Source organism: Tribolium castaneum, chromosome 4 (assembly GCF_031307605.1).
Source record: "Tribolium castaneum strain GA2 chromosome 4, icTriCast1.1, whole genome shotgun sequence".
NCBI classification, from domain to species: Eukaryota; Metazoa; Arthropoda; class Insecta; order Coleoptera; family Tenebrionidae; genus Tribolium; species Tribolium castaneum.
In genome coordinates this window covers 21,032,222-21,158,282 of record NC_087397.1, presented here as the reverse complement: position 1 = coordinate 21,158,282, position 126,061 = coordinate 21,032,222, and the positions used below count along the sequence as shown (strand labels likewise).

Sequence of the window (126,061 nt, the reverse complement as noted above, 5' to 3'; positions counted from 1 at the left end):
AAACATTTCCGATACATGGTGGAAGGTCGACAGTTCGTGATCAGAACGGATCACAAACCTTTGATTTACGCTTTTCAGCAAAAACCGGATAAAGCGTCCCCGAGGCAGTTGAGGCACCTGGACTTCATCGGTCAATTTTCGACCGAAGTCGTGCACATCGCGGGGGAAAGTAACGCCGTCGCCGACGCGTTGTCACGTATCGACGAGATTGTAACCCCGACAGCCCTCTCGCCTGAGGAGTTGCAAGCAGAGCAAGAGACAGACCCCGAGCTGAAGGACTTGCTCAAGTCTACCACAACCTCACTGAGATTAAAAAAGTGTACGCCAGTGGGAACGACCGCATCATTTTACTGTGATACGTCGACCCAATTTGTCAGGCCTTACGTCCCTCTTCGCCTGAGAAAAGCAGCGTTCAAACTCTTCCACGAGCCCGCGCACTCAGGAGTTCGAGCTACCAGTCGGGCTATAAGACAAAAATTCGTTTGGCCTAGAATGGACGACGATGTGAAGAGATGGACCCGAGTTTGCATACCTTGTCAACGCAGCAAGGTAACAAAACACACCCGAACCGAGCTAAAAAAGTTCAACGTTACAGGGACTCGCTTTGAGCATGTACACATCGACATCGTGGGGCCTTTGCCCGAAGCAGAGGGACACCGATATTGCCTGACTATGACAGACAGGTTCACCCGTTGGCCCGAAGTCACCCCCATGCGCGACATGTCCGCCGAAACTGTCGCCCGAACTTTCTACTCCACGTGGATTGCACGATTCGGATGTCCTCTCCGAATAACCACCGATCAGGGCCGTCAGTTTGAGTCCCACCTCATGACAGCTGTGAGCAATCTTTTCGGCATAAAACGCTGCAGAACCACGGCCTACAGGCCCCAGTGCAACGGAATCATAGAGCGCTGGCACCGTACCATCAAAGCCGCCATCATGTGCCACGAAAACCCCAACTGGCTAACCATCTTACCGACAATTCTGCTAGGGCTAAGAACGGCGCTCAAACAAGATCTGCAATGTTCGCCTGCCGAGATGACATACGGCTCGCAGCTGAGAATCCCTGGCGAATTCTTCTTTAGCGCGCAGACCGACGACGGGTACGAAGACCCAGCAACATTCGTCGGACTACTAAAAGAGCACATGAGAAAGTTGCAGCCGGTACCCGCAACAGCCCACGACAAGCGAAAAGTGTTCGTGCACCAGGAGTTGCAGAGATGTAGCCATGTCTTCTTAAGGGAAGATGCCGTGAAACGACCCTTACAGCAGCCGTACACAGGCCCCTACGAAGTCCTTGAAAGGCGAGAAAATAACGTCAAAATTGACGTCAACGGCAAGGCAGTCCTAGTTCACCTGGATCGCCTCAAACCAGCATTCTTGGCACAGGACGTCGCTGAACCCCAACCCCCACAAACCGTCCCTTTTTCGGCCAGCCGCGCCTCCAGGGAGGATAAGAGATCGACCCGACCTCCGATTAGATTTCGCGACTACATTCCGCATTGACAGCGTCCATGCACCTAGTGTAATGTAGCCACTGGAGGGGGAGTGATGTGGCGCCCTCTGGGGAGGGGAAGTCAGTTCTCAAGTCCCGCAAGAAACAAAACCGCGTGTCGCGTAATCAGCCTCCATTTGTTATTTTATATGGTTGTACGAATACCGTGTGTGAATAAACCTTGTGTAAAAGAGAAACGTATTTTAAGTACCTCTTAAACCTCCATATAGTCAATCAAAGGTATTATAGGTTTTTTTAAATAAACAATTGTCAGTGTCAAAATCGGGTATAAATGTAATTTATATTGCTTAAAAAAGGAAAATTAAGAAATTTGATATACAACACATTACATAGTTGGGGTGAGCAATACACCTAATTTATAACATTTCTTCAATTAAAGCCTTACAACGAACATTTCAAGTCATTTCGAATATTTAGTGTAGTAATTAATCATTCTTTTCTTGATACCGTTACCTAACGATTAACGCATTTAACAATTTTTTTTCTACTTGAATAATCTTGCAGAATTTAATTAACAATTTGAACATTTTTGGCAGTGTGTGGTCTAATTAGTTGCATGTTAATTGCATAGCAAAACTCTCAATGCATTGGTGTGTCCTTTTTCAAATTGAACATAGGGAAGAATGGGCATATTTAGAATTTTAATTTATGTAGTTATGTATTTTCAGTTTGTTCAGGTTTCTCAGGAAACCTAGTGCATGCTAAATAGTAATTGTGTATACTTATTATTACTTGTTTAGCAGAAACAATTATTACTACTGCGTTTTGGTCCAGCGTTTCGACAATGTAAGTAATCTTTTACAATGTTGTAATTATAGTTAAATAAAAAAGCAGCATGAATAGTTAATAGCTATATTAGTTAGAATGTATCTTGGTTAGAATACTGAATAATCATGTAAATTTTTTGTAAAAGTAATTTAAAAAACTAAATAACCACTTTCAACAGAATTTGATGAACCGCAACCAGGGCCTTCAGGAATGAGTCGCCAGTCCGCCCCTGTAGTTGAACCTGGACCGTCTCACTTTTTGAGTAAGTTTCATAAAAGCTAAAGCGCTATTTTGAATGTTTGATATAATTTGTACATTTTTAATTTTATCATACATTGGTGAACTCATTTATGCTCTTGTTTAATACAGACTGATCCTGAAATACTGAGACTGTTAGCAACAAATTTGAAAGTATTTTTGTTTATAATTTGAAACACTGCAAACGGATTTGGTTATTTTAAACATTTATTTGACGTACAACCCCACAAGATTGTTAAATTGTTGTTAGCTGGAGGAGTACTCAATTAATATCTTTTAAAATTTGAATTCAGTATTGCCAACAGACTCAGTAATTCTGGATCAATTTGTATATGTATTTATAATCATAATTGGATTATATTTGCTAGTATAGTATAGAAAATAAACTAATTATAAATGTTTTAGCGTACGACATTGAAAGCACTGGGACCGAGGAGGCTAGGCCTATAAAAACTCAAAGAGGTGAGTAACAATAATGTCAGCTATTAGTTATTATATTGTTTTTGTATTCGTTACAGAACATCTCCTTCCTAGAGAAAGGAAGCATAAACGTAAGTTTAAGACTTAAGTGACTGTAATCGTTTAATAAAATGTATTCTTGTAGCAATTTTATCCCAACTGGGAATTAAGAAAAAAAAAGTCACTTTTAGCGAAGAGGAAAAGAAGCTGTACAGTTTGGCCAGATCATTAAGAAACCGCGTGAGAAAGTTGGAAAATGTTCAAAACCAATTAAAGGCGGCGAGAGATATAGCAAAAAATGAAGCAGTGCAGCATTTGATTGAGGAACTTACTCCTGTTCAGCAACGATTTTTAGAAAGTCAATTGAGAAATTATAAGTGTAAATCTAAGGCAAGAAGTTTTACGTTTGAGGACAAGGCTGACGCCATTGCTATTCACAAAAGCAGTCCTCGAACGTATAGGCTTCTTTCTAAGATGTTTATACTACCGTCAGAACGCACACTGAAGGCAACTCTCGGTAAAGTTTCTATTCGACCGGGCATTTCAAATCATATGATTGAAGTTCTCAGTCGGCGAGTAGGCCCAAATGAGAAAGATCGTATTTGTGTCCTCATTTTTGATGAGATACAAATACAGCCTCATTTGGACTATTTGCGGCATGAGGACAGAGTCATAGGATTTGAGGATGACGGTACGACACGGACTGGAGAGGTTGCTGACCATGTTGCTGTCTTTATGATTCGTGGTGTTTACAGACGGTGGAAGCAACCTGTAGCTTTTGCCTTCTGTAAATCCGCGATGAAAGCCAGCAATATTGTTATGGCAGCGAACTCTTGAAGGGTTTTGTTTGATCAAAAATTCTTTGCAAAAGCTTGGTTTCACGCAATTTCCTCCGAGAGCGTTTAATCAAGATCCGCTGGAGAACTTTTTTGGCCAAATAAGACAATATGGAGTTCGTTACACGAATCCAACTTGCAAGGCATTCGTTCCCTTTTATAAGTCCTTGCTAATTAGAAATTTTTCGGCGTATCATTCTAGTGGTTCTAATTGTGAAGGAGACGATGATATCCTGCAGGTCACAATTAGAGATTTTCTTTCTGAGCCTCCAGAGCCAGTTGATCGCGACGGTAATAGGGATCAGTGGCATCCACCACCACCAGTAGATGATGATAGTGATGATCCGATCAATATCCGATCCGATATTGGCGGATTTCTTGTTCATAAACTCTCTTTGGGGGAATATGAATGTGACATCTGTCAACGTAATTTACAGCACAGAAGGCTGAAATATATAAATGTGAATGTAATTCTGGTGTTACTTCACATTTATAGTCAGCTAAAGGTACTCGTACCGACAGTGCTTTTTCACAATCAAATTCTGGCAAGGATAGTCAGCCACCTAAGACAGTCTTTGGATTTTGATTTCGACAATTGTCCACATTCTGAAGCAATTAAAACTCAGCTTTTTGAGAAAGGACTAGTCACACTTCATATGGGAATTTAAGGACCACTCAAATTGGAAATTTTTTATATCAATCGATGCATCTCAAAAAGCTGATCAAATCATATCATTGCGCCAAACCTGTAGCTTGATTAGGAAAGCCAGAAATCGCGATTGAATTTAAATTATTCCTATTGTTGGAGATATTAACTTCTGTCCGCTTAAATCCCTATTTCCATAAAAGTGTCTGTTCCCTATACCTGACCCCCAATCTAGTAATTGTAGTAATACCGCAGTCTTGTAAATCTCGAAGATTTACAAGCTCTTTGTACTCACCCAAAAGCCGTACCAATGCTTTTCTTATGGGACAAATCTTCACTTTGATTGCAATTTCCCGCGTTCCTAATTAAGCTACACGTTTGGCGCAATGATATGATTTGTTCAGTTTTTTATGACGCATCGATTGATATAAAAATTACTCAATTTGAGTGGTCCTTAAATTCCCATAAGAAGTGTGCCTAGTCCTTTGTAAAATTTTATATTTTTACGTATCTCAAAAAGTTGAGTTTGATTGTTTCTGGAAAAGTGAAAGACTTTGAGGTCGATAATCAAGATCCATTGCAAAGAGAAATGCATATGTTATATTCGCGTTACAGGAGTCGCCATAGGCGTTCTTGAAGTACATAAAATGTATAAACGCGTGTATAACAAGTGCAGAGTACCCTTAGGAACCAGTGTAAAGGATCAGTTTGTATTTATTTTCAAATGAAATCTTATTCTTAAGGGTCCACTACAGGGCCAACAGTATTTTATTTTGTCTTTAACACTCACTGTTACATTTCGCACTCAATGCGTAATAATATTCAAAGAGCACCAATTTTTTCTTCAATTTCAGGATTTTTTTCTGAATTAAATAAAGTACTGATTGCATTTTAAAAGTCTTTCTCCTTTACAGCCTAGGTAGAAAAATGTATCCTGTAAATATGATTTAAAAATGTTACTTAAAACGGCTGTAAATCATTAGAGGAAAGTGGTTGAAATTCGACGCTTTTTAGCGTGGATAGGTTCCATCTTAAGATTAATTTGATATAAATTCAAACTGATCCTTTTAAAGTTACCAACACTAGAGGTCGGATTTTTTAGGTATTTGGAAAACTCAGTTTTTATACATATTATTTTGCCTTATCGTTTACTGTATTTTTAATCTTAAAATAATCCGGCCAATAGTTACCATACTATAAAATCAGGCTCTTACAAAATATTATGAATGTTATTTTTTTAACCTTTCTACGAGCTGCTTCCTCTTTTTTTTTAATCAATCCGTCAAAACGTGTGTGTAACATGTATTTTGTGGGAACGTGCTTCTTCACATTTTACAATTTTACAACAATTTACATTGTTGGGTACTATTTGAAGAATAAAATGTTGTGGTGTTCAGCTCCTCTTTGTGTAAATCGGTTCATTTAATCCACCTTGTGGATGATAAATCACTTGATATCACTTGTGGTTTAAAAATCTACTCGTGAAATAAAGCGTCCGATTTACACTCAAACTCGTTAAATAAATAATTATTATGATATAACATTTGAAAACATTTATTGTTAAAATCATGTTTATTTTTCAAATGCTTTTGACTTTCGAACTGTATATTTTATACAAATACTTTTTGTTAATTTTACATCCCTTGATTATTTTACATTATACATATTTTCACACACTCAAAGCAGCACTGCCTGGGCAAGATAGTTTGAAGTAACCTTATGCTTATGCGGTTATATTTCTACAATTGGCTTTCTATTTATCTTTGTTTTCAGGGGTAAAAAATCTTTGATCAAATTACTGTTGAAATAACACACCCATACGAATTTCTAGTTTATTAATTTCTTAAATTTGTTTAATATTATTATTATTATTTTGGTTTAGTGATTTCACATTCTTTGTTTTTGGTTTTTGGCACTAGTCGATGTGGGTTATAAATGTCTTTAATACTTTTGACTAGTTCTCGCACTTGTATTCATTGTTTTTCCATTTTCATTTGCCTATAGCCTTTAATTTACTTTTAAAAATATATTTTTTTGATTTATACACATTTTCTGACTTAATATTCGGTTTCATTTCAAATGATCTGGTTATATTAGTATTAATTTTTATTTATTCTCCGACAGTGTAAAAACTTTCGGTTTTTCTCTTGTGTAAGGAGTTTTTGACAACTGTTTGGCATTTCTTAATACGAAACGTCAGACTATTTTTAATAGATTTAAAGAATAAAAAGTTTTTTGTATTCAACTCCTTTTCGTGGAAATCGATCCATTTATTTCACCTCGTGGATGATAAACCTGTCGTGAAATAAAGCGGACAGTTTACACTCAAACTCTGAATAAATAACTTACATTATTTTTCTTAGTTGAAAAAAGTATAATATTGATGTCGATATAACCTGTACAAAATAATTGAGCTTTTGCGTAACAAATATTGTCAGTAGGGTTCAGTTGGTGTATTCTTATTTTACAAAAATCAAATGTTTGTGACCTATTTTACTTTAATTTTGACATTGATAGTGTGGTAATATTAGCTATTTCAAAACTATGAAAACGCCAATGTTGCATTTTACCAATTTTTTTTTAAATAAGGTTGATAAAAATGTAAAATAGTTCTTAATGATTAGATCTCACATTGAAAGTATAAATTACATTAGCTATTATACTTTTGCAGTGCACGAATAATTTATAACACCTAATTTTGAGAGAAAATGCGACCTTGGCGTTTTTATAGTTTTGAAACAGCTAATAGAATTGTTTCGAGTTTTGTAATTGTGTATAAATAATTTGATGGATTAACCATTACTTTATAGTTATCGTATCGTGTATATTGACTAGTGATAATAAATTTTTATTACAAGTTTATTGTCTTTATTTATTCTTATATTTTATTTTTCGTATTCTTTGTAAATATTCAGCAACAATAGTTGTCTAACATCAGAAAGTGTTATTAGCAACTATTGTTGTGAATATTTACAAACAAAACGAAAAATGCAATCAAACTTTAAAAGCAAAATAACTACGGGCAATTCAAATCGCCCGCGATAACACTTAGTACGCGCTGGCCACAATAGATGTGCTAGTGACACTTTCGCTCTATCGGGACAAGGACAGATGCGTTTCTGTAAAACTGTTATTCTGGGTTTCTAACTTTATCCCGAAGGAAGCTATGAGCATGTAAACACAACGTCCTCCAATTTTCCACATTTTTTACAAAAACTGTCTTTATCATAATGAAAGCAATTCTGAATCACACAACTATCTCAGATTCGATCTCCGGAGGAACGTCCGGAGTGTTTTGAGGTGGACTGCTCAACGATTATAATTTAGAGGGACGAACAAGCCCAGAATCCCAGACGCGACGCTTATGGCAACAGCTGACTACAGCGCTTGCTTAACATCGTCGTCATTTTGCCGGTCTATAGCAATGAATCAGTGATTCATTCAACCTAAAGTTGTCTCTGATTGCCTGTAGAGGCGCTATCGCTCTGTTATTTTAAAAGCACATAAAGACTGTAAAAAACCACTCACCCCCTTTGCACAGAGTTCGTAAAAATGTTCCTTTGGTTCTATTATATCAGCCTGGGCGCATTAACACAGTTTTTGTTCGTATTTGGCGTACTTTATTCTCCATAAACACAATCAAGAGGCAGGTCGTTGTGCGCGCCAAGTCCACAGCCCGCGGGCGCCCGAATATTGAAATTCACAAATATTTTACAAAACACTTGCACCACTTTGCACTTTAGAACCATCCAGCACGATTATTCACTGGCTTCGTTTGACAACCTCGCTGTGACGACTGTCAAAAGCAGCGTACAAATTCATGCAAAGCCAAAGCACGCTTGGAAATGTTTTTTCATTTTTACGGGCAAAGTTAACTTTGTTTGCATCCCTATATGTCGTAGGAGTGCGTTCATAAACACACTCCGTGACAACTCTAGGGGTATTATTCTTCGGTATTATTAGATGCATAATTGCATATTAGACGTTTATAAACGCTCTCCTACGCTCGTGCACAAATTGCGCAAGCGTTCATAAACTTTCGATTAATACGCACACTAGATATGTTCTTTGGCGGGCGCTAGAGGGAAGTGAGTATGGAAAATGTGAGTACCGAGATCTGACTTCGGATTCTTATTTCTTAAACACCAAACTATGAGAAAACCCATGTTGCCGGGAGCGGCGGCGGTGCCTTTTCATCTCTCAACCCCTTCTCACACCCCGTATAGCACTGCGTCTATCGTCACAACATTTCTTGGGTTTTTGCTAAAATACTGGATTCGGTTTAAATTAACTTTGTTTCTCATCTCAAATCATCACATTTTTTAACCCTGCCTTACAATTTTGTTGATAATTATATCGGGTGTGTCAAAAATCGCGGACACGCTCTTGAGAGTGATTAATTACTACCATTATTACTGACCGCTAAAAAAATTATTGCTTCTTATTTAAGAATCAGCAGCTCGTAAAAGTTGAAAAAATGCATACTTTAGTGTGGAATTGTTGGAAAAGCAGACCCGTTAACTTTGTTTTTATTAATATATATTTTAATGTTTACATGAATTATTTCTAATTTTTCAAAAAGAATTGTAGGAAAACATTTTCTTTAGTTTTAGAAATGAGTTAAAAACACCAGTTTAAAAATGCAAAATTAGACAACACGTAGTATTTTTCTAAATATATAAAAATAGGTGTATCTGTACAGCGTTGCCATTTTTGCTTTTGATTTCTCTCTTTCTTTAAAAAAAGAAAGGTTTTGTGAATTTTTCTTTATCGAAAATAGTATTTTGTAGAGCTCCCTCTAACTGTTCGTAAGAGCCTATCTGCGATTTGTGACCAATATATTATCCCATTATCCAATCAGAGAAGGGGTACCTAAGGATCAAATTCGCGGATCATGCATCACTTCCACCTGCCCAACTTGCACATGTTGGCTTCACAACAAATTTCAATTTTTGAAGTTTTGAATATTAACCACCTATTTCTATTGCATTTTTGAATTCGTTTTTTCAAACTGAGTAAAATGTATCTTAGCTGATAATATTTGTCTGTCATAGCTTTTGTTAATTTTTTTCACAAAATTTTTATTTGCTGATGTTCCTTCAAAACATCACAGCTCTTAAACCTAACCGAAGGTTTGAAGAGTCTTCTAGAATTTTCAAGATTATCAGCTGTCCAATTGGAAGGCGCGTATGATTTTGTCAAATTGATGATTATAAAATGGTCATAACTCAATGTTTTCAAATACAACGACCCTATTTTCTCAAAGGCAATCGAAAGATCATCGACATTTATGATGACTTTTACCAAAACGTCCTATACCTGTAACTAAAAGTTTTTGAAATATTCACAAATAAGGCTTTTATGTACTTTTCATCGTTAATCAAGTAGGCATTGCAAAATGGTCAACATTTATCAAATTTGAACTTTTTTTTTAGTTTTTAGCTAATTTATTATCGAATTAGTAGTAAAACAATAATATTTAATTATGGTTTATTATAACATAGTCAATTTACCATCGACCTTTGAACGTCTTAAATGAAATTGGTGGACAATTTGAACATTTGTATTAATTAATAGCAAAACTTTATCGCGTTTTTAAAAGTTTACTGTATTAGTAAAAATGAAAATAATGAGTCTCGCAGAGACTCTCTTGCGAGAACACTGTAAAAGTTTAGCAGTGCATTTGGTCTCACATTTTTGAAGTAATAAATTGAGTTAATTAGTGCATTTTACATCAGTGTATTGCTTATTTTTTTGTGCATCATTTGATGTAACAGTGATTTCTCTTATGTCATCTTGAGTACTACAACGAAGGTAATTTAGTTGAATTTAGTTTATCGGTTTCAAACGATTGATTATCGTGCTGCTCGTCAGATATCTTCAGTTTATCTTCACTTTTTCTTACTTTTTCTTACTCTTGATTATTTGAATTATTTATTTATTTAGCATTTAATTTTTCAAAATGCCTTTTTCTTGTTTAAAATGTAAAGATCCGGTCAATGAAAATCAAACTAAATCATTTATCAAATGCGATGGTTGTGAAAGACCGGTACATGTAAATTGCTCAGATCTCTCGGCTGCTGAAATTAAATGTTTTGAGTTAAGGCCAAATTCTAAGCGTAGATTTAAATATATTTTGTATGGACTGTGAACAGGGGTTGCATCAGCTTCCAAAAATTCTCTCGCTAGTTACTGACTTGAAACAAGAGATCAATAAGTTAAACGAAAAGATTGAAAACATTTCTAACCCGGTTCGTTCTAATACTTCACTCTCTCCTATGGTCATGGAAGAAATTATTTCTGAAATATCTGAAAGAAATAAAAGGTCTTCTAACTTACTTATTTATGGTGTAACGGAAGCTGGTTCGTCCAAGAAAGAACAATCTGACTTAGACTGTGCCTTGATCTCGGATATATTGAACAATTTGGGCTCATCAGCAACTCAACAAATCAAGCCGGTTAGGTTGGGAAAATATGATGCTTCCAATACAGTTCGATCACGTCCAATAAAGGTTAATCTGTTTTCTGCTGATTTAGTTCAGAATGTCATTAGAAATGTGAAAAAACTGAAAGGTTTACAAAAATTTTCAGCGTTGGCATTCTCTTATGACCGAACTCCTCGACAAATTGAATTATACAAAACGGTGAAACAGGAGTTACTTATGCGGCTACAAAATGGTGAGGAGAATTTAAAAATAATATATCGTAATGGTGTTCCCACCATAATTAATCAGTCCCATTCGGAAAACTAAATTTGTCCAACACCATATCAGGTCAATTTGAAATCTATTATCAGAACGTCAGAGGTTTGAATTCTAAAACGGATCATTTTTTTTCTAATTGTTTGGATTTACATTATGATATTATTTGCGTCACGGAAACCTGGCTAAGTGATTCTGTCTTTGATTCTGAATTACTACCCGATCAATATAATGTGATTCGTTGTGATCGTAAGTTTTCTCTGGTTAAACTGTCGAAGGGAGGTGGTGTTCTACTCGCTATCAAAAATAATATTACTTTCTCCCGAATTAATACTTCTGATCTTTCTGCCGTTGTGCCTTTAATTGATATTGTCTTGTGTAAATGTCTTATAAATATGCAAAGTGTGACTCTAGGAGTTATCTATATACCACCAAATGTCACGGCAAATGAGCTTGATCTATTTACCGCTGGATTAGAACAACTTATTTTGGGCCGTCAGTTTATTTTGTTTGGTGACTTTAACCTACCTGATTTCGGGAAAACAAACGAATCACGAAAATCGCAGGTTTTTCACAACTTCATAAATGTCCTTGACGCTATTCAGCATAACTCAGTAATGAACCCTAACAACAATCTTTTGGATCTTGTATTTTCTTCCAGTGAGATGAACCTAAACGTCACTAAGTGTGACTTTCCATTAGTGTTCGAAGACTTCCATCATCCTTCAATATCTATCTCTCTACAAGTAACAAAAAACCTAAATTATCCTTCTTTTCCTTGTAACAATAGCTTAGTCTATAACTTTCACAAAGCTAATTTTCCTTTATTATATAATGCATTTTGTGATATCAACTGGTCTTTTCTAAATGACTTTTCCAATGTCAATGAAGCTATTGAGTCATTTTACTCGGTTATCTATCAACTATTTGATTTGTATGTTCCGAAAAAACGTAGACAAAAGTCTAGTTATCCGATATGGTTTACTCCTGAAATTAAATACAATCTTAAGACCAAAAGGTACTTTAGGAAAAAATGGCTACAAAGTAATAGAAATATTATGTTTTATTATAACGAATTTAAACGATTACGTAGTCTAACTAAGAAACAAATCTCGATTGCTTATCAATCTTATGTCAGCCATATGGAAACAAATATAAATTCCAATTCTTCCGACATCTGGAAATTTTTAAATCAAAAGAGAGGTTGTTCTCGTATACCAGGAAGAATTTTTACTGAAGATAAATCTTCTGACTTTGCTGATCCTCAAAGTATTGTTAATGGCTTTGCTCATTTTTTTTCTTCGGCTGCACTCATAAATATGGAGGAAAATTTACTCTTTCCTGAAACATGTAACTGGGGTTTAAATTTCCAGTTTTCTTCAATATCTTTGGATCAAACTGTTTCTATTATGAAAAAGCTTTCAAACAAATTTACTGCCGGTGATGACCTGATTCCTTCTTTTATTGTTCGTGATTGTAGCGATGTTTTCGCTCAGCCGTTAACAAGGATATTCAATCTTGCAATTAATACATCTACTTTTCCCGAATTATGGAAGCGAGCTAGGGTATGTCCAGTTTTCAAAAAAGGGGACAATGCTATTATTTGTAACTATCGACAGATTTCTATACTTTCTAATTTTGCTAAAGTCTTTGAGCAGTGTTTGTATCAGGATATATATTATAGCGTAAAAAATTTTATCTCTCCGGATCAACATGGCTTCGTTAAGGGGCGCTCAACGGTTACGAATCTTGCGCTTATTACACAGTACATTGCAACCAACTTGGATTCTGGTCGTCAGGTAGATGTGATATACACCGATTTTACTAAAGCCTTTGATTCAGTTAGTCATGATATCCTGCTTCATAAGTTAACTTTCTTCGGCTTTTCTTCTTCTTCCCTTCTCCTCCTTCAATCATACCTATCAAATAGAGTTTCCTATGTTTCCTTTAATGGTTTTTCTTCTTTCAATTACTGTGTGAAATCTGGAGTCCCTCAAGGATCAAATTTGGGGCCACTTTTATTTATTCTGTTTATTAATGATTTGTTACTGTCTTTATCCTGTCCTGTTCTTGCGTATGCGGATGATTTAAAAATATTTAATTCTATCACAAATCAAAATGATGCTGACTTGTTACAACTGAACTTAAGTAAAATTGCAGACTGGTGTAACAAATATAAATTACATTTAAATATTAGTAAATGTTGCACAGTTTCTTTCTCTCGATGTCGTTCTCCTTTTCCATCTTCATATTCTATTAACAATTTTGCCCTTGAAAAAAAGGATGCCATTAAAGATCTCGGTATAACTTTTGACTCAGCTATGACATTCATTATCCATGTCGGAAATGTTCGTAATTCCGCCTTCAAGTCGTTAGGTTTTGTTATGCGTATGGGTAAATATTTTTCTGATGTTGCACTGTTAAAAAATCTCTATTATGCTTTTGTCTTAAGTAAAATTGAATACGCATGTCTAATATGGTTTCCAATTTATATCTCTCACTCTATGCTCCTAGACTCAATCCACCGCAGATTTTTGAAATTTTTGTCGTTTAAACTGGATGGAACTTATCCAGAAGTGGGCACCAGCCAAGACGAGCTGCTTGCAAGACATAACATAGTTGCACTTAACATTAGAAGAGAGCACATTTGTCTCAATTTTTTAGATAAATTACTCAGCAATAGGATCGACTGCTCTAACTTATTGGCTCAGATTCCGTTCAATGTCCCACGCATATGTTCAAGATATGAAATTATGTTCCGGCTCCCAACACCTAGAACTAACATTTTGCGTCGTTCACCAGTCTTCATAATATGCAGTCTGGCCAATCATAAATGGGATTAAATTAGATTAAGTCTATTATTTGTATTATTTACATTTTAAATTTATATTAATTTTCGTTATTTTTAGTGTAAGAATACCTGCATCTATAATTTCTTATTTTTTGTAACAATATTTATTTTTGTCCTGTAACTGATAACCTCGTTGGACAATAAAGATTATTATTATTATTATTATTATTATGAGCTAAAATCTATGTTTCGTGTGTTATTTTGATTGGCATTGCAAAAACTGTCATTTGATTTGAAAACTGAGTTATAGTGGCGGTCAGCTCGATTTGCGTGTGCGTCATCAATTTCATTTTTTCATTACTGTAGTGAGACCGTGATTGATGATGGTTGATCGATGTTTAAATGATTTACAACTTATTTTAATTGATTTATTTAATTAATCTTGAATTTTACTTTTGTTTTCTTTTTTCGAAATGGTTTGGCTCGTCTAGTTAATTGATACGCTACATGATCATTTCACTTACCTACGTTGTGTTGTTTTGATGTACGAAGTCACTCTTATAATGATATCGTAATTTGATCTTAATTCTTATCAGAAAGGGTTCCGGATTTATCCGTAACGCAAGTCCGGATTCAAAGTAGTGTCAAAACGCATGGGAGAAGAAATTTAAACCACAAGTTTCCTCCAAAGTTATTTATTACAAGAATAATGAATATTCCGTTGGATGGATTACAATAATCAATGGTTATGAAAGTTTGATCAAATTTGGCCAATTGTTATTTGTTTTTGTATAGTAATGTCGTCAAAACATATCTCAGAGTCGTAACCACAATTCGTTTGAAATTCCAAGTAAATAGTTTCGAAGTTGCTGAGTGATACGAAAAAGTTTTATTGATATGATATGACGTTAATATTTAACATGAATTAATTTAATTCGATAATGTCCAAATAAATTAACCTACGTTTCAGATGATATTGTTCGAACTCATAGGATCTAGGCAATTGACAACGCGTTTCTAAATTACTTGTACCAAAGGCGGATTATAACATGCTCGCGGAATCTTTGATACGTGCATCGCATTGAATTTTGCGCCCTAGTGCCGAAATTCCGTCTCCGGTAAAAGTCAGGTGATCAACACCTAGAATGAATTTCGAATAAAACCCGGACATACAAGCTTTTACAAATCAATCTGAATAAATGTAGAAGTAATTTCTCTCTAAAGTTTTCCGTCCACGAGCTTTGACAAAGACTTGTGCAGAACTTTGCCATGTCGCGATATCAGTTTATTACAGATAATCACGGATGATTATGTCTGCTCGATCGTCCGTAGTAGCCTGCAAGTACGTGGAAGTACTTGCCGTTGGGACGGGAATTACAACGTCCATTCTAAGTACAACGGGCGGAAACTACGACCTGCCACCGCGTCTTAGACCTTGTTAAAGTTGGGGAAGAGCGTCCCCGGGGACTACGACTCTTCCCATGAAGATGGCCAACTCACGAGCCTGTAATTTCTGATCTGGACGCAAAAGAGAAACACTCTTTTGCTTTATCGCCTAACGCGTTGCGGAAGAGAAATCGTTCTACTCTAAACCTATCCTTAACTAGCAACAAATCCTTCTATTTCGTAATATTTTGGTGTATGCAACCTTAAATTATCTGTGTACAACAGTTTGAATAGCACCGTGGGTTTTGGATTTAGACTTTTGTTGTAGTTGAATATTTGTTTGATGCCGTTTCACTCAAATTTGTCGTAACAGATTTAGAAGTTAGAAGCAAAGAATATAAAGAACTTTTAATATTGTAATTTAAAGGTGGGATGGTTGAATTGAAAAATATGAAATTGTTTGTTGCGAGTTATTTTAAGTTGAAAATGATTTATTTAAAATTTATATAGCTGACGTAAGACGAAGCACAAGAATTTAAATAATTACTGGTCTTTTCGGCATTTCCGATGCTTAATAACTTGGTGGTTACGAGAGAATTTATGAAATGAATGATAATGATCACTATTTCGAAATGACTTAAATGATTTAATATTATAATATTAAATGAATAAAAAATTAATTAATCCTTTTGAGGGCCTACCTAGAAATTTTAATCCTCCTAACGCAGGGGGTTAGCTGCTTCCCAGGTGTTGTAGTTCGCAGCACTACCTAATCGAACGAACACTAAACTTGTCTCGTTTTTAACTTACTCACTAATCACTAACGCTATCACTTAATTCAAGAATTTAAATTAATTTAATTTAAAATTACGCTTAAATGCACTTAGTACAATTTAGACGCACTAAAAGGTAAACGAAGATGTTTTTTTAATTTATAAAAATTTAAAAGGGCAACACGACAATCGACTACCTCGAAAGACCGTCAAAAATCGAATCCCTCCTAAAGTCAAGGGCTCATCTTGCGTAAGCTACACTAACTCGCTTACCCCACTACCCTTGTTAAGTAGTTTCCACATATGCGAAATTTTGCAAATTTGACTCTTATGATGTCTTGGCATTTGATCAAACCTTGTTTAACTTTCTAAATATTATTATTAATTAACAGCTGGGGTGTTTTCCGATTAACAATTTCATTATAATTAAACATTAAATTTGGTAATCGTCGATCTGAACTGAATACAATACAAGAACGCTATGGAATTTCCCCAAATATCCTGAAAGAGAAATTAAACTCCAAAATTGGTTGTTGTCAGGTCTGAAGTTGTTTTTGGGAACACAATGAAATGAATTTTGTGTAACAACAAATTTTGTTTGTTTAAATAACACAGAAAATATAAGGAAGAACCCCGTGAGGAAACTGTAATTTTGGTCGTACTACCCCTTGTTAGATGTCGCCCCCAGTACTACACCGGTACTATTTTAACATTTCCGCGTTTTTCTCCAATTTCCTTAGGGATTTTCCTGTCTACTTTCCTCTTAGGATTATGTTAGTAACGGGCAGCAATCGTGTCATGCAATTTTTTTGCTTACAATAATTTAATTAAATAGAATGATTTATACATCCGAATTTCGACGGCTGCGCCTTAAATATTAGGGTTAAATTTTACATCAAAATGTTCAGAAAAATTTCGCGTGTTTTTCTAAACTACTGGTTTCGTGATCTGATGTTGATTTAACAAAGAAAACGTTAATTTCGCTGCAATTTCTTATAAGGAATGCACATGTGTGCTTGTAATTTGATATTCTTTTAAAAAGCTCTGTTCTGTAACGAATTTGTCAACACCCCCTATTCAAGCGGCACTTGACCAACGTCGTTTTGGCTATACTAATCTAGTTAACAGACATGAATTTCAATCGACCAATTCGTTCTTGAAGTTTTGCAACAATTTGTTAACAATTACGCCGAATAAAATAAATTATTCAATTTTATTTGATGACTGGAGTACACTGCATAAAGACTCAACTTTTTGGTACGAAACGTTACGGGAATTTTTGAATAAGATGAAATTTTGATTCTTTCTCGAGTTGTTTACTGATCATCAACGTGCCTTAAATTGGCTCATAAATTCCTTTCTTTTTGAAACGTGACTAGTTAATTTCTAAACAAAATTTTGGATTTAATTTTAGGTTTATCAATAAATTTTGGCTATTTTAAACGAAAGTAAATTAATTATGCTTTTGTGAGAAAATCATTGGATTAGCTGGGCGACTGTGGTGCAGAGCCAGGCCGTCGCCAACCCCCATATCTTTGCATATCCACTTGTTAAAACACATGGCCTTTCGACCACCCAATTTGGCGATTTATAACGTTTTTAACAGTTCTTGGAAAGTTTCGTGGGAACGATAATTTTCTAAACATTTTAATGCTAACAAAGGAATAAATAAGTTAAATTAAAATTTGTTGCAACTTTTGAATTGAAGTTGAATTAATATTGTCAAAGAACTAAACGTTTAAACTGACTCCGAATATTTTGCGCTGGTTAATAAAAAAAAAATTTTAAATACCGCGATCATCACATTCGCCCCCTGTCTTGCGTTGCTTCGTAGATGCAGCGTAAGACACCGCGTGTAGGTTTGCTGTCCTCTGGTTGGTGGTCGGAATGGTGGAATCACCAGATGGTGGATGCGCCCATAATGTCAGAAACGCTCGAATTGGTAGATACGCCTCGAGATTGGCCCTCATGAACTTCTTGCGGTTTTATTTTAGTCGTCTCGTCGGTGGTAGAATTTCAAATTTGTCATGTTGTATACACCTTTAATTTCGTTCGTCACTGGGTCGGCGATTTGGTATGTGTTTGGATGAGGCTTGGCGATTATTTTGTACGGACCACTGTACAAAGGCATGAACTTGGCGAATTGGTGGGTTCTGGTATCGGAAGTCACTTTGTTCTTCAGTAGGACCCAATCTTCAATTTCCAGTACGGTAACTTCACCCTTTTGGTTTTTCTGCCGTAAGTTCGCATGATGTCTCAAGTATTCGCGAGCCTTTTCATGAATTTCTTCTCTCGTGAGTGGCGGACGTACAGGCAGTAAACCCGATGTGACTGCATCTAGTGGGTTTGGTGGTGTTCTGCCGTACAGGATTTCATATGGAGAAAATCCGGTACTGATGTGTGGCACGTAGTTCAAACAATCTTCGATGTTGCTCAAATGGTTGACCCAACTGGTGTGGTTTTCTTTACAATACGCTCGGAAAATTCTCCCCAGCTCCCGCATTACGCGCTCGCTAGGGTTCGATTCTGGGTGACGAATCGACGAGAGCGTTGGTTGAATGTCGGCAGCTCTCAAACTATTCTGCCAAGTGTTCGAAATAAATTGTGTCCCGTGGTCGCTTAACACACATTTGGGTTTGATGTACCCAGAGAAATCCTCTATGAGACGTTTGGCAGCGATTTTGGCGGTGGCTTTTCTCAGTGGGTAAAGTTTGAGAAACTTGCTGAAGACGTCAATGACCACAAATACATAGGACGCCCCCAATCGTCCTGTTGGTAAAGGCCCATAGAAATCGACGCAAACTAGGTCTCCAATGTGGTCGTAAAGGATTGGCGTTAATGGACCCTGATGTGGACGGTTGGAACTTTTTGTCTTCTGACAAAGGTCACAACTTCGTAGACGTTTCTTAATTGTACGATACATGTTCGGCCAGTAGTACTCGCGCTTCATGGAATTGTACACTTTGGTTGCCCCGAAATGGCCCAGGAGTTGGTGATGGTAATCCACGAGCTTAATTACCAAACTCTCAGGTATGGCCAGGCAAACGTCGTTTGAATTTTGAGATCTGTGAACTAACACATTATTTGTGAAATTATATTGGGACCAAACCCGTTGAGTTCTCGCATCTGGAGCAGCTGCACCGGATTGTTTGTTGGCAATTATTTGACTCAAAACAGGATCATCTGATTGGTGTTGTTTGAGATCGGACATCAGTTGGAGAATTTCAGGTGTGTTGTTGACTTCAAACATTGCAACTATTGGTTGTTCACGTGGATATTCATAACTGGCTTCACCGTCGGACGGGTATCGTGACAGGATGTCGGCAATTACATTATCCTTTCCTTTTACCAACTCGATTTCGTAGTCGTACTGTCCTAGTATCAAAGTCCATCGAGTTAGGCGTTCACTGAGCAAACGACAACGGCTCAGAAATTTCAAAGCTTGGTGGTCGGTTCGGATGATGATTTTTGTGACTTGGATGTAGATTCGAAATTTGTGTAAGGCAAAAATGACGCCGAGTAATTCCTTTTCTGTAGTCGTGTAGTTGAGTTCGGGTCCTTTCAAAGAGCGACTTGCAAAAGCGATCACACCTCGCGAACCGTCTTCCTGAATTTGATACAATTCCGCCCCCAATCCGTAACCAGAACTGTCAGTTTGGACGTAGAATATTTTATTCAGGTCGGGGTAACGTAACAACACAGCTTCGAGGAACAGATCTTTCACACGATCGAAAGCTTCTTGTTCATTTCGTCCCCATCTCCATTTTTCACCCTTTCGAAGTAGTTTGTTTAAGTCTTGTGTGGCTGCACTGTATCGAGCACAAAATTTTCGATAAAAATTACAAAGTCCCAGGAAGGCTCGAACGTGTTTAGTTTTCTGGGGAACCGGAAAATTTCGGATGGCGCTGATTTTTTCCGGGTCGGCTTTGATACCGTTGATTGTGAGAATGTGCCCCAGAAATTTCACTTCCTTTTGTATGAAATTGGATTTTTCGAGATTTATCGTCATTCTAGCTTGCTTCAATTTTTCGAAAACTTGTCGGAGATGTTCTAAATGTTCGTTTAGCGTTTCGGAAGCCACTAACAAATCGTCGATATAATTCACGACGAATTCGCGAACTTCTGTTCCTAACACTACGTCCATTGCACGACTGAATGAACCCACAGCAGTTTTTAACCCGAAAGGTAGGACTTGGTATGTGTAACTGCGACCGTTGTACAGAAAGGCGGTGTACTGTCTGCTTTCTGGCGAAAGTGGGATTTGCCAGTACGACGATCTCAAATCAATGGTGGACATGTAGCGAATTCCGTGAAATCGACGTAATAATTCGTCAGCAGCGGGTGGTGACTCACAATCGGCGATCATTTTGGAATTGATCATTCGGGCGTCGAGGCAAATTCTCACCGTTCCATCTTTCTTTTTCACTACCGTCATGGGACTTGCGTAAGGTGACGCCTCACGTTTTATTACCCCCAAGTCTAACATTTCCTGAATTGTGGCGTCGACGGCAGGACGTAGAGCAAAAGGTACTGGGTACGGTCGTTTCAAGAAGGGAGTCTTGTCGTGTAGTTTTATTTCGTGAGTGTATTTGTGTGTTAGCCCTGGACGCGAACTAAAGATACATCTGTACTCTTGCAGCAGGTGTATTAATTTCCGTTTCTCGGCCTCAGGAATTTTTAATGGGTCCACCTTGGCTTGTAGGGCACTGGGTGACTCTAAGTGTTGCTTTTTGTTACAAGTCGTGATCGGCGCCGAATGATTGACTTCGATGTGACCAACAAGATCTTCCACATAATCCTCCGGTTCCGGTGGTATCTCCGTGGTTTTTCTAAACGGAAAACTGTGGTGCTTCTCCCCGTTTCTCAAAAGGATTTCGTTGTTATCGAAATCGATGACCGCGCGTTGTTCATTTAGCCAGTCTGCTCCCAAAATGGTTGGCTTGATTAAATTTTTAACGACAAGCGCCACGACGGGGTAGAGATGTTCGTCGATTTTGATTTCCAGGTAACACTGAATAACAACCTGGCAACTTCGCTGGCCGATGGCTCCACGAAGATGGATTGAGGTAACCGGTAATGTGGGCGGTTTGTTTCCGGTCTCGATCAACTTGGACCAAACTTCTTCGGAAATACAGCTGACTTCACTTCCGGTGTCCAAAAGCGCGGTGACTGATTGTTGTTGAGAGATTTGGATCTTAATCTCCGGCACGACCCTTTGTATGTTGTTGTTACCTGCGGCAGCGGATTTAATTATAGAAAAAACATTTAACTTAACCTGGGATGCTCGCGGTCGAGCATCGTTTTCCCCTTCTGTTGACTGTGACGAAGTTGAACGTTTACGTTTCTCTCCCGTCCTCAATTGTTGGTTCCTGCTGTCGCTTTGTGGGCCGTGCTGCTGGCCGGAGTACTTTAGGCCCCGTCCTGTACTCCGCCCCCGTTTCCCGAATTCTTGGAGTTTCGTGATGTTTCACCCTGCGCTCTCGAACTTGTGTTGTTGCGGTTGTCGTTGGGGTTGTTTTTGCGCCAGTGATTGTTGCTGTTGTTTCCGTTGTTATTGTGCCAACGGTTGTTGCTGGTGCTGGGTTGGTTGTTGCGCCATTGTTGTTCGTCACTTGAGCGTTTTGGGAAACCATTTCCACGATTTGCAGGAGCCGCAGGACGAGTTACTTCGTGGCGGTCAATGTTTGGCCGCGGGCGCTTTGGCTCGTTACGCCGCTGGTGGTCTGTTGCGCGGGGTCGTTCCCTGGGAGCGATGTTGGTTTTCTCTCCCGGATTTTGTCCCGGAATTTCTTGAGCTGCCAGGAATTCGGCGGCATCCGTGGTGGTACAGATTTTCTCTAATACCCACAACGACTGTATTCTTTCGGGGAAGTGACGCAGTAATTCATCCAGCAACACTTCCTCCGATAAAGGTGTTGTTAACATGTTCGCCATGTCGACGTAATAAGCAAAATGCGACAGCATCGTGCCCCTGGTTTCGTCATAGCGGCCTGTAGCGATTTGAAATCTGATGTCCCGTTGACGCTTGGCCGACCAGTAGGTCCGGAGAAAGTCCCGTCGAAAGTCCTCGTAACCACGCCACTTCTTCTGGAATATTCCCGTCCAATGTTTGGCATTGCCTTTCAAGCAATCCATGGCGACTCCCAAAAGACGCTGCGAGTCGAGCCCGAAAAAACGTCCATATTCTTCAATGGCTCGTAAGAATTTCACCGGATTTTGCCTTTTCAGGCCTTCGAAAGATGGTCGTTCAGGAGCTGGAAGTGGGCGATCCAGCAAGCTCCGGAGTACTCCGGAAATTGCGGCCACATTGTCTGTTGTGATTGGCATAGGTGGTGAGGCCATCACTGCTCCCGAAGTCGCTGATGTGGTCGAACTTCCCGGCTCTTGCACAAGAGGGCTCGCAAGAGGGGCTGGTTCCGGAGCTACCGGAATTTCCGGGTCGGGTTCTGGCGAAGTCGTCCCGTCGCTAGGTAGTGGAGTGACTTGCCAACCATCGACATCAGCGGCGGCGCTGGTACTTGGACGTACCTGAAGGATGGCTTGCGGTCTTTGAACCGCTGTCGACGTCGATGGCGCCGCGAAGTTTGGCACATTCCTTGGTTGTTGGGAGTTTAACCAACGAACGAACCACGTCGGCATTTCTTGCGGTGGGGCTCCGGCGTTTCCGGTGTTCCTGTTGTTTTCCATGTCGACAACCTTCAATCTCGGGTATCGAACGATCAAATAAATTGGAGTCCTAGAAATTTTAATAACACAGCAGTATCTTATTTACGGCAATTTTCCCCTCGGAAATGACACTTTATGACTTTGAATCCTGGTCACGGCACCAATAAAAATGTAGTGAGACCGTGATTGATGATGGTTGATCGATGTTTAAATGATTTACAACTTATTTTAATTGATTTATTTAATTAATCTTGAATTTTACTTTTGTTTTCTTTTTTCGAAATGGTTTGGCTCGTCTAGTTAATTGATACGCTACATGATCATTTCACTTACCTACGTTGTGTTGTTTTGATGTACGAAGTCACTCTTATAATGATATCGTAATTTGATCTTAATTCTTATCAGAAAGGGTTCCGGATTTATCCGTAACGCAAGTCCGGATTCAAAGTAGTGTCAAAACGCATGGGAGAAGAAATTTAAACCACAAGTTTCCTCCAAAGTTATTTATTACAAGAATAATGAATATTCCGTTGGATGGATTACAATAATCAATGGTTATGAAAGTTTGATCAAATTTGGCCAATTGTTATTTGTTTTTGTATAGTAATGTCGTCAAAACATATCTCAGAGTCGTAACCACAATTCGTTTGAAATTCCAAGTAAATAGTTTCGAAGTTGCTGAGTGATACGAAAAAGTTTTATTGATATGATATGACGTTAATATTTAACATGAATTAATTTAATTCGATAATGTCCAAATAAATTAACCTACGTTTCAGATGATATTGTTCGAACTCATAGGATCTAGGCAATTGACAACGCGTTTCTAAATTACTTGTACCAAAGGCGGATTATAACATGCTCGCGGAATCTTTGATACGTGCATCGCATTGAATTTTGCGCCCTAGTGCCGAAATTCCGTCTCCGGTAAAAGTCAGGTGATCAACACCTAGAATGAATTTCGAATAAAACCCGGACATACAAGCTTTTACAAATCAATCTGAATAAATGTAGAAGTAATTTCTCTCTAAAGTTTTCCGTCCACGAGCTTTGACAAAGACTTGTGCAGAACTTTGCCATGTCGCGATATCAGTTTATTACAGATAATCACGGATGATTATGTCTGCTCGATCGTCCGTAGTAGCCTGCAAGTACGTGGAAGTACTTGCCGTTGGGACGGGAATTACAACGTCCATTCTAAGTACAACGGGCGGAAACTACGACCTGCCACCGCGTCTTAGACCTTGTTAAAGTTGGGGAAGAGCGTCCCCGGGGACTACGACTCTTCCCATGAAGATGGCCAACTCACGAGCCTGTAATTTCTGATCTGGACGCAAAAGAGAAACACTCTTTTGCTTTATCGCCTAACGCGTTGCGGAAGAGAAATCGTTCTACTCTAAACCTATCCTTAACTAGCAACAAATCCTTCTATTTCGTAATATTTTGGTGTATGCAACCTTAAATTATCTGTGTACAACAGTTTGAATAGCACCGTGGGTTTTGGATTTAGACTTTTGTTGTAGTTGAATATTTGTTTGATGCCGTTTCACTCAAATTTGTCGTAACAGATTTAGAAGTTAGAAGCAAAGAATATAAAGAACTTTTAATATTGTAATTTAAAGGTGGGATGGTTGAATTGAAAAATATGAAATTGTTTGTTGCGAGTTATTTTAAGTTGAAAATGATTTATTTAAAATTTATATAGCTGACGTAAGACGAAGCACAAGAATTTAAATAATTACTGGTCTTTTCGGCATTTCCGATGCTTAATAACTTGGTGGTTACGAGAGAATTTATGAAATGAATGATAATGATCACTATTTCGAAATGACTTAAATGATTTAATATTATAATATTAAATGAATAAAAAATTAATTAATCCTTTTGAGGGCCTACCTAGAAATTTTAATCCTCCTAACGCAGGGGGTTAGCTGCTTCCCAGGTGTTGTAGTTCGCAGCACTACCTAATCGAACGAACACTAAACTTGTCTCGTTTTTAACTTACTCACTAATCACTAACGCTATCACTTAATTCAAGAATTTAAATTAATTTAATTTAAAATTACGCTTAAATGCACTTAGTACAATTTAGACGCACTAAAAGGTAAACGAAGATGTTTTTTTAATTTATAAAAATTTAAAAGGGCAACACGACAATCGACTACCTCGAAAGACCGTCAAAAATCGAATCCCTCCTAAAGTCAAGGGCTCATCTTGCGTAAGCTACACTAACTCGCTTACCCCACTACCCTTGTTAAGTAGTTTCCACATATGCGAAATTTTGCAAATTTGACTCTTATGATGTCTTGGCATTTGATCAAACCTTGTTTAACTTTCTAAATATTATTATTAATTAACAGCTGGGGTGTTTTCCGATTAACAATTTCATTATAATTAAACATTAAATTTGGTAATCGTCGATCTGAACTGAATACAATACAAGAACGCTATGGAATTTCCCCAAATATCCTGAAAGAGAAATTAAACTCCAAAATTGGTTGTTGTCAGGTCTGAAGTTGTTTTTGGGAACACAATGAAATGAATTTTGTGTAACAACAAATTTTGTTTGTTTAAATAACACAGAAAATATAAGGAAGAACCCCGTGAGGAAACTGTAATTTTGGTCGTACTACCCCTTGTTAGATGTCGCCCCCAGTACTACACCGGTACTATTTTAACATTTCCGCGTTTTTCTCCAATTTCCTTAGGGATTTTCCTGTCTACTTTCCTCTTAGGATTATGTTAGTAACGGGCAGCAATCGTGTCATGCAATTTTTTTGCTTACAATAATTTAATTAAATAGAATGATTTATACATCCGAATTTCGACGGCTGCGCCTTAAATATTAGGGTTAAATTTTACATCAAAATGTTCAGAAAAATTTCGCGTGTTTTTCTAAACTACTGGTTTCGTGATCTGATGTTGATTTAACAAAGAAAACGTTAATTTCGCTGCAATTTCTTATAAGGAATGCACATGTGTGCTTGTAATTTGATATTCTTTTAAAAAGCTCTGTTCTGTAACGAATTTGTCAACACCCCCTATTCAAGCGGCACTTGACCAACGTCGTTTTGGCTATACTAATCTAGTTAACAGACATGAATTTCAATCGACCAATTCGTTCTTGAAGTTTTGCAACAATTTGTTAACAATTACGCCGAATAAAATAAATTATTCAATTTTATTTGATGACTGGAGTACACTGCATAAAGACTCAACTTTTTGGTACGAAACGTTACGGGAATTTTTGAATAAGATGAAATTTTGATTCTTTCTCGAGTTGTTTACTGATCATCAACGTGCCTTAAATTGGCTCATAAATTCCTTTCTTTTTGAAACGTGACTAGTTAATTTCTAAACAAAATTTTGGATTTAATTTTAGGTTTATCAATAAATTTTGGCTATTTTAAACGAAAGTAAATTAATTATGCTTTTGTGAGAAAATCATTGGATTAGCTGGGCGACTGTGGTGCAGAGCCAGGCCGTCGCCAACCCCCATATCTTTGCATATCCACTTGTTAAAACACATGGCCTTTCGACCACCCAATTTGGCGATTTATAACGTTTTTAACAGTTCTTGGAAAGTTTCGTGGGAACGATAATTTTCTAAACATTTTAATGCTAACAAAGGAATAAATAAGTTAAATTAAAATTTGTTGCAACTTTTGAATTGAAGTTGAATTAATATTGTCAAAGAACTAAACGTTTAAACTGACTCCGAATATTTTGCGCTGGTTAATAAAAAAAAAATTTTAAATACCGCGATCATCACATTACCAACACAAAGCTGTAAAAAAATTATCAAAAACAATGAAAACAGCTAAGGGCTATCTAAGGGTGGTATCCTTGAACATTAATTTACATGTGTACTTTGACATCACCGTCAAGTGTCACGAATTTGTCAACCTGACATTGACAGTAAATTATAGTCGTTGTCGCATGATTGTCGAAAGTGTTATCGGTGTTAATCGCAATTATTTTCCGTTCGTTTATTGTGTTTTGTGATTTGCGTTTAGTTAGGTTTTTGATTCTGCGTTTATTAGTTCTTGTTTTGTGAATCTGTATTTTTTGTAACAACTCATAATTTAAACACTTCGTAACCTCAAAAAATATTTGATAGTTTGTTACCGCTATGACCCTGCTATGTAAACGTAGCGACAGAAATGTCTGATGACGCACACGCAAATGGAGCTGAGCGTTACCATATAATCAAACTATTTTTTGTCATCATTTTCAAATAAACTAGCCTTGTAATCTTGAAAATTCTACAGACTAATATAAAAAAACTGAATCTGTTGGCAACAGATTTGTAAGTATTTTTGCTAGTAATTTGCAACACTTCACCGGAATTCGATTTTTCTTCACGTACAACCTCACAGATTTGGGGTTATTGGGTCATTGTTAACTGGAAGTGTAATCCACTTGTATATTTTAAAATTTAAATTCAGGATTGACAATGAACACAGTGTTTTTGATTTCTGAAAATTATCAATTCTTTTTTTTTGCTTTGGAGAATACAGGTTGTATCAGAAATACGTGTGTTAATTTTACCACGTAATAAAACTTATCAAGTGCAACAACTTTTCTATATATTATTTTATAAAATTTTTAATTATTATTTTCACTGTTTTCCTTCCTTGTTTTGTGCAGACGTCCCGGTCAGTGTTTAATAATTAGTTTGTGCTCATAGCAACAATTTTCATTGTTATTTTAAATTGCTTAAATTATCCAATTCTATCACAACGAAAATAATTCGGCACTTTTATTTTTATACTCATTGGTGGGTACACGCTTCAATACGTTATCTTTTCCAAGTTATAAGTAAATTTGAGAAACTCGTATTGAAAAATTACATATAGAAAAAACGTTTTATTTGTTGTTAAAATTAGCACACGTATTTTTGATACACTTTGTAGAATCAGTTTGGTAAAGAACAGAAACACAATTACAAAGCCTTTAGTTTATTTTGCAGCAAGTAAAAAAGTTTCATAAAATTGCCATTTCTGTAGGAGATATTATGATTCAGGCCAGACTATGTCTTCGATCCATTTAACATAATGCGACACTCGTATATACACCCCTGGACTTCCAGCACATCCCTTTCCAAACGATGTTATTCCAATTATATCGTACATACATTTTATTTCATCACCAATGTGATAGATTTGAAGTGGTCCACCTGAATCACCCTGAAATTATGTTTCCTAAAATTGGCTATAATTCCAAAATTGCTATGTATTTACCTGACATGTATCTTTTTCTTCGCCTGCCTTTGATCCCGCACAAATTTGCATTTCATCGATAATTCCATTCTTCAGTCTTCTTGAAACTTGACTTTTATACGATGTATTACAAGTGTTGTGATCAAAAAGATCCAACGTTACTTTAAGTAAATTATTGCTTCCTTCACCAGCCCAAGTGGTGTGACCCCATCCAGTTGCGATTGCTTTTTCAGTAGGGATTTCTTTTTTTAGAAAAAGACAAGCTGGTCTTGCATATGGATTCATTTTGGCTTCAACTTCTAGTTTCAAAAGACCGATATCGTGATAATGTGAACTTGATCTGTATTCTGGATGAGGAATACGTTCTTCCACCGTCAGCTCTTGTCTGCGATTTTTGTCGTTGTAATCGCTTACGCCGATTCTTACGTACTTAGCTTCCCCACTGAAAAAAATATATAAACAAATTGTATGTTTGTTCCAGCAAGTTGGTTAAAGGCCGCTTTTATAATCTTCAAATAAACTCCCGATAACTTTATCTCCACGATAAATTTAAAAAATCAGTTTTTCAATCGTCCGATAAACCCCCGATATGTTAACATACGGTATAAAATATAAAGTATAAAAGCCGTATTCGCAGCGTTTTGAGAAACAGGCGATAGTGCGCAGAAAAATTATCGCTTAAAATTATCAATTTATGTTCTACCTGATATTTTTGCAAACGCAGCAAATACGGTTGAAGATACATAAATGTGTAAGGAATGAGGTTGTAAAGGATTAAATTTTCTACAAAAAGCCCGCGACAGCATATTTATTTCTTCAACGGTTTAGGTATAAATTAACTTTCCGTTACTTGACCACTGGCAAAATGAATAAAATCCGTCGCTTGAGCGTCTTTGAATGACTTAGGGGCCTAAATGGTTGAAGTTTGAGATATGGTCTCTCAAGCTTTTTTAAAAAAAATTAATTCTCAACAACTTTCTTTCTGACATTTTTTTTGTATCTGTAACCGTATTCGCAGCGTTTTGAAAAATATGGGGCAGAGTGCGAATTGGTAAATGTTTGAAATTTTTTTTAATATAGTTTAGGATAAAATTTTTGCATTATTTTTATCTCCTACTATTGAGAATTTGCTGCTCTATCGGCCTGTATTTTTTTATTCGCTTTGTGCTAACTGTTATTTAATTACAACTATTTCTATAAATTCATTGCTCTGAAAACTTGAACGGTAATGGTACAACTGCGCCTCTGGTGACAATAACGGAACTATCAAGGACGAGGTCGTTTTCTTTGTACGTCGTTTCATATCCTCAGTTTATTTAATTTTGAATTAAATTTGTAAGAAACTAAAAATTTAGCAGTGAAAAATGCACAAATAAACTAACAATGTAAGTAGATTAAACACAAAGAGAATGTAAAGTTGAGAAAAATCTTAGAACTAAAAAAGTATGAAAATTATTGAGTTAAAAATGGACATTCAAAAAACATTTGAAACACTGAGCTAAGACACTGAGAAACGGAGACATTTAGGAAATAAGGAAGTGAAATTCTGAGAAACTAATACATTCAAACTTTAAAAAACTGATTTTTTCAGACACAGAGATTTAAACTGTTAATAAACTTAGGAATGAAAAAGCTGAGGAACGACTGAAAACTTACTTAAAACACTAAACTGAACCGTTGAGAAATTAAGAAACTATAGAAGAGAAATTCAGACAAATGAACAAATTGAATCTGAGAACTTGAGGTAAATGAAAGTCTGTAATTAAATCTAAAATTAATAGTCGATAATCTGAACAAATTTGTGAGTTAATTAGAGATATTTCTGACCACTTATAAAATGAAAAACTAGAAGCTATAGTTATTCAAACTATAGATATAATTTAACATCAATTACTCTGACAGAGTGGATCCCTTTGATGCTTTACTAAAAGTACAAAACATTATTTTTCAAACGAAAAAAGTGTTTTTAATCCGGTTTCTACCAACAGTTAAAAAATGAAATAATGGTATTTTCCAAAATAAAAGGCGATACACAATGCACAATACACAATAAAATTTATTGTGTAAAATGTTTTAAAACTATTTGTTCATAAAGAAGTTTGTATGCATGTGGTAGAGTGCCTTACAATTTTCATAGAACGTCACTTGAAAACAAATAAGCGAGGGTCAAAATTGTATCTATGAAAAATAAAGTACGAATTAAGTTACAGTTTGTTTGAAAACAGCATATTTCAAAAAAATTCTTTGCTTTGAAACGAAAAATCTTTTACATAACACACAGTTTTGTGTTTACCTTATTTTGGTTCAAAAAGATGGATTTATGTAACAGTTTAAATAAAAACGGCCTATTTTAAACAATTTTTTGCTTCGAAACGAGTAAATTTTTATTGAACAGACTCAAAACATTATATTTCGCTTTATATGAACTATTTATGTTACAGTTTGGATTAAAAGGGATTATTTCCGTTGATTCTCTGTTTGAAACAAGAAAACTTACATCAAAGGTACTGAAAATACCTTATTCAGGCTTAAAAGAACAAACTGTATATTAGCTTGGACAAAAACGGCCTATTTTGGACGATTCTTTGCTTTAAAACAAAAAAACGTACGTCGAACAGATTGAAAACGTTATATTTAGGCACAAAAGAACGAATTAAGTTTTACTTTGAACAAAAACGGTTTATCCTGCTTAGAATAGAGTAACTTTTATAAAACATAATAAAAACGCTACATTCTCTTTCAAAAGAACGAGTTAGTTATATAGTCCGGGACATTTCTATATGAGATACGTCATAGGCATGTCATTGGGCATACGTTGACGCGAGACTATATAGAGCACAAAAACTAGATAAGAGCTCAAATTTAGGGAACTTGATTGTTTGATGTGTTTGACAGATGACAAATGTAAACAATAATAAAAATTTAAATATTTCTTTATTGTAGTAAAGTACAGCAAAATGTACCAACTAGAACACTTAAAAACAAATGGAGAAACTTTCAAATGCTTTGAAGTACCGTTGCTGGATTACTGTTGAGGTTATGTTTGACCTTGGTATGACTGTCAGGTTTAAAGTTGAAATTTGCATTAAAAAGGCCATAAAAGCCTCGAAGTGCCTTTTAGGGTAGTCATCGTCATGTTCCAATTGCATGCCCCCTCTCTGCCACATCAGTAAAATTTGCCACAAAAGTTTTAAAAAACGACTTTAAACAACAAAAAAGGCCCTATTTTCATTAACAATGAGACATATCTCGCTGCATGCGGCACGACATAGGCCTCATAGGTCAATCTCATTGTGAGTGGTTTTCGCTGAGATCACTTTGAGAGGGTTTCACTCAGACTGACGTTGGCGGAAGGCTGAAACATGCCTCGCGACAAGTCTTTGCACCAACATTCGAAAACGCTGTCAATGGCTTAAAATGATGAAACTGTGTCAGTTTTTTTGTGTCTTTGAGGATTAGTTTTTGAGTCCTGTCGCGCCGCATGTAGCGAAGCAGATCTCATTGTGAATGGGTTCTTTAAGAAACAGTTTCAATGTACACCACAAGACATACACTGAGACGGCCTCATGCCTCATATCATGGCTTGTAATTGACAGCGTTTTATAGAATGATTTGGAATCATAATGCAGAGATTGTTGCGAGACAGGCAGGCAGGTCTCAAGCCTACTGCAGAAGTCGCTCTCAGTGAGTCCATGTCTTAGAGATGCAAGACCAATTTAGACCATTTACAGTGAGATTGGTGTCCGAGACCTACGTCATGCAGGAAGCCAAACTTCATCGTGAATGGACCCTTTTCAATGGGGGTGTGCTTTTTGAAATGGCCTTTTTGAAAAAAGCAGTTGTCTCTCTTTTATTCATCTATTCAACACGTTTGTATTCGATGCACTTACACCAATTTCATTATCAGTGTCTTCATTATCAGGCAAGGGCGAAGTGGAATTGGGGGTAACCCAGAAATAAAAACACTTTAATTTCCTTTATTAGTAGGCTATATTTTTTATACAAGAGACTACTCTCAGATAGAGACGTACAAAAATGTAAACAAGAGTAAAAGTTGGTTTTTCGCAATATTTCACACTATTCTTCCACACGTCCACAGTAAAATCAGAAAGCGCTTCTTGTTATAAAGCCCTTATTATATTTTTCGACGATGGCTGAGACTTTGTGACGTATTTGTTAAACGTAAGTTTTCAAATACCCCATGCCAGTGCAAAGGAGTTATATTAACAATTTTACGGGATTATTTTTAACTTTACACCCACTCTGCTTGAAACAAGAGTGGCTGCCAGGAACAAAGTGGACCCAAAAGGCTTCAGCTGCAAATTATAAACACTATCTGTGATTTTTTAAATAAATTTTTTAATAATTAATAAAAAACATGACAATATTAAGCTTTTCGATTTCGTTTGGTTTGAATTTTATATGAAAATAGAAAAGTTAACCCTCTACACCAGAAAAGACAAAAAACATAAAGAAAGTATCTGTAAATGTCGTGAACTTACTTTGAAGTAAACAGGGCTCTCCATCTATAACTCATAATTACTTGAACCGCAATTCCCATCATCAAAATGTGCAAAACTGCGATAAGTGAGGTTATGCAGTGATGCACTTTCTTTTCCAGTTTTTCACACAAAATATATCACAAATTGCACAAATCGTACAACCAGCGATAGTCAGTACTGTCAGTACTTCACAGCAGCTTTCTCCATCACAATCACTGACTGCAATTCTGTATTGTGCCATTCCCGTCTCATCATATAATCTGAGTAGTTGTTATATGACAAGTAATGTTTCTACCTTCAAAAATACTTGCGTAAATATGTTATTATCCCGTTAGTACACACTTTTAAAGCAGCCACTGGTTATATAGATTAAAATTATAACATTTCCTTTGTTATTGTGTTATTGTTTACATCAGTCAGCTGTTTACTGTCATTTTCTAATGCTACCAATTTAAAAAATGTCCCTGTTATTAAAGCTCAAGGACCATAGAATGAGAGAGAGAACATTTTTTGTTCACACAGACGCTGAATACACGTATAAATGTCAGAAAATTCAAATTTTTTATGTCCAAATAGAAATGTCCCGGACTGTAGTTTTGACAAAAATGGCTTATTTCGGTCAATGCTTTGCCTACAGAGGCGCAAACTTGTAAAAAACTGAATGAAAATGCCGAATTCAGGTAGAAAAAAAAACGAGTTAATTTACAGTTTGGTTAAAAACTTTATATTTCGAACAGTTTTTTTTTAGAAACGAGAAAACATACGGAACAAAGTGAAAACGCCTTAATCAGGCACAAAAGTATGAATTAAGGTACAGTTTGGTTAAACACAGCATCTTTAAAAAAATTCTTTGCTTTAAAACATAAAAAAATTTACATAACACAACGAAAACGCCTTATTCTGGCTCAAAAGGACGATTTATGTAACAGTTTGAATAACAATTTTTGAACAATACTTTGCTTCGAAACAACTAAACTTTTATTGAACAGACTGAAAACGTCATATTTCGCCTTATAAAAACGTTTTATGTTGCAGTTTGCATTAAAATGGATTATCTCCGTTGATTCTTTGTTTGAAACAAAAAAACTAACTTCAAAGAGACTGAAAACATCTTGTTCAGACACAAAAGGGCGAATAATTTATCAGTTTGAACAGAAACGGTTTATTTTGGACAATTCATTGTTTTGAACAAGAAACTTAATTGAACAGACTAAAAACGTTTTATTCGGCTACAAAAGAACGAATTGAGCTTTATTTTAAACAAAAACGCTATATCTGGCACAAAAGAATGAATTTTATTTCAGTTATGTCAAAAACAGCTTATTTGGGATGGTGGTGTTAGAAGGTATGGTGCTCCAACTCCCTTCATTTGTTTTAAACTGGAACGAACTGACGAGGTCGGGAACCATTTCATACAATGGCCATTAGATAGCGCTTTTTGAATTTGATTTAAAGGTATCCTTATTACCGATCACATTTTGAACTTCAAAAATGCTTCAAATTTGATTTCAGTGACAGTAGCATTTTGGCAGATAAAATTCAATTTACTGAAAAAGGGAAGATAGTGACTATTACCGGTCTTTAACTGAGTGACGGGCACATCAAACTGATATTTTGTGATGGTTTGTGTTTTCAGTGGTACTTGTGTATGTAAATTTTTTGCAAAAAGTGGCTCCCAAAGACAACTTCACACACTTACATACCTAAGAGACTCACACCCAACTGTAATTAATTAAAAGACTGATTTTGCTTATTGTGTTTTATACTTCTCATCTGTAGTTTTGATTAAAAATATTAATAACTTTATTAATTACTCTCATTTCTTATGTTATGCGGAATTTCAGTTAAAATCATTGAAACAAGGCTGGTTCCTACATCCAAATGGGTTTGATTACAAAGATTACTCGATGGATTGATGCTTTTTCTACACAACTGTAAATAGTACATAGTTCAAAATCCTTTTGTCTATGGTGTTAAGCGATATAATTACCTTGTTGTTTTTGGCGTTGCTGTTTTCTAACACTTTCGAAAACTCAAGTGCAACTACCGTTTGTACAGACATCAATCACCTTATAATGCGTTCACAGTTGTTTTCGGGCCTCCGATATGAATTTATTTATGTTTATGATAGCTGATGTGGTTCATGTGATTCATTAACTAATATAATTCCTGGCACAGGTTCGTAGATAGCCGTAAACACCGTAAACAACCTTAGACCACAGAATTTAATATGATGTGTCATTATGACGTAAATTTGAAAAATAGTCAAAAATTTGTAGAACAGCTCCATCTGCTGAACAATGTTCAAAAAAGTTCCCGACCTTGCCATGTTGCTAGCATTGCGTTCAGTTGACATTTTTATATGGGGAATTAAAGGGAGTTGTGACACCATATATCATACATCATCTTTGGGATGATTCTTTGCGTAGAAACGAGAAAACCTATATGGAGCAGACTTAAAACGCCTTGTTCAAACACAAAAGTACGAATTAAGGTACAGTATGTTTAAAAACAAATATTTGTTTTTTAATTCGTGTTTAAACCTTGGTTTAAACGAAAAGCTGAATGACAGCTTTGAAGTGTAGTTACTTTCCAAATTTATGTAAAAATACGTAACATGCAAAATTTTACTTACTGTTCATGGTGGCTTAAACAATGTGCAGCCGTAAGAATATATTGTTTACTTATAATAGTGCCTCCACAAAGCCATTTTTTTTCGTTTGCAGATGGTTCGAATCCAATTACTGCCTATAAAATGCTTAAATGTACTTAATGAAAATAGATGGAAAAAAATCACCATATGTGGGAACTCCTTTCGTCCTGCTAATTCTCCACCAACAATTAACTTAACAACTTCATGTCCACACTCATTTCTTTTGAGATCGGTTGTACTGATTAACAAAACTGGCGATTTTGTCACTTCATAAATGTATGCAGAATATTCTCTACATTCTAAATCAAAAATAAATGCATTTTTAAATCAACATAAATTTGCATTTTTGTATATAATTAGATTTTGAATAAATTGTAATTAGCACTCTCGGGATCAAAGTTTAACTTCTACTTACTTTTTTGACTTATTTCACCTGGCTGTCTTTTCGGCTTTTGTTGTATTTTCTGATTTTCGGGACAACATACAATGGCTTGTGTTCCTTCAAAACCACACGTTTGAGGGTAAACATGTTTTTGAATATCTTCACGAGCTTGTTGACAATCAATAAATAATTTACAAACACCAGATGCACCAGATGATTTCAAGGTACAAACATCACCTAAAACATTTTAACACTAGTTTACAAATTATTTTGTTGCTGCTTTTTTTCACGTTTGTGTCTTCGAATTCTAAAAAAATCAGTGTTATTTGAACTTTACCGATAAATTGTTGATTGTGTGCGACGTTTAGAATTATAACAACAACAAAAATCCGTAGATAATTGGCACGTAACATCATTTCCTTCGATGGAAGTTCATAGCAGGACTGGATCTCAGTGACTAGAGTGAATCAAATCACAAAGATTTAGTGGGGGAACCTTTAATTTTTTATTAATGATTATCAACTTGATCGCTGCAGCTATAAATAACTGAATTTATACACAGATATAATGATGTCTTCACAGGTGTTTGACAGCGCATGATTTTTTTCGAGTAGCTACTCTCCATGAACTTGTTTTGCACATGTCCTTCAACAACTTGTTCTCAGAATTTAAGTTGGAAAATTACTAATAGCATCAAATATAAATCGTCATCATAAATTGCATACTAATCGAATGAGAATTTAATAAAGTTTTTTAATGATTTATAAATATTGTACTTCGAATTTGCTTTTTGTAACATAAGGTTATAATGTTATCGGGTTTTTAAGAGTTCATTTCATAATATGCACATGATATACACAAGGTTAGTGGTTTTCCCAAGATATTAGCAATTGTGGATTTATTGAAGGTTTTTCCTATATTCTGTAAAAAACTAGATTACTATAACTATAGTAATCTAAATAACTAACTATTTATTTAATTTTACTTTTAAGATCGATTTTTACTTCAATTGCGACTTTATTTCCAACTTACGAGTAGTCCAGTCAAATAAACCTTTAAATTAAAATGTTTGCGAAAAACTTGAATTTTTGGTACAAGTTACTGTACAGTTTAGTCGAAAAAGAGTTTAAAAAAACAAAATAATGTGTTTTTTTCATTATTCAAAATTGTTGAGATCTAGAAAAAAATTAAATAAAAATTGTAACGTATAAAATTTTGCATAAAAAATTTTTCATTTCATTATTTGATATCATTGAAATTAACAGTGGTTAAGGTGCTTAAATGTAACAAAATATTTTCAAAAATTATCACTTGATTGTCATGTAAAATTTCGTGCTGAATTCGAATCCGAAGCTTGTTTTTGGATTTGAAATTGCCTTCATTACGAAAAAGATTTTTATCAAAAAATTTACAAAACCTAAAAGTAAAATTTTATGCTTACCTTATTATATTTTCCCTGCTAGATAAAATTAGAAACCGTGAAATTGATCCATAAAATAGAAAAAATTGAAGAAAAATTGTTGCCTCTCGTGATCACTGATCAGTGGAGTGAAAAAAAGTAGATAATTAATAAAAAGGAAGAAATTTAATGCAACTGATTTGAAAAGACCCACTTCTCTGCCTCAACAATGTATTAAAAAGTAGAGAAAAAATATTATTTTTGATAAAATTTGCTGAATGTTTTTTCCAGTTTAATAAAATTTCTCAAAAAATCTGAATTTATTTTAGTTTTAGCGTTTGAAAAAGACAAAAATTATCCTATTTTTAATTCAATTCATCAATTTTTTTAAAGAAATTTTGTGAAATAATGGATTGCTAGAGATATGCGCTCATATAATGTAAAATTAATAACAGCAATTTGGAATATTTCTCAGTTTATTTTTATGGAAATTTCACAAAACTACAGCGTTTTTGGTACAAAAAATTTCAAAATAATATAACGCTGAAATAGTAACATTTTATTTCATTTTGAAGAATAAAATCGTATTTTATCTTTTGTTTACTTCATGGTAAAATGGATTTTTATCGTCTAGAAAAATCACATTTACAGCTATTGTAGTTTGTTGTTTTTGACGTTTTCTCATTGTTGAATTTTTTGACGTTTATAATTATGAGTAAAAAAAAACTTAGTAATTCATGTATTGGAAATACACCGTGGATACAGTATACACTATTGAAAATACAGTATACAGAGTGTTCTAAAAATGGTGTGACGTCATAATAATGAATTTTTTGAATGGCCTGACAGGCACATTAAGTGTTATTGATTGATGTGAATTGCTACAACTTATTTCCAAATTTTTTGATTTCTTAAATCTTTTTATTTTGCTTATTTTAAATGGCAACCCCTAACATTTTTTATTACAATCCTAATATAGATCGGGTTGTATAACAAAAAATGTTTGTTTTTTCATTTTGCATCGATTACCATATAAAGAAACGGCGTTGAGACTATCTTCGATATGTATTAATTAGAATTGTTAAAATACTTGACAAAAATAGTTTTCAGCAAATAACTCCAAATTTGTTAGTATTTGTTAAGAGTTGTATTAACAAAACATGTTCGCTATTTAATTCCGCATCGCACAATATAAAGATAAACAAGGTTGGAGCCAGGGTTGGACTTACGAAAGGGTTGTATTATAGAGTTCTTCGTTTTTTAATTCCGCATCGATATAAAAATAAATAGGGTTGCCATTTAAAATAAGCAAAATAAGCTCGAAAGATTAAAAAGTTTGGAAGTAAATTGTGAACACCCTGTAGTAATTTAAATTAATCAAACTCACTTGATAAGTCTGTTAGACTTTGTTTAACACTTACGTACTAAAAATGAGCACAAAAAATAATAGCTTCCCATTAAAAAAATTATGACTATGACGTCATACTTTTTTAGGGAACTCTATATAGTCAAAATATTTTCCTGAAATGTGTCCTAGAATATAAATACCAACTACAAAATATCAAAACTCCAACTTTAATAATAACTGAGCTATAGAAGACGGGAGCTGAGCTGGACCATGTAAATAATTTATTAGATCTAGTTATTTATCAGAATTCTATATTGGGTTGCATTTTGAATTTATCAGGCTCGTACTCTTATATGATTCATCCTGTATAAGTAGTAAATAACTACTACGATTCAGTTTTGTAGTTTTTCATCAAGCTTCCACTAAAATAAGTGTTTTTTATCTGAAAAAAGAAAAAGCAAACATAACAGCATTTTCGACCTAATTCAATGATTCTTTAAGTAATTTCTGACGAGATTTTGCTAAATAATTGCCTTTGTAGATAAAAAAGTGCTAATATAAAGCAAAAATGATAAAATCTTATATTTTCTATTCAGTCTGTTGATTTTTAAAACAGCAGAAAAAACAAAATCATGTAGTTTTCGATCCAATTTAACGATTTTTTAACAGACTGAAAAAAAAAAGAAAAAATTACATTTCTATAAAACGAAGTTCAAACATCTAAAAGCAGAAGTAAAATGTATATAATTTTGACTTTTTGTTTATTATTATTGTTATGGACGAAAATTTTTGAAACAATCACGCTTTTGGTTAAACAACGTACTGAAACGGTTTAACAGCACAAAAAAGTAAATGACACCATTTCCTAAGACAACAGCCGCTTGAACAACGCCGCCTCATTTTCTATATTTATGGTGTTATTCACAGAAAACTCTAAGCTTAACCACGTAGAAATATAAATATAAATTAGAGTAGATATTAATTAAATATGACATCATATCAGGAATACAATTAGCTTTATAATCTGTATTTTGTGTTGCATTTTTTACTTGTCTTGTGTGAATAACCCTGTATAATAACATTAATATCCTATGGGTCGGTTTCACCAAGCTTAGTTTTAGTTAAATATAACTAACCTAACTGGACGAAACTGAGCGGCTAAATTTTATTCGGTTGTCATTTGGAAAGTTATATTTTAAAATTACAAAAAAAAATTTTTTTCTTACAAAAAAGCTAGTCTCCTCTTACATTTAATAACATTTAAGTCTTTTAGACTAAAAATAAAAAATAGGGTGTTTTATTAAAAAAAAATTAAATTATTCAACTTGCAACAAATTTTTTATCTTCTTTATTGCAGTGAGCTAAAAAATCCGATCTTTCAAGACTGAATCTTCTTCTTTAAAGTGGTGGAAGTCTTAATTTTTTACGATTATTAGTACTTTTTAAGTAATACTTAAAAACTTAAAGTAATGCTTAAAAACATCAATGCTAAAAGCTACATCTAAAAATGCAAAAAATATAGGCTGTTTTATTTAAAAACCTATAAGTTTGTATTTTAGTTTATTTCGAAAACATCCTGTATATTTGAAAAAAAACTAGGTAATGGATAGGGTTACTATCTACGTCTTTAAAAAAAAGGAATTTTCTATCATTTAACAGTCAATAATAGATTTTTCCAATTCACTGGGACACCCTGTCACAGGAGAAAATTAAATTCATCCTTTGTTTAATTATTTTGCCCGCGGGAGGGAATTGCTCCCTTTATTTGTATTATAAATAGTTTAACAGTTTTTTATTTTCTTAATTACTAAAAATTAATTTATAGATATTTTTGCAATTTTTTTAAATAAATTTGGAAAACAAAAATTGACATTTCGAATTTTTTTCAGGTAGGTGGATTTGTGATAGGTTTGGGATTTTCTGATTTTGATGAGAACAAAGTCGTAATTTATCGTTTATTCGTCCAGCGAATAATAATAGAAATACAAATCAACACAATAATTAAAAATTAGGTTCAATGAATTCTAAAAGTTTAATTATTTCATGAAACACCTTTTCTTTTCTATGTTTCCCATAATGAAAATCTACATGATTTATGTTTTCTATTTCCAGTTTGCCATAAATTTTTGCTTTTTCGTTCAATTTACTGTACAACAGTTCTGCATCCTGAAACAAAAAAAAATTACCAATGTGTTTCTTACCATTTGTAAACGAAATAAACCTCTGAAGTGGCAAGAGAATCATGTTTACTGTAAACTAAGTAAGTTGGAGCAATTATTTCCTCAACTGGATACTCAGGAGGGATGAGACTACCATACAATTCTTTATTAATTTTAGGTCCATAATCGTACATTTGGAAGCGTCCTCCGGATAGGTATTGTTGTACGTAGTGGTAGAATATTTTCCAAGGGTAACTTCTGGGATGATGCGAGATTGACAGGTTTATAAATGCCTAGATTGAATATTAAAATTGGAAAAAACAGTAAAAAAACTAGAAGTGATTGGTATAATACCGGGTGTCTCAAAATTGGCGAATTCCGAGTTCAGCGCATTGTAGAGAAACACAATATTCCAAATAGAAAAAAAAAATATCGGGGCCTAAAAAAATCTTAGATTTTTGTAATTTTTTTTTAAATGAAATAGTAAATTACAAAAATTTAAGATGTTGTTACTCTCAAATTAATATAATTTTTTGACAAATTATTTTACATCTACAGTATAGATAACAATAAATACTGAATTTTTTAGCATGCATTTAAGAAAAAACACAATTCAAAGAGTGATTTTCAAACCAATGTTTTTTTTGTGGGAAATCAACGAATCTTTATATTTTTTTATGGTTGGGCTACTGAAGTAATTCTCTACAATGCTCTAAACTCGGAACTTATCAATTTTGAGACACCTTGCATAATATTTTGCACAGTATCCAAATTTAAATGATACGTAAAGCTGGCAGAGTATTTTATTAACATTTGTTCAGTATAAAGTGCCCTGTAAAAAATTATTTATTTACCAATTTAAATTTATACGGTAACAAATCTAGACCTTTAGTATTATTTTAACTAAATTGGCTTAAAATCGAAGATAAAGGAAAACTTAAATTTTAAAAATAAATTACTCCTAAATCAAAAACAAATAAACACATTTTTTGGAGTTAGATAAGGATTTTTAAAACTCATTCAAAAACATTTCAAAAAGTAGAAAGTGGCATTAAAAAATTTTAAGTAAAGTAATTTAAAGTAATGCGTACCCTAAACCTAAAATGTAACTACTTGTTTCTACTTAAAAGTACATTTACTTAAAATAAAAACTCATTTAGACTGACCTTTTTTGAAGTCAAATCATTTATGATTTCTATTATGCGTTTATCATTTTTACTGTATATTTATTATTTTTGCTGTGCATTTTTTTATTTTTTGTGTGTATTTATTGCGGATTTATTATTTCTAATGAGATTTTATAATTTTTCCTAATTCGTACAACGTACAACATATAATTTTGACGTGAAGTACTGTTACTTATTAGTTATTATCTAACTAGTGATGTAATCAAATTTATTACATAACTGCTAAATGACATGTTTTTACTTGAAAATACATTTTTCTACTCCCATAACAGTAAGTAGGCAAGAACGCAATCGTTTGTTGACTAGTAACCATGGCATTATGAAACATGGACATAATGAAGAAAAAAATATTACTTATCAATTATTATGACAAAGCATCAATCAAGTAGCTTAGAGAAATTGATTTGACATTTATTAATTTATATTGTTGAATACACAAGGTGTTACATTGGCGTTATTTTGGTTTAATTATTATTAACAATTAATTTATTTATTGTTAAAATGAGTGGAAGTGACTTCACAGAAGAAATTGTTGGAAGTCCGCCAGTAATTTGGCATCTAGCAGAAAATACAACAGCGGATCTTCTCCCAGAAAAATCCAAAGTGCGTTACGAAGTTTTTTTACAGTAAATTCATGGATTTGCGTTAGTGTTGTCTTTTTCGGAAAATGTGTTGTTAGCATATTTTGACGAAATGAGCAAGCAATTTAATCCATCATCTCTTTGGGCCATTGGTTTGATAATGCGAGCTGTTTTAATAGTGAAACATAACCTTAGCATTGGATGGTCGTAGAAAAAGTATCGTACACAACTCGAATTGTAACTCACTTACGTACTCGTGGGAATACAGCACTCGCCTAGCGGCTCGTACGCAACTTTTTCCACTCGTACGTAATATGTTACCGTTCTCGTTATGTTAGATAATATTTAATGAAATTTCTTAAGAAAAAACAATACTACTACCACTACTTATAAAACGCTATACCTACTCAGGTATTTAACACCCACTTGGTAGGCGAAATGTCTGTTGTGCTAGACATGAGCCTAAAATAATTTTTGGCATGAAGATTTTATTTGAAACCATCTCTAACAGAAACTACAGTTTTTTGAGAGATGAAATGGGTAAGCTTAGGTGCGTATTTAGTAAAAGTATGTAAAAAAATGTAAAAAAATATAGTTGTTTCTGTTATTAAACAAAGAGACTTACACTGTTACATTTTTTTTATTATATAAATATTATCTTTGGTTGTACTTTATTGTTTTCACATAGAGTTTATAATTTCTACGTAGCGCTTATTATTTTTACACAGCGTTTACGATTTTTTACTTAGCATTTACCATTTTTACCTTGCAATTGTTATTTACACCTAGAGTTTATTGTTTTTACCTAGTGATTAATGTTTTACTTAGCGTTTACGGCTTATACTTATGATGTATATATAACGTCTAATGAAATAACCTAGCGTTTAATTTTTTCTCAAATAAAAAGTTATTTCTGTGCATTTTTTATTTTTACTGTGCATTTGTTATTTTTATTTTGTATTTATTCTTTTTCTAATGCCTTTACTAAATACCTGATTTTACGTATAATTTCGACCTTATGTAATAAAATTACTACTACTACTACTACTACTAATGGACTAAGTACTAATGTTTTTGAAAATACTTTTACTGAAGATACAAAGTTATTTAGACTGTCCAGTTTTGAAACCAAAGCCCTGTATGTATTTATAGTCTTCCAACCGAAATAGTGAAGACTGACTAAAGTAATAAATTATTTGAAGACTATACTGTGCTACTGTGTCTTTATTATTTTTATTGTGCATTTGTTATATTTGTAGTATGCATTTATTATTTCTACTGTGCTTTTAATTTTTAGCGGTTCTGGAATTACCGGGTCAAATTCCCGTGGATTCCATCCTTGAAAAAGCGAAATCATCATATTTGCCAGATATTTAAAGGGAAGTTCTAGCATTAACAGCCTCATAGTTTGCATTAGTGGCGAATCGTATTCCTGGAGATGTGTGATATGTAACAATGTGTTGATCATCTAGAAAACATAACGAAAGAGTTTATAATTCGTGTTTTTTTAAACAAATTGCACCTTCAACCTTCAAAAATGGAGTGAAAGGGGCAAGATATTTCACAGGAGACCTCACATGTTTTAAATAAGATACTGGGCTCATACTTATGAAGACTTGAACCGAGGCTTCAGCTTCTTTCGGCCGCAGTGAAGAGTAAATGAGTGATGCAGTTGTTGACATGGAATGTGATATAAAAACAATTTTCCGCCCAGTTTTATTTTTGACAAAATCTATTATTGCTTTATAGTCATATAAGCCAATTTCGTGAAAACTAGAATAAAATGAGTTAGTGTTGTAAGTACAATAAATGTTTAGTCTTGTCTTTACCTAAAATCCCAATATTCTTCATCTGAAATGGTTAAATTTACATGTTTTCGTGAGAAGTAGGTTCCACGATGGTTTGGTAGCCAAATGTCATAGCCAAAATTCCAGAGCAAAAATGCTACAAAAAAAATAGTTGAAACAATTTAGATATTATTGGAGACCGAATTTTTAGGAAGCTAAAAATCTTATTTATGTGTCAAAAAAGGTTGTACAAAAACAGAAATATAGGATACATTTTTTATTAATTCTACTACATGAGAAATAAAAACATAATTTTTATTGCAGTAAATTTTATTACAAAAATAAACAATACAAACTACGTTCTGCCAAAACTTAACTGAAGTTAATTAACTTTTGAACCGAATTTATTCACAATTTTTGAACCAAGTGTAATAGAAAACTAGAAATTGCCTTAGAAAATATTTATAAAATAATCAAACAACAATTTTTTGTTCAGTTTTGGACACCTTATGATTGGACTGTTTTACAGATAGGAGTGCAATAATATCCCTCTGATATCCAATGACAGATGCTTCAATCATTTTGCACTTTTTTGTGCACTAAATAAACAAATAGGAATTGTTTTTTACATTTTTGTTGATCATTGACCCATTACAGGAAGAAATGAGACACTAGTGAACTGGTTTTAGAGCTAGTTTTTCTCACAGAATGGGATTTCGTCTTTTTTATTTTTTTTTATGAAAGAACATTTTTTATTAATTTTTTACTCAAAATCAAAGAATTCTAGAAAGGTCGGACTTTCACACAACTAATTAAATTCTACACTGTCGTTTTGGAAAAAGTAGTTGGAAATTGGAACTGGAAAAGAGAAACACTAATAAATTGAAGCATTAGATTCTGAATGAAAAACCAATACACTAATAAGAGACTGAAAAGCTAAACGAAAAAATGAAAAATTGAAGAAATGAATAACATGGATTGTTAAGAGGAAATTAAGAAACTATAAAGTTGAAATATTGGAAGCCTGAGAAACAAAAAATCCTAAGATGTAAATTGAAAAATTTAATGTAATGATTTTAATTTTAAATAAATTTAACTAAATAGTCATAAAAAATATCTTATTTTAAATTAGGAAGGTTAAAAACAACTGTAGGATGTTTAAAACTCATTTAGGATACAATACTTCAATCTAGGAATTTAGGAAAAATAAAATGTGTGTCAAATATTTTCATTTTAAACAAAACAAACTTATTTAGAATCCTCAAAAATTGCGTTTTAGAAAAGTTTCCTAAAATCCTGTCTCTAGGAATTATTAATAAACATACCAAGTGATTCATTACTTTGACCAACCCACACAATTGAATCTGTAGTAACTGGGTGTTGAAGAATTACAATGCCTCTTGGACGTTGCTTTGGAATACGAAATATTGTCAAAATGTAACCATCTTCAGTTGTTACGTTATACGTTTCACTAAAACCTATGTGTTTTTCGATTATTTCGGTCTACAAGATATAGACTAGAAGTAATTTAACACATTTTTAATTTGACTCACCGTTTGTTCAAAGAATTCACCATTATGATAACAGTTTTTGCTGGTGTTGATAAAATAATAGTCGATGTAATTTTTACAAGAATTATTCGGAAGATACTTTGAAAATGTTTCTTGGATCAAGCAACTTACAACACTTAATACAAGGTTGAGTAACATTGTAAACTATTTTGTGGAAACGCATCTGGAACTACTACCAATGATTGTGATTTAAATTGTTCACTTCAATTAGCAAAGAGTGAATGTGAATAAATGTGAACAAGAGAAAGATTTTTAATTTTATTTTTAACCTTGGATATAATTATAAATAAAGGAAGTTGTGTCAATAATTTTGAGATTGTCGTTTGCGTCGCCAATCATGTAAAATATACAAAAAAAATAACTGACCCACTAAAAATATTTTGAGGTAAACAAAAATTATTTACAATAAAAACATGTATTACTACATGTTGTTTATAAACGAAACACAAATATTTTTGTATCTGAATCGGAATTTAAACTCATCATTTTTAAGGCACATTCAATTATTCATACTACAACATTAAATAAATGGAGAAATTTGTAATGTTGTTCATTTCATTGACTGATTACGTGACTAATTTTATTAATTATAGTGTAAATTTTTATCGTACGTATTTTGAACAAAGGTTAATTTTTTTATTGGAAACATTATAACCCTTTTTTTAATGTCTGAATCCTAGATTATAAACACTATTTTAAAAGATGTATCCGAAAGCTACGTGCTTTAAATTAAAATGTTCCAACAAAAAAATAACACTCATACGAAAACGCTTAAAGTTCTCGAACTTTAAGCTCGTATTACTAATAACTATAACACCATCTGCTGCATCAACCTAGAATCCTTATTCTCTGGTTTGAATCGTTTGCAGCGCATGTTTCAAATCTGAGTGTAGAAAACGATTTTAATGCAGTTTAGTTGGTTGCGTATACTTTTTAGACGGTTTTACAATAAATTTATTAGTATTACGAATACGACCACAAATTAAAGAGGCTTAAAATAAAAAAGCTTAAGTCTTACAGGGCGTTAGCTCGTAAACAGAAAATAAAAAAGTCTTAAACCTGCATTACGGATACCTAATCTGTACATTATTTCGTAATCACTACATTATCCTGAAGAAAATATTAATTGTAAAATAATTCTAAGCATTTATTCATTGTCATTCAAGAATAACAAAAATATTATTGATTCCTATTCCTTGCAATTCGCACTCGTTTCAGAAACACATCACTCACAGATAATGAACAACTTTTCTTTATTTTATAACGTTTTCTCTTATAGGTATTTTTGTAAAAAAATTTTATTCGATCGAATAAAAAAACACCAATAGAATGAAAAATCATCGAATAGAAAAAAAAACACCAAATGACCACTTTATTCTAGTAAGACACCAAGTGATTTTTTAAAATTCCGATCTAGTTATCCATGACAGTTACCTCCAAAGAATATAAAGGTTACCTCAGTAATGAAACGCATTCGAGAATAACGTTAACTAGACGCCATCTGATGACGACATATCGTACTTGCCGAAAACAGTAACAAAATTTTCGTAATTCCTCATTTAATGAATAATGTGTTTAGCAATTCTGTGTGTATACAGTTAATTTCTTACATTAGAGACAGAGTCAGTTTAAAAGTATGTGGTGGTAAATAATACTAGTCTTGCCTTTGGTTGTGCAATTTTTTGTGGTTATAAAGTGTTTTTATTTGAATTTGAAAGTGAATAAAAAGTAAAAAGATTATTGGATCATAGCGAACACATGTTGGTCTCAAAAAAAACAAGCAATTAATGAAGTGTGTAAATTTGAGGTTAGAAGTTTTCCACTAAAAAAATCATGAAATACTTCAGTGAATCCACAAAACTGCGATTAAAATTAACAACTGCTGATACATAAAAAAATTCATTTAATCATAAATTGTTCCAAAAGTTGGGCTTTTCAAAGTCTTTTTAATAATTTTACAATAAAGTAAGTCATTCGTTCTTTGTGTTTTTTTCGTCATCTCTAATTTGTCAACATTCGTTCCTTGCACCAAAGATACATTAGTCATTTCGTAAGCCCTAAAATTCGTACAACGCTCTAAACACCTGAATAAAAATCGCTTTATCTGTCAATGTGTTCAAAATGTTCAGCAAAGAACATAAAAACATTATGTTGGAATCTCATTTCTGTAGTGGACATCACGTTAAAGTAACTGTCATGGATAACTAGATCAAAATTTTAAAAAATCTCATGAAAAATATAACTAAATCAAATAATGCACCATAGAAATCATTTGTAACATAAAGGTGTACTATCTTTACTCGTATCTATGGAATAAGCAACAACATTATATACTAATACCTACAGGGAAAGTCAATAGTGGATTATTTGTGACATGCCTTAAGATGCAACCAAAAATACTAATTGCATTTACCAGACTGTTTCATTTTAAAAAACATTAACTGAATCAACATTGGTATTTTATCTTTTAAATAATAATAGTCCATAATGAAATTTTAGCAAAAACTTCTAAAACAAATTTAACAGTACCCAGAACAATGTAATCGTGGATTAATTTTGAAATTTTGTGATGATTACGATCTTGTCTGCTGGAATCAATATTATTGGTTGCATATCAACAAAACTTCAGAAATAACCCACTATTGACTCACCTTGTATAAGAGAGGTATTTTTTTAATTAACTTAATTAATTTTAATACTTTTTATTATAATATGTTGTAAAAAAGTTCTGAAAAAAATAACATGCATAGGGAAATAATTAAACTTTTTAACCATTTTTACCTAATATCAAAAGCTTATTCTGTGCGAATATACACAAAAACCGCTCGAATTTGTATACAAGTTATATGAAAAGCATTAACTTTTAAAAAGTTTACATAATTTCAAAAATACTTTGTAAATCAAAAATCAAATGGTTGCCTGGAGAACTATAGTACAACTCATAAATCATTTAACGCTTAAAGCTTCTTAATTTTTACTCTAACGTACTATTTTATTGGGTCCAGAAAATCATGCGATAAGTTATATTTCTTCGTAGTGTAAACTTACCAATTTTTTGAATGACCGTGTAATGCAAAGTAAAGGATAAATTACGTAAATCGAAGTTTAATTTTGGGAATTTCTATTACATTTTCAGTAAATCGACATTATTTTTGACATGGTTTTCAGGCTTCTGATCGTATTTTGCAACTAAAATGAGATCGAAAATAAACTGCATTAGAGCAGGCCGTGCCTGCGGAATTTTAGTCACATACCGAAAATTAACATTAGATTTCTTGCTTAATTTAAATTATTTCGAAATTGTGTTTACCACCCAACAAAAAGCCTACATTCTAAAGTGCTGAATGATGCTTAGCAGAATTTTGGGAGAAATTTCTATAAGAATTTTTTAAACGGTTATTTGCTACATATTGAAACAGTATTTGTGAACATCTCCTTAGCCTCTTCTAATGTCTTTTGCAATCCGATGTTTTGAAAAGAAATGTGGCTTAAGTTACACTTTCCTTTTAAGGTTTGCTTCAATTCAGTACATTTTCGATCTCATGGTATTATTTCTTAGAGCCTGATTTCAATTTTGGTCCCAAAGTTGCGTGGGTCGCAGTTGCATAGCAGCAACCAATAACATTGCTAGATTTGCGTCGTTGCTATAACAATAGCGACTTGCGTCGGTCGTAACTCAACTTGAAATCATCTCATTAATGTCCATTGCGGTACAAATAACTAAGCTGTTACCATGACAATTCATGTAAAAGTTAATGCCAGGGATATCAACAACACGAGGTAGACAATTCAATAAGTTGTTGACCTGTTAACAATTACGTCGTTGTCAACATTTGAAGTAATGTCATCAATGTCAACTATGTCAACAATAATAAATTTTGGCATTAAACTGGTATTTGACTATGGAATTTGTGTATTTGTTAAAAATAAAACCTAAAAGGTATGAAAAAAACGTGTAGACGATTAAAGTCAACGTGTCAACGTCCATTCATGGTTAATGCCAAGAGCTCAATCATTTGCACCACAATGGACACTAAGAACTTTTAAGTATTTTAATGACAATTAAGGCCTTATTAAAAAAGCTCATTGCTTTTGCCATTAAATTGAAGTATCTTTGGACTGTCTAAAGATTAATTTTTACGACCAACTATCCTTGTCCACAAATGAAAAAACAATTTTTGGGGTGTTATTTCAGAGTAACTAGTTTTTGGTAGTCACAGATTTTAAGTTATTATTTTGTAATTTGCCGCCATTTTCAAGCTTTAATAGACATGTTAAAGCTCGCAATGTTATCAAGTGTGATGTCATAATACTTAGTCATTATTTGACGGAACATTTGGGTGTACTTTAAGAAAATTTTTAGATTGGTAGGAAGCAAATTTGCGACTATATTTTTGCCAATTTCACAAATTTTAAGGTGCGTTCTTGTGCGTGTACTTTGACAAAAATTTTAAATCAATTTTTTACTTTAAAAGTTGGGACATTACCAAGCGTCACAAAAATTCCTAAATCGATTAAAATCACATTTTTTTTTAAACGGCAAAGAGGAAGCAAATTACAAAAAATTGTATACAAAACTCGTTTCAAAAGACCTTGATGCACTTATTCTTTCAATTAACTCGTGGCTAACGCCACTTGTTTTTTAATATACTATTTTGAGTTTGAATAATTTAAAGAATCTTTCTTGGTAATTTTATCCTTATCTTAAATAAAAATTTAAGAGATATTGGTTCCAAATATTAGGAATGTATAGAAACAATAAAATACTTGGTAAAAACCGCAAAACTTGTCAAGCTACTCTCGTATTTATTTTGTTATTAAATAACATGTGGTCATTATTCACTTGCTACCTGGTGGTTCGGCATTGTCTGTGATAAAATTACAAAGTCATGTAGAAATTAAATCAGACCTTGTCATTATTTCAAGTGGAAACTAGCACCCAATGTAACCTTATACGATATACTGTACTGAGTGAAATAAATCCAAGCATGAACAGATCATCAATGAAACTAAAACACCGTAAATGGTGAACAAGTATGCAAGCTGTATTATATTTCATTTAGTGATTACTATAAATCCAGTTGGAGAAAATTGAAACACTGCAACAGCATTTTGAATCCAAAAATTTTAAATTACATATTATGCGCCCTCTAATGGTCACTTCTAACGCAAATTGGCGGGAAAATTAATTGTAACAGTGCTAAGTAACCTAAAAAGTGTAAATTTTCATCGCAGTATGTATTTCTAGGGTAACACAAGAAAGAATTCAATACGACACAGTTTATTATCAATTCACTTGTAAACAAATAAGCGCGCAAAGCTTATCGTAAAAATGGAACAATCGCTACAACCTTGATGGCTATTAACTTCTTTTTATAGACACAGCTTAATTTAATTGTCAGTTGTGTGATGTTTATTTTCCTGATTTTTATTAAGATTTATTGCTATTTAATATTAATCAGTGTTGCAATAATATGCTAAATTAAATTATAACATTCGAGCATTGCTCTTTAGTCGTTTGTTTTTATTTGCACTTATTTATATTTTCTGATAAAATTTTTGTACACATTATTGCAAAAATCAGTTTTTTCTATGTTAAAAATGATTATTATTAACATTTATTTTATTTATTTTAGATTTATGTATGTATTTACATTCAAAAATAGTCATAAATTAAATGTAGTACATACAACTAGTACTTATGCATGTCCAGAGGACAATGACACAATCACTGTATTAGAACGTTTATATTACGTTTCAAGCATACAACATAAATTCTATTTTTGAAATATATTTTTTAACACTTGGCCTTTAATTTAATCAGATTCCTTTTCTGAGGAAAACATATTTGTGCTTTGATTTTGCAAATTGTTTTTACTTATTTCCTATTTAAATGTTGATGATTTAAAAAAAATAAAAATTTTGGATTTTTTTAAAATTTTTGTTAAATATTTTTGACGAGCCATTGATTCCTAAAAATAAATATGTGCGTAGGAAACAAAACTTCTGATAAATCATTTACAAGAATTTTTTTTATAGCAAACTCTGACGTGCCTGGCTTTTTATTTTATTTAAAATAATTAAGGGGTCACTTTGAAGCTATAAAGAAGTCAAAGATTACAATAAACTACATACTACATATCTGTTTTAACGTTTTTGGGCAATTGGACGACTAAGTCTTTCACAATTTGATCACGGATATTTCGAGCACATTTATTATGAAAAAATACAAATTAATCAAGCACACACACTTTACACACATATCTAATATGGTACCACCTTCTAGATTTATAGCTTATTCATTCAATATAAAGTTTAAAAAAGTTATCTATTTAATACATAAATATTTATAAATGCAGAGTAATGGTTTTGTTATTTCTTGCCATTGTTTATCTATACTTTTGTAATTTATTGCCTTCATATTTATATCTGCAGTTCTGTTTTTGAGTTTTAATTTACTTTACTTAAAATTACTAAATATGTTTAATTTTAGGCTGTTTTTTATGTTTTATTTTATTATCAAATGTATGATACACTTATTTTACCTACGCAGTCGATGAGTAAGGAAACTTGGACAATTGCCTAATATTCTCTTATGTGTTTCAAACCTTTAGCATAAACTGTCACTTTTCATATTTATTTTTTTATTTAATACCTACAGGGTGGTTCAGCCTAGTTCCCGTCTTATGTGGCTCAGTTATTGTTAAATTTGGAATTTTGGTATTTCAGGAAAATATTTTCGATTATAAAGTGAGTATCAAAAACTTTTTCAAAACGGTTTAAGAATTAGGGATTACTGTTAAAAAAATCAAACAAATTTGTTTTTCACTTTTATTATCAAAAATACAAGCAATGCTTTCTTGGTAATATTACTACTAGGTTTGTGTTGAATAAGTTCTAACCCACTTAAAGTAATCTGTGCCCACTTGTTAATTAAATTTGATTTATCTGAAGTACTCTCATCTAGTTAACTTTAAAATTGGTTTACATGTAAAAAAAATTGTGCCGGTCTGCTTAACTGAATTCTCTGTCGATAAATGTCAAAATTGTCAGTTGTGAAATTCACAAATTGTCAATTAATTAAGCAACTAAATTGTTACACTGTACAAGAAAACACTTTTATTATCGAAGCTTATTTTCGAATCAGAGACTTGAGAGAATGGTAATATTTGGTGTCTAATAAATGCTTGTCATTAATTCAATAAAGCGGCATTTCTGATTTTACGTTCGAAATTCACGGTCGACTAGATGAAAATCATTTAAAAACACATTGTACTATGTAGGCTTGTCAGCTTGTCACAATTTACTTCCAAACTTTTTAAACTTTAGAGCATTATATGTATTTATTCAGTTAATACAAAAATTTACACTTTATACTCGAGTTCAGATGCTTTAACGATTGGTAGGCCTATTGTTTCTAATTTTGTTATGCTATTTACTAAATTTTCAAAGTTAGACTAAAATAATTAAAAATTTAAAAACTAATATTCTAAACAAGTAACTTTAAGGCTGAAAAATTAAAAAGCTGAAACACAAAAAACTACAAAATAATGGGACTGAAATTCTGAAGAATTATAATACAGGAAAGAGAAACACTAATAAATAGAAATATTTTAGATGCTGAATAAAAAAACAATACACTAAAGACTGAAAAGCTAAAAAACAAAAAAATTAAAATCCGAGAAATTGTAATTCTGTAGAAGATATATAGTTTTTTTAAAGTAAATACTGTATTAACAAAAATTGAAAAATTTACTATTTTAAATTAACAACTTAATAATATTTAAAACATATTTTGGAATTAGGATACAAATCATTTTAGGAATTGAGGAAAAATAAAGTTTCTGTCAAATATTTAAATCTTTGACAAAGCAAATTGTTTCAAGTTTAAGAAAAGCCTTTAAAAATTCTAATCTAAAATCTTATCTCTTCTTCTTAACACTCATTTTTGCTTTATGATTAAAAAATTAGTAAAACGTAAAGACAGTTTTAACCCAATAAATATATTTATTTGTTGGGAATATTTTCTGGAAACAGCACATAAAATTTTTAACTAGCAATATACAACCAAGTAAACCAACTAAATTTCAGCAATAAGATAATTTTTTATTACTTTTACGATTACTGGGAATAAAATAATTTGCGATTTTTTTTAAGAGGTCTACCTAGTTTCTCTTTACTTTACCTAAATTTAGCAAGTTTAGGTGCTTACTTAGATCTTTTAAATTTTTTTTGGTATTTCACTTTTTTTTCAAAAATTAGTAACTTTCTCATTTTTACGTATTTATAATACGTCAAATTTCGGCATTTGAAAGGGAAAAAGAATAACAGCAGCTTTGAATGAAGTTCTCGAAAAAATCAAGTAACTTGAGAACCATTAAATATAGGTAAAATAAATGTTAATACAAAACACAGAATACAGAAAAAGTGGAGTTTCCGAAACATAATATTCAAATTTTGTGATTTGTTAAGTTTTTCCATATTTAAAGTATCTGAGGAATAGGAAAGATTTATTTATAAACGTTCTCTTTCAGACGCCTAAATTTAATTCGAAAATATTTTGAAAATGATGAATAGCAATTATTGAAGAAAAGGTGCATATTCAAAAAAGGCAAAATAAAATTGTAAATATCTTGAAAACGGCTAAACTTAGGTGGAAGGAAAGTTGGTGAACTTTGCCTCAGCATAACCCGAGTTATGCAAAACAATAAATAAATAAATATTAAATAATAATTTCCTATTTAAAATAGTAAAGTTAATATATTGTAAGATAGTGGATATTTGTGCGGTTTATTGTGAGCTGAAATGCTATTTCCAAACTCTGTTTATTTTGTAAATTGTATTCTTTTTAATTTTGACTTTTATAAATTTATCTTAATATGAGTTATAATTTTTATTGGCTTTTTTTAATCACTTTTTGAAATAAAGTTTTCGCAAATTATAGAGTATTGTAACCCTAATAAAGTACCAAAAAGTCATAATTGTGTGCTTTACAGATCTCAAATGATATAAACAATGATGATTTAACCAAAAGCAGAAAAGTCATGTACCATATCAAATACCAAACATTTAAATTTATTGTTATTTTTGTAAATTTGGAGATACTAACATCTGTAGATATAAATTCAACCATCAATCAAAATTTCATTCGAAAGTAACACGTTTGTAACTGTGAAAAATGGGAAATTTTATACTTTTCAAAAAAAGCCAAGATAATGTGAAAGAATTTGAAATTCCATTTCAACAAATTGATTTTTCTAAACAGAACTTTAAAAATACAATTTCAAAATATTTAAAATTGATGTCAATTAAAAAATTAAAAGGTATAAATAGCTCGAAAAGACGAAAAATGGATGACTATTCTCTTAGAATAACTTCAGAAATACGATGAAAGCATAGCTTTCTAAACAATGTTTAAAAATCCGACACACCAAACCTTTATTTGAAACACAACGCGTTCCAACCACAAAGTGATCATCCTCAGGTGAGAATATAAACTCAGTTTCGATTCTCACCTGAGGATGACCACTTTGTGGTTGAAACGCGTTGTGTTTCAAATAAAGGTTTGGTGTGTCGGGTTTTTAAACTTTGTTTTATTTATATTTCACGCCAAGAAAAGCCGACAAGAAGGCGAAAATTGTAGTATGTTACATTTTTCTACTTTCGAAAAAATATTTTTTTTTTAATGTTCAAATAAAATTTTGAAATTTAAAAAACGCAGAATCTTGAAGATAAGAATGCAACATTTTTCAAAAAACTTTAAACATTTCGAAAATAGCTAAAATAACTTGATTAATCAAAAAACGCAATAAAAAATGAAGTTTTAAATTTAAAATACGAAAATTGATATCAACTTTCGGTATAACCGGAGGTGCCGCTATCTTGAAAATATTTTTATTGTACAGGATGTAACAGATTATGTATTACTGTAACTCACCACATTTTTAATGTGGAGTTAGATAGAACATCTTGTATAATAAAAATTAGCTGTTGTATAGTAGTACTAATTTTTAGAAAAAAACAAATAAAACCCCCAACAAATCACCATTTTATTGAATATAATGGAAACACTATGTATTTCACCATAATTAGGAAGTTGTAGATGTGGTCGTTCAAGAGTTTCTCCTGGGAGCAACAGTCATATTATTCTGAACCACCGACACATTTGCCATAGTAAGAGACTGGAAGCTAGAGTAAGCACCAAAAGGATTGGATTGCAAAGTAATAGAAGAATTAAGTGTCGTTGCTAAAATTTTTAACTTAAAAATCTGTTTAAAAATTTTAAATTATTTACCATTAGTACCAAGACATTCAACTTCCGTTCTCAATTGTGTACTGTTGGACAAAGTGTATTGAAGTCTCTGGCACATAAGGGTGTTAGGGGGGCATGTTTGACCAAAACAGCGATAAGTCACACCTTAAGAAGTTCATTTAAATTGATTACACTTATATCGATTGTGTTTTTACCTGGCGGTGTTTGTGCGTTGGATGTTAGGGTTAAAGCAATAACAAGAATAAATGGGGCAAAAGATTTCATCGTGTTGTAGGTAAGTCACTACTGTTTTGCTTGTAACTTCCACTAATTATTAATAATTTTCAAGGAAATTAAGGTATTTATAAGTGTGTGATTATTCGCTTGCGATAAGTTTATTTACGTTTGTTTGCAACAATTTTGTTAATTAAGATATAAAGCTTTTTTTGAAATTGTGACATTTATAGGTGTGTGATAATTGATAAATGATTCTACGTTCTTCTTTTCTATAGTAATTTTAATTATTTATTTATTTGTTCAAATATTATTAGTTGGCTCTAATTCAAAATTTTCTTGTTGAATTTTTCCGTCACATTTAATTTTTTACCTTTCTTATTTCACTTTGAGCATTTTTTTGTAGTATGTACTATGCAATATAAAATTGTAAATTGGTCCCAAAATTGTTGAAAAGTTACTCAAATTTTACATTTTCTATTTTTCCATTCTTTAAAATGGCACATAAAATAAAAACAAATATTCCATATACAGACTGACCCAGCTGAGCTTATATAATAAGCTTTATAATAATGAAAAAAATGAATATTTGAAATAAACCATTTGAAATAAACAAAATAAAAGCCTCCAAAATCTAAAAAGATTGAAAATAAATTGTAAACACCCTGTAGTAATTCAATTATCAAACATAATAATTCTGTTAGACCTTGTTCAAGACGTACTTACTAATAACGTCATTAAAGAAGCACTAAAGGTGTAAAACCGATGTTTTTTGGTTTTGATTTTTTTAAAAGTAATCCCTGAATCGATTAAAAAAACTTTAGAGATAAGTAAGAAACTATAAAGTCATCTAAAACACAATAAAAAATAATAGCATGCCAAAAATATTATTTTGACGTCATACTTTTTTGGAACACTTAGTATAATCAAGATATTTTCTTGAAATACGTCTTAGAGTATAAATTACGTCTACCAATTATCAAAAGTCCCACTTTACTAATAACTGAGCTAAAAAAAACAGGAGCTGAGCTGGGGCACCCTGTATGGAGTGGTAATCACTTTAGCAAAATGAGTAAATTTTTGTTTATAACAAAGAAATGAAATAAGAAAATCAAAAACAAAATCTGGATAATAGTACCTAACGCATGATTTTTTATTTTTAATTAATTTTTATTTTTTTTTTAAATGCGTCAGTTTAGGTAAATTCCAAATTCAAAAATGTACTCAAATGGAAAAACAGAGAAATTCAGGCCTAGAACTACAGTTTTTTTGTTCCGTTTGTGGTTTTAAAAAATGTTAACATTTTTAGAAAATGTCCGAAATCAACCTACTTAAAACTAACACAACCATTTTTTGCCTTGTTTTAGCAAAATAGGAGGCAAAATACGTCGCGTTTGTGGCTCTAAAAAGTGTTTTCAAATAGTTTTGAAATGACAAACTGGAATACAGAATACAGTAATTCACACCAAAAACGAACATTTTTAGTTAGATTTAGCAAAATACGTCAATTTAAGTGAGTTTCCTGTTAAAAAAGGTGCTCAAGCTTAGATCTATTCAATAAATTTTAATTCAAGTAATGTTTAACATATTTGAATTCAACTAATTTTTGAATCAATTTTTTTGGAATCGGTGGAAATCATTTTATTTAAAGGAAACTATCAAGAAAATCGTCGTTTATTAAACAGCGAAGAAATCTGTACACATTAACAATATTTCGTATTTCTTTATTAACAGGGGAACAGCTTTTTTTAAAGACAATAAATTAAATTTATTAAAATTCGAAAAAAAAGCAATTATGTGTTTTTAACTACATGTTTTTGTCTAATTTTTTAATTTATTTATTTCTACCATTTAAAATTCAGAACAAATTTTTAGTTATTTTAATAAATGTTTTAAATTTTGTGCGCCTAACGTCCATAAACTTATTAAAACTTTTGTGTTGTTTTTTTACACAACTCAATCTAATGACTAGATGTATCCGGCTCACAGTTGCGATCTAACGTAGTGATTTGTCTAATAAGTAAGAAGTAATGAACACGGATTACTTATAAAAAGTAACGATTATATACCGAGTGGAATTTTTAACTGGAATAAAATTCATAACTTGAATATAGGCCATTTTTGTGAAAATTCCCGAAACCAGTCAATTTTTATTATTTTAGTCTACCATTTTTGTTCATATGGTTTTATGTTTATCTGCTGTTCGAAATGCACAGCCACCTCTTTTTGAATGCCTACGTGATAAAAAAATAATGACCAATGGGTACCGTTTCTTTCCTGGGAAATGTAACATAATGATAGTAAAATGAATTTCTAACGTTTTGCATCATTTCGAGCATGATTTGCCTAACTTCAACTTATAAAAATGTTTTTTTTTATTTCATTAGCGTTGAAATTATGTAGAAAATAAATTGTGCCTTGTATTGGTTGCCTTCCACAAGAGGTATCGCTTGACATACCATTACATTTAAAAAATGTTAGAGGTGGCAGTGCATTTCTGACAACAAATAAACAAAAACTACATGCACCAAATGATGGCTAAGGGAAAACAAAAATCGACCTGTTTCGGGAATTTTTACAAAAATCGCCTAAGTATATCTAAGTTATGAATTTCATTCCAGTTAAAAATTCCATTCTGTATTAGGTCTGTAAGGTAAGCTGTTTGCTCAAAACGTATCATTTCCGTATAATGAATTAACAGGATTTTTGTTTTAGCAAGATAAATAATAAAATCTTCACTAAACATTCAACATGTTGTTTTTTATTGTGAATCAACTTACTTCAGTTATTCGATATATCCGGCTCGAAGGACCAATCTCACGCCCCAAGGACAATACAGAACAGTTGTATTCTAACGTAATGAATAAAGTAAAGGAGTAATTAAGACATTTGGAGACTGAACGCCACTCTGGAACTGGAGATGCGATTTTCTACATGAAATCTGATTGGAATTTTTTTCACTAAACAATTTGTAAATCAAAGATTTGTTAAAATTTTACTCTAATTAACAGAAAAACAATTCCATTCTTTCAATGGAATGGTGTTTTAATTTTAACTCCTCATACTAGCCCGTTTTATAAATATTTTGAGACAGGATGTAAATTTGTGTCATTTATTTAACCCCGAATATAGAATTAACACAATAAGTAAAAATATTCATAACTTGCAAACTAGTATACGGGATGTTTCACATAATTTTACGAGGCTTGCGCTTGTAAAATGCCACCAAGAATGCATATTCTTGTACGAATTCGAATACAAAGTTTGAAAAATTAGATAGTCTTCTCTAGTTTAGTTTTTGGGTAGTTAATGGTAAGAGAGATCGATTAGAATCATATTCATTCAGTCTCTTGAGAGAACACTTGATAACTGTTCTGAAAAATAGCAATTCATGACTATTAATGCAACAGTGATTAGTCTGACAACTACTGTCATAAGTTTCCAAAAATTAAATAATTAAATGTGAATTTTTTGTATTTAGTGAATTTTGTATATTTGGGTGCGTTTAGGTGCAGGCCTCATAAAGTTATGTGAAACACCTTGCACGATTTTACAAAAAATATATTTTTTTTTAGAAAATTTAATCGTACCTTGTTTTTGTCCGAAAATGTTTGGGTCAAAGCATATTTTAGTATCCCTAAAAACGTTTGCATACTTTTAAAAACAAAACAAATATTTTAACGTTATTACAAATTTGGCTTTTAAAAGAAGCTTTATTTTATGTAAAATTTATTTACGAGCCATGATTAAATTTCAAATGATAAAAACTTACTCGGAGAAAGTGCGTTGGAAGTGTACTATTTATTCTCTTTTTTGAATTTAGCGGTAAACAGTACTTAGACCTCGCCTAGCTATAACTAAAACACATTATTGAATATTAGAACACTGCTTTTTTTCCATAAAGCTAAGCGTGGGATTAACAATAATTATACTAAACGTCCCACGTTCTATATTTAAATGTGCGTTGTCTTATTGCTCTTCGAATATTTAAAACTTACATAAGTGCGTGTATGAAGTTCTTTTTAGACAGCTTTTTAACAGTTATTGCAAATGTGCAAATGTGCAAATTTAGCAACAAAGGAACAAATTCCTTCCTCAAAGACTTCGTATGTGTAGCTGATATGCAATATTATTATTAATTTTTTGGAAATAAAAACTTTATTTATGTGTCAAGAAAGGTTGAAAAATCCGAAATTAAGCATTTTAAAATAAAATACAGTAAACTGGGATACAATTTTTATTAATTCATACAACAGGAAAAATAAAAACAAAATTTTTATTGCAATAAATTTAATTACAAAAGCAGACAAATTACATAAATGTTTGTAAAAAAACTTAAAATTCTCTACTGCACAAAAAAGCAATAAGGAATAAAGAAGTTCATTAATTAATCGTTGAACCTAAATGTACTAAATTTGCTGTTGTAATAGTTATTTACCTGACGAGTTTGGAAATTGCTTTACAAACAAGTTAGGTACAATATTTTTTATAACGAATATCACAAAAACAAAATTAATTTTTTTTTGATAATTTAGGTCTTTTTGCTGACGGGTTGGTAACAGGTCAAACAATCATCAAATTGACATGAACTGTCACTTATCATAAAAAAATAATCATTTCCATCTCAACGGTAACGATACCAATCCATTAAATAAAGACATTTAACTGGGATACAATTTTTATTAGTTCATACAACAGGAAAAATAAAACCAAAATTTTTATTGCAATAAATTTCATTACAAAAGCAGACAAATTACATAAATGTTTGTAAAAAAACTTAAAATTCTCTATTGCACAAAAAAGCAATAAGGAATAAAGAAGTTCATTAATTAATCGTTGAACCTAAATGTACTAAATTTGCTGTTGTAATAGTTATTTACCTGACAAGTTTGGAAATTGCTTTACAAACAAGTTAGGTACAATATTTTTTATAACGAATATCACAAAAACAAAATTATTTTTTTTGATAATTTAGTTCTTTTAGCTGACGGGTTGGTAACAGGTCAAACAATCATTAAATTGACATGAACTGGCATTTATCACAAAAAAAAAATAATCATTTCCATTTCAACAGTAGCGATACCAACCTATTAAATGTCCCTAGCCATTGTTGCAAAGTAAAAACACCGCAGTGCGGGAAAGTGCGTTTCCCACACGCTCCAGCGTTTCAAAGCTAAAAAACCTTTACGTCGTATTTTCTCTAAAAACTAGCTGATATAAGTTATTCATGCACTTGAAAAAAATAATAATAAAATAAAAAAATAATTTTAAAATTTCAAAGTAGGCGCCAATTCCTCATCGTTCCGGGAGTTCAGCCATTTTGAAAATAATTTAGTTAGATGAACTCCTATACAAAATTCTACCTGTTCTACCTGTATGTAGTATAAAAAGTTAAAAAGTTTTTAATCTAGGCCTTAACAAATCACCCTGTATAATACCAGGTGTGACGCGTAAGATATAATTTATGTTGCATTTCGTAAGGGTTGACATCTTACACGAATCACCTGGTATACATTGTAACGATAACTGATATGATTAACATTTTCAAAATAAAAAAAACAATGTTTTTTACCATAGAAATTAAATTATTCAAAAAAAATAAATAAATGTTTAATAAATAAAACGTGTGATAAGTGTGCACTGTAACTCATCTCTGACACAGTCTGCATAGTTAAAAATAGTTTCAAGTGTAGTAGTGAATTAGCATTTATCACTATTATTGTATAAATCTTTTTAATAACTTACATTTAAAGGTCATTAATAGTTGCTTGGATCTTGAATTTTCTAGAACAAAATTGTGGATATTTTATAAATTGATTTCTAACTATTATCACTTTGTGTAACCAAATAATAATTGTTGATTGTATTTATGTCCCAAAAGGCGAAAAAAACGCACCTATATTTAGTGCCATATATTTTGTAACGATCACGCTATCTACTACTGTTTATAAGAAATTCTTTTGTTGATAGAGTGATTAATCATGTTTTGTTTACACAAACTGTCTGATATTGGTATAACAAAAGAGACAAGAATTCTTAATTATGTTAGTGATGTGCATGCGCTTTTCTTGTGATGATGAGTGAAAGCTTTGCAAGGATGTATTTTAACGTTTCAGTTTATCACAGGTACGTACCACTTTATCAGTTATTAATAAAGCTTTCCTGAACACAAATTGGGAAAAATTTCTGGAATTGCAGTCATGACCACAGTTTTGTTTACCATTATCGGTAAAAGAAATTAATTGCATGCCTCTTCAAGCTTATTTGTGCTTATTTTATATTTGAGTAACGGTTGCTTCGTGTTCGTGTTGATGTTCACATTAAATGTTAATTAGAAAGTTGTACAATCATATTCATGTGCATCGTTTATGGTGTTTTAATAAATATTTACTAAATATAGCGACTTTGAATTAAAAATTGTTAACAGTTAAATGGTTTCAATGTTTCCACTCTTTCTTATTTGCTAAAAATACTTATTCTAAATAATCAAGGTCTTTGTTTGTAAATGTAAACACACCAAAATATTTTTCTTGCAATTATCTTTTGTGATATTGGCCAATGGTCATCTCTAGAAACGGTTGTAAAGATAAGTAGGTGTATAAATATCTCAGGAAGATTAGAAGTTTTAGTCGATTTGTGTGCAAAATTATTTCATGAAAGTAGTACTGATTGTCTAATCTAGACATAATAATTCTAAGGTGGAATAATACTTCAAAGGAAAATCTCAAAATAAAAAAAAATTAAATATAGTAACAATATCTAAACCAGTACATTACGCAAAATTGTGCTTTGACCTCTTTTATTAGGCGTCAAATTAAAGTAAGTAGTGTTATTGATAACAATTTTTAATAAACAGTATCATGCTAATAAGTGATAGGTCACAAACATGATGCACAGGATGATTTTGCCGTTATGGTTTCTTAAATCTTAACGAGTTGTTTTGCAACGTGATTTATTAATGTGGTTAAATTTTATTATTTTTTTGAATTGCCTTGAATAATAAAAGTAGTTACTTTTGAGGAAAAGGGCTCAAAATATTATCTTATATAAAATCATTAAAAAGTTTTTTTTGACTTTTTTACTTTTTCCAGGAGTACAATGGTAACTATTTATCGCTGCTTCCCCAAACTGTTAGAGATACTTATTTTTTAACGGTTTTTGTTATCGTTTTATCATATTGGAATTGTGTTTAATTGTTTTCGAAATCCGAAAAATTACGTGGAAATGAGACATTTCAATTTCTCACCAGAATTTATCCTCTAAACGATTTAATTTGTGATATAAAGAGATTAACTTGTTAAGTCAACTTATTGTCGACACGTTTTCTTGTACCATGTGCGGACTGAAATAATAAAAGCTTTATATTATATTAATTTTGCAACACGTTTTGATGCATTCGTTTCTCGCCGCGCCCAACTTATTTATTTTCTTACAAAACTCGTATACCTAATTAGTTAATTACACAATAAAATCAATTACACGGTTATTTATTTTTAATTTATTAACTTTATGTCTACCTAACAGGAAAACAGAAAATCTTGTTACATACGTCAATAGAAAACACTTTTTTTTAATTCGATAGCTATTAAAACAATAAATAAAAGTTTTTATTAGACATCCTTTATACGGAGTCGTTGAAATGTATCGGTTCAGGTGAATTATTAAAAAAAACTATTCATTAAAACTTATTAAAATATGCTTAAAAGTATTTAAATTTTAGTCTCAGATGTTCATCAAATTTCTATTTCAATTTATCCTGGAATACAACGCTAACTTGATTTTTTTAAATACGTATAATTATTGTCATATTTAATATTTTTAAGAAAGCATTTTGTCTGAGTTTTGTTTTGTAACATAAAATATTAGCTGTTTCAAAACTCTGAAACGTCGCATTTTCCCAAATTATTTTTTTAAATAAGATTTATAAAATTGTAAAATAGTTATTAATGATTAGATCACTCACTGAAAGTATAAATTACATTAGCTATTATTTTTTTGAAGTGCATAAATAATTTATATTAGCTAATTTTGAGAGAAAATGCGAGGTTGGCGTTCCGCGTTTTTATAGTTTTGAAACAGCGAATAGTTTTGAAAATGTTGTCTTTATCTAATGTTGGTTCTTTCCTGCTTGAACTTTGACTAAAAAATAAGTAAAATGTGATAACAGTTTTTAAAATAAAATGTTTGTTTAAAAGTAACACATTTTAATAAAAAACATATTTAGTTACTACGAATATCTAAAGGTTGGGATATGAAATGACGTACATATAAAACGTTCCTGGATAGTTCCGTATTTTTAGATCTTAAATAAATTTTGAATTTAAAAAATCCTGCGGATTTTCGTTTTGGCTTTTAAATTTATGCTCATAACTAAGCATAGTTATTTTAAAATAACACTAAATATCGTAAAATTTAAATCATTTGTTGAGTAATTATTGATACAACTATTTTTAGGTAATTAATTTTAATTAGAAATAAGGAAAAATTCTGAAAAAATTCACATGCGTTGAAAATAATAAAACTCTGATCTTTGTGAGGTTTTTAGTTTTCGAGATATTACAAGTAAAATAGATCCAGAAATACTGAGTCTGTTGGCAACACATTTGAAAGTATTTGTGCTTGTAACTTGTAACATTACAACCGAATTCGATTTTTCTTGACAATTATTTGACGTACAACCCCACAAGAATGTTAAATTGTTGTTAACTGGAAGCGTATTTCATTAGTATCCTTAAAAATTTAAGTCCAGTGATGTCAACAGACTTAGTATTTCTGGATCAGTCTGTACTTTGAGCAGACTTACTCTGTGTGTAAAATGTAAAATGACCTAAAATGTGCAAATGATTTGCAAGTGATTTTATTATTTGTTAATTTTTGGAAATACAGTATTTCTAGAAATAATCTGAAAAGCAAAAAACTAGTTGCAGTGTCTCCAGTTGATGGAACCAAAAAGTATTCAAAAACATTTTTGGAATTTTGCAATGTTTTAGTTATACAGCGTTGGGCAAAAGTATGGAACCAAACGTTTTGTGCCTAAAGTATGTACCTTATGGAAAAACTAATTAGTTCATCATCAACTACTGTAAAATCATTTTTCAAGAAAAACTTTTTTCAATATTCATTATAGTTTTCGAGTTTTTGAAAAAAACATTTTTTTCTAATACTACGGCGATTTTTTGGTAAAAGATTATGTGGCATTTAAAGTGCTCATTTGGGAAACTGTATTTTCCAAACACGTTAGGTAAACAACTATCGTATAAAATTAAAGTTTGTTATTTACTTGGCGCAGTCGGCAAAATTCTAAAAACGCTAAATCCAGTGGATCGACATTTGAGAAGGTTTTAATTTCTTAGGCATTTTTTTAACAAAAGGGGAAGCAAAACTCCACTCTTCTGTAGGCATAAGGTAGATTTGTCACTGGTTGTTTTCAACGCAAATTCCAAATTTTCAAGTTAATCTGAACATTAAAATGTAATTATTTTCTGTAAACTGAGCTTAAGATGCAAACAACATCATTAATTTTTATTAGCATAACAATTTATCTACCCCCTATTATAGTATCGTAAACAAATTTAGCATCATTGATTCCAACTTTATTTTGATTTTTAAGAGTGCACTTTAGTGAAAAAATTGTTGGGTGCATTTTTCTAACAGATTTTTTAAATTTTTCTTTTGAAGGAACCAACAGTTTTGATGTCATCACGGTTAGGTCATCAACTGTGCGTAAGTATTTAGCTAGTGAATTAATTTGTTTGTCACCACAAAATGGGGGATTCTGGCAAGGGGGAAAATAATGATTCTGGTGAAAATATGGTAAGTAATTATCCACTTTTAAGCACACCGGGCCTCCATGATGTATATTACAGGTATATCTGCATGTTATATTTGTACAGTGCGTACCAAAAACCTATCAGGAAAATGTGAATTCTTTATTTCATTCAATTCATGTAGCATTAATTTTAAATTGGTTTGTTTATCACTATTTTTTGCAGAGCATTACGTTTAATAACAAAATGATAATTTCAACTGTCGTGTCGTATTAAAAGTTATCTGGCAAGGTTTATAAATGAGAAAAATAGTACGGAAATATTCCTTGCTACACTTGGCGCCATATACGTAATTCCTCATTTGATTCACGTGCTCAACACGAGTTTCAACTTTCTCGATTTCCGTGATCATAACTGTTAGGTTTTAAGATCTGGACTTTATCTAAAGTTTAATATTAATAAAACGTTTCATAAGTTAATGGCCATTGAATTTTTTATCAACAACCTTTAGTTGAAATTTGCTTCATTACTTGATTGGTTTCTAAAAGATGTATTGGTGGATTACTAACTCGAAATAAATTTTACAAGCTACAATTAATTAAGGGCAAGTCACATTCAGATAACCGCAGGGTTTTAGGTATATTTTCCACGTTTAGTGGCACCTTTACTGTTGGATTTACAAAATTATTGTTAGATTTTTATCTGCTTATAATTATAGTTCTTCATTATAAATTATAAATTTTTAAAGCTATTTGAAGGATCTTCTGTAACACAAGGTGATCAAGAATACGCAACAGAATTAACAACTTGGCAAATATTAAACGTAACACGTTTCTTGTTCGATTTAATTTTTAATTTAATTCCAATGACTAAAATTTTTCATTTTCATAAAGCTCTGCTGAGAAAAGTTTTCAGAATGTTTTGGCTCTAATTTCGGGCAAAATTCTATCCCAGATTCAAATGTTAGTTTTAGTTATAAAATATCGGTCACAAAGCTGCAAATAACTGCTTTAAATATTTTTGTAATGAAAACATTCCAACCAAGATTAGTGAGTTTTTTTTTCATATTTAAAACGATGTGCAACTAACTACCATCTGTAAATGAATGTGAGATCGTAGTTGGCATTAAAAGTTTGCCGTTTCTTTCAAGAAAAAACGAACAATGCTAGTATATGAAAAAATTAGTCTTACTGGTTACCTGGGTAGATTAATACTTTTCAGAAATTTTATAAAAATAAAATGATTCAATGATGTAAATTTAAATTCCAGAACCACCTTTTATAAACAGTCTGTACTATCTAAAAAGTAAGAGCTCAGAGTTCTGTGTACAGTAATGAAATAATAGTTATTTATAATAGTAATTTATAGACGATAAAATTTTATTTGAGAAAATAAATTTTATCGTCGTATACAATACAAAATTTTATACCATGATTAACAATTCTGAACGTCAAAAAATTCAACAATGAAAAAACGTCAATAACAGAAAAATAACAATGGTTGTGGACCATTTTTCTCTAGACGATTAAATTTAATTTTACCATGAACTAAACAGAGGATAAAGTAGCAATTTATCGTTTACAATGGAATCTCTGTATGTCTTTTCTTATGGATCAAATGCCCCCAGAGATTAAAAAGGGAAATGTAAAGCAACCCTAGTTTTAACTGAGCTTTAATCTTATATCGTTAAATATGTAATTATGTTTATTATGTAAAAATTTGTAATTTTTTTAAATTGGTTTTGTTATAATCAAAAGTTAAATAATTCCGAAATGAAAAGGGATAGAACCATAATAGTTTATATCAACTTGCATTATTTTTTTGCGTAGAAATTAAATTATGCAAAAAATATATAGGGTGCTCCAAATAAAAATATAACTTTGGTTTACCCTCTGTATACAACATCCTGTGTATAATAAAAATGTTTTTAGTTTGTGGGCTTTCAATCAATCTATGGGATAGTATAAACGGCATGGCAATATTCCAAATAAAAAAAATATAGTCTGATTACACACCCCTGGGCCACTCTGTATAAAGTTTGTTAATTTTTTTTTCAAAAATAAAAAAGTTACAAGGTTTCGAAAGCCAAACTAAAACACCAGGCATACTGAGGGAATTACAAGGGTGTTAATAAATCTTAGACAAATTGCAAAAAAACATAAATCAAACAAAAATGAGTTGAATGATTGAAGAAATCTGTTGAAGGGAATTAAGGACTCATAAGAATTTCCTTCTATATGTAATTCCCAAGGGAATTATGGACTACCTATCTTTTGTATCTTGATGGTTACCGTAACCAAATAAGACAATATTTGACTTTTCAACCATTCGTTTAAATGTAATAACATAAAGTTGTATTTTTTTAATAGGCATCATGGTTGTCTGACATTTTCGAAAAGCTTTTTTTTTCTGAATTGGAAACAATACAGGGTGTCTCAACTAAGACTTTCGAGCCTGATATCTCAGAGATTTGTCAACGGATTTTTATGAAATTTAAAATGCAGATATTTTAGAAGATAAAGATTAAAATCCAATTAATGCAACTCAAGTCTTAAAAACGTAATTTTTACATGCTACATGTTATGCCTTTTAAGACTTATATTAAAAAAAATATCGTCAGTGAAAAATGCTGTCAGAAAAAACTCGTTCGTGGAAGACCTCTGTTTCGCGAGAAAAATGAGAAACAAACTGTTAAACGTGGGTACAGAAGCAAAAGCGTAGATCTCTATGAGACAAATGAGCACTACCATTGAATTTTGGTCAATCCTACTCGAAGAAACGTTACTGACACGCAAGGGACATTTCACAATTAACTCTCACCTATACAAAGTTAAAAAACAATATTTTTGAGTTACTTTTGATACTGGATGCTTTAATTCTTTCAAAAAGGACTAAAAAACTGAACAACAACTGAAAAATTCTAGATACTTGAACATTCAGGACTTTGGAAATGTTTTGTACACTACTGATTGGATTTTCGTCAAAAGCTTGAATTACAGCCTCAACTATTGCTTCGTTTCCAGTGGCGTGTTTTGTCCTCACTCAATTTAGTTCAAGTACGCTTCCTGTGTGTTCAAATTATTGACGATTCTTTGAATTTTAAATTTCATAAATAACATTTCACAAAAAGTCCAACGACACTTTTGTTAGTTTTTAACGTAATTTCACCAAATTAAAACAATTTTACTTTTCTGACAGCGCGCACACTTTTGACAGTTTTTTTCAGTGGTACACTGTACAGTGGTTAATTTTTTGTGTGGCCATTTATTTTTCTGGGTTTAATGATCCAACGGTAATTTGGCTTAATTTTAAATAAAAGAAATGTGTTTAAAAATTTTATTTTTTAATTTAAGGTTATTTTTTGACCCTAATTGAAAGACCACCTCCAAAAATATGTGCATTCTAAATTTCATAATAATCCGTTGACATATAACTAAGATATTAAGCTCGAAATTCTTAGCTGAGACACCCTGTATAAATACAATTTGATATGTTTATATACTTTTGATAAAAACATATTTAAAATATTTGAAAGTAGTTGGACATGGGAAAAGTATTTCACATAAAAGGTGCGAATAATCTAGGTATTTTGTAAACGGTTATTAAAGTAAAAAATGTGAAATTATAAGAAATAAATATAATTATAGAAATAAGCTATGTTAAAGTTATTTTCATTTGAACAAATATACGATCGTCGCGCAGTTTTTAATTACATAAAAATGTGCAGAAAATTGAAAACCATATGTCACTATTTGATAACACTTTTTTATGATTTAGTGAAGTGCAATGGAAGTGAGGTTGATAATGTTATGTAATTTTTACCGCAGATGGGATTTGATTTTGGTGTTTCGATTGACATATTTTTGTAAAATATTTTTTTTAACAAGCGATCATACAATTAATAAGTTTTTTTTCCAATATTCCATGTTTAACTAGAAAATAGAATAGTAATGTAAGCTTGCCATTTTAAATCTAAAAACAAATAATTTTTATTAATCGCAAAAATTTGATCTAATAATAATTTACTATGTTGTTTTTGGATTAATTAGTGTTTAAAAAATCCTTAAATTATAAATACTTGTTAAGTAATATATTTTTTATTGTTTCTAAAATATTCTATCATTCTGTAGTGTTTAAACTCTTTGAAATTCCTCTTCAATTAAACTCGTCTTACGCATATTTGAAAGGATAAACTTTGTTACGATATTCGAAATGTAATCTGATTTTTCAAAATTTTTCTTTCGTAGTGTAAAGTTTAAGAACATTAATTAACTGCAGCTAAGCATTACATTAAGTGGGATAGCATTTTCATGGTCAACCACTGACAAATGCATAAACATTATAATATGTATATCGACCAAAAACATTGCCAACTTAGAAAACAACTTTGACTGAAATGATGGTGCTAAAAACGCTAATTAATTATTATAATAATTATAATAATAAAAAGTATTTCTTATAATTGCTCCCTACCTCACGTTTTTTCGATTTTTATTTTTTTAAATTGGTTTTTTGAAGACCTAACTGACTCGAGAATATTTGATTCAATTTTAATATATTTTTTGTTTTAAATTAAAATAATACTCTAAAATAGGTAAAATAAGTTGGCAATGTCTATAAACATGTTCGTTAACAGAAAACATAGGCTTTTCAAAGTTACTCTCAGTTGTGATTTATATCTGTCGTCTAATCCTGTTTAATAATAAATAAGAATTTCAGATTAAATTCTACTTCAATGAACTACGGCGCATTAATCAATCAAAGAACCACCAACGCTGCAACTTACAGCAAAATAAATCAGCAACATGGTGACATGAACCGATTAGGATAAGGATACTTTGGATCAAAACAAAACTAAAACAATTTGAATCATCTAGATAAGATTAGCATTTTGTTGACTGACAACGAGACTGTCTACTAATTATTGTCTACAAGAAAAAGTCGCTCTAAATAATGTAAAATTACTTCAAGTATGTTCACAAACTCCTTTCCTATTTCAATTAAAGAAGAGAGGATGGGTAATGGCCCCTAAAAAAACAGTTCAAGTTACAATTATAATTTTCGGAAATTTTATTCTTGTTTTATAATAACAGTAATGACAACCCTGTAGCCACTTGTTATAAAACTTAGTGTTAAACCAAGATTATTTCTGAAATTATTAATTAAAGTTAAAAAAAGCTAATGAAAGGGAAAATTTGAATGTTTATATTATGGTGACCTAATACGATAAAGAGATACAAATATTTACGTTGCAGAAAGTTGAAATCTTAAAATAATTTATTTATCAAAAATATTTTTATCATGTAATCGCCCACGAGCCGAGCAGTTAAAACTTTCTGTTTTATATAATACATATTTGCAGGTATTTGGTAATATTCATTTTTCATTGACTATGTTGAGAATTACGATTTTTGTTTTTTTGGGTAATTTTTTAATGTAAATAAGTATCATATTTAGAATTTCCACTACATCTAATGTAGGATTAAGACGGAACACTCTGCATATCATTGAGTTGGTGCGACGCTTTTTAAGCACACTGTATGCAAGCTTTCAAGAATTCAAGCTGAATTGTTAGTTAACATTTATTTACTAATTGTTTCAGCTTTATTTCTTTCTTTTGATCAATAATATTTTTTTTTCAAATGTATTTCTTTTCCACTCTTTGTCGAAGCTAACAAGTGCTTAACTCGCCGCACTTTGGTGTTAATTTGTTGACAATAAAATAATGGCATTGGAAACATGATAAATGTCACTGCGCACCCTTTTCTACTTTCTACATTGTTTCATCAAATCATTGATAGTTAGCTCTAAAACTTTTTCTGAAACAATTATTATGTCTGTCTATCAGTAAATTGGTTCGTATAATCCATTCTATACAAATCTCTTATTACTACCTAAATACTTTGATATTTTTTAAAGGATTTTCGATATTTATAATAATCATAATTGAGCATTGGAATAGTCATGGTAAAATTATGTAAAAAAGTCTATGTTTAAAGGAAAAATGCCGTATTTACATTATTGCAAGAGACAACGGCCGGTTTTGCCAACGACGCCAAAATTTGTTTCGGGAAAAATGTGATATGTGACGTATGCATTTTATGTGTTTATACATTTTATAACGTCCAAAAGTTATAATTAAGTCTAGGTTTTTGCAGAGCGGCCAAAACAAAATCTAACACTCATACATTAGTCAGATATTTTAAAATGTAATTTTGTTCAACAAGCAGGTATTTTTATCCTTGGTGAGTTAATTTTATAAAATTGGAGATTAAATGTGATTACATGGAATGTTCTAAATTATTCAACTGAAAAAATGTTTCAACTGTTATAATTATAAATCACGACGGTAGACAGAGTAATCGAAATTTATTGCTTAAATATTTAAATTTTTATAAATTCTAATTTCTAATGAAGATTTATACTAATGTATTTTCAAACTTGATACTGTAAATCAAGTGCATGGGTGCATACACAAAAATTTATTTCATAGTGTTGGCTCTTTCTACGCCTGTTGTAAAGAAGGTAAAAGAAACCTCTGGAATGTTCTTTAAGTTTCGAAAGAGGCAGCCCAGACAGCCGCAACAATGATTTGTAGTTGTTCAAATATTTTGTATTATTCCACATTCTAAATAAAACGTGATTTTTATGCTTTGGAAGGGATCATGTCTTATTGTCACACCAAATACCTGAGTTATGTGCACTATTTTTGTAATATTTTTTAAAATCTGTATTGAAAATCAAATTTATAAAATTCCCACTGTAATCCAGTCAAAGGAGGCTTTAAATCAAAATGTTGGTGATAAACTTTCATTTTTAATATACGAGTAAATTACTGTGATGTTTTTAAAAAATGTTAAATCGAACCCCGAGAAGAGGTTGAATAACCGAAAATAAAGTGTTTTTAAAAAATTATTTAGAATCGGTTATAGCTTGAAAGAAGTTTTAAATAAAAAGTGTAAAACACAAAATTTTACATAAAAAGTTCTCGTGACTTTTAATGATATTATTCAGATTCAAAGGGATAAAATATATAATTTTAATGTAACAACAAAAATTCTTTATATGTAAAGTTTTCTCCTAAATTCGAATCCGTAGGTGGTTTTTGGATTTTCAATTGCCTTTATTATAAAAAAAAATAAGCGAAAAATTTATGAAAACCATAAACTGAACAAATGTTGCGTTTGCATCCTCGTATCTTCCTTCTGGATAGATACTTCATTATTTTGCAAAAGATTTCTTAATTAGTCCAGATTTGTAGTGGTTATACAAGGCTAAGTTTTGATAAAAAGAAATTAAAAAATTACATTTTCTTGTAACATTGCATATTTTAGTGTAATGGAGATGAAACGAAATATTTGAAATAGGTTTTGGTTCAAGAACCATTTCTGTAATATCTGTAACACTTTATTTCGTAATTTATTTTTTGTTTTATTTTTTAGAACTTATTTATTTTGTTTTGTCTCTCTTTTGGATTTTTATGTAAGTACAGGAGATAAAAATGTCCTTATGATTTTTTTGATATACATATTATTAAAATTAACATAGAGTTGGTGCGGTTAAAAGTAAAGGTATGATAAATGAAGAGTATGTAGAACTTTAATTTTTTTAACCTTATTTTTAAAAAGCCAAATTTACCTGAAGTAAACTTTGTTGTCTATTACAAAAGTCATGCTTGCTTTGTTATTGCAAAACAGTAAAGTTAATACATGTCTTGGTAAATAAAAAAAACCTTGAAAATTTATTATCGTTTTAACTCACTATGAAGATGGATTCAGCATATACGAGTAATCAAATTGAGTATCATTTAATATACAGGATGGTCTCGATATACTCTGCCAAATAAAATCCACTAATAGGTGATTATGAGTAGAATTCTTAAATAAAAAAAATTTCTAATTTTTTTCGTGTTCGAGATAAAAATGTTTGAAAATGCCATTATTGTGATACAATTTATATCATTTATTACAAATATTAATACAAGTGATTCAAGTATGGTTTCTTAACATTTAATTCTTGGCTATGACTGATCAGTGGCGTCGAACGTGTCTGGACAAAGGTTAATTTATCCAAATAATTTTTGAACTAAGAAAAAAGGTTTTCCGAACTTGGTGGATCTTTCTAATGAACCAGAATTTTTTATAGGTTATTATATCGTGACCAATCTGTATTTAAGCTGTTTATGAATTTGAAGTTTTCGTGATATGGAATATGTATATGAGTTTTAAATAAGTTTGTTGAGTTTTTAATTACAAATTTTTTACACGTTATTTAACTATAAAAGCGACTATTTTGAAGATTTTTGTCAAAATAAGCCGAGAACTCAAAACGGCATGTTTTCAGTCAAACAGAAAACAAAAACGTAAACTTTTTCACAAGGTACTCAAAAATTCTGCAAATTAGGTTGAACATTGTGCTATTTTTACCTTTTTCACGCACTTCAGCATCAAAGTATTTTTTTGACGAAATTTGAATTTATTATACACAGGTTGTTGTATATAGGGTAGTGAACCAAAGTTTTATATTTTTAAGGGTACACACCATATATATTTTTGCATAAATTACATTTTACTAGACAAAATAACGAAACTTTGTATAAACTCAGTTTTGGAATTATTCAATTTTTGGTTTGGAAAAAAAAACAACTTTTGGAAAATCACTGCGAAGTTGTCTATGAATATTTACTGACAAATTTGCAACAAAAAAATTTAGAATACATTGCAAATAACTGAATTCTAGTTAAAGCACGCAGGTAATGTACGCAGGTAATTTTGGAAAAGCTTATTTTTTTCTGAACTCAAAACCATATAAATATAGTTTGATATTTTTATACACTTTTGATAAAAAATATATTTAAAATATTTGAAAGTAGTTGGCCATGGAAATATTATTTCGCATAAAAGGTGTGAATAATCTAGAAATTTTGTGAACGGTTATTAAAGTAAAAAATGTGAAATTATAAAAATAAGCTATGTTAAAGTTATTTTCAATTAAACAAATATATGATCATCGCAGATTTTAATCACATAAAAAATGTGCAGAAAATTGTAAACGATGTGTCACTACCATTTGATTACACTTTTTTATGATTTAGTGAAGTGCAATGGAGGTGACGTTGATAATGTTCTGTATTTTTTTACCGCAGATGGAATTTGATTATGGTGTTTGGATTGACATTTTTTTGTAAAATAAAATTTTATTGACAGGCAGTCATACAATTATAAAGATTTTTCTTCTTCCGACATTAGATATTAAAGATTGTAAAATAGAATGCCATTTTAAATATAAAAACAAATAATTTTTATTAATCGCAAAAATTTGATTTAATAATAATTTATTATGCTGTTTTTGAATTAATTAGGGTTTAGAAAATCATTAAATTATAAATACTTGTTGAGTAATACACTTTTCATAGTTTTAATTAAAAATCCAAAATTTTTTCATGGCCTACTATAAAGAAAAAGCAAAATGTTTTGTTTAAAATAAGCTTTTCGAAAATGTCATAGTCATCTATGATTCCTATTTAAAAAAAATACAACTTTATGTTATTACAGTTAAACGAATGGTTGAAAAAAATCACTGATAACAATTTTACATTTTTTGAAAAAAAGTGCCTCTGTAATGTCTGTGTTTCAAATGTGTATCTGATAACAGATACACATCTTATTATAAAATAAGAAAGATATAAATTTTTTAAGATTTCGCTAAAATGACAACTTTTGTTTATAAGTCAAAAACAAAAACACGCTAGCGAGATGCGGTTTTGACCAAAATTATTTTCTCAAAAAGATCCCTTATTCGGACATCTAAAATGCACCACTCCGTACAGGTGTGCAAAAACGGAAATAGTTGAATAACTATTCAAATATTTTTTTCAAATGAACCATCATATATTTGTTTTCACATGGCGACGGCATTTTTGATAAGCGTTCTACTGGTATGGGTTTGTACGGCGTGTTCCAAGTTTTATGGTCGAGACAAAAATAAATATTTCTAGTTGGTTAAAAAAAATTAATTATTCCAATGATAGAGTATTAATTACGCTATCATTTGACTCCGTAATATTGTCCAAAATTTTTAAGGTATTGCTGTGAGACTTTAAAAACCAACTTTGCTGAAATAGAATTATGCGAAAGTTGATAGCTTTTGAGTAATTTATGGCAGACTTTGTGGTAATTGGTGATCAGGTCAGAATTCCTTGACAGTAGAAAAAGGTTCGTTATAATGTTTACAATCTCTCCGGGGCCATGCGGTCTATTGTCAAGAAATTCTGACCTGATCATCACAATACTACAAAGCCCGTCATAAATTATTCGAGCTTTTAGATGTCTAATATTAAAATCTTGATTACTCAAAATCTATCAACTTGCGCATAATTCTATTTTAGCAGTAGTTAGGGTTCTAAAGATTAGAGGAATTTTACTATATAGAAAATATAACAATAACTTAAAACAAAATCACAAAACTGGTTTCAATGTCTCACAGCAATACCTTAAATATTTTGAACAATATCAAAGTATCAAATGGTAGCCTAAATAATTCCGTATCGTTTAGACTAATAATTTATTATTTTACTTGTTTATTTTATTTTTGCCCCGACCGTAAAACTTGGAACAGCCTGTATAACAAATTTGTATTTTTAGGATTTGTCTCAAAAATGTATTTCATTGCAAGAAAATTTGTTAGCCTAGCATCTGATAAGTCAAATGGTAATTTATTTTTTAACATATAATAATGTGACTAATTACATTACTAATCTCGTTATGACTTGATACATAAATAAATTTCACTCAACAAGAATTAATAATGAAATAAATAAATAAAGAAATATTTTATTGAAAACTTAATGAGAAATTTTATATTTGCTAAACAAACCGCAAATTATGAGAAAGCTTATGAAAAATGCTATCGATAGGTGTAAACAGATACATGGCCTTTTATTAGAAAAAAATAGTTATTTAACTTTTTGCGATTAAGCTCACCCTGTACATTAGGTGCGTGTTTCAACTAAAAGTCGACTATTTGCTAAAACTACAAAGTATTCCAAGATTTTCTGTTGCAAATTTTTCGGGCAATATGCATAGGCGACTTCGCAGTAATTTTTCAAAAGTTGTTCTTATTTATAACAAAAAGTTGATTAATTCTGAAACGGAAGGAGATAGACCTGTAACAAAGTACATTATTTTTTCACAAAGATACAGTTATGTAAAAATATTTCACCGCCCTACATCAAACACCCTGTGTATAATAAAAATGTTTTAAGTTTTGTGGATTTTAAGTAGATCGGATAATGAAAACGACATGGCAATATTTCAAATAGCAGAAAAGCAGGAACTTTTTTTCGGAGAATTTATTGTCAATGATTTTGTTAACTATCTGTTTAGCTGCAATAACATAAAGTTGAAGTTTTTTAAATGAAAATCATTGACGGGTGTGACACTTTTGCAAAGCTATTTTTTTAAGCTAAACCCTTTCTCGAGGGTTGAAACAAAAAATTCTTTAACTAAACGTTTTTAAATACATAAATCTTTTTAATATCTAGGTAATACCTACCTGAGTTACTGCACTACTTTTATTACATTTTTTTAAAACTGTATTGAGAATCAAATTTGTGAAATACCTATTTTGTGGTGCCCTCGTGCCATTATCGGAGTTCACAGGTTCACCACATGTTATTTATCTAAATAAGTTCTCTGGTGGGGCACCGGCGTTTCCAAAGGCGAATGCTATTTGCCGGCCAGTCAGAAGTTTGTTCCCATCAAAGTGTGTGGTGTTACGCACTCACACCAATAATAACTAAAATAACTTTTCATTCAAAAAATGTAAATCCCCACACTTGTAATCTTTATTTTTTTCATTAATTTATTTATTTATTTCTGTACAGATAGTAGTGTTATATTTGAATTAATTATCAAACATGTTTGTCCAGTCATAAATAAATTGGTGTGTAGTGTGTGTGAGAAGGAGTACCTTAAAAAATCGGTGAGTACTATTTTTACTATTTCTACGAATTGAATGCATAATTATTTCTAATAATAAACCTACCTCAATGTTGTTGGAAAGGTCGCAGTGCTAAATTTGTCGCCTCAGACAAGGCCGGCAGACTCTGTTTGAGCAAATGCCAATCTTTATTGATTATATGCTGTAAAAACAAGATAACGAACGATGTAAAAATATCAGTTGCATCTTGCCTATTTCATAGATAATAATTATTAACAGTGCACTTATGCATATTTTCACATTCACCAAAGTGTAGCTATGGTTTTTAAAGTCAGTGAACCTTTAAATATGCTGCATCACAATTTAAGTGGAGCACAAGAATTATTTCATTAAAATATCATTTATTTTTATGTATTGGTATAAGGCATGCAGCAGTTGCAAGATAATTCTGTTTGTTCTATTTTGGAATCATAATGTCCCAAATGCGGGCACAAGCTGGCCTAAGCAAACCAAACTTGTCCTGTCAGAAACAGAATTAAATTGTTTTTTTCGAAGGCAAAATAAAATTGTGTATGTACCACGGGCTTTAAATGTTCGCGATTGTGCTCTTAATTACATAAAATAACCAGTAGTACTTTCATACATTTTTAATCAAAGTAGTTAAATTTAAAATGTTGGGTCATAGAATGGTATAAAAATAGAGCTATTTTATAGAGTTATAAAACTGTATAGTTGGCTGCGATGATTGCTAAAATAGGTAGTTTGTTATAAAATATAGTTCATGCTTGAAATATTAAAATGCTGAATTCAATTATGATAATAAAATTTTTACTACAAATTTAATCGAACTACACAGTTCAGTTTTAGATAATTTTTAATGCATTTTTTGAAACTACTGTGCAACATGTCTTTGGTTTACAGAGCGAAACAGTTCCTTGTATCGACATTCACTGAAACCTCCCTAATTTGGTAATCTTTGTATAATAAAAGGAAAAAATATGAGAAGTTATCACATTTTGTGCGACGTAGTGGTGCTTTTCTATTTTCTTTTGTAAAGTTGCTATGATTATTATGGGCTTGAGCACATAGAGTAATTTAAAAGCAAAACATAAGAAATTGTTAAGACTTGAAAAATAACTTTGCGAAAGGATATCATAATCATATAAAGAGAGAGAAAATAAATTCAAAATTATTTGTCAGAATTTTTTAAAACTACTCTTATAAATGTTCTTAATATATATTTTAAGTCCATTTTTTTAAACAATTGTTAAATGTTGTCATATTGGTATGAGTCACTTACATGTACCTATACAGGGTTAGTCTTAACTTGGACGCGTAAACTATACAGGGTGATTCGTTTAGGACCTACATTAGAAACTTTTTACCTTCTATCATTGCTTGCGCTTTTAAATTTTGTATACGATCCAAATCGACCATTTTGAGTACAACTAAAATATTTAATCTGAACATCCGGAACAATGAAAAATTATTAAAATTTATTAAAATATCACAGGCCTTAAATCCTTTGCGATAAGTAAATAATTTTTTTTGTATCCGATAACCGAAGGGCTTTCTTGAATTTTCAAAATTGTCAGTTGCTAAAACTTTAGGCTAGTAATATATTTTCAAAATAAAAAAATAGGATGTAGCTCTATTTTTTCAAATGGAACGACAATTTTTTTATTTTTGGAAATAATTACAAAAAGGCTCGCAAAAACGGATGTTACTTTATAATTTTCATCGTTAATCAAATAGGTCTTCTAACGATTGTCAAACTTTAACATTTTATTTAGTTTTTAGCCGATTTATTATCGAATTATTTAATTGTGGTTTGTTATAACTTTTGACTTTTAACTTCTTGAATAAAAATGGTAGACAAATCGAACATTTCTTTTAAATAATAACACAACTTTATTGTTTTTTTTTGAAAATTTACTCGATTAAAAATGAAATTAATGAGATAAAATTTAATTTTTTGCCATTATTTGAAAAATTGCAAGAGATAGATATAGAAAATGTTGATAAAAGTCTTCATAAAAATCGATGTTTTTTTGGTTGCCATAGAAAAAACAAGGTCGATTCATTTGAAGAAACTGTTATAGTCATTTTTTGATTATCATTTTCAAAAAATTATAGTAGCTTGGCAATTTAATAGTTGACATTCTTAAAGATTTTAAAAGACTCTCCAAACTTATAATTATCAAATGCCATATTTGTAACTTGTAACTTATTGAAAAGGGTTTCAGAAGTGTAATATTTTGAATCATTTATCATTTAAAACTTCAATGTTGGCGACCATTTATTATAGTTCTACAAGTTCAGCCATTTTGAAAATAATTTAATTAAACTCAGAATGGTTGCTTTGGTTTGTATACAAAATTTTTAACCTCTTGTTATATTAAAAAAAAGAATCTGCCTGTATATCTAACCTTACTGCAGGCTGTTTTTTAATAGTTGGAGTTTTTCAGACGAGGAAATTTTGTAATATAGATATAATTTATGTATTTATGATATCAAGCAATATGAGATAATTTTCGAAAACTGCTATTTTGGCTTGATACTCATTTGAGAGAAAGTTGTATTGGAGAGTGGTCTCAATCCGTTTTCTGTTGTAGATAGACAGATAGTACAAACACCTGTAATTTTTCGATTATTATTGGATTTTTCTGGATGTATGACGTTATTTTTGTAGAAATAAATTAGGACAATTGTTCTTAAAATTTTTTTATTTAGTGGTTTTGGTATTTTTGTGACAGCATTTTAAATGTGAAAAGTGAAAACTGGGACAACTACCAACCGAGAAATTATTGAAATAATGATTAAGTTAAACTGTCGTCCTAGTAGAACCATTTTGCTTTCTTTGTTATCTTCAGTTACTGACAATTATTCTTCAACATTTTAGTCAAAGTGGATTTTTATTGGGTATTGACAACACTGAATAATATAGAAATGGAAAATATGACATTTGGCAATTTCCAAATAAGAGGTCATTTTGGTTTGAAACTACATGATATAATGTAAAAATAACATCACAATGCAAAATTTTAAAATTACCTGTTATATTGAACATTCCATGTTGTCCTAAAAACGTCTGTTTCTATTCTAATGTGCTAATGAATATTATGCGAAATCTCAAAGAACATTTATTTTTCAGTGCTAATATAAAAACAAAGAAAGAATCTTCTAAAAAGAAGCAGTTAATCTGTCGTAAATTGTAAACATTATCATTGGGTAGATCATCGTAAAAGAATTCGCAGAAAAGTGCAATAAACAGCCGCAAGAAATTTTAAGTTTCTTTTATTATAATAATGAACACCGATTTAAAAATATTATATAAATATCTACTTTTAAAATATATTTAAACATATTAATCTAGATGATATACCTACATATTTTACAAAATTAAATTCCAGTTAATAATAGGTAGGTACTAAAATTGTTTAAATTGAGTAACTACAAGGACAGTGTGTACAATGCTATAAATTATTCAAAATTTATCTAAATATTCTTTATTAAAAAATTATTTACCTTTACATATAAATACCAACGAATACTTGAATTACCTAAAATTACGAATATTTTCATTATGTATTAAAAATTACGAACTGCTTTATTATTCTGTTCTTTAACTCGCCGTGCAAATAAGTAAATTTCAGTTTTAAAACTTAAAAACCAATAACTAGTTTGCTAGCGTTTCGGTAGTAATTTCAGAACTTGTTGAAAAAAAAAGGTTTATCAAGAGAAATGCACAAATAGAAACGTGAATAATTTAAATCCAACGACATATATTTACAATCAAGTAGGTGATAGCAAACATGCTACGCTATGATCATGTAGGAAATGAAATAGGAAATGTACGCACCTATATGTTCGCAATATGTTATGTAGGTGCAGAAGTCATTAACTCAAACTGTTAACTCAAGTAACAAAATAGTCCATGTATGTAGGTGCAGCTACTACACTTATAGGGAACAGAAAAATTTTTTTTGGCAAAAATTTGTTAACTAAGTAATTGCAATCCAAATATGGTTGTAGGCTGCCACACCTCACCTGTGCAGTAATTAAGAGAAGAAAAGTGTTGTAGTTACAGTGCTGTATTCTTCTGTTGGAATAACTAAGCGAAGATTAAACAATGGTAATAAAATATTATGTAGCAATAAAAGTTAGTACCTCTTGTAGGAGAAACAAGCACCTGAGGCGCGAGCTTTTGTATTATTCCTAGTCAATTAAAACTTGACGTTATTTATTGTACACGTTCGTCAGTTGAAATACAATTGTGTGTGTTTGTGCTAATGAAATATTATATAAAATATAGATCAGACCTCGTAGGTAGACATTCCTGTTATATCCAGAATGAAATGAGGTAGAAAAAGACTCCACCTTTCCATATACGGCTCGAGGCCTTCTACATCAATTCTCTGCCATTGAAATGATTCTTATCGCAAGTCTTTCATTAATTTCGAATTGACAATTATTACGATTCTTAGTGTGATACTGATAAGCTGGTTTGTGACCGAATTAAAAATAAAGTACAGAAACTAGACTCGAAAACAAGCTGTGTGTGCGTGATAGCTTCATGATTCTTATTGCAAGCAGAATAAATGAAAATGTCCTTTAACCGACAAGTTTTACTTCTTACATAATTTACAAGACTGTCTAGAACCCTCCAAGTATTGACCTTTAAACAAAACTAAGGTGAACCGGGGATTTTGTTAAGTTGAAATATGTTAATCTATAAATAGTAACACATCTACAAGTTCATCGAATCAGCCAGTTACTGCATGTGCATGAAGATTGAAGACCTCAAAATAACTTGCCCGGAATAAATTATTGAGCCCCACTACCACTGTCTCGTATCACGCGACATCAACAAGGAATTTCATAAGATATCAATTTTCTAGAATATATTTTTAATTTTAACAACCAAATCCATTGTTTTATCAGTTATTATGTACGAGCATTTTTTCAGTGATTAGCTGATCAGTCGCCATAATCCACTGATATTATATTTATTCTTCAATGAAACAAGATTAAGCTATTTTTATAATCAAACATAACGTACAACTTTCTTATCCTAACTTGAACTGCGATATAGAAAACAATAAGACGACCGATAATGAACTTAATTTTTAAGAAAAGTTACAAATGTTTAATAAATATGTATATACAGATTGTTAGAGAATAATTAAGCAAATTGCTAACTTTGGAAGCTCTTGGTCTTTTACAAATCACAATGAAAAAAAATAATTAACTAAAGTTTGGAAGAAACTCTAATTTTTCAAAACATAGATTTGCAAAAATATTTTCGAAAGCTATTTCGGTCAAAGTGCTATTTTATCTACTAAAAACTGTAAGAAATTAGTTTAATATCTGGTATACCTATTTTAGAAAAATTGATTAATTAAAAAAGTTTGGTAATATCAATAAACTGAAAATTACGAAAATATTAATTAATGGTACGTTTTGCTTTTACTTTTTCAAACGACAGTATTTTTCTTGATCTACTTGCATTTCGGAAAGTGGACACGTATCAATTTATTTCCAATTGTTAAGATTAATGTGTTTAATTTTTTATTAGTAGAGACCGGATTTTAGGAAACTTTTCTAACACTCAATTTTTAAGGACTCTTCTTAACACTCAAAATAAATTTGTTTTGTTAAAAATGGAAATATTTAACACTCATTTTATTTTTCCTCAATTTTTAAATTGAATTGTAGTATCCTAAAAGAGTGTTAAACATCCTACAGTTGTGTTTAGCCTTTCTAATTTAAAATGAGATGTTTTTTAATTTTTTGTTGGTACACGCTCCCTAAAATGGTTACTTTGGGAACTGCTTTGACTCCGCAAAATGCCATTTTAAAGGATAAGTACTTAAAGTCGTCACAGCAACACTTTGCGAACTCTAATTCACTTTGCGGACTCCATTTTGTTTATTATTTGACAAAACAATAATTATTGTTTCAATAAATCAGTCGTAGCTATGACTTTCGGTCCACTGTACTCGTGATAAGGGTGAATTGGAAATGCAAAGAATTTTAAAATTTTGTTGTTTTAGAGAGATAGTACCAAAAAAGTTTGTACACAACACTTCCGCAAAATAGTTTTAGCGGATTTGTTACATAAATAACTAAATTAGTATTAAGTTTAAAATCATTACATAAAATTTTTCAATTTCATGGTTATTTTATTTTACATTTTTGTTTCTCAGGCTTCAGTGTTTCAGCTTTTTAGTTTCTTGATTTCCTCATAGTATTTTACATTATTTGTTTCCCAAATTTTTCAGTTTTTCGTGCTCTTTTATTATTTTATCTTATTTTTAATGTTTTTACTTTGCAGTTTTATAGTTTTTTAATTAACAGTCTTTCACTTCTGGTTTCTTGAACGGTTTATCGAGAGATAAATTTTGTCGGTTGGATAGTTGCTAAGATAGAGATAATCTGATTGGTGTTTCTATAGAAATTATGGAACCGATAGAATTTATCTAACGATAATTCGTTCAAGAAACCGGGGGTCAGTCACTCAGATCTACAGAATTTTTACATTCCAGTTTCTAAATTTTTCATCTTTTTACTCTCTTAGGACCGGTTTATAAAAAGCCCTGTTAAAATTTTATTCGTTGTTAACAACGCAAATAGACCAAACAAATTGGTTCAATTTGGTCACGTGATCAGTTTATCACGCATTTAATTGTGGATTAAATTAATAACGCTTCTATAAACGGTTGCTTAGTGTATTGGTTTTTTATTCAGAATCTAATGTTTCAATTTATTAGTGTTTTTTTTAAATTTTATACTTTTTTAGTTTTTCAGTCGCTCATTACTTCAGAATTTCCTTTATTTTTTTATGTTTTTAGTTTCTTAGTGTTCTTTTGTCAGTGTTTGAGTCAATAGTGGGTTATGTCTGAATTTCTATAAATGTGCAACCAATAATATTGATTTTAGCTAAATAAATCGGTAATCGTTAAAAAAATTAAATTTTATCCACGATTATATTGTTTTGGGTAGATCAAGTTTGTCTTAAAAGTTTTGCTAAAATTTCATTATGGATTATTATTATTTAAAAGATAAAAAATCAGTGTTGATTCAACTAATGTTTTTAAAAAGCAACCGAAGTATCCAAGTGGTAAGTGCAATTAGTATTTTTGCTTGTATCTTAGGATATGTCAGAAGCAACTCACTGTTGACTCACCCTGTATCCATACTCTAATTCTATATCAAATTATTAATTATTTTTTAATTTTAAACAGTTTTTGTGTTTTGTAAAATTTATGTATATTCAGTTCACTTTCGTAAAAACCATTGTGGTGGAAATTGGGTAATCTTGGCAGGTTAATCAATTCCACCACAATGGTTTTTATGAAAGTGAACCGAAAGTATCTGAACCGAAAGTATCAGTTTCGATTTTGGAATAAAAAATGTTCGCCTACTGTTAATTTTGATTTTAAATATTTTAAAATTGTAATTACACATTTTTTTATACCGACAGTGTAGAATGAAAGTACTACTTTTTTCGGATACATAGTTTTTGTGTAATAAATCAAAAAAGTGTGTTTTGTTAAAAAAATTATATTATTTTAAAAACTAAGCAGAAATGACCATTTTATTTACATCTACGGCGTAACTGATTTTATTCTGTGAGAAAGACCGTCCTTAAAACCAGTTCACTGGTGTCTCATTTGTTTCAGGAATTAGTAACTTACAATAAAAATATTTATTACTTCCTATTTGTTTATCTGATGCACAAAAAATTACAAGACGATTGGCGCTTGTCATTGGATATCCGAGGGATATTGCACTTCTATATGTAAAACAGGCCAATCATAAGGCGTTCAAAACTGAACAAAAAATTGTTGTTTGATTATTTTGTAAATGTTGACCAAACCATCTGGAATTTCGTTGTTTTTTTTAAAAATTTCAAGTTTCCTATTACACTTGTATTCAAAAATCATGAATGAATAATTGTCGATCGATTTGCTTTCGATAAAGATTATTCAATTAGTTCGTGTTCAGATTCAAACATCGAACAAGTTTTTTAGCAAAAACTGAATTGTTTTGCAGGATTTTCTCACAAAGCTCAATAATTTACAAAATGAGGTCAGATCAGATCAGTTTTTCAACAATATCTCAATTGTTTTGTAGGATTCTCTCACAAAACTCAATAATTTGTGAAGTTAGGTCTAAAATCATTGTATCTTCTTAGTTATTAACTTGGACATTTATGAATTATGTTTTTATTTAGAAAGTTTAATGTCTTTTGAGAAGCAAAATCAATGTTCTTTCTTTTCAGTTTTATATAATTTATTCATTTATCACTTTTTCAGTAACTTAGATCTATGGAATTTTAATCTTACTGTTTTTTATTTTTTTTATATACCAGTATTGAATTTTTTTAGTTTTTAGTTTTTTAATGTATTATTTTTTATTCAGAATGTCATGTTTTAATTTATTACTGTTTCTCTATTTTCTGAAAATTCTCAAGAGTTTGCAAATGCAAATCTATCTTGAAAAATGACTTACTTTCTCACTCTGAAATTTTAGCATATTTGGTTCACTTTTATAAAAACCATTGTGGTGCAAATAGCGTAGCCATGGCATTAACTTTTATATGAGTTGTCATGGTAACAGCTTAGTCATTTACACCACAATGGTTTTTATCAAAGTGAACCGAAAATAAATAGCATAACAAAATTAGAAACAATAAACCTGTCACTTGTTGAAGCAATTAAACTCGTGAATAAAGTGTAAATGTTTGTAAAATGTAGTTCAGGACTTGTGGAAAATTTAATTAGTGACAACAAAACATTCTGAAAATAAAAATCTACTGAAAATAAAAAGGTCAAATTGAATGAAAAAATATTGATAATGCAGAGGTGTCTGATTTTAATAGTATTATGTATTTTAATGCAGTGAGTTGATTTTGTGGGTTAAGATGAATTTTATGGAAAAGCGAACTAATTTCGAACAATACCTAGGTTCAACAGTCTTTTTACAGCTTTTTTTGTGTAATAGATAATTTTAATTTTTTGACAAAACGTAGTTTGTGTTGTTTGTTTGTTTTTGTAATGGAATTTATTGCAATAAAAATTATGTTTTTATTTATCTCGTATTAGGGTTTAATAAAAAATGTATCCTAAATTTCTTCATAAAAATCCGGTCTCTATTTATTAGTACACATTATTAATTAGTCGGCAATATTAGAGTAGTGATTAAAGCAGTCAAAACTAGGAATTTGTGAGAACGTTCCGAAAATTCATAAAATACAATTTAACTGTTAAATGTGGGAATCACTGACGCAAATTTTTCATCACGAGTTATAAACAAAATTTTGCTTATATTGATGCAAGATCAGTACGCCAATAATAATTTGACATTAACGCTTCGCCAACAAACGTCTAACCCACGTGTGAAACAACTCTCTTATATCTGTTTTTATTTCAGCGTCCAATGTGTCCTGCAGTAGCTTATGAAATGTTGGTGGCACACAGTCCGCCGGTGTTTAGCCACAGCCCTCCAACAGGATATCTTTCCGACTACACTTCTTCGTTCCGTTTCAACGTTGACCACATCCCACGACCCTGTCGAATAGTTGCTGCACCGTCTACAACCCAGACTTTACCTAACAAAAGTTTCGTCAAAAAAATGCCTGCTTCCCCAAAACGTCCATGTCTGGTTATACGACCTGACGATACTTCTGTTTGCAACGACGAAGACCCCACAAGTCCCACTCGGCTTAAAAAGAAAGTGGTGTTTGCTGATGATAAGGGCATGTCTTTGACGCATGTTCGAGTCATGACGGAACCTTCGAACGTGCCACCGCTTTGGAGTTACAGATTTTTGGCGGAGGTCACACAAGGACTTTCAGCTGAACCGGAAGTGGTGGACGAACCCTGGGAGATCACGTTTCCACAGCCAGCGTCCGATTACGTACAGTTTCGGAAGACTTTGGAAACAAAGAAGGTAAACTGTTGCTTTTGTTCAATTTCTCATACAGAGAAATCGCACTTTTTTCGAGCTCCACCATGGGGATCTCAGTTATAATAAGAGATGCGAGGTCGGTTAAACTCGGGTAAAGTTATGTATTTTTATGCTTAACAATTATCTGATGCGTTATTTTTAGATTTTGAATTATTGGAAAAAAACTGAAATGTGTAATTTGTTTTCGTTTTTATTTTTTCAAGCAAAATTAAAAGAACTAGAAATTTTTAACTAGGATGTTCTCCAGGCGCTTTTTTACAAGGAATCTACATCTGTCATCGTATTTTCCAAGACATTCTTGATGTCAGAGATGCAACACACAACTTTGGTTTTTCTTATGAAAGCTATATTCGCTTGTTGTACTTTTGAAAAGTGTTTTTATTCCTGATTACTACGATGTATCACATGATACGATTGAATCTTACATGCTGATTAAAATGGAGGAAAAAACATTTTTGCGAAGAGCGCTTTGTAAAAAACGACAATAATTTTGTTTTTAAACAAACAAAATTTTGAGGGTTTAACTATTCAAAAACTAAATGACATGATAAGTTAGAAGTTTATTCTTCGCAAAACAAAACAAGACAAAAGTTATAAAAATTTTGTTCACATATATATTTAATAGAACAGTCAAAATCTAGTCTATTAAACAATATTTTTGGCGTTTTTTTCCAAAGGACTCTTTGCAAAAACGCTTTATTTTCTTAATTTTAATCATTATGTAGATTTTGATTATATCATGCGATACATAGTTTTGTAATCAGAAACAAAAAATTTTTCAAAAATACAAGTATTAATTATGGCGTTCATAAGAAAAATCAAAGTTGAATCTTGTAGCTCTGACATCAAGAATGTCTTGGAAAAGTCAATGACAAATTTAGATTTTTTGTTAAAAAGTGCCTGAAGAATGTCTTACTTAAAAACATCTGGTTCTTTTGGTTTTCGCTTAAAAAAATAAAAATAAAAAATTCAATTTTTTATTTCTCTCAATAATTCAAAAACTAAAAATGACACTTTAAATTTTCTTTCGGATAATTGTTTAGCATAAAAATGCGCAACTTTGCCCTAATTTAACTAACCTTGTATCTTATAACAACTAAGATCCCCATGGTGGAGCTCGAAAGACGGACACCCTGTATCCAAATTAATAATGGTATTTTCATTGCTCTATTGTTTCTTCTCTCCATATTTTATTCAGTGTTTTTGTTATTTTAGAACGTTCTGTTTTATTGTTTTTATTATCTGATGTCTTTTTTTATTTTTTATTTTTGTCATCAATAATTATGCTCCTCTTTCTTTCTAGTTTTCTCCTTTTATGGATATTGTTACAAGTTTTTATCATTCGAATTTTTTAAATTTTATTACTTTGTAGTTTCTCAATGCTTCCTGGTATTTGTTTTTTTCTGTTCATACATTTCCGTATTGACCTTTTTTGTAACACTATTAATTATTATTAGTTTGATTGTCTCAACATGTGAGTTTTTTTTTATTCCCTTTCTTCTTTTATTCTACAGACAATGGTTGTATGAACTTTTTTTAGCTTTGTGTTAGCTTTCTTTATGACACTTCCAATGTTTACCACCTCCTTTCATGTTACGGGTAAACATTTTATATTTTTTTTCTTTGGTTACTGTCTTGTCTGTTAAGTTCTTTGAAGTGTTTATTACATATCTCTCTACTTTTTTCTTTGTTTTACAGATTTATTTATTTGTGTAGTTGTTTTACCTCTTTTTGGTTTTTCTTAATTCTTAGTTCTGTTTTTTAAATTTTTCTTCATTAAATTTCTGGGACCTTTTTTACATGGTTACGTTGACTGCTTTTGGATCATTATCTTCTTTTTCTCCAGTAAGTTTATAACTGATCAAATTTATTGTAATTATTAAATCTACTGATCTGTTTCTCTTTGTTGTCATACTTCTTTCTTTTTGCTGATGTTGCCATGATTTCTTCTTTATACAGTTTCTTCTCTCTCATTTATTTTTGTTTTCACGCAGTAATTTGTAGCATATTAACGGTTCTTTAGTAGTATTTTTCTTAACCATTTTTTACCTTTATTTATTGTGCCACTACCTTTTTGCTCCACTTTTTACTTCACTTATCTTTTGTTTCTACTTTTCTTCACGATTTGTTTATGTCTTATCTTTGTTTATTGTTTTTTTGTGTTTTTTGCGTTTTTGCACCATTTTACCCGTTTTTGCATTGAAGTGGTCTTCAATGAAGATTAACTCTCTTTCTCTTTTTGTCAATTCTTGTTCCCATATCTTCACTTTTCTGTCAAATGTTCATGTGTTGTAACTACTCAACCATGTTCATCACACATTTCATCTTTTGCTTATTATTTATCTTTATATTTCATTTAAGTGTGTAGTTTGGTTTCTTTCTCTTTTCCCTGTATACTCACTTTTTTTACTTAGTACTATGTTTTTGTATCACGTTCTCTTCCTTCAGTGTACTTATTCAATTTTTTATTTTTTTATATAATATCTTCAGATATCTTCCCTCTTTCTTGATTTGATTTACATTTTTTCATTTTGATTTACATTTTTAACTTTTTTATGCTTTTTTTCAGTAATTCAATTAAATTAACTGATTTCTTTAGTAATTTGTTGCATATTAACGCTTTTTGGTATATCTACTTTGCTTTCTTCTGATTCTTTAATTTTATAGTACTCTTTGTAAGTATTTCTTACCGTTGTTGTTTTTTGTCAATCTACTTCTTTTCTTCACTTTCCGCTTATTATTATTTTACTTTTACTATTACCTTTTGTTTCTTCTTCGTTTTATGATTTGTTTATGTCTTATCTTTGTTGTTCTTTTCATTGTATTTTTTTATCCTTACGCCTGTTTTTCTATTCATGCATTAAAATGGGCATTTACAAGTAACAAGTTTTTTTATATTTATTTTGACAATTCCGTCACGTTTTTTCTCGTTACTTCCATATCTTAGCTGATTACGAGTATAAGCTTAATTCTTATTACCTACACTTATGTACTTTTTAGTTTCATTTCTGTTTGTCGATCGTCATTTTTCTCTAGTTTTATGCACATGTTTTTTTTTGTTGCAGAACCCAAACGTATACCGTAACATCACATTTCCTTCTTTTATTCCTGTGATGAATTTGTTAATGTTATCACAATTTCTTCTTCGTCCAGTTTTTTCCTTTCGTTTTTTCATTTTATATATTTTTTTGTAATTTTGACCCTTATTCTCGGTTTTCTTTGATTTTTTCTTTGCTTTTTGTCCCTTATTTTGTCGTTTTCACTTTTATTACTCCACTTTTCCGTCTCGTCCAATTTAATTTTTTTATGCTGTCTTCTATTCCTGAGTCCATAGCTCGGTAATTCTTGTTATCTGCTTTATCTATCTACACAGTTCTAACAGTTTTTTCGGTCTATTTTTTAGGTTATGCATGCATACCGAAATTGACTTTATTTTCTCTTTTTTTTTCAGTTTTTTGAATTTTAGCAGATATTAATAGTGTTATCTTCTAGTACCTTACTATTGTGCTTTTACTTGCTATCATTAAAAGCTTTTTATCTAAGATAATATTAAATTGCAGGTGTCGTTGGAGAATGTAATCGTCAAAGAGCCCGAAGACCTCATTGTGGGAACGGTGAAAGTGAATAATATTTCGTTCCAAAAAGAAGTCATAGTTCGCATATCTTCTGATAACTGGAAAACATTTGAGGATGCTTTTTGCAACTTTGTTCCAAATGCTGGTTCTTCCATGAGTCCTGCCTACGTCTTATACGACACTTTTTCCTTTAAAATACCTTTACGTCCAAGAGCGAAGAAAGTAGAATTTTGTGTATGTTTCCGTTGCAACGAGAATGAATACTGGGACAACAATGATGGAAAAAATTATATAATAATGAAGAAAATTCAAGACCAACAAAGATATAAAACTTTCACAGAGGAAGATTTTTATAAGAGAACACAAGAGACTGATTCTTCAGTTACATCGAAATGTACTGATGCCATACAAGCTAAACTTGATTCATGGTCTGAATTCGCCAGTTGGACACATCTGGACAATTCGGGCCCTTATTGGTGAACCTTCAAGGATTTGGACAAGTTGCTGATTGTCAACCAATAACAAACATCTCCTTATGGTAAGTGAAGGAAGCAAACAATTTATTGCAATAATAAAACTTTTACAACTAGAGGTGTGTTAAAGATGCTTTTAACTACATATTAAATATTGGTTCAAAAGTACTGCTGCAGTCGAGCATCAGTTGTTAATTGTCAAGTTCAATATTTATTTTTTAAGAGTAAATACAGGTAGAAAGTGGAACTCGTAAAGGAATTTTTCAAACACCTAGTCGTCTATGAATTTCTCATGAAAAATCAGAAAATACCGCTTCATAGAACTTATGATAGGCATTTAGACATCGAATATTACCATTCTTCATTTATTAAGTCTCGAATCGAAAATAAGCTTCGATTATAAAAGTGTTTTCTTGCACAGTGTAACAATTAAGTTGCATTTTAACGAATTTTCTTTATGAAATTAATTTAATTTCAAAACTGACAGATTTGACATTTATTGACAGAGATTCAGTTGAGTAGAGCGGCACAATTTTTTTACATGTAAACCAATTCCAAAGTGAACTAGATGGGAATCATTTAAAAACACATCGTATTTAATATAAGATTAGGTCATTGGTAAATAATTTAATTCCTTATGACCATTTGTTAATAACACAAAAATGCATTATTTGTGGACATTCTTTTCATAAAGTACTTTTTTTATTTTAACGTTCAAAAATTTACTTTCTGCTTTATGGGATTTCTGAGTCTTAAGTCATCACTAGAAAAAGGATTTTAATAGTTTCTAACACGCAATTTTTTAAGGCTTTTCAAAATTTAAAATAAATGTTTTTATTAAGCATGGAAATATTTGACACCCTTTTATTATTCCTAAATTTTTAAATTGAATTGTTGTGTCTTATTTGAGTTTTAAACATTCTACCGTTGTGATTATCCCTCCAAATTTCAAATAAGATATTTTATTCAAATTTTTTATTAGTATTTAGTTTGAAATTATTACATCAGTTTTTTTAATTTCATAGTTATTTTATTTTACATCTAAAGATTTTTTGTTTCTCAGGCTTCCAGTAGTTTAGGTATTTAGTTTCATAATTTCCCCATCATGTTTCATATTATTTATTTTCTCAATTTTTTAGTCTTTTGTGGTGTTACTCTCTTTTCTTATTAAAGTTCATAGTTTGCAGTTTCGTAGTTTTTTTATTATCACTTAGCTCTACAAAATTTTAATGTTTCTATTTTTTAGTTTTTTTTGTATTGCAGTTTTTAATATTTTTTTAACTTTACATCGCTCAGTGTATTGGTTTTTAATTCATAATCAAATGTTTCAATTTAGTAGTGTTTTTCTTTTGCACTTCTATATTTTTTTAAGTTTATCACTTTTCATCGCTTAGTTTTTTGTGTTTTTAGCTTCTCAGTGTTAAAGTTTCTTTGTCACTGTTTGAACCTTTAATTTTTGAAAATCTACATACTTTAATTTTATATTAATATTAATTATTAATATATTTTTGATTAGTTATGCTTTTAGAATAAAAAAATATTTATGTAGAAGTGTCAAAATTGCAGTGTTCGCAATGGTTAATTTTGATTTTTATTAGTATTTAGTTTGAAATTATTACATCAGTTTTTTTAATTTCATAGTTATTTTATTTTACATCTAAAGATTTTTTGTTTCTCAGGCTTCCAGTAGTTTAGGTATTTAGTTTCATAATTTCCCCATCATGTTTCATATTATTTATTTTCTCAATTTTTTAATCTTTTGTGGTGTTACTCTCTTTTCTTATTAAAGTTCATAGTTTGCAGTTTCGTAGTTTTTTTATTATCACTTAGCTCTACAAAATTTTAATGTTTCTATTTTTTAGTTTTTTTTGTATTGCAGTTTTTAATATTTTTTTAACTTTACATCGCTCAGTGTATTGGTTTTTAATTCATAATCAAATGTTTCAATTTAGTAGTGTTTTTCTTTTGCACTTCTATATTTTTTTAAGTTTATCACTTTTCATCGCTTAGTTTTTTGTGTTTTTAGCTTCTCAGTGTTAAAGTTTCTTTGTCACTGTTTGAACCTTTAATTTTTGAAAATCTACATACTTTAATTTTATATTAATATTAATTATTAATATATTTTTGATTAGTTATGCTTTTAGAATAAAAAAATATTTATGTAGAAGTGTCAAAATTGCAGTGTTCGCAATGGTTAATTTTGATTTTTTTTAATTTCAATTATTAATTAAATTGTAATTATTAATTTTATTAATTAATTATTACACTGACACTGTAGATTTTAATTAGTTGTGTGTAGGTTTTACATTTCTAGAATTCATAGTGTGTGGTGTAATAAATTATAAAAATGTGTTTTCCTTAAAAAAATCAAATTATTTAAAAAACTAAGCAGAATGGACTATTTTATTTGTATATAAGGCGAAATCCTGTTCTGTGAGAAAGATCGGTCTTTTAAGCGGTTCACTGGTATCTCATTTGTCCCAGAAATGAGTAATTGACCAATAAGAATATAAAAACTTCTTATTTTTCTATGTTCTCAGACACACAATTTTTAAATGTATTGTGAATGTATATCAACTTTTAAGTTACCTAATTTCCCATATTTCTAATAACTTGTTAAATTTTTAAGTTTTTCGTTGTTTCACTGTCTTATAATTTCAGTTTTCCAATTTCTTACTGTTTTTAGTTTTTTGATCTTTGATCTACGTAATTTTAATCTTACTGTTTTTGTCTCAACTATTTAAACCATTAAAAAGTTGTTAATTTGTTTTATTAACAAGCTAATAAATAATAACTGAATTTTTTGCCTTTCAGGGACGCATAACTCCGTGAATTCACATTTGCCAAACGAACAAATCCTGTGGAGGATTCGACGACTGCTTACCTCTGGAATAGTCACTGAACCACCGAGTTTTATAAATGTTGATTTAACGGTGCAAAATACATGATGGACTGTGACTGAATCTGTGATATACGACTAAAATAAATTATAGTGTTAATAATAAATACAAGTGCCAAACAACGATAGTGCAAGATATTCTGATTGTTTTAAACCTAGGTAGCTATGTTGGAAAAGACTGATGTAGATATTTACACATCGAATTCTTACTATACTCTGTTTTTTTGTTGTTACAACTAAGTATAATTTTATTATTTTTGATGTATCAATGAACTGGTTAGGTTTTATTTGTACAGCTGCTTAAGTCACTGGTAGTTCCTTGCTTAGTTTTAGTCCTGATATGCTTGCAATATTTGAGTGTAGTTTTATCGTTTGTTATATTGTATACTTTGTTTCTTTATGTTTTTGTGTACATATGCAATATTATTTTTTGGATTGTATTGTTTTGTGGTCATGATATTAAAAGACACAACGTTGAGATTGATATGAGAATGTTTATACTCTTATGCTGTTTTATTTTGTAATTCCTTATTATTTTAGTCGGTAGCTATATGCGATTTTTGTTAATAAATCACCTAGAAATTGAAAATTGTTTATTCCTCATGTTTTCATATTTTAAAACTAAAATTTCTTATAAAAATAAGTGTATATCTTATATTTTAAAAACTAATAATCACAGAGAATATAGCATTTGATATTAAATTCTTTATATTTTTCTCTATCCATGTGAATTTTGTTCAGATTTTTTTTACAAGGATATTCAACTTTCAATGATAAAATGTTTACTACTGAATTTAAGTTTAATAATAATAACATACCATTATAATTATTTTTCTGACAATTTCTCCTTTTAATCTGATTGGAACCGCTTTTGTGTAAGATGGTCCGTATTGATGTTATCATGGTTAAATGTATGAGATACAAATAATTGTTATTTTCATTTATAAAAAATTACATATTCTCAAAATTACATATTAAATTAATAATACTTAACCAATAATACTGGTGGGTCATCGTTGGAGCAAAGCGAAAAATCCTTAGTATAACTTTGGTTATATCTTATTTTTATCCTAGGATTTACAAAATACCTTACTGTTATAATAATATTTTTCTTATACAATATATAGGATGTCTTACCTAAAACTTTCGAGTCTGATATCTTAGATATTTGTCAACCGATTTTTATGAAATTTAAAATGCTGATATTTTAGAAGGTAAAGATTAAAATCCAATTAATGCAACAACTCAAGTCTTAAAAACGTAATTTTTACATACCTTTTTTCTTAAGTCTTTTAAAAATTAATCGTCAATAAAAAATGCTGTAAGAAAAAACTCATTCGTGAAAGGCGTTTATTTTGTAAGTAAAATGTAAAAAATATTCATTTTAAATTTCATAACAATCCGTTGACAAATAACTGAGATATTAAACTTGAAAGTCTTAGCTGAGACAACCTCTACATTACAATTTATCTACAATTATCTAAAGTTCAACTATCTACAGCAGTTTAGGACTGTACTTTTGTGTTTACAACAGTCAAACTCGGCAATTAGAAAGGGATTTAAAGCTTGTCGACTTTATAAATCCAAACATTGAACCATTCATAAGATAAGGCTCAGTGTGCTTTTTGCAAATAAAGGTTTTATTAAAGCGGCCCTTAAGAACTGTTAAAATCAAATTGTCAAATCAAAAAAGTATGTGTTTTTACCCTTTTTTACCTTTATACATATCTCAAAGTCGGCAACAAATTTCAACCGGAAACCATTGTGGCGCCCCCAACTGTCAAATAAATTTTGAAAAAGGTAAATTTTAAAAAATCTCATTCTCGAAGAAATCTTTCTAAAGGTTGTTTTTTTCTTGCTGCTGTGAGTATTGGGTTCAATTCGAAATTCACCCAAAAACTAATTTATTAGCAAATTAAATTCAACAACGACGTTGACACTGCCACTTAACAGGTGTTTTTTTTCGTTCTGTGCAATATCTTGCGTTTGGCACCCAAGTCTCAGATCAGCAGACCATGAAAATGAATTCAACACTAAATTAAAAAAAAACTAGTTTTGTGGGGAATTAATTTCTAATCACTTTGCTTTTTGTTTGGTACTGCTCCGTGGTCTATTTTGAGATATGTATAAAAGTATATGAACACTTCATTTTGACAGTTCTCGGGGGCCACCTTAAACATTCTTTCTTGATTTAACTATCTACCACTATTACGAATTGTGAAATACTAGTAGGTATGTAAAAATAAGATTTCGAAAGATGTTAAAGTTTTGTAAAATAAATTCATTAAAAAAATTATCCCGAAGCAAGAAGAAACAACCTAAAAAGTTTTTTATACTAATTAAAGTTGGTTAACTTTTGTATACGCTTCAAAAAGAAGACAGTTATTTTAGATCCAGCTTTTCAGTATAATTATTTTGTTGATAATATAATATTAAAAGATTTTAAAATGTCAAGTTTTATGTAAAGAAATGTATTTGAAATTTCACATGTGAATATCTTGTAGTAAATTTTAAATATCGTTTGGAATACATACATATCAATAGAAAATATACAAAGACGAGTTTTTGGCATATAAAAAAGTTATGACTTATCTACCATTTAATTTTCAAAAAAAATATTAAATATATTTCAACTTTATAGCTTTGAAAGAATACATAAGTCTAAACCAGTAAAACTCCGTAAAGTTGGCCCCACAAGATAAAATTTTCATTATTACGAAAACATTTTTTAAAAGTGCTCTGTAAGTGCTGACGAATGCTGTAAATTAAAAACCATTAAAGACCATTAAAGACCATTCTTGCCATTTGAATAAATAATATTATTTAAAACAAGGTAACATCTATTAATAAAAATCATTGATTTGATCACCTTGTATTATACTCGCGTAACGAATCGATCAGAGAGTGACAATAAAAAAAAAATAACGAATTATTAACCACTAATTGACGCCTTATTTAACCAACGACTACACACCAAAATACCCGTATTCCAATTATGGATGTCACAATAATCATTTTAATAATGATGTGTCTGTCTCTACCGAAAATTCAAACTTGCCCTATAAAAATAAATCATTTGAAAGAACATTTTAAGCAAGTTAAATCTGCCAGAATAATGATATTACAAAACGAGATAATTGTAACAGATTGGTTGATTATGGAACTCATAAAAGACAACAAAATCACAGTAACTGTTCAAAAAGCCATTCGGAATTTTGAACCATTCAATACCAGCAATTTGACCAGATTTGAGGCACTTGAATTTAACGATACCATCCCTACTCTTCAAACTGACTCAACTTGTGGCCATTTAATTATTGTGAAAAATGAAGAACGATTGTACCAATACTTAAAATCCGACCCTGGATTTTTAATACTAAACCCACGACATTTTTATGCAATTGTTGCAATGGAATTGTTTAAGACAAATGTTTTACGAGAGTTTTGGTCACTTCAAGTATCAAATATTTTGCTACTTGATTGTGACACAAGTTATACTGTTTTACCATTTAATGGGACTACTATTCGGATAAATGCTTACACTCAAAGAAAACTTCTAAGAAATTTTCATAACTATTTCCTCCAAGTTTCAATGCAACCAAAACCACCAACTGCAATTGTTAAATTCCCTAAACCACTTCGTGAGAACCCAATTTATAAAGATTTGGTACCATTTAAGGATTATGCTGGGTTAGATGGGTGTCTTTTAAAGGTATTAACCCAACGATTAAACATGAAATATGTGATTGTTGGTAATGGTCAAAAGTATGGAACAGTACTCAAAAATGGTACCACAACTGGTACTTTGGCATGGATTGCAAGTAATAAAGTGCAAATTAGCACAAATGGGCGTTTTTTGATGACTTATGGTACCAACAAATTGGAATTTACGGTACCATACAGTTCGGATCAGGTTTGCGCTGTGGTACCTAAAGCACTAAAAATCCCTAAAATAATTATGTTGGCAAAAAGTCTAACACCATCATCATGGTTTATGATTTTTCTTATTTATGTCATTTGTGTTTTAATTTATACTTTAATGGGTAGTACTGGAAGTACTTGGACACTGTATGCAATTTTTCATGGATTTCCGGTCAAAATCGTACCAACATCTCGTCAATCATTTTTCCTAACTTCCTGCATGTTGTTCAGTATTATTATCATGACCATAATTGAAGGAAGTTTTTTCAAAACTTTTACAACAACTACCTACTATAAAGACATAAACACGTTAGAAGAACTCGATGAATCAGAATTGCCAATTGCTGAAACTTTCTTCTCTTTTACGAACGATAAATCCAGAATTATGACAAGTCTAAAACGCAAAAAACTTGTTATAAATCGTGATGATATCCTCGAACAAGTGGCTCGCAAGCGCAACATTGCAAAACTTGAGCGGAAAAGGGACATCAAAGTACGACTCAAAACAGAATTTTTGGACGAGGAAGGCGAGAGTCGTTTACATGTAGTTGAGGAGTGCTTTACCACATTTTACATTGGATTCATTGTACCAAAAAACTCGATTTTTTTGCCAACTTTTAATAACGTAATTCGGAGGATCTTTGAAAGCGGGTTGACTCAAAAATGGTACGGCGATGTTGAGTTCAGTATTTTTTTGGAAAAAATTTTTAAACTAGAAAATAACATAAAGCATCATTCGTTCTCTTTTGATAATATTGTGTCAGCTCTTTGTGTGCTTTTTATTGGTCTGTCACTTGCCCTATTGGTATTTTTTTGGGAAGTAACTAAAAAAAGCAAATTACCTTGATTTATGTCTCTCTAATTTATTGTATCATATCAAGGCACAGAAAATAAATGTTTGAGCCGATTTTTTTAGTTTTCTCTTAATGAGATCTGCCTGAAATAAGACATTAAATAGAAATAGAAATAGAAATAGAAATAGAAATAGAAATAGAAATAGAAATAGAAATAGAAATAGAAATAGAAATAGAAATAGAAATAGAAATAGAAATAGAAATAGAAATAGAAATAGAAATAGAAATAGAAATAGAAATAGAAATAGAAATAGAAATAGAAATAGAAATAGAAATAGAAATAGAAATAGAAATAGAAATAGAAATAGAAATAGAAATAGAAATAGAAATAGAAATAGAAATAGAAATAGAAATAGAAATAGAAATAGAAATAGAAATAGAAATAGAAATAGAAATAGAAATAGAAATAGAAATAGAAATAGAAATAGAAATAGAAATAGAAATAGAAATAGAAATAGAAATAGAAATAGAAATAGAAATAGAAATAGAAATAGAAATAGAAACAATTTTTCTTAAGGCATTAGTATAATAAAAAATGCGTTAAAAATTTATGCTTTAAGATAAAATATAATTAATTTGTGACAATTTCTATTTTTTTAAAAATCTTCCATAGAGCCGTATTAAAATTATCAACGAATAAATTATATGTGGTTACTTTTTACCTAACCTTTGTCTTCCTTGGGATTTAATAACAAATATAATGATTCCTGTGTGAATATTATTTTCTAGTTACTGTTAAAATATACTGTTAGCTAACTCACCCTGTAAAATAAAGTCAAAACGTGAATAGACATATCCAGATACATTGTTGTACATAACAAAAAGAAGAAATAATTGGCCGTAGAGGCAAACAAAAGCATGTTGATTACTGAAGACCTCGTCAATTCGAGAATCACGATACGAAATTGATTGAAAAACCAAAGGCCAAGACCAAGCAAAAAAAAAATATAAGAGCTACAACGGGGTAGAATATATTGAACGGAAATAACGAAATAAAGAAGATATAGTGGCGGTCAGCTCGATTTGCGTGTGCGTCATCAATTTCATTTTTTCATTACCAACACAAAGCTATAAAAAATTATCAAAAACAATGCAAATTTAAACAGCTAAGGGCTATCTAAGGGTGGTATCCTTGAACATTAATTTACATGTGCACTTCGACAACACTATCAAGTGTCACGAATTTGTCAAACTGACATTGACAGTAAATTATAGACGTCATCGCATGGTTGTCGAAAGTGTTATCGGTGTTAATCGCAAGTATTTTCTGTTCGTTTATTGTGTTTTGTGATTTGCGTTTCGTTAGGTTTTTGATTCTGCGTTTATTAGTTCTTGTTTTGTGAATCTGTATTTTTTGTAACAACTCATAATTTAAACACTTCGTAACCTCAAAACATATTTGATAGTTTGTCACCGCTATCCCCTGCTATGTAAACGTAGTGACAGAAATGTCAGATGACGCACACGCAAACGGAGCTGAGCTCTACCATAACTAAAACAAGAAGGTAACAATCAAACAAAACAAGTCAAAAGCAAAAAAAGAAAAAAAACAAAATTACATAAATTTGAGCTAAAGAGACATCAAGAAATAGAAATAGTATAGAGACGGAAAGGTAACGTAACAGAAAAAAAGAAAAGAAAGAACTACGAAAATTATAAAATAGAACAAAAGGTGAATGGAAAATTAAAATTACAAATTAATATGTAAAAGAACAAAAAGTAAAAAAAGAAAAAAAAAGGTCAGGTGAAATTACTGGCAAACACTTATTAGGTAAGTGTTCGCTTTCTAAGCATATTCCTTAATTTGCACAACCTAACAATTTTTTCCTTCCTAACTACTTACAGCTTTGCCTAATTTCTTAAATAATAATCAAAAAATACTCTATTAATAAAATGGGTAATTACGTATTTTTAAATGTTTTCTTTTGACTTAAACTCAGATAATAAAACACAACTTTATATCATTATATAATATTATTAAATATTATATAATACATTTATTTTTATTTCCATACAATACTTTCAATCCAAGAAATATAAGCGGAAATTTTTGTATAAATGGCTGGTGCATTAGCAAAACCACAAAATTTCCCAAAGGAAGTAACTCCAATAACACTATACATACAGTATGGTTTTTCTAAAACAATCTGCAATGGACCTCCTGAGTCTCCCTGACAAGTATCTTTGCCTCCTTCCAAATGTCCAGCACACAGCATTGTGTCCTTTATCTGTTCTCGTATTGCTTTCGAGCATCGATTGTTGGGATAAACATTGAGTAATACTTTCATTAAGTTTTTACTCCCGGTTTCCGCATCTAGAAATTGTTGAAAAGTAAGTCAAAAATTAATAACTAGTAAAGAAACAAATTTACCGTACGACAATTTCCCAAACCCTGATGCTAGTGCTTTTCGTCCAGGATTTATATCAGCGGTATTTAAACAAGCAGGTCTTACATGTGGTGTGAATTCTACGGGTTCTTCTAGTTTAATTAAACCTATATCGTTGGCTTTTAGCGGTGGTTTATAGTCTGGATGAGGGATTCTTGCAACAACTACACGTTCTTGCAAATCGGGATCCGGCTCATCTAAATGTGTAGTACCAAAGCGGACAAGTTGAGATGGTCCTCTTGGAAAATACATTTTGTTGAATTCGCAAAAATATAATACGAAATAATAGTATAAAAAATGCCGTAAATAAAATTAAAGCATCGTGAAAAATTAGAAATGAATATTGTTAATACCAAAAAATCAGAATCAGTATTAAAAAGATTAAAAACTGCTAAAGAAAATAAACATAATAAAATTGACAACAAACACTAATTCTTCTTAAGGTGTGAATAAATCCATGTGTCTACAACAGATAAAACTGAAATAATCAACATAATGAGAAACTTAAATAATATATTAAAGTACAGCGTGCTCAAAAACTGGCGCACCAACTCAATGGTGTGTGGTAGAGAACTGGTTACATATAAAGGTAAAAATAGTAAAAAAATTCTTTGTATTAAAGTTATTGATAAATAACGGATTTTAGATAAATGATATGTGGCAACGTTGTCTAATAGTCATGATCGCAATAGAATTTGAGCAACAATAAAAATAAATTATTTTTGAAACGGTTTCCTAGGAAATAATTCTCAGTGTTGACACATCTACACATTGCGATTTTTTGGATGAATTTTATTTTTTTTAAATTAAAAAAATTGCTAAAATCTGATTACCTGGTATGAAACAGGAAAACATAAAAAAATAATGAAAACTAAAGAAGTTAACACAATAAGTTTGTATAGTGGCGGTCAGCTCGGTTTGCGTGTGCGTCATCAATTTAATTTTTTCATTACCAACACAAAACTGTAAAAAAATTATCAAAAACAATGCAAATTTAAACAACTAAGGGGTATCTAAGGGTGGTATCCTTGAACATTAATTTACATATGCACTTCGACAACACCATCAAGTGTCACGAATTTGTCAAACTGACATTGACAGTAAATTATAGACGTCATCGCATGGTTGTCGAAAGTGTTATCGGTGGTAATCGCAAGTATTTTCTGTTCGTTTATTGTGTTTTGTGATTTGCGTTTCGTTAGGTTTTTGATTCTGCGTTTATTAGTTCTTGTTTTGTGAATCTGTATTTTTTGTAACAACTCATAATTTAAACACTTCGTAACCTCAAAAAATATTTGATAGTTTGTCACCGCTATGCCCCTGCTATGTAAACGTAGTGACAGAAATGTCAGATGACGCACACGCAAACGGAGCTGAGCGCTACCATAGCTTCAGATTTTTTAAAATATGACTTTAGGAATTTTTTCAACATTTTTCCCGTAGTCTGCACTTGCTTCTCAATAACGTACCACTGAGTTGGTGCGCCTGTTTTTGAGCACCCTGTATAAGTGGATATTAAGGTTAAAACACGCGCGATTTTTCGAACACGACGGTGTAGCCGGAGTGCTTGAAATAGAGCAAATATTTCAAAGACCAGTTATCCACGAATACGTTATTTTTTTATACTTTTAAATCATAAATACTGGTATTAATATTACAAAAATTGAAAATAATATGAGATCCGTATACCTTTCGTTGTCATGAAATTGATTGTCATTATAATAAAAAAATCATTAAAAAGTTGGCATTTATCTTGGGTTATTTTCTTGGATTATTGATGTTGCGTTTATAGAAGCTGAATTTACGCACGATGCTGCGTCATTACTCATTAGTCATGAGTTTCCAAAAATTAAATAATTATTTTAAACATTTTGTATCTAGTGTTTTGTGACTTTTTCTATCAAAATTAAAAGAGTGTTTTCTTAAATTAAATACACAAAGTTGGAGATACATGTACTTTAAATACAGCAGAACTTCTACAATATAAGGTAAAGTACTTAGCCATCAGTTGTAGGATATGTCTTTTTACACTCTTGTATAAAATTAACAAAGTAAAAGAAAGCATAAATTTGTAGTATATTACATGTTTAAGATTAATTAATATCTTGTGTTAATACTCTCTAAAATATAAAAAAATTAATTTTTACTTTAAATCCGTTATTTATGGGAATGAAATAATCAAGTCATTGGGCTCCAAATATTTTTTAATGCTAGAAGAAAGTTATCTTACGGTTTACGTTTGCGTTTTAAGTTATGTTACGCTCTTAATTTTACATCCTTTTTCTTATACTTACTCGATCAAGTTGATTTAACTGTATTTTATAATATATTTTACAATTTACCGTTTCTAGTTGCTTACCTTTTGTTGTATTATTTTCTTATTTCTGTCGGGTTTACGATTAGGTGTTCTTGCAATCTCTTGTTTGCATTTGTCATATTACATATTATACTTTATAAAAAAATTGGCTATTTCAGCCTGAAACACAAATGTTTTGTAACATTTCGGTCAAAATTTAATAAATTATTGTCTATTTTTAAGCTAGAAACATAAGTTTCAAATTATTTTCTAAATTTTGTGAAAAAACGTCTAAAAACTTCATTTTTTTATTAATTTTACTTTGCAAAAACTAATTCGTTATCTGGTAGCCAATTTTCTACCATATAGAATTGCTAATAATACAGCTAAATATTTTTTTATTAAAATGTGTTTTTTTCGAAACAAATTTTTTGAAGAACATCATTTTTTACATAACTACCCCACTCGAAATAAATGCTATTTATTCCAGGATCAGGCAAGAAATAATTGAAAAATGCTCAAAATATGAAATTTTTGATCAGTTTCCAAAGTCAACAAAGGTTGGATTTGGATCTGAAAGGTTCACATTTCCGCCAAGCTTATTACTTATTTAAAAACTTAACGACAAGATAAGCTATAAGCTTATTCTTCGAGAAACAAAACAAAACAAAGTTATTAAAATTCTGCTAGCTCATTTAAGAGAACTGTTAAAATTTATTCCGTTAAACAAAATTCTTAGCGTTTTCCAAAGCATTCTTTGCAAAAACGCTTTTGTCTTAATTTTAATCAGCATGTAAAATTCGATCATACAACACCGTTGTAATCAGAAACAAAAAGACTTCAAAAATACAAGTATCAAATATGGCGCCCTTAAGAAAAACCAAAGTTTAATGTTGTAACTCTCACATTAAGAACGCTTTGGAAAAGGCAATGCCAGATTTAGATATCTTGTAAAAAAGTGCCTGAAGAATGGCCAACTTAAAAACGTCTAGTGAAAACAATTTTCGCTTAAAAAAATGAAAACTAAAATTAAATCAATAATTCAATAATAATTCAAAATCAAAAAATGACATCAAATTTTTTTTCAGATAATTTATTGTTCAGCATAAAAGTGCCCTGCTTTGTCCTAATTTAAACAATCTCGTATCTTTTATAATAACCGAGATCCCATGGCGGAGCTCGAAAAACGGACATCTTGTATAACTAAGGTTATATTATTTGTTAAGTAAATGTTTTCATACTCTTAAAGAATTTTCTTTTTTCTTTTTTCGTGATATATCGTGTAAATTTGTTTTGGTTAGGAATTATATTTTGTATTTGTAATTACGTTTTGTAATTACACGTTCAACACCATAATATAGTTTTTACCATAAATAAAGTGTAATTCCTTAACCGGAGTAGAACAGCTAAACTTACAATTCTCGACTTTCCAAGCAATGAGCAGCTGTTAAAACATATAATTCACTAATTAAAGTGCCTCCACAATCCCATCCGAGCTGAGAATCTGCTGTTTCCCCATATCCAATCACAGCCTAATTAATTTTATACTTAATTAGAACCTAGCTATTAAAATATAAACTCACCATGTGAGGAAATTCTTTTTCGGTTGCAGCTGTTCCGCCTATTATTAAAGGCACTGACACGATTCCACATTCGGATACATTATTTGTTTTGGCGTTTAGAGACAGCACTGGACTGATAGTTTGAACATAAACTGCTTTTGCATATTCCTCACATTCTTATTAAAACAATAAACAAATGTTAAATAGAGTAAAGATGTACCTAACATTGCTAAACTGCTTTACTTACTCGTGGATGAAATATTACTAGTACAATAATTTATTTTAAAACTTATGAATATTAAGTATAGCAACACGTAGAATTTCATATTTTATCATTGATTGTTAAAACAATGAAAATACATTTTGTGTGGGATTGTTAATTGAGAGATAAAGCATCACCGCTTCAGTGGAACAAATGTGTTATTGAAACGTTTTATTAATTATTAATTGTTAAAGTTTTAATATTGGATGACGTCGCAATGAGTACAGTTGGCGAAATTTTTGAGTCACTATAGTGCAGATAGTTTTCTTCCTAATGGTTAATGCTAGAAATTTTACAAATGTTCTACTTTTTTTTTGTTATACTTTTGGTGAAGCTCTTTGAAAAATCTGTATATACAGGATTAAAAATAACACTGTTTTGTAATTTGCCGCCATTTTGATGCTGTAATAAGCATATTAAAGCACGCAATGTCATCAGCTGCGAAGTTATAATAGTCATTATTTGATGTAACATTTAAGGGGATTCTACAATTTGCGCGTTTTTCGTCGGAAAACTAACACTTACCTATTCGATATATTTTTACAAAAAAAATATATACGATACAACTCATTACGATTAAAGGTCTTTGTACAAAAAATGCTTTGAAATTTTTTTAGATTTCGCAAAAAAAATGAAAATACAGAAAAAATTGTTCATCTTCGTAATGACACTTTACTTTTAAAGTTATTTATTTTTACAAAAGAAAATAATCAAGGGACTTAATTTAAGGTGTCCTGAATATGATATTAAAATTTGAAGTTTGTTAGTTAATTACAGGTCCTGTACTTTTGTGAAAAAATTTTGCTGTAAAGATGATCGGATCTCTATCCTTCTAGTCTTGTCTTACTTCACGTCCACACGTGTGCCATCCAGTGCATGTGTGAGTGAATGATTTCGAGAAATACTCAATATTGGCATTTTTTATTTAATTTAAAGTTGTATCTGAACATCAATAAAAATCTAAAAGTTTGTTTCTGAATTTTTGGAAATTTTCCCTTCTCTCACAATTATGCATGCATTCCCTGGAAAGAGTGTCTCTGAGCGTTATCACCGCCTTTAGTGGTGTTTTGTATATCGAAAAATACAATGCAAAATGGGTAATAAAAAACTATTGCGACTGTCTGATAGTCGTAAAAGCAAAAGATTATTAACTTAGAGAAGGTAATAACCACAATTTTTTAAGTAGATAGTATGTAGGCAGCTTAGGTAAATCAAAAGAAGCGCACAAAATTCGTATTCCTCAAATTGTAGCATATTTAAAAAACTCTGGGTCCAGTACAGAACAACTTTTTTAGTTATTCCCACAAACATATTACCTAATAGTAATGATTAATAGGTGGATAATAAACCCCTTGTTTCAACACCTGATGCTTGCATATTGCAATCACTAATATCCATACGCAATCTTCATTAAAATATTTTTTGTTCTTTCGCTTTGTTTATAAGCGGAAACTCATCAAAAATTGTGAAGTGTACTCAACCAGGGCTCCTAGAAGTTGTTCTGTCAATACCCACAATTATATTTATGTCTAAAAAAAAAATTACACAAATGTTTAAAAATATTTCAACTTTAGGTTGGCAGGAATTAAATTCGCGACCGTATTTTTGCCAATTTCACAAATTTCAAGTGGCGTTCTTGTAAGACTACCTTCGTGGTCTTCCATACTCGTGTTTTTTGACAGAATTTGGATAAAATTAAAACTAACATTTTGAATAAATAAAACAAAGGTTAAAAACCCGAACCTTTATTTGAAGCACTACGCGTTTCAACCACAAAGTGGTCATCCTCAGGTAAGAATATAAACTAATTTAATTCTTACAATGTTCTGCCTTATATACTGTCTTATACGCGGAAATCGGGTCAGTTTATTACTACGTAATATTCCATAATAAAAATTATATTTCGAAAAGAGGTCTCGGTTGCGATGTGTTTCCTAAGTATAACACTAAAACGTCATCGATACCTACTGTCGACTCAGCATCTCAAAACATAATAAAAAAGCGGAATATTAGGGAGTCGAGTTTTTAACAATGGTTTTTAGTTCTGCTTAGTGCTGATTAGTGCTGTTATGTCGTTGTTGTTTTGTGATACCAAGTGTGACATGTGCCTCATAAGGAATATGACGGCCCCACAAATGTAAGTACGTATTTCTATTCCATCTAATCATTTTTGTAAACAAACCTTTGATACAAAACCACCCACATGACTTTTAATCCCACCCTGTGACATATGGTGAAGGCGCCGTTGTGACAATACTAATTTTGCCGACTTTTACTTTTTCTACCCCTGACTAATGAGTAGAGGGGAGAAAAGGGATGGGGCAGTTGTCTGAATTCATAAGCCTATTTATATTCTTAAAATTTTTATGATTCTCGAAAGCGTCAAGAAATTTACATTTATTAACTACTCTAAGAATTTTTAAGTTAGTGCAATCAATTCTATGGTCTTTTTCAAATATATGTTGGGCAACACTTGATTTTTCAAATCTGTTGAATTTTAAATGTGCTAAATATTTTTTAAATCTAATGTTAATTGATCGACGTGTCTGTCCAATATATTTTTGTTCACAATCTTTACAATTTATTTCATAAATCCCCGATTTTTCCAAAAGTCCAACTTTATCTTTTGGATTTCCGAGAAAACTCTTGAGACTTGTGCTCGAGTTGTAGGCAACTCGCAAGTCAAGATTTTTGAAAATTTTACTCAAACCTCTTGTGATTGAGGGATTGTAAAGTAAAGTTATAAAATTTGTTTTCTCGGGTGTGTTTGTAAATCTAATTTTTACTTTCAAAATTGAGACATTATTGGCACAAAAATCGTCGATTAAAAACACAATTTTTGTTTAAAAACGGCAAGAAGGGGCAAATTACAAAAAATAGTACCAAAACCCCGTTTTATAAGACCTTAAAGCACTTCTTTCAAATAACTCTTGGCTAACGCCACGAAATTGAAATTGAATTCATGCTTCAACACTGATCTTATGAAACTTGTTTTTTAATATACCATTATTTCATATATTTTTACTTAAATTCAATAAAACTTAAAATAAATGTTGCAAAAAATTCTTACCTTTGAAAATTTGATATCCTTTGATGCTACTGCTATTTTAAATCGAGGTAAGAAATGGTCTGGGAGCTAATAAATTAAACTAGGAACAACATCCAATTATAAAAAAAATTTTTGTTGATTATTTATTTTGAGCATTGAGCATTTGCACGTCCTCGTGGACAGTGACCCTTCGACCATATATCGTATAGACTGGGCAAATTGAGATTCGTTTTGTAGCCAACATGTGCAGGTTGGGCTAGGGGAAATGAGGCTTGGTACGCAAATTTGACCCTTAGGTACCCCTTCTCTGATTGGTTCAATCAAAATATTTTCAAGTGTTTTGTTAATATTCGTCAAACTTCGTGCTTCGCGATTGTGATTAAAGGGAAAAATTGTGAATTTTGGGTTTAAATTTACTTGTGAATGGGTAAAATTTGGTTCTTGCGTCGAAATATACAAGAGAAAGTATCCACAAGAGTTTATTCATCGGTAATGTCATCCGTAAGTAAGAAAATACACGTGTTAGCCTAAATATGGAAACACACCAGTGGCGTCGTAACGTATTCTGATTTTCCGCTTTGATACTAAATATTATAATTTTGATGACATGTCATAAGATCGAATTGGAAGTATTTTAACTAAGGCATTTTTTTCAAACTGGAATACATAAATTGTTTCTGAAACTTGTAATGTTTTTTCAATTGTTTGCCCCTTGACTACGAGCTGCCATTGAACAAGGAGTAAGCTTCCTCTTGCCCCTCACTCCTCTCGCCAGTACATGTTGGCTTCAAACAACCTGCCTACAAACTCGCTTTACGGCCAGTCTGTACAATACAGCTATTATAAATATCTATAATCTATGATAAAATTTATGGTCGAAGGTGAGCCCAGTATAGTTGTCACTGAGTGAAAAGAAATTTCAGTTTTCAGAAATATGCAACCCAAATTGCAAGGCGTTTGAGGTCACAAGAACTAAATATACAGCGTGGAATTTTTAACTGGAAAAAATTTATAACTTTGATTAAGGCAATTTTGGTAAAAATTTCCGAAACTGGTCAATTTTTATTTTTCGTTGTCTGCTATTTGGTGCATATGATTTTTGTTTATCTGTTGACAGAAATGCATATAAAATGGCCGAAAGTCGTGATCGTCATCAAAATGGAGGAACCTACACAGTAAAAAAATTTCCGGTGTTACTCACACTGAAATAACACTAATAAGAGTGGTCCCCAAAGAACCACACGCTAGAATGTAATATTTTTTAGTGTAAATTAACTTTTTTGTATATATTCTCATATATTTTGTATATGAGAAAATCGTTTAACTTAATATAATATATATATAGTCCTTAGATTCGTAAATCCACGAAAGTTATATGGTTTCCTCACAATTCATGTCATCAAATTTTGTTTTCTCTGTAAAATAATAACATTTTTAACTATGTATATTTAATAGTTTTACTCTAATACATTAAAGTAAGAATAAAGTTTTCATAATTGAATCAGTAACTTACCTACCTCTGGGATAATTTCATAAGTACAGTTTTCCTTCACATTACAAGACTGTACGAACTATTTCCAAAAGAAATTTGAAAATTATATCAGCCATTTTAACTGTCCCAGTATGTACAGTTCAAAATTAAAATATCTTTGTCCAAAAACGTGTGCTTATGTGCAATTTATACGTATGTACTTACAGTGTCTCTCGTTTAAACTAAGATAAAATTATTGAATATTCTGCTGTCGTTTTTTACAATATAAACTGCAAGCATCATTTGATAGTGTAAAAAAAAATGAAAATGCACTCTAAAAAGTAAACTTTATTTTTTTATGTAGTTTTGACACTGACAGAAAATGTTTTTTAATTAGATATAAGATATTTGGTAAAAGATGTCTTAATTAACCACATGTTAAAATGTTTTTTACCTTTAGATTTTTTTATTGTGTATTGTGTTTTACAAAAAAGGCGGACCAGATCGTTATAATACGCTTGTGTGGGGATTTGACTTGAGAAAGTACAATAAAACACCAGTGGGAAAGAAAAGCATTGTTTAATTACTGCAGTTGATAAATATGTTAAAAAATCAAAATGAAATAGAAATGATGTAACAATTAAATCAAACAACCAAGCAAACAACAATTGGCCAATTGAACACAAACAAATTAAACAAAAAACAATAATGTGCAAGTAGCTCGCATAATCGCATAACTACTGCCGATGAAAAATAAATAAAAACAAGGAAAACACCTCCCTAAACCGCGTCTACAAACAATGATTACCTTTTTCATAAAACAATTTTAATACAAATTGACAAAACATAGCAGTTTAAACATGAAACACATGGGGGTGTGATTATAAAGTTCGGGTTTCCTCTCACCGGACTGTCATCTCCAAAAATCACAACATAAATATACAACACTTCGACAACTTTGACGTGCACAAAACCCCTACTTCTACTTTTAAGTCAACATTTGCTACAGAGCGCTCCCCAAAATGAACAACCTCCATCGAGTTACAGTTATAATTTACTCTAAACATGAGCTGACGGTAACAATTTCTAATCAAATGCCATGCAAGCAAAATGCTCAACTAATTATTTTGTCATTCTTCTAAGTCACAACAGTGGTTTACTTAAACTCACGAATTACATCTCAATTGAAAAACAGGAAAAACTTGGGCGTCCAGCATGAACAAAGATCTGAATCTGATTATTTAATTGTAGCTTTCTACAGTACCTTTTTGTGATGAAGCTTCGTATAACTATTTGAGGATCGTTATTGTACAGGGTGCTGCATTTTGGGTGTTCGAATAGGCAATGTCCGAAACTAAGAGGTTTAGAGAAAAACAAGTGACACATTCTCGGGTTCGTTTTTTGATAAAATAATTTTGATCAAAACCGCATTCTGCTATCGTCTTTTGTTTTCAATTTATAAACACAAGTTGGCATTTTGGCGAAACTTAAAAAATTCATATCTTCCTTATTGTAAAAGATACACATTTAAAACAAAGACAATTATACAGGCACTTTTTTACAGAGAATTTAATAATGATATCAGCGATTTTTTTAATCTTTCGTTTAGCTGTAATAACATAAAGTTGTATTTTTTTAAATAGAAATCATAGTTGGCTATGACATTTTCGAAAAGCTTATTTTTTTCTAAACTAAAAACAATATAAATACAATTTCATATTTTTATGTACTTCTGATAAAAAATACAGGGTGTGCTACCTAAAAGGGCACCCTCCTTATAACTTCGTTATTTTTCAATTAATCTAGTCGAAATTAAAATTACACATGTTACACCGACGGTCTATATTTTGGAATAACTATTTTTTGGGGGAGTTTATCGTTTGTGAGATAAAAAATTAATAATTATGAAAAAAGGTATAAAACCTTTAACATTCATATTATTACAAGAAGCCAGGTTACATTAACGTATTGACAAACTTTGTTTTAACAGAAGTCATTCAGATACCCTTAAATCTTTTTTTTTATCTTGCCAAAAAAAAATTATTTAGTGCGAAATATCGTCGTCTATGGAGCGGTGTTATGAGAGTGTAAACATCATCGTAAACAGCTACCTGTGAATTTATACTGTCACTTTGACATTGAAATCTTAAAAAGTCTCTCGGGACTGATTTCTTAGGTAGAGTTTTCCCAACATCTGAGCCAAAAACTCATTCTCATCACACTTAAAACATAAGTTGACCAAAACTAAATGAATCAAAATAAACTTTTACGACACCTAGGAAGTTGCAAGTTTCCGTGCATCACTTGCATAATGAGATATTGGGAAAACTCTACCCAATATCTCAATCAATACCCAATATCTCAAAACTCTAACTCGAAGATGTTTGAAGCAGCTAGTCTGGTCAAATGTTTCTATAAACGAAATATTGACATCAAACAAAACAGAAAACAAAATGTATTTGCAAAACAATGTTATTGGGAGTAAAACAAAACGTATTACAAAGTAAAACTATCAATAAGAGTTTTTGGCACTGCAAACATCATGCATTTCCTGAAAAAAAAACAAGTTTTATTTCCGCAAAAGCAACTCTGATTCGTTGCTTCATGTTATCAACAGTTGTGGGTGCCGTTTTGTAGACTTTGTCTTTAACTACACCCCAGAGAAAAAAATCGCATGGCGTTAGATCCGGGGATTGCGCTGGCCAGTGCTTGGGTCGTATCCACCTTTCTGGTAGGTGCCGGTCTAAGTGGCGCCGAACGCGTCTTGCAAAATGGGGAGGAGCCCTATTGTGCATAAACACAAGTTGCCCTATTATGTTTAATGGGACGTTTTCTAATAGGTCCATCAAATGTCTTCTCAAAATGTTGAGGTACATCTCACCATTCAAGTTGCCATAAAAAAAGAATGGCCCGATTACATATTGCCCAAGAATAAACCCTTTTAGGTTTAACCACTGAGCTTGTGTCTTCAAATAATTGGACGACTTGTGGGCTTTTTTCAAAGAGTAACGCACGTCTGGAAAGCGCTCTTCAAGGAGTCGCGTTGTAAGTTGTAAATTGTAAATTTCTGCCACAATCACCATAGATTCTTGCTTTTCTTGATGTGATAATATTTTGAAATTAGTTGCCAACAGTAGTTGTCAACAGGTTGTCAAAATCTTACAGGTAATTTTTTACAGCAATCTCACAACCGCACCATGGACGATGATATTTCATACAAAATGTTCACTTTTTTTGAGATTTAAAAAAAAATTTAAAGAAATCTGGATCACTTTTGTTGAAACAAAGTTTGCCAATATGGCAATGTAAGATAGTTTCTTCTAGTAATATGCAATTTAAGGGTTATGCATCTTTTTTCATGATTTTTATTTTTTTATCTCACAAATGGTAAACACCTCAAAAAAATGGTTACTTAGAATGTGGACCTTTGGTCCAAACATGTCTAATTTAAATTTTGTTCGAATTGATTAATAAATAAAAGGTGTGAATAATGTAGGTATTTTGTGAGCAGTTATTAAATAAAAAAATGTGAAATTATAAAAATTAGAAATGTTAAAGTTAATTACGCAAAAAATGTGCAGAAAATTGAAAACGATGTGTCACTACTACGATTTAGTGAATTGCAATGGAGGTGACGTTGATAATGTTATGTATTTTTATACCGCAGATGGAATTTGATTTTAGTGTTTGGAATGACATTTTTTGTAAAATAAAATTTTATTGACAGGCAATCATACAATTAATAATATTTTTCTTTTTCATTTCATGTTTAATTACAAAAAAAAAAATGGATAATTTAGGCTTGCCATTTTAAATCTAAAAACAAATAATTTTAATTAATCGCAAAAATTTGATGTAATAATAAATTTATTATGTTGATTTTGAGTTAAATAGTGTTTAAAAAATTATTAAATTATAAATACTTGTTGGTAATATATTTTTCATATTTTTAATTGAAAATCCAAAATGTTTTCATGGCCTACTATAAAAAAGCGAAATCTTACGTTTTTTCCTAAATATTTGAAAATAATGTATTACACAAATAGACATATCAAATTAGAAAAAATAGCTTTTCGACAATATCACAGCCGCCTATAATTCCTATTTAAAAAATTACAACTTTATCTTATTACAGTTAAACGAATTGTCGTCCTCTTGCCGTTCTGTCTCAGCCAATCCGAGCTTGCGATTCTTTTGCGCACACTCCACTTACACTCATTTCACATCCCACCTGTGGGATAGACACGCCATTCAGCAAGTTTGTAGGCAGGTTGTTTGAAGCAAACATTCAATGGCGAGAGGAATGAGGGGCAAGAGGAAGCTTACTCCTTGTTCAAAGGCAGCTCGTATTCAAGGGGCAAACAATTGAAAACACATTACAAGTTTCAGAAACAATTTATGTATTCGAGTTTAAAAAAAATGCCTTAGTTAAAATACTTCTAATTCTACCTTATGACATGTCGTCAGAGTCATGATATTCAAAAATATTCAGTATCAAAAAAAAATCAGAATACATTAGGACCCCACTGGTGTGTTTCCATATTTAGGTTAACACGTGTAGTTTCTTACTTACGGATGATATTACCGATGAATAAGCACTTGTGGATACTTTCTCCTGTATATTTCGATGCAAGAACCAAATTTTACAAATTCACACGTAAATTTAAGAACAATATTCATAATATTTTCCTTTAATCACAAGTTTGACGAATATTAATGAAACACTTGGAAATAATTTGAATGAACCAATCAGAGAAGGGGTACCTAAGGGTCAAATTAGCGTACCATGCGTCACTTCCTCTTGCTTCACTTGCACATGCTGGCTTCATAACAAATCTCAATTTGCCCAGTCTATCCAATATATTATTAAAATCGGTTCGTTAATTCATAGAAATAATACTCGGATTTAACACCACAGATTCATTTGGTCTTTCTTTAGCAAGGGCCAGGTTAAGACTAACAACAGATTCCCATACAAAAACTGATAATTCCTAAACTTTCCCACAAAAATGCACACCACTAAGTTAAAAATCATGTTAACTAACACTGATAAGCGCAGCGTTGACAGGGTGGGTTGCAGACGACCAAATGCGCCCCAACTCTACATTAAGACAACTCGTACTTAGCATAATGATTGATATGTCTGGGAAACAAAACTAGACCAATTAATAAACCAATTATCAATTACATTACTATAAAAACTATTACTTCCTAGACCCATGCTTACACATTATTTAAAAATTTTATATATGTTGTATATGTTGTATACTATTAACAATTTGCTCGATGCTCGAAGCTTCACATTCGTGTTAACATTTCCCGCGAAAGATGAATTTGAAAGTTTGAAAAACCGAGTTGTTAAATGATTCTCATCTAGTCGTCTGTAAATTTCTCATGTAAAATAAAAAAATGTAGCTTCGTATAACTAATGATAAGGATTTAGACATCGAATATTACCATTCTCCATTTATTAAGTTTCGAATTTGGAAATAAGCTTTGATAATAAAAGTGTTTTCTTCCACAGTGTAACAATTTAATTACATTCTTACGAAATTTTTTAAAGAAATAATAGAATTTCACAACTGACAGATTTGACGTTTATTGACAGATAATTCATTTGAGTAGAGACACAAATTTTTTAAATGTAAACCAATTTTACAGGTAACTAGATGAGAATCATTTAAAAACATATTCTATTTTCTCTTATAGGTATTAATAATGTTGTTGCTTATTCCATAGATATGAGTAGAGGTACTACACCTTTATTCTACAAGTGGTTACCATGGTACATGATTTGATTTAGTTATTTTTTTATCTTACTAATAGAATAAAGTGGGCATTTGGTGATTTTTTTATTGTATCGGTGAAAAAATTGAACAAAAATTTCTGTGTACAGGATGTCGGAAAGTCACGCACCTCCTTGAAAGAGAGTAATTGGGAAGTCTCCCATAGTACCAAAAAAATTCACATGCTATGTTTTTACATAAGAACTTAAACAATTTTTGAAAAAAGGCGACGTTGCTTAAAGATACACGTAAAAACTAAAATTATAATGAAACTCTTGGATACTATTAAAAGGTGTTAAACACATTTAATTTCTTGTGTTTAAAACCATGGTTACGCCGTTGTAGTATTAATGTAAGTCGGATTAGTTCAAGTACGAATAAACAATGCACTTATACAAAATGCTCAAAGTTTTAGCATGCACCGTTTGTAATGTTTCTGGTGTGATCGTAGCACTAGCAGCATGAATTCGGTTTTCCAACTCCTCATGATATCTTCTTCCAAAATTGCTTCTTCTGCGGCAACGGTTTTCGTACTTCTGAGCCGACCAAATTCCCTTGGTAAAAGATCTAAACAACCAGTTGATTACAATTTTGGGTTCAATGTATGAATAAAGTTTTCGTCTGGATGCCTTCGTTTGGGGTATGATACGTTATATTGACGAGCGGCTTCACTTGCATTTTCAGCGTATTCACCAAACAGCAAACACAAGTCACAATTTTCATTGTAGGAAAACATTTTAATCCTTCACTGACACTTTTTGAAACTGAAAAACTACCGTTGACAAAGGATAGAAAAATTTTAATGACATTAACTAATTAACTAAAACGGCAATAGGAGTATTATTTCTTGTGAATTTGAATTCATTAATAAGCTGCCCTAGGGAGTACTACAATTACAATGGTCTGCAGTACTACCCTATGCCAACTCAATGGTGAATTCCAAAAAGCCTTTTTAATAAATACGCTACTTTCAAGGAACGTTGGACGAAGTGGTGTTGAACGAAAAACCAAGCCAATGACTCTTCATTAGTTAACTTATAAAATGAAGAATATCACAGACTTCGTGTTCCGTTCGAAAGTTACTGCTTGCTGTTGATTGAAGATTGAACAAACGGCTGTAGAGTCTACCTTGCCCAGTGATAATTAAATAAATATCAACTTAAGCAGAGGTAGACCTGACAGACATTTCAAAAAAATTGTGATAAGTTCTAAGTGTTTGTTCTACATCAATTCCAGCTTTTGAACACTTGCGTAAAATTTCACTAGTTTATAAGAAAGATATCAGCTTTTGTTGCATCCTTTTGGCATGGGAATGATTAACAAAAACACAGTTTAAAAACCCGACACACCAAACGTTTATTTGAAACACAACGTTTCAACCACAAAGTGATGTTCGTCAGGTGAGAATATAAACTAAACTAATTCTTACAATGTCATGCCTTATACAGCGTTGGGAAATAAGTATGAAACCAAGCGTTTTGTGTCTAAACTCTGTGCCTTACGAAAAAATAAGTTAGTCCATCATCAAGTAATTTGAAAATGTGTTTATTTTTTAAGACTAAAACTTTTCGAAATTCTTTTTAGGTTTCGAATTATTAAATTTATAAGACAATGCTCCAGAAATTACTTCTAATTCAATAATTTTGTATTTAAGGTAGTTGGTGCTAGAATTCACTTTCTTAAGATCTCTTTAAAATTTTAACAGATTAACAATGCAAAAATGCAAAAACTCTCTTTTACATTCCGGCAAATGGAAAATCGTTTTTTTTATGTTTTTTAGTACAGACTGATCCAGAAATACTGAATCTGTTGGCAACAGATTTGAAAGTATTTTTGCTTGTAATTTGCAACACTGCAACCGAATTTGATTTTTCTTGAAAATTATTTAACGTACAACCCCACAAGAATGTTAAATTGTTTTTAATTGGAACAGACTGAGTATTTCTGGATCAGTGTGTATAACTAGCAAACTCTTCCTATGATTTTCGTAAAAAACTAAATCAACATTCAACAACATCTAATAAGTATTTTAAGAGAAAAAAATACTTGGGGTCATCGTTTAAATTTTGGAGTTACTAATTAATAAACGCTGACAAATTTCTCTCTGTGGAGTGGTAAAAGGGATACACTAAAATAGAACTGGCAACACAGTGCACCTATAAAATCGCTAATAATGAATTTTGAACCAGTTAACAAACAAAAACGAATATCCCGTCACAGAATTTTTGACTTTAGAGCTTTGTCTGGGCTATTTAGGAGGTAAACATATTAAAAATCGTTCTTACTTTACTCAAGTAATTGCTAAAATTGTGTAATTTTGCAATTTTTAGAAATAAAAATTCTTTACTTATGTAAAAGAAGACTTGCTGGTGAGATAAGTATTATTGGACAGGAATGCATGGTAGTATGGAGTAAACTTTTGCACGACAAGTTTACTCACTGAGTAAAATGAGTGCCACTCGAAAAAGGCTAACTTGAACAACATCTTTAATCAGAAAATTTCTGGTGAACATTAACTGGAGATTGAAGAAACTACTGCAGGGTCTACTTTGCCCAGTGATAATTAAATAAATATCAACCAAAGCAAGGAGAGGCCTAGCAAAAATTTCGAAAAAATTGCGATAAAATGTAAATGTTGGCTTTTTATTAATCACAGCTTTTAAAGATTTCTGTAAAATTTAGCTCGTTGTTAAGCAAGGAATCAGACAACTTATTTCACCACTAAATACCAAAACAAAGCGATTTGTTTATGTTTTCGAGAATATTATTTTTACGTTGTTTTAACTTGTTAGAAGATTCCTAATATTTTAATCTTCTATGATCATCACATAGCACAGAAACAATCAATTTTGTCATTTATTGTGAACTTTAATTCGCTAATAAGTTGCCATAGAAAGTACTATAATTACTATGATCTATATAGTACCACCCATGCCAACTCACCAGTGAATTTGAGGAAGTCTACTTTTGATAACCATTTCTCAAAATAAAGTTTTTTTATTCAAAATCTGGAAGTATTAACTTTGATTGAAAGAAAAGCACCTGAATCGTTGCCTTTATGTTAAGGATGCAACGACAAATGCGCTTTATTTTCAAGGAAAGTTGGTTGAAGTTGCGTCAAAAACCAAACCCATAAAATTTGATTTATCATAAAACGAAAAATATCACAGATTATCTATCATCAATTCTCTCATCCGATAATTTATTATTAATATTAAATGGAGATTGAAGAAACTACTGTAAGATCTATATGTCTAGTAATAAATTGATTATTATTAAGCTAACATCAAACAAAGCAAGAATAGATCGGGGTCAGAAATTTCGAAAAAAAATACAATGGAATGATTATCCAACATCTGATAGTACTGACATTAATAAAAAAAGTGCGTCTTTCAAGAAATGTTGGCCGACGAAGTGTGATCGAAGACAAATTCTGTGACCCTTCATTTGGTGAATTATAGAATGAAGAATATCATAGACTTTGTGTCACACCCGACAATTTTTGGAAGATGTGTACTGGAGAAACGATTCCAAGATCCACTTTGCCCAGTGATAATTAAATATGATTCAAATAATGAAGCAACTTTTCTTTTTTTTATTGTTAAATAATTTGAAATTAAGAATACAGTAACCGTGCTATATCCAGAAAATAGTAAAAAAGCAGTTAATGCTAACTAAAATTCGAAAACCTTTTCTTCGGAGACACAACAGTGCGTTTTTTGAGAAGGCAATAAAAATTCAATGCTCATCTAAAGGAAGGCATGCTGGTAAAATGGAATATATGCTACGATACAGTATAATTTTACACGCCACTACCCTGCGCTAACGCAGAACTAAATTAACAGAAATTTAACTGCTGTAAATCAATATACAATTACTAAGAGTATTTAAATTTTCATCATTTATCTTTAATTTACATTAGTAAGGTTAGTAAGGATCCATAGAGAGTACTAACACTTATACAAAACTATACAAGAATACCAAATACTAACCATATACTACGAGCATAAACGTTCGATGCTAACTAAATATCTATATATTTTATATGACGACACAAATATATACGTCTTTTAGAAAACATAAAATATCTTCGCTTACTTCACTTGCTGGCGAATTGTAATTTATTACTGAGCCGGCATGGGTCGTACTATGGGTTAAAATGTTACATGGTACCACCTTTTGCCAACCCAGCACTAAATTTATTCAAATTTCACTTAAAAATATACATTGCTTGCTGTAAAATAATTTATCTTAAATGTGAATTCAATAAGCTGCCATAGGAAGTACTATAACATAATTACCATAACCCAGATTCTGAACACCCACACCATTTTGCTCGATTATGAAGGAGGAAGCAAACGAAGTTAACTTATTTTATTTTCATGGAAACAACTCCAAAATAAATCAGTTTGTGTAAATTGTGTAACCATATTGCCACTAAAGGTACTACTCATTTCGAAGTGAGCTTCTTCATTAATTAGATTGAATAGTAATTTGGAACAAAAACACCCATTCAACTTTTATTCGTTTTAGTCGTTATTGAATCCGAACTGAAGCGAACATTGGCTGTACTATGACCATAAATTAGCATAGAAACAGCCAATGCTAACTAAGTATCGAAAACATTTTGTAGTAATGCACAAAAGTTTGTTTTTTGTAAAAGCAATGAAAATTCTTTCCATACCTTAAAAATTCTTGGTGGTGAAATAATTATTATTGGACAGGAGTGTCTGGTATTATGAAGCAAAATACCCTATTAGATGATTCAAAAATAAAAGAACTGCTAATTTTGAGAAAAAATGCAACGTTGGCGTTTATATAGTTTTGAAACAGTTAATTGCAAGAAATTTACCTACCCATTAAGTAAATTGAGTGCCACCCACTGTCAAAAGTGAATTCGAATTAGGCTAACTGGAACAACATTTTTAATCTAAAAATTTCTGGCATTAACTGGAGATTGAAGAAACTACTGCGAGATCTACTTTGCCCAGTGATAATTAAATAAATAACAACAAAAGCATGGATAGACCGAGCAGAAAATTCGAAAAATCGAATCGTACAACTTATTTCACCAATAAATACCAAAAAAGGGCGATTTGTCTCGATTACCTAGAATATTATTTTTACATTGTTTTAACTTATTACAAGATTTATAATTTTTTAATCTTCTATGATTATCAAATGACCAATGATAACTAAATAACGAAATGGAAAATCTTACCTAAACTTATCTAAATATCTAAAAACAAAACACTTTGTCGGAGAATTGCAATTTATTACTGGCTTCGGCATAGGTCGTACTATGGATTAAAATTTCACATGGTACCAGCACTAAATTTAATCAAAGAGTAAAGCACACCCCAAATTGTTTACATCTGATTTCCTCAAGATAGACATAGAAATGTCTGAAACTGGAATTTTGTTTACAACGATAAATGTGTTTTATTTTTAAGGAAAGTTGATCAAAGTGGTGTCGAGCAATCGAGTGAAAGATCAAGTCTGTGACTCCTCATTTGTTATATTCTAAAATGAAGATTATCGCAAACTCCCATCTCTCATCTGATAATTTTGGTTAATATTAATTGGAGATTCAAGAAAGAACTGCAAGGTCTATCTTTTCCAGAGATAGTAAAATAAATATCAACAAAAGCAAAAAGAGGGCTTGGCAGAAATTTAAAAAAATGTGTGCTTTGAGTCATAATTCTACATTCCTTTTTTTAATAAAGACAAATTAGTTTGGGAAACTAAGACACTAGTAAATACTATACAAAACTTTGTAACTACCAAAATACCTACATATCCACTTTTCTATTTTTTCCAGTTGTTAGAGGATTCGAAATAAAGCGAACATTGGCCGATCAATGACCACGAAGAAGCATAGAAACGACCAATGCTAACTATTTATCGAAAACATTTTGTACAAATGTGTGTCTTTCGAAAAAGACAGAAAATCTTTGCAAACCTAAAAATGACTTGCTTGTGAATTGGAATCTCTTACTGGGCCGACATGGGTCGTACTATGGAATAGAATTTTACATAGTACTACTCTGTGCCAACCCAGTACTAAATTTACTTAAAAATAAAAACAGCAATGTTGGACTGAAAAACCTGTAAGTCACTTTAAATTTTCATCTCTTGAATTAGGATTCGTTATTAAGCTGGCACAGGAAGTACGGCCGGATGTTTTGAAAATGTCATGCCAATAAACCCTAGCACTTGGGATCGGTAGGTATCCCAACAGCAACCATCGGTGGCAATGAACTATATTTAGTCGTAAACTTGAGGACACGAAATAATTTTAGTTTTCAACTTGAATACAATTGCTTAAAATAAGATTTCATTTGATGCTTTTAGTAAATTTCAAAAGTATGATGTTTACGAAATCCATAAACTATGCAACTAATAATAAAGCTGATTCCAAATCCAATTATCCTCTAATTTAATTAAATGACATTTAATTCGTATTGAAAATAAAATTAATCAAAAATTGAAATTTACTGTTATTTGTTAATTCCAAGAGTTGACTCGAATACAACTGCTTAAAAGATTTAATGTTTCTAGTAAATTTAACCGTCGAAACCCTTGGCCGATGAAATCAATTTCAGTAAAGATGTTATTTAATTCGCGTTGCTAAGTACATTTGTTTTCCCTTTAGTATTTAGCGAAAACTAATTGCATCCCTTTTTGAAGCAAAACTCCGAACACGATTACCGAAGTGTAAACAAATTTCTGATAAAAAGTAGTAAATGAAAAACATAGTTTTGTTTTTAATTGGAACCATCTTTTCATTTTATATATTCCATTCGGATATTTGCGGTCCGAGTACCCACCGATCCAAAACCGGGGTTTATTGACATCATATTTTCACCCTACTGTACTATGATTATCATGGTCCTTAATACTACACAATGCCAACTTAACAATAGATTCCTGAATCGTTGCATTTTCGATAAATGCTCGAGAAACATTGGTCAAAATAATGTCGAACCAAAGACCAAGTCTGTGACTTTTCATTTGTTGAATATCACAGAATCTCATCCGATAATTTGTGATTACTATTGATTTGACTACTACTGCTGTGTCTATTTTGTTCACGGATAAATAGATAATTAAACAAACATCAATCAAAGCAATGATAGACCGGACAGAAATTTCAAAAATTAGTGTTGAAATGCAAATCGATGATAGACCAAAACATTGAAAGAATCAATCGAAGTCAATTCATGGTAGTATCAGTATCTACATTCTGAAGCTAGTCTCTTCTTAATTTAGAATAAATATCAGTTTTGATATAAATTATATATATTGTGACATAGAAACAATCAATGCTTACTAAATTTCAAAACATTTTATAAAAAAGCATAAATATTTGTTTCGTTTAGAAAGCATAAAAATTCTTCGCTTACTCTACTTGCTGGAATTGTAATTTATTACTGAGTTGGCATTGTCGTACTATGGATTAAAAATTTTTATGGTACCACTTATGCTAACCCAGCAATAAATACACTAAAATTTAGCTTAAAAGAAATACCATTGGATGTAAAAGCAGTTATACCTTTTAAATTATCATGATTTTAAAGGGTATCCAATTTCAAATGTAGCTTCATTTTTATGGATATCCAATCAGGTGTAATGAATCGTACATATGTCGGCATAATATAAACATTCTTTTCTGTAATGAATTCCAGAATAAGGCAACTAATGTAGATTTTGGTCATGCTGCTTCTATTATTCGGTTCTGACAACTAACATTCAAGTTACTCTGCAAAACTTAGAAAATACAAAAATCTTTAGGTTCACTCTCCACAGTTGTATCAGAATTCGAAATTTTGCGAACACTGACTATGCTGTGACCATTTATCACTAAATAACACCGAACAATCAATGCTAACTAAATGTTGAAATCAATTTTTAGACAAGTCACAAATGTGCATGAAAATTCTTGCTTAAAAAAGGTTACTGGTGAAGTGAAATCTACAATAATAATTTGTGAATTCGACTGGAATTTGACTTGCCTAACCGAATTCGAAGACCAAATGGACAAAATTTTCATCAAGGGCATACCAAACTGAGAAAGGGGTAAGCTTTTTGACACTTTTAACAACATAATCTTAAATTCAAATCTTTACTTACCAGTACCGCTCCCGTGATTGATGATCGAAGAATTTCGCACTGTTGCACTTGTTGCCTTCAGGAATCACGGACACATAATGGCTCTTAGGCTAAAATTGCTTGCTTATATTGGCTTACTCCCCAAGGAGAATGGAGAGTAGGGTTGGGGTGAAAGTTACATTTCTGACTTGCAACAACAAATTTACAAAAAGTTTTGTAATGTTTTACTATTTTTATAAAAATAAGCTACAAAAGGGCAAAATTTTAGAAATTATCTGAAAGAATATCTAAAAATGTTTTTTGTTTCTTTCAATAATTTATAAAATTATGCGGTAAAAGTGTTTAAAATAAAGAAAAATATGTTTACTACTCGCAAAATTACAAATTCATTGCATTTGAAACGTCAACTTTACTATTTTAATAGTGTTCTTTACAATTTTTCTAAAATTAAGTATGTGATTTTACAAAATAATTGTTTATGTTATTGTGGTAATTTTTTAGAAAATCAAAAGCTTATATTATATCTTTTTTTTAGTGTCTTCTAAATTGGAAAAAATATTCTCATACTTCAAATGCCCATAACTCAGCCTAAATTAATTATTTTACACTAAATGAAAAAAAAATGTTTTGCATCGACCTGTATTTTAGAATTCCCTATACCCATGTGTGATAATTTTCAAGTTGTTTAGGTTTCTTGATATTACGTAAGATTCCTTACTAGTTACAGCTCATTTTATAATAGGCTACTTTAAGAAATATTTTTCATTGAATAATGGACAAGTAATAATCAAAAACAGTTTTGTTAAATTAAATAAATTCATTGAATTTAGGTATATAAAACAAAAATTTTTATATTTTTCTTTCGTTTTAATGGCAATCTAATAAAAAAATTGCTAATAAATTTTTCAGTGTCAACAAAATACTATAACTTGAAACCTATTAAAAATAAGTAGAGGAATGTTAATGCAGATTCATGCAGAATTAAATTCTGTATCATTTTGTAAAATGAATATTAAATTTTATTTGAAAAAACTGAGTTATGAATAATTGAAATTTAGCAAATTTGGGTTTTTTTAACATTCGTTTTCGATAAACTTGGGAATACTAAAAAAAGCTTTAAGTTTTCTCTTTCAAATGCTCAAAAAACGATTTTAAAATCTTAACAAATGTGTATGTTACTGATTTTTTTAATTGAAGATACGAATCCAAAAATTTTCAAAAAACTTCAATTATTTAGAAAATCACTGAACTTAGTCCAATAGTTGAAATAGCTTGCTATTCTTACTTCTTTTTATTTATGTTTCTTTAGTTATTTAAACATGTTATTTCATCTCGTACAAAAAATAATATTGGGTGAAAAACGGATGTGACAATCAATTAGAATGAACTAAACCAAACTGAAATCTACCCTACTCAAATGACATGCTATACTTCATTATTCATCGCATATTTCATACATTTTTATAAGCAAAATAAATAATAAAATGGTCGAAAATGTTATCTCAAAGTTCTCAAACTCCCTGAAGTGAAACCACAAACCCAACTTTCCCTTAATCCCTAATTGTTAAGCGGATTAGCGCTAAGTGAAATTTTTCAGTCACCTGCGCGTTTATCTAATTTCTAAGAACAGACATTGGAAACACTTTACGAAATAA

The 126,061-nt window shown here is 31.0% G+C and overlaps 5 protein-coding genes, 2 long non-coding RNA genes and 6 other non-coding genes across 16 annotated transcripts; 1 reads left to right on the top strand and 12 right to left on the bottom strand.

Annotated features, from left to right (window-relative positions):
- Positions 1-10,376: 10,376 nt before the first annotated feature.
- Positions 10,377-12,277, bottom strand: LOC135265942 (uncharacterized). Its single transcript, XR_010333826.1, has 2 exons — positions 11,713-12,277; positions 10,377-11,011 (listed from the first exon to the last, which is right to left on the bottom strand). It is a non-coding gene; the product is annotated as an uncharacterized LOC135265942 (long non-coding RNA).
- A 9,266-nt stretch (positions 12,278-21,543) lies between these two features.
- On the bottom strand, positions 21,544-22,821 carry LOC100141955 (ORF 1). The gene has a single exon (XM_064356242.1). The coding sequence runs from the start codon at positions 22,819-22,821 to the stop codon at positions 21,544-21,546; it is 1,278 nt and encodes a 425-aa protein (XP_064212312.1).
- Positions 22,822-27,745: 4,924 nt separating this feature from the next.
- LOC103313248 (serine protease snake) lies at positions 27,746-36,240 on the bottom strand. Its single transcript, XM_064356026.1, has 6 exons — positions 35,897-36,240; positions 35,593-35,796; positions 35,322-35,476; positions 35,160-35,272; positions 28,044-28,464; positions 27,746-27,989 (listed from the first exon to the last, which is right to left on the bottom strand). The coding sequence occupies exons 1-6, from the start codon at positions 35,973-35,975 to the stop codon at positions 27,816-27,818; spliced, it is 1,146 nt and encodes a 381-aa protein (XP_064212096.1). The 5' UTR covers positions 35,976-36,240; the 3' UTR covers positions 27,746-27,815.
- On the bottom strand, positions 31,985-35,141 carry LOC107399009 (uncharacterized). The gene is made up of 3 exons (XR_010333656.1): positions 34,515-35,141; positions 32,525-34,456; positions 31,985-32,338 (listed from the first exon to the last, which is right to left on the bottom strand). It is a non-coding gene; the product is annotated as an uncharacterized LOC107399009 (long non-coding RNA).
- Positions 36,241-40,247: 4,007 nt separating the features above from the next.
- On the bottom strand, positions 40,248-45,920 carry LOC103313247 (lipase member J). The gene is made up of 7 exons (XM_015984591.2): positions 45,574-45,920; positions 45,346-45,523; positions 44,063-44,177; positions 43,763-44,006; positions 43,546-43,701; positions 40,528-40,758; positions 40,248-40,472 (listed from the first exon to the last, which is right to left on the bottom strand). The coding sequence occupies exons 1-7, from the start codon at positions 45,727-45,729 to the stop codon at positions 40,308-40,310; spliced, it is 1,245 nt and encodes a 414-aa protein (XP_015840077.1). The 5' UTR covers positions 45,730-45,920; the 3' UTR covers positions 40,248-40,307.
- Positions 45,921-55,616: 9,696 nt separating this feature from the next.
- Positions 55,617-56,209, bottom strand: LOC103313243 (uncharacterized). The gene is made up of 3 exons (XR_010333776.1): positions 56,059-56,209; positions 55,886-56,008; positions 55,617-55,837 (listed from the first exon to the last, which is right to left on the bottom strand). It is a non-coding gene; the product is annotated as an uncharacterized LOC103313243 (transcript).
- Positions 56,210-62,089: 5,880 nt separating this feature from the next.
- Positions 62,090-95,190, top strand: Gbs-70E (Glycogen binding subunit 70E). 4 transcript variants are annotated; one of them, XM_015984590.2, is made up of 5 exons: positions 77,553-77,666; positions 77,729-77,826; positions 87,223-87,741; positions 91,320-91,872; positions 94,622-95,190. In XM_015984590.2, exons 3-4 carry the CDS (start codon positions 87,229-87,231, stop codon positions 91,812-91,814), a joined length of 1,008 nt encoding a protein of 335 aa, XP_015840076.1. In that variant the 5' UTR covers positions 77,553-77,666; positions 77,729-77,826; positions 87,223-87,228; the 3' UTR covers positions 91,815-91,872; positions 94,622-95,190. The 4 variants fall into 4 exon arrangements, with proteins under 4 accessions (XP_008194254.1, XP_064212097.1, XP_015840076.1 ...); XM_008196032.3 differs by lacking the exons at positions 77,553-77,666; positions 77,729-77,826 and adding an exon at positions 62,090-62,203; XM_064356027.1 differs by lacking the exons at positions 77,553-77,666; positions 77,729-77,826 and adding an exon at positions 65,756-65,800.
- A 6,246-nt stretch (positions 95,191-101,436) lies between these two features.
- LOC103313246 (serine protease snake) lies at positions 101,437-106,082 on the bottom strand. Its single transcript, XM_008196041.3, has 5 exons — positions 105,974-106,082; positions 105,748-105,902; positions 105,581-105,696; positions 101,853-102,106; positions 101,437-101,795 (listed from the first exon to the last, which is right to left on the bottom strand). Exons 1-5 carry the CDS (start codon positions 106,050-106,052, stop codon positions 101,485-101,487), a joined length of 915 nt encoding a protein of 304 aa, XP_008194263.2. The 5' UTR covers positions 106,053-106,082; the 3' UTR covers positions 101,437-101,484.
- An 11,204-nt stretch (positions 106,083-117,286) lies between these two features.
- On the bottom strand, positions 117,287-117,373 carry Mir11619a-2 (microRNA mir-11619a-2). Its single transcript, NR_161859.1, has one exon. It is a non-coding gene; the product is annotated as a microRNA mir-11619a-2 (primary transcript).
- Positions 117,374-118,831: 1,458 nt separating this feature from the next.
- Positions 118,832-118,890, bottom strand: Mir3836j (microRNA mir-3836j). Its single transcript, NR_161909.1, has one exon. It is a non-coding gene; the product is annotated as a microRNA mir-3836j (primary transcript).
- Positions 118,891-120,829: 1,939 nt separating this feature from the next.
- On the bottom strand, positions 120,830-120,924 carry Mir11618b-4 (microRNA mir-11618b-4). The gene has a single exon (NR_161857.1). It is a non-coding gene; the product is annotated as a microRNA mir-11618b-4 (primary transcript).
- A 1,353-nt stretch (positions 120,925-122,277) lies between these two features.
- Positions 122,278-122,369, bottom strand: Mir3851m-2 (microRNA mir-3851m-2). The gene has a single exon (NR_161856.1). It is a non-coding gene; the product is annotated as a microRNA mir-3851m-2 (primary transcript).
- Positions 122,370-123,726: 1,357 nt separating this feature from the next.
- Mir3851p (microRNA mir-3851p) lies at positions 123,727-123,787 on the bottom strand. The gene has a single exon (NR_161907.1). It is a non-coding gene; the product is annotated as a microRNA mir-3851p (primary transcript).
- Positions 123,788-126,061: the final 2,274 nt, after the last annotated feature.

Bases quoted from the DNA above. Each gene is read 5' to 3' on its own strand.
- LOC100141955 (XM_064356242.1), bottom strand. From the start codon at position 22,821: ATGGAAAACAACAGGAACACCGGAAACGCCGGAGCCCCACCGCAAGAA.
- LOC103313248 (XM_064356026.1), bottom strand. From the start codon at position 35,975: ATGATGTTACGTGCCAATTATCTACGGATTTTTGTTGTTGTTATAATT. The intron at 35,273-35,321 runs GTGATTTTTTTC...AGCATTTTATAG, and splicing joins GAAAGGAGTTCCCACATATG to GCAGTAATTGGATTCGAACC. The intron at 28,465-35,159 runs GTAAGTAAAATT...TATTTTTTTCAG, and splicing joins TGTTTAAGCCACCATGAACA to TGGGGAAGCTAAGTACGTAA.
- LOC103313247 (XM_015984591.2), bottom strand. From the start codon at position 45,729: ATGTTACTCAACCTTGTATTAAGTGTTGTAAGTTGCTTGATCCAAGAA. The intron at 44,178-45,345 runs GTATGTTTATTA...TTTTTTTTGTAG, and splicing joins TCAAAGTAATGAATCACTTG to CATTTTTGCTCTGGAATTTT. The intron at 43,702-43,762 runs GTTGAAGGTGCA...TATGTTTTCTAG, and splicing joins CTTTCACTCCATTTTTGAAG to ATGATCAACACATTGTTACA.
- Gbs-70E (XM_064356027.1), top strand. From the start codon at position 65,771: ATGTCATCACGGTTAGGTCATCAACTGTGC. The intron at 65,801-87,222 runs GTAAGTATTTAG...TTTTTATTTCAG, and splicing joins GGTTAGGTCATCAACTGTGC to CGTCCAATGTGTCCTGCAGT. The intron at 87,742-91,319 runs GTAAACTGTTGC...ATTAAATTGCAG, and splicing joins AGACTTTGGAAACAAAGAAG to GTGTCGTTGGAGAATGTAAT.
- LOC103313246 (XM_008196041.3), bottom strand. From the start codon at position 106,052: ATGAAATTCTACGTGTTGCTATACTTAATATTCATAAGTTTTAAAATA. The intron at 105,697-105,747 runs GTGAGTTTATAT...AAAATTAATTAG, and splicing joins AAAAAGAATTTCCTCACATG to GCTGTGATTGGATATGGGGA. The intron at 101,796-101,852 runs GTAAATTTGTTT...AACAATTTCTAG, and splicing joins GTTTGGGAAATTGTCGTACG to ATGCGGAAACCGGGAGTAAA.